At 45.8% G+C, this 144179-nt stretch overlaps 1 protein-coding gene across 3 annotated transcripts; it reads left to right on the forward strand.

Annotated features, from left to right (window-relative positions):
* Positions 1–11643: 11643 nt before the first annotated feature.
* ppcdc (phosphopantothenoylcysteine decarboxylase) lies at positions 11644–98873 on the forward strand. 3 transcript variants are annotated; one of them, XM_078200117.1, is made up of 5 exons: positions 11644–11756; positions 26512–26607; positions 29668–29796; positions 58983–59151; positions 98030–98873. In XM_078200117.1, exons 1-5 carry the CDS (start codon positions 11670–11672, stop codon positions 98113–98115), a joined length of 567 nt encoding a protein of 188 aa, XP_078056243.1. In that variant the 5' UTR covers positions 11644–11669; the 3' UTR covers positions 98116–98873. The 3 variants fall into 3 exon arrangements, with proteins under 3 accessions (XP_078056243.1, XP_078056245.1, XP_078056244.1); XM_078200119.1 differs by lacking the exon at positions 98030–98873 and adding an exon at positions 93650–94085 and having other exon boundaries at positions 11659–11756; XM_078200118.1 differs by lacking the exon at positions 98030–98873 and adding an exon at positions 81825–82534 and having other exon boundaries at positions 11659–11756.
* Positions 98874–144179: the final 45306 nt, after the last annotated feature.

A 144179-nucleotide genomic window follows, 5' to 3' on the forward strand; every position in this document is an offset into this window, starting at 1 on the left:
CATGAAGAGGGAGGATTTGGAGTTGTGGAGATTATGTTTCTGTTTGTGTCTCTAATGAGCAGGTCAAGCACCGTCGGTGGAAAACATGCTTTGGATGCGCCACAAACTGCAGACTAAAAGATCTTATTTTTAGACCCAATTACTCATCTTGAACCCTCCGAAGACTTCAGGGCATCGAAAAGCGTTGCTGCCTGGCCTGCTCCTGTGCTGTAGTTTTCTTTGCTCTTTGTTCTTTGTATGCTGACTTGCACAAAATCCCATTCACCCATCACCTTGGGTGGCACGGTGGCACAGTGGTTAGCACTGCTGCCTTGCAGCACCAGGGATCCGGGTTCGATTCCCGGCTCGGGTCACTGTCTGTGTGGAGTTTGCACATTCTCCCCGTGTCTGTGTGGGTTTCCTCCGGGTGCTCCGGTTTCCTCCCACACTCCAAAGACGTGCTGGCTAGGTGTATTGGTCGTGCTAAGTTCTCCCTCAGTGTACCCGAACAGGCGCCGGAGTGTGGCGACAAGGGGATTTTCACAGTAACTTCATTGCAGTGTTAATGTAAGCCTACATGTGACAATAATAAATAAACTAAAACTAAATCCTCCCTCTGCTCAATGATCCAGTCCAGCAAGGGTGGCACGGCGGCACAGTGGTTAGCACTGCTGCCTCACAGCGCCAGGGATCCAGGTCTCATTCCCGGCTTGGGTCACTGTCTGTGCAGAGTCTGCACATTCTCCCTGTGTCTGCTTGGGTTTCCTCCCAGTGCTCCGGTTTCCTCCCACAGTCCGAAAGATGAGCCAAACATTGGGGGAACCTGCTGGCTTCTGTGCTGCACAGTCTGAGTCAGGAGAGGGGGGGAACAAAGGCAGTGAATACAAAACCATTGTGCCAAACTCATTTTATGCCTGGAACAGATGGGCGAGATGGAGATTTGGTGGGAGGCAGCATTCGGGAACGTCACCAATTGTTCTCACGCCTGGAAGTGTTGCTGCGAATGTTGTGAGGGGAAAGGAAGTGAGTCAAGTACAAAACTGCAGTTATTTATGCTGGCCTTGTGAGTGAGAGATTGGCAAATTATTTATCTCCGGCGATTGTATTGTGAGGTGTTAAGTCTAAACTGCGTCATTTCGGCACCATGGTTTGTATTCGTCGCCTTCACTCCCCCCTCTCCTGACTCATTTGAATCTTCTCTGTTTTCCTTCTGGGTTTCCATTCTACCCCCCACCCCCCTTCATAAGTTTCCTGTTCTATTTTCACTGGGCTGAAATCCCCTCTACTTTCTCAGAAGATTAAGGAAATCCGGCATGTCAGCTACGAGTCTCATCAAGTTTCACAGATGCACCATAGAAAGCATTCTTTCTCTTTGTATCACAGCTTGGTATGGCTCCTGCTCTGCCCAAGACCGCAAGAAACTACAAAGGGTTGTGAATGTAGCCCAATCCATCACGCAAACCAGCCTCCCATCCACTGACTCCGTCTACACTTCCTGCTGCCTCGGCAAAACAGCCAGCATAATCAAGGACCCCACGCATCCCAGACGTTCTCTCTTCCACCTGCTTCCATTGGGAAAAGTCTGAAAAAACATCCCAACCAATTCTTATTCCCTGCTATCATCAAACTTTTGAATAGTCCTATCACACATTAAGCTGATCTTTCTCTTCACCCTATTGGTAACTGTAACCTATATCCTTCCCTTCTCCCCAGTGCCTATGAACGGTATGTTTTGTCTGTATAGCGTACAAGAAACAATGCTTTTCACTGTATCCCAATGTAGGTGACAATAGTAAATCAGTAAGAAGTCTCACAACACCAGGTTAAAGTCCAACGGGTTTATTTGGAATCACGAGCTTTCGGAGTGCTGCTCCTCCATCAGGTGAGTCACTGGACTTTAACCTGGTGTTGTGAGACTTCTTACTGTGCCCACCCCAGTCCAACACCGGCATCTCCACATCAACAGTAAATCAATTCGATTCAATTCAGTTCCTAAGTACAGCTCTGTGATAGTACTCCCATCTCTGAGGCAGAAGGTTCAAGTCCCACCTCATGGACTTGAGTATACAAAGTAGGTTTGACACTCTAGTGCAGTACTGAGGGATCCGTTATCTTTGCGAGATCGAGCGTGTTGATTTTGTCTTCAGAATATTGTGGTATTTGGAATGTCATTGATGTGGTGGAACTTTTCACAGCTATCAAAGCGTGAGCAGAATTTTCAGAGCAGTTTGTTGGATATTGATTGGCTTGCAGCCTCCTCAGTGAGGTGGAAGTTCTTGATAAAAAGATTTATTTCTATCAGCTTTATAGTTGCAAAAAGAGCCCCACATTTATGGCACAAAAGATCGGCTAGACGTGAATCAATGTTATAATGCAATTTAACGTTGACTTAACAAAGCAGAGAGAAGGTATACATTCTAATGAGTGACCTCTTCACTTGTTACAGCAACAGTCTAATTTAGGGGAGGCGATGGCCGAGTGGTATCGTCACTGGACGAACAATCCAGAGACCCAACTAATGTTCTGGGGACCCGGGTTTAAATCATACCACGGCAAAATTTGAATTTAATAAAAAAATCTGGAATTAAAAGTCTAATGATGGCCACGAAATCATTGTCAATATGGGCGGCACAGTGGTTAATGCTGCTGCCTCACAGCGCCAGAGACCCAGAGTCGATTCCCTACTCGGGTCACTGTCTATGTGGAGTCTGCACGTTCTCCCCGTGTCTGCGTGGGTTTCCTCCGGGTGCTCCGGTTTCCTCCCACAGTCTGAAAGACGTGCTGGTTAGGTGCATTGGCCGTGCTAAATTCTCCCTCAGTGTACCCGAACAGGCACCCGGAGTGTGGCGACTAGGGGATTTTCACAATAACTTCATTGCAGTGTTAATGTAAGCCTACTTGTGACACTAATAAATAAACAAATGGATTGTCACCTCTAAAGTTTATTTATTAGTGTCACAAGTAGGTTTACATTAACACTGCAATAAAGTTACTGTGAAAATCCCCGAGTAGCCACACTCCGGTGCCTGTTCGGGTACACTGAGGGAGAATTTAGCACGGCCAATGCACCTAACCAACACGTCTTTCAGACTGTGGGAGGAAACCAGAGCATCCGGAGGAAACCCACGCAGACACGGGAAGAACGTGCAACTCCACACAGAACCCAGGTCCCTGGCGCTGTGGGGCAGCAGTGCCAACCACTGTGCCACCGTGCCGCCCCATCTATCCCCACCTATCTGGTTCACTAATGCCCTTTTAGGGAAGGAAATCTGCCATCCTTACCCAGTCTGGCCTACATGTGACTCCAGAGCCACAGCAAGGATGACCCTTAACTGCCTCTGCAATGGCTGAGCGAGACACTCAGTTCAGGGGCAATTAGGGATGTGCAATAAATGTTGGCCGAGCCAGCGACTCCCACACCCCATGAATGAATAAAAAAAATCCTCTACCTGAAGCTAAAATTTGATATACGTATAGTATCTGTATAAATCCTATCCATGCCCATAATTTTTAACTGCTACAGATGGGCGGTAGGGGTGTGGGGAAGTGGGGTGTAATTTAAACTGCCCTGAGTTCTCCACTTACTAGCCGTTTGTAAGCAGAAAGTTTTTTTTATTCTGATGTCTTCCTTTATAAATAGTGGTGTATTTTCCCCAACGCTTAAATTTGATTTTTAAAGTTTAAAGTTTATTTGTTAGTGTCACAAGTAGGCTCACACTTCTCGATCCAGAATGTATTCAGCTGTCCAGTTCCTGATCTCAGTTTGTGTACAACATCCAAATGTAAAGTTAAAAGTTTATTTATTAGAACATAGAACATAGAACATAGAACAGTACAGCACAGAACAGGCCCTTCGGCCCACGATGTTGTGCCGACCTTCATCTGAAACCAAGATCAAGCTATCCCACTCCCTACCATCCTGGTGTGCTCCATGTGCCTATCCAATAACCGCTTAAATGTTCCTAAAGTGTCTGACTCCACTATCACTGCAGGCAGTCCATTCCACACCCCAACCACTCTCTGCGTGAAGAACCTACCTCTGATATCCTTCCTATATCTCCCACCATGAACCCTATAGTTATGCCCCCTTGTAATAGCTCCATCCACCCGAGGAAATAGTCTTTGAACGTTCACTCTATCTATCCCCTTCATCATTTTATAAACCTCTATCAAGTCTCCCCTCAATCTCCTCCGCTCCAGAGAGAACAGCCCCAGCTCCCTCAACCTTTCCTCATAAGACCGACACTCCAAACCAGGCAGCATCCTGGTAAATCTCCTCTGCACTCTTTCCAGCGCTTCCACATCCTTCTTATAGTGAGGTGACCAGAACTGCACGCAATATTCCAAATGCGGTCTCACCAAGGTCCTGTACAGTTGCAGCATAACCCCACGGCTCTTAAACTCCAACCCCCTGTTAATAAAAGCTAACACACTATATGCCTTCTTCACAGCTCTATCCACTTGAGTGGCAACCTTTAGAGATCTGTGGATATGGACCCCAAGATCTCTCTGTTCCTCCACAGTCTTCAGAACCCTACCTTTGACCCTGTAATCCACATTTAAATTTGTCCTACCAAAATGAATCACCTCACATTTATCAGGGTTAAACTCCATTTGCCATTTTTCAGCCCAGCTTTGCATCCTATCTATGTCTCTTTGCAGCCTACAACAGCCCTCCACCTCATCCACTACTCCACCAATCTTGGTGTCATCAGCAAATTTACTGATCCACCCTTCAGCCCCCTCCTCTAAGTCATTAATAAAAATCACAAAGAGCAGAGGACCAAGCACCGATCCCTGCGGCACTCCGCTAGCAACCTGCCTCCAGTCCGAAAATTTTCCATCCACCACCACCCTCTGTCTTCGATCAGACAGCCAGTTACCTATCCAATCGGCCAACTTTCCCTCTATCCCACACCTCCTTACTTTCATCATAAGCCGACCATGGGGGACCTTATCAAACGCCTTACTAAAATCCATGTATATGACATCAACCGCCCTACCTTCATCAACACACCTAGTTACCTCCTCAAAAAATTCTATCAAATTTGTGAGGCACGATTTGCCCTTCACAAATCCGTGCTGACTATCCCGGATTAATCTGCATCTTTCTAAATGGTCGTAAATCCCATCCCTAAGGACCTTTTCCATCAATTTACCAACCACCGAAGTCAGACTAACCGGTCTATAATTACCAGGGTCATTTCTATTCCCTTTCTTAAACAGAGGAACAACATTTGCCACTCTCCAGTCCTCTGGCACCATCCCCGTGGACAGCGAGGACCCAAAGATCAAAGCCAAAGGCTCTGCAATCTCATCCCTCGCCTCCCAAAGAATCCTAGGGTACATTTCATCAGGCCCAGGGGACTTATCGACCTTCAGTTTATTCAAAACTGCCAATACATCCTCCCTCTGAACATCTATTTCCTCCAGCCTAGTGTCACAAGTAGGCTTACATTGACACTGCAATGAAATTACTATGAAAATCCCCTAGTCGCCACACTCCGGCACCTGTTCAGGCACACTATCCATGCTAAATCCTCCCTCGGTGTACCTAACCAGCACACCTTGGAGTCCTGTTCTTATTTGAAGTCATAGAATCCCTACAGTGCAGAAGGAGGCCATCCGGCCCATCGAGTCTGCACTGACCACAATCCCACCCAGGCCCTCGTCCCGTAACCCCACATATTTACTCTACTAATCCCCCTGACACTAGGGTCAATTTAGCATAGCCAATCCACCTAACCCGCACATCTTTGGACTGTCAAACAATGACTGATTATCAGGCCCAAAGATTAAATAATTAGAGGAGTTCAGACAGCCCAAGCCTCGGTCAGTTGATACTGGTTTCTGGTTGTTAAACAAGGCCCTCTTGTTAAAATATTGTGTCAGAACAGTTAATGCTCTGAAGACAAGGTTAAGTTTGATGTGTTGTGTAACAGGAAATCCATATGGTTCCACAAGGACAGGAGGAAGAGGGCACAGAGATTACAATGTTTTGAATCAGTTAGCATTCTAATAGGGTGGAGGGTGGGATGTCATTAAGACACTGGAGAGTAAGTAAGTGAGTTTATTTATTAGTCATAAGTAGGCTTACATTAACACTGCAACGAAGTTACTGTGAAAATTCCCTAGTCGTCACATTCCAGCAACTGTTTGGGTGCACTGAGGGAGAATTTAGCATGGCCAATTCACCTAACCAGAACGTCTTTCGGACTGTGGCAGGAAACCGGAGCTCCCGGAGGAAACCCACACAGACACGAGGAGAATGTCCAAACTCCACACAGACAGTGACCCGAGCCAGGAATCGAACCCGGGTCCTTGGCGCTGTGAGGCAGTAGTGCTAACCCGCTGCGCCACCCCATCGTATGGTTGAGAGAAACTCTTGGACTTGGGCTTCATGTCTTAATGATGGTTAAGGAAATGGTTGCTGAGCTCAGCTGTGGGTTGAACAAGGTACCAAGGTCTTGTATTTTTCAACCTAACCAGTGGTCAGGAAAAGGGGCAGAGTTAGAGGTAAGGGAGTGGAGTTGACAATGGGGCCTGAAAGATGTGACATTAGCCTTCCTGACGTTAACTTAATTCTTATCTTAAGAATTTCATTCTTCCATAGTTACATAGAAAGGTAATCTGAAGGCATAAAGGTGATCATGGGGTTAAGGTGCTGGATGGGTGGAGCAGAGTGCCAATATACATATGGAAAGTGACCTGTGTCTACAAATGCTGTCACTAAGGGGCACTTGTATGAGGAAGCAGAGCAAATGGTGGGTCCTTGAGAGCACTTCACAAGAACGAGGGGCGGCTCGGTGGTTAGCACTGCTGCCTCACAGTGCAGGGACCTGGGTTCGATTCCTGGCTTGGGTCACTGTCTGTGTGGATGTTCTCCCCGTGTCTGCGTGGGTTTCCTCCGGGTGCTCCGGTTTCCTCCCACAGTCTGAAAGACGTGCTGGTTAGGGTGCATTGGCCATGCTAAATTCTTCCTCAGTGTACCCGAACAGGCGCCGGAGCGTGGCAACTAGGGGATTTTCACAGTAACTTCACTGCAGTGTTAATATAAGCCGACTTGTGCCTAATAAATAAGCTTTTTCACTTACTCTCCAGTATTTTAATAACATCCCACCCTCCATCCCACCCTGGAGAGAGAAACAGAGTTAACGTTTTGAATCCATATGATCTTTCTATGGTCCACTCCTCCATCGCCTTCCCATGCAATCGCAAAAGGTGCAACACCTGCCCCGTCACCTCCTCCCCACTCACTGTCTAAGGCCCCAAACAACTCCTGTCAGGTGAAGCAACATTTCATTTGCACCTCCTCCAAATTTGGTCGACTGTATTCTGTGCTCCCAATGCAGTCTCCTTTACGTTGGGGAGACTGAACGCAGACTGGGTGACTGTTTTTTGGAAAATCTACACTCCGTTTGCAAGCATGACCCCAACATTCCAGTCGCTTGTGATTTCAACTCGGTGTCTCGCTCTCATGCCCACATGTCCATCCTTGGCCTGCTGTAATGTTCCAGTGAAGCCCAATGCAAACTAGAAGTACAACACCTCATCTTTTGATTAGGCACGTTACACATTCTGGACTCATTATTGAGTTCATCAACTTTAGACTGTGAACTTTCCTTTCCATCACAGTGGCACAGTGGTTAGCACTGCTGCCTCACAGCGCCAGGGACCCGGGTTCAATTCCCGGCTTGGATCACTGTGTGGAGTTTACATATTCTCTCCGTGTCTGCGTGGGTTTCCTCCAGGTGCTCTGTTTTCCTTCCACACTCCAAAGATGTGCAGGTTAGGTGCATTGGCCATGCTGAATTCACCCTCAGTGTATCCAACCTGGCGCCAAAGTGTGGCGACTAGGGGATTTTCACAGTAACTTCATTGCAGTGTTAATGTAAGCTTACTTGCGACAAATAAATAAACTTTACTTTAACTTTATCCTGATTTCCATCTTTTGTTTTCTATGATTCAGTTCCCTTGGCTTGTCCCAACAAACGCCCCCCTCCCCACATGGCCACTGTCCCTTGTTGTTCGGTGCTGCTCCCATTGAACACTGACCCATGTTCTCCTATGAGCACATTGTACTATCCGACCTTTGCCAATATTAACACCCTTTAGTCCTTAATGTCTCATGTCCATGGCATCTTTGTCAGGGGCTGCCAAGAAACCTGCCCTTTTTGCAGTCTTGTGGAGTACGTGGACCGTATCTGTTTTAATTGTTTTAGGCTGCACTCCCTTTTTTGTTATTTGAAAAATCTTTGTTAATGTTTTGTTTGCACTTCAGTCCCATGGGCACCCGGTGCGGCGGGAAGGAGGAGGGCAGTGCAGTTGATGTTGTCTACATGGACTTTAGCAAGGCCTTTGACAAGGTGCCGCATGGTAAGTTGTTGCATGAGGTTAAATCTCACGGGATCCAGGGTGAGGTATCTAAATGGATACAAAATTGGCTTCTTGACAAGACAGAGGGTGGTTGTAGAGGGCTGCTTTTCAAACTGAAGGCCTGTGACCAGCGGTGTGCCTCAGGGATCAGTGCTGGGTCCACTGTTATTTGTCATTAATAATTTGGATGAGAATATAAGAGGCATGGTTAGTAAATTTGCAGATGACACCAAGATTGGTGGCATAGTGGACAGTGAAGAAGATTATCTCGGATTGCAACGGGATCTTGATCAATTGGGCCAGTGGGCTGACGAATAGCAGATGGAGTTTAATTTAGATAAATGTGAGGTGATGCATTTTGGTAGATTGAACCAGGGCAGGACTTACTCAGTTAATGGTAGGGCGTTGGGGAGAGTTACAGAGCAAAGAGATCTAGGGGTACATGTTCATAGCTCCTTGAAAGTGGAATCACAGGTGGACAGAGTGGTGAATAAGGCATTTAGCAAGCTCGGTTTCATTGGTCAGAACATTGAAGACAGGAGTTGGGACATCCTGTTGAAGTTGTACAAGACATTGGTAAGGCCACACTTGGAGTACTGTGTACAGTTCTGGTCACCCTTCTATAGAAAGGATATTATTAAACTAGAAAGAGTGCAGAAGAGATTTACGAGGATGCAACCAGGACTTGATGGTTTGAGTTATAAGGAGAGGCTGGATAGACTGGGACTTCTTTCTCTGGAGTGTAGAAGGCTGAGGGGTGTTCTTATAGAGGTCTATAAAATAATGAGGGGCATAGATCAGCTAGATAGTCAATATCTTTGCCCAAAGGGAGGGGAGTCTAAAATTAGAGGGCATAGGTTTAAGGTGAGAGGGGAGAGATACAAAAGTGTCCAGAGGGGCAATTTTTTCACACAGAGGGTGGTGAGTGTCTGGAACAAGCTGCCAGAGGTAGTAGTAGAGACGGGTACAAATTTGTCTTTTAAAAAGTATTTAGACAGTTACATGGGTACAATGGGTATAGAGGGATATGGGCCAAATGCGGGCAATTGGGATTAGTTTAGGGGTTTAAACAAAAAGGGCAGCATGGACAAGTTGGGCCGAAGGGCCTGTTTCCATGCTGTAAACCTCTATGACTTTGTGACTCTTCACGAACCTGCTCCTGGGCCTGGCCAAGCTTGCCATAAACAGGTCCAGGCAACAGGCGACCGATGGGCCTTCTGACCCGACTGTCTTCCTTTCTACTGTGGCTACATTCGTTTCCGGGTGTCCCTGGAGAGGGCGCACGTGGTGTCCACACGGTTTCCTTTACGCTTTGTTGTTTTGTTTTGGGTGCTCCCCTCCCCCCACCCCCCCTCCCCTTAAGGGCTGCCCCTTTTACTTTGCCCCTCAGTTTATTTGATTAGTTTATTTGATTTGCCAAAAAGATTGGCATCTTTGTCAGTCTCTACTTAGACCCAACCTATCATTGACTTTCCATTCTGTTCCACCCCCTCTCCAACTATGATGCGGAGATGCCGGCGATGGACTGGCACAGTAAGAGGTCCCACAACACCGGGTTAAAGTCCAACAGGTTTATTTGGAATCAGGAGCTTTCAGAGCGCTGCCCCTTCACCTGACTCACCTGATGAAGGAGCAGTGCTCCGAAAGCTCGTGATTCCAAATAAACCTGTTGGACTTTAACCTGATGTTGTGAGACTTCTTACTGTGCTCTCCAACTATGTAATTAATTGCATTGATATCCCTTTTCAATTCAGTAGAAGGGTCATTCAGACATGAAAGGTCAACTCTGTCTCTCTCTCTCTCTCTCCATTGATGCTGCTGACCTGCTGAGCTTATCCAGCTTTTTCTGTTTTCAATCATTCTTTATGACCGTTTTTGTCTTTCTTTAGACAGAGACTGTACAATTTGATGAAAGCCAAATACTGCAGATGCTGGAATCTGAAACAAAAACAGAAAATGCTGGAAAATCTCAGCAGATCTGACAGCATCTGTAGAGAGAAACAGAGTCAATGGCTGGAATTTTACTGTCCCGCCTGCCACGCGAATCAGAGCAGGTGAGGGACGGATCATGGAAAGGATTTTACGGTTTCGGGACGGGCGAAGCTGTAAAATCCCGTCCATTGTTTTGAGTCTAACGAGAGGACATCCTGACTGAAAATGTTGACTCCATTCTCTCTCCACAGATGCTGTCAGACATGCTGAGATTTTCCAGCATTTTCTGTTTCTGATTTGATTTGAATTTGATTTATTATTGTGGATCGGTATTGTTGGAATACAGTGAAAATTATTGCTTGTCCCTGAATAATTTGAGTTGCTTCCAATGCTATCTGGACAGCAGCATCCTGGCATCTTTACTGGCAGCAAGGTGGCACAGTGGTTGGCACTGCTGCCTCACAGCGCCAGGTTCGATTCCCGGCTTGGGTCACTGTCTGTGTGGAGTCTGCACGTTCTCCCCGTGTCTGCGTGGGTTTCCTCCGGGTGCTCCGGTTTCTTCCCACAGTCCGAAAGACGTGCAGGTTAGGGTGCATTGGCCATGCTAAGTTCTCCCTCAGTGTACCCGAACAGGCGCCGGAGAGCGGCGACTAGGGGATTTTCACAGTAACTTCATTGCAGTGTAAGCCCACTTGTGACTCTGGTAAATAAAAAAATACAGCGCCAAACCAAGCCTTTCCAGCAACAGTAGCAGCCCATTCATTTTGATAGAGGACTTTCACAAGACGCAATGCACCTCGGGATAGCACGCAGCGCCATTGCCGGCCTCCCCCTGTCACTTGTTAAAACCCTGATTTCCAGGCTATTTCCCGGCACTGTTATAATAGGAGGGAAGTAATACCAAACACTCACACACGACACTCCCAAACCAGTGGCTTGTGTTGCTGTTGTTATTGTTGTTGTATTGTTTCCACTCTTCTGTATGGGAGGGAAGCAGAGAAGCCGGTAGCCTTCCCACCCGACTATAAGATGACGCATGCGCCCTTTCCCCGCGCGGCGCCTTCTGGATATTGTAGTCCGCGGTGGAATGGGGGTGATTACATATCCCGGCAGGCTATGGGAGGATGGGCGATACCAAACGCGATGGAGGGGGAGCACTTTAACTGATTGATAGATATTAAGGCTCAGGCCCCTCGAGGGCAATGCCATCCTGGATTATTTGGTGCGCTATTATAATATGTCTGGAGGAAGTTGGATTTATGTGGTAGAGAGGTGGAGGAGGGGTTGAGAGGGTTGGGGATGAGCTACACTGACACCCCTCTCCCTGTCCCATTGTGTGTAAAGGGGGGGGGGGGTTGGTGAATGGTTGGAGCCGGGAGGCCATGCGGCGCGTGTTGGTGGCGGTTAGCGGGAGCGTGGCGGCCATTAAACTGCCCGAGCTGGCGGCGGCCATTGGCGGCCTGGCGCAGGTGATTCCCTCTCCTCTCGCTGTCCCTCCCTCTCCCTTTTCCCTTCTTCCCTCTCCTCCTCCCCGTTCCCTTCTTCCCCTTTCCCTTCTTCCCTCTCCCCTTCCTCCTCACTCCTCTGGCTCAGCTTCCCCCTCTCCCCACACACACACTCTCCCCAACTACCAGCTTCAGCTCCAATTTCCATCAGAGGGTCTTTTGATTTGATTTATTATTGTCACATGTATTGGGATACAGTGAAAAGTATTGTTTCTTGCGCGCTATACAGACAAAGCATACCGTTCATAGAGAAGGAAAGGAGAGGGTGCAGAATGTAGTGTTACAGTCATAGCTAGAGTGTAGAGAAAGATCAACTTAGTGCGAGGTAGGTCCATTCAAAAGTCTGATGGCAGCAGGGAAGAAGCTGTTCTTGAGTCGGTTGGTACACGACCTCAGACTTTTGTATCTTTTTCCTGAAGGAAGAAGGTGAAAGAGAGAATGTCCGGGGTCCGTGGGGTCCATGATTATGAATCATAGAATCCCTACAGTGCAGCAGGAGGCCATTTGGCCCATCGAGTCTGCATCGACCACAATCCCACCCTATTCCCGTAACGCCACATATTTATCCTGCTAATTCCTTTGACACTAGGGTTAATTTAGCATAGCCAATCCACCGAACCCGCACATCTTTGGACTGTGGGACGAAACCAAAGCACCTGGAGGAAACCCATGCAGACATGGGGAGACAGTGACCCAAGCTGGGAATCAAACCCGGGTACCTGGAGCTGTGAGGCAGCAGTGCTAACCACTCTGCCACCGTGCTACCCCTGGCTGCTTTGCTGAGGCAGCGGGAAGTGTAGACAGAGTCAATGGATGGGAGGCTGGTTTGCGTGATGGATTGGGCTACGTTCATGACCCTTTGTAGTGTTTTGCGGTCTTGGACAGAGCAGGAGCCATACCAAGCTGTGAATAAATCCGGAATGGATGCTTTCTATGATGCGTCTCTTAAAAATTGGTGAGAGTTGTAGCTGACATGTTGTATTTTCTTAGCCTTCTGAGAAAGTAGAGGCTTTGGTGGGCTTTCTTTACTATAGTGTTGGCATGGGGGGAACAGGACAAGTTGTTGGTGATCTGAACACCTAGAAACCTGAAGCTCTCGACCATTCCCACTTAATTGCCATTGATGTAGACAGGACATGTCGGCCACTACGCTTCCTGAAGTCAGTGACTTTCTTTGTTTTACTGACATTGAGGTCAGTACTGAGAGAGCGCTGCACTCATAGAATCATAGAAACCCTACAGTGCGGAAGGAGGCCATTCGGCCCATCGAGTCTGCACCGACCACAATCCCACCCAGGCCCTACCCCCACATATTTACTTGCTAATCCCTCTAACCTACGCATCTCAGGACTCTAAGGGGCAATTTTTAACCTGGCCAATCAACCTAACCCGCACATCTTTGGACTGTGGGAGGAAACCGGAGCACCCGGAGGAAACCCACGCAGACACGAGGAGAATGTGCAAACTCCACACAGACAGTGACCTGAGCCGGGAATCGAACCCGGGACCCTGGAGCTGTGAAGCAGCAGTGCTAACCACTGTGCTACCGTGCCGCCCTAACACAAGGGGGGCACGGTAGCACGGTAGCACCGTCAGAGACTCGGTACTGAAGGAGTGCCGCACTCCGAGGGTCAGTACTGAGGGAGAGCTGACAAGGTACATTAAGGTCCTGGTCATTTATCTGGTAGAGCTGGGGTCTTAACACCAACCACAGGGGAACACCACCATAAACCACCTTCCAGTCTGGAAAAACAGCTGTTCAACCCACTGTTTTGTGTCACTCGGTCAATTTTGTATCTGTGTTGCCGTTGACATTTTTATTCCATTAGTGCTAACTCTGCCTACAAATCAGTTGTGGCATTTTATCAAAAATGGAAATCCACATAAACGGCAATACCCTCATTACCGCATCAAAAAACTCAAGCAAGTTAGTTAAACACTGTTAACTTGTAAAAAAATCCATGATGCATTCCGTCAAGTGTCTATCAGTTTTATTTCCAAGAGTTTTCCCATCACAGAGGTTAAGTTGACTGGATTGTTGTTGGGTTTATCTTTACAGTTTTTGCAAACACCATTTGCAATTCTGCAATCCTCTGGTCTCACTCCAAGCCTAACATTGGAAAATTATAGTCAGTTCCTCTGGAATTTCCATTCACCTTCCTCTATCCTTGGATGAATCTCACCTGGACCTGGTGTCTCACCCAACAGGCAGTCTATCTAATACCACTGCATTAATATAAAACTCTTGAAGAGTCTTTCACCATGGCCTGGGTAGCAACTTCTTCCTTGGTAAAGACAGATGCAAATATTCATTTAGTAGCTCAGCCTTCTGCTTTTTAGACCTAATCTAGCCCATTCATCCTTTTGCCACCCATTTACCGTTTATATGCCTATAGAATACATTTGGATCCCCCCTTGTGTTAGTAGCCAGTCTCTTCTCATACTCTCTCTTGGCTCCTCTTATTTGTTTAGTCATTTTCCTTTTTTTTTCCAGCCTGGTTCTCAATTCTATTATCCAGCTGTCATCTGTCACAAGCACACTTTTTATGCTTCTTATTAATCTATATCTCTTCCATCTTCTGAGGAGCTCTGGATTTGTTTGGCCTACCTTTTCCCTTTGTACCTCGACTTTACTCCAAACTTCCCTTCTTTGAAGACAGTCCATTGTTCAGTTGCAGTCATTGCCAGGCAATGTTTGATTCCAATTTATCTTGCGTTGAAGTTGGCTTCCCTCCCCAGTTAATTCTTCTTGCTCTGGATTGCTCCTTGTCCTTCTCCATTTCCAACCTAAACCTTAATGATCACTAACTCCTAAACATGCCCCTACTGACACTTGATCCACTTGGCCCACCTCATTCCCAAGTATCAGGTCTAGTAATGCCTCCTTTCTATTTGAACTGGAAACATACTGTAGAATATTGTGTAAACTGGCTGTTGCACTTCACTCCAAATGACGGCACTTCAAAAGTACTTCATTGACTGTAAAGCAATAAATGTGCTCAGTGTGATAAAATTAAATATCCAGTTTAAATATTGTTACCTCAACCTACAATGCATTACCTTACCACGTTTATTAACAGGGGGTTGGAGTTTAAGAGCCGTGGGGTTATGCTGCAACTGTACAGGACCTTGGTGAGACCGCATTTGGAATATTGCGTGCAGTTCTGGTCACCTCACTATAAGAAGGATGTGGAAGCGCTGGAAAGAGTGCAGAGGAGATTTACCAGGATGCTGCCTGGTTTGGAGTGTCGGTCTTATGAGGAAAGGTTGAGGGAGCTGGGGCTGTTCTCTCTGGAGCGGAGGAGATTGAGGGGAGACTTAATAGAGGTTTATAAAATGATGAAGGGGATAGATCGAGTGAACGTTCAAAGACTATTTCCTCGGGTGGATGGAGCTATTACAAGGGGGCATAACTATAGGGTTCATGGTGGGAGATATAGGAAGGATATCAGAGGTAGGTTCTTCACGCAGAGAGTGGTTGGGGTGTGGAATGGACTGCCTGCAGTGATAGTGGAGTCAGACACTTTAGGAACATTTAAGCGGTTATTGGATAGGCACATGGAGCACACCAGGATGGTAGGGAGTGGGATAGCTTGATCTTGGTTTCAGATGAAGGTCGGCACAACATCGTGGGCCGAAGGGCCTGTTCTGTGCTGTAATGTTCTATGTTCTATGTACCCACCCATAGAGGAGGCAATGGCCTAGTGTTGTTATCGCTAGACTATTAATCCAGAAAGTCAACTACTGTTCTGGGGACTGGGTTCGAATCCCGCCACGACAGATGGTGGAATTTGAATTCAGTTTTTAAAAAACCTGGAATTAAGGATCTACTGATGACCATGAAACCATTGTTGATTCTTGTGAGAATAAGACTCGCATTCCAACCATTATTTTGTAAATTGAGTTTGTGTCTTTATATGCCCTGTTTGTGAACAGAACTCCCATTTACCTGATGAAGGAGCAGCGCTCCGAAAGCTAGTGGTTCGTGCTACCAAATAAACCTGTTGGGCTTTAATCTGGTGTTGTGAGACGTCTTACTGTGTTTACCCCAGTCCAACGCCGGCATCTCCACATAGAAACATAGAACATAGAAAAGCTACAGCACAAAACAGGCCCTTCGGCCCCACAAGTTGTGCCAAACATATCCCTACCTTTTAGGCCTACCTATAACCCTCCATCCTATTAAGTCCCATGTACTCATCCAGGAGTCTCTTAAAAGACCCTATTGAGTTTGCCTCCACCACCACTGATGGCAGCCGATTCCACTCGCCCACCACCCTCTGTGTGAAAAACTTCCCCCTAACATTTCCCCTGTACCTACCCCCCAGCACCTTAAACCTGTGTCCTCTCGTAGCAGCCATTTCCACCCTGGGAAAAAGCCTCTGAGAGTCCACCCGATCTATGCCTCTCAACATCTTATATACCTCTATTAGGTCTCCTCTCATCCTACATCTCTCCAAGGAGAAAAGACCGAGCTCCCTCAGCCTATCCTCATAAGGCATGCCACTCAATCCAGGCAACATCCTTGTAAATCTCCTCTGCACCCTTTCAATCTTTTCCACATCCTTCCTGTAATGAGGCGACCAGAACTGAGCACAGTACTCCAAGTGGACTCTGACGAGGGTCTTATAAAGCTGCATCATTATCCCCGGACTCCTAAACTCAATCCCTTGATTGATAAAGGCCAGCACACCTTACGCCTTGTTAACCACCTCCTCCACCTGCGGGGCCGATTTTAGAGTCTTATGGACCCGGACCCCAAGGTCCTTCTGATCCTCTACAGTACTAAGAGTCTTTCCGTTTATATTGTACTCCTTCATCCCATTTTACCTGCCAAAATGGACCTCTACGCATTTATCTGGGTTGAAGTCCATCTGCCACTTGTCCGCCCAGTCTTGCATCCTATCTATGTCCCTCTGTAACTTCTGACATCCCTCCAGACTATCCACAACCCCACCAACCTTCGTGTCGTCGGCAAACATCTTTGAATAGAGCCAGGGGATTTTACATCCACCCAAGAGGGAGGTGGGGCCTTGATTCAATGTTATCTAAAAGACTGCACCTTAGACAATTTGGCACTCCCTCGATACTGCAGTGAAATGCAGCCCAAATAGGGCTATATTCCCTTCTGACATTACAATAATGACTACTGTTCAGAAAGTAGTTCATTAACTGTAAACTACTTTTCAATGTCCTGAGGGTTGTAAAAGGCGCTCTAAAAATGTAATTCTTGTGTGTCATAATGTTTACAAGTATCAGATGCTTTTTGGAACGCCATATATAGAATATTTCTCGTTATCTAAATGCTTGTCTGAAAGAGGGATGGAAGAAGATGCAATGATAACTTTCAAAAGGAAATTGGATACTGTATGTATTTGTATAAAATTTGGAGTTTTTAAGACCAAATTTTTAGTCTCAAATTAGGGAGTTGATTTTTACATGAGTAAAAAGTTTGAGGGGTTGAAATCCACCCTCTCTGTTGTCTTGCTACCGCAGAGTTGCAAGGTCAGAGGCTATTCCTGCCAACCTTGCTCCAAAAGCAGCGCATACGATTGGGGTGGAACCCTGACAGCACGTTCTGATGTGCACAGACATGAGGAGCTGAACTTCAGTGGTGTGCCATTCACACCTCGAAGCGTGAAGGTCACCCATTATATGACCCACTATTCTATGATTATCAGTGAGTGGGTTTGCACTGGGGTGAGTTTGACTTCAGTGGTGAGCAGGTTGCAAGTATAGAGCACTTGGATATTCTGGCTACAAGTCGAGGGTTCTCTTATGTGTGAGACAGATGAAAAATGTATTTATTTTTAGCCAAAAGTCAAGGGGGGGCTGACTTACACAAGATCAACCATTACTCGTGTACATATGGTAAATACATGCAGGGGAGAATACTGCAGGGCTTTGGAGAAAGTCTAATTGGACAGTCTTTCAAAGAACCAAATGACCTTTTAAGAGTTTATGATTTTGCTGAAAAAAATTCAATTAAATTTGTTGATCATTACTTTTCCTTTACACTTTCATGCTGACTGTCCCTAATTAGCTCATATATTTTAAATGGTTCATTCTGTCTTATGGGATTCAGAGACTTGTAAAACTCAGAATTTCCTAGTTTATCGCATTTACTTGTTATGGGGAGTAGGATTTGGCAATCTTCACTCTTTCGGCATAACTTTTTCTTCTCAAAGTTCATAGAGCAAGATGCATCTGTGTATCTTGAGCAACTTGCATGATTGCTGCTTGTTATCTGTTGCTTTTCGCATGACTTTATGGTATGCCTGGAGTTTATACACTCGGAACTTAGTTCCGTGCAGAGTGCCTGTGATTAAAGTGTCAGCCACGGGTTACTTGGGAGCCTCTGAGACAAAAAGTTGTGGGTCCCACTGCAAAGAGCTGGGGACACGATCTCGGGTGATGCTGCCTGAGGGAACACTGCACTGTCGGAGGTCTGTTTTTCGATGTTAAACCGAGGCCTCTCCTCATCTGTCCACGCAGATGTAAAAGATCCAATTTGTTTCAGCAAAGCAGAGGAGTTCTCCCAAATATTCTGACCAATATTTACCTTCCAACCAACATTATTGAAACAGATGATCTGGTGTTCATGGGAGCTTGCTGTGTAAAATCGACTGCCACATTTCTTGTATCACAACAGTGACTACGTTTCAACAAGTACTTCATTGGTGTAAAGTGCTTGGGGAAGTCCTGGGATCGTGAAAGGCACCACAGAAACTCAAGTCTTTCATTTTCTTTACTTGGAGATGAATGCAGTGAGCATCATGGATAGCAACCCACTTCTGCACATTGCCATGAGGAGTGCTCTGTGATGGGGCTTGTGTCAGCCTGGCACTTGGGAGGAAGGGGATGAGGTTCTGTGAAAGAGAGGTGACACCGACAACTCCATGGCATTGTGCTTTGTCCCGGAACCCATTGTCCTAGGACTGAGCTATGTGATTGTGCCGGCTTTATTGAACCTCCGGCCAGGAAATGAGCAGAAAGATCACTAGAGGGTGCTATTTACAAAGAGACAATATGTTTAATCAAAAACATGTCTCTAATATTATGTATGTCTAACGGGAAAATAAAAAATATGAATCGTCGCTAATGTTTTCCTCAACATTGGTTCCAGTTCTGGCATTTTGAGCGTCCCCAATTTTCAGCACTTGTTGATGGGTGTGCCTTCAGCAGTCTAGGCCATCAGCTTTGGAATTCCCTTCCTCGATATCTTCACCTCTCTTTTCTGCTTTAAGACACTCCCGAGAATCTACCTCTTTGGTCACCTGTCCCAGTACCTGGTCAAGTCATGTCCAATAATACTCCTGTTTTTTTCACTACATCAAAGTGCTATCTCAATGCAAGTTGGTGTTTTTCTTAAAAACACATTTGGAATAAACATCTCTTATTGACATAAGGGGTGGGATTTTCCGGCCGCGCTCGCCCAAAGGCCGGCAAATCCCACTGAGGTCAGCGGATCTTTGTGTGGTCTGTGTCCTGCCCGCTATGGTTCCTGTGGCGGGCAGGATGGGAAAGTTCAGGTCAAAATATCAAACCCATTCAGTTACATAGCTTTATTGCAAGCACTTTAAAGGAAAATTTAATGTGGGCCCTTCATTCTCCTCTGATTCAGTGTCCTACGTGCCCTCGTATGGGCCCTTTCTCAGTGCAATTACTTTCCCAGTGAAGAAAACGAAGACCAGATGTGTGCAGAGTGCAAGACATCTGCTTAGGATTATGGTTCTCCTGCTCATCATCTCTTGGATGATTGTAATTTAAGAGGAAGGCTGACAAATGATTTTGCAGCTTCTGACAATCCAATCTGTTCCTAACTGGTGGCTGCCACCCATTTCTCCCTGTACCCCTTAAAGGGAAAAGGAGTCGGTTGTGCTGCTTCACTTCCTGTGAGATATTCCCATCTTTAATGGGTCGTTTATCAATTAGCACATTAGGCTCATTCGTACATGTCCTCCCTCTTTGGAAAGCGTAACCAGCCAAATGTATTCGCACATCGTAGGATGTATTACACCAGTAATTTTAAAATCTTAGTTTTATTTGGCAGAATGTCGCCAAATCTGGCAGGCAACTCTCTGGCTTCACCTGCGTAATGAACATTCACCCATGTGGTTGGAAATCCAGTTCAGAGAACTCAAACCCTGGCCAGATACAGCCCTGTACTGAGCTTACTATTGCACATCTGTTCTGTTTCCTATATAAAGTTGGATTTGCATCTCCACCACCATCAACATCTCTATAAGAAAGGAAGAAAGATTTGCATTTATATGGCGTCTTTCACAATCTCAACGTCCCGAAGTTGAGCAGTATTGTAGAAGTGTAGCCATTGTTGAATGTAGCAAATGCAGTAGGTAGAATTTCTCCCCCCAAAAGTGTCAGAATGGCAAGAAAAATGGTGTGAACTGCGCCGGTCTGTCAAGTGCGCTCAAGACTGCAATCACCCACACTCATTCGTTTGGAGGGTGGTCAGTTGTTCCCTGGTACTGATCTCACAGTGCATTGGGATCCCTCTCTCCTCCTCCCCCCCCCCCCCCCCCCCCCCCCCCCAAATCCTCTCGACATGGATCTCCCGATGGCCCTCCATGACCCCCGACATGCACCGCCATCTTGACCCCCTCCACAATCCACCTCTCCCCATGGTCATCCCCCCTCCCCTCCCAGCACAGCTCCTGGCACACTGACAGTGGCCAACTGGCACATTGGCGGTGCCCAGCTGGTGTCGCTGGGGTGCCTGGTGGCCACTGCCAGGCACGACAAGTTGGTACAATCACGCCCAGCAAGTTTCCACAGACAGCAAGGTGATAATGACTGGACAAACTGTTGCTTTTCTTCCCCCTCTCTTATGTTCCGGGCCCACATGCCCCTAAGTTGTTGATTTTGTTTATTTGGTTGAACACACAACGATGTTCCTAATGCCTTAAAGTTTAAAGTTTATTTATTAGTCACAAGTAAGGCTTCAATGAACCCTGCAATGAAGTTACTGTGAAATTCCCCTAGTCGCCACACTCCAGTGCCTGTTCGGGTCAATGCACCCTAACCACGTCTTTCAGAATGTGGGAGGAAACCGGAGCACCTGGAGGAAACCCATGCAGGCACGGGGAGATCGTGTAGATTCCACACAGACAGTGACCCAAGCTGGGAATCGAACCCGGGTACCTGGCGCTGTGAAGCAGCAGTGCTAACCACTGTGCTGCCCCATTCAGTAGACTATTAAAGCAATTATTGCTCTGGGAAATATATTGAAACGACTGAATTGAAGGAAAAATATCTGGTGCTTTTAATTATTTCTGGACCAGTTTCATGATTAGCCAAATCAGACACATTTTTTCGACAATGGCAGGACACATTAATAAAGCTGTTAAAAACATGGCTTTCTTGGCTCCAGAAACACAGGGTACAAAAAGAATCTTTTATAAATCACTGATCAGGTATTACCTAATCACTGATTAGGCTGGAGTATTCACTTAAGCTCTGGGTACCTACCTTGGATGTCAAGACCTTGAAGTGAATGCAGATATTTACCAGAATAGCTCCAGAAACCTGAAGGGCTTCAGTTGCATGGAGACCAGGGAAGCTATTCTCCTGAGGGAACGGCATGTTCTGGGAAATTTAACAGAGACATTGAGAATTCTGAAGGGTTTTGTTAGGGTAAATAAGGAGAAACTGTTTCCAGTGAGATAAAAGAAAGGGCGGTGTTACAGTGGTATTGTCATCAAGGTGGAATTTGCATTCCATCAATAAAAATCTGGAATAAAAAGTGTAATGATGCCTCTGCAACGATTGTCATAAAAACCCATCTCATTCATTAATGGCTTTCTTGGTCTGGCCTACATGTGACTCCAGATCCACGACCGCAGCAATGTGTTTTGCCCTCTGAAAAAGGAATGAAACTGGATGGACTATTTGGCATATGGTGTAGTTTCAATAGCTTTTCATATAAAAACCCTACAGTGCAGAAGGAGGCCATTTGGCCCATCAAATCTGCACTGACAACAATCCCATCTAGGCCCTAACCTCATAACCCCACATATTTACCCCGTTAATCCCTCTAACCTACGCATCTCGGGACACTAAGGGGCAATTTAGCATGGCCAATGCACCTAACCTGCACATCTTTAGACTGAGAGAGGAAACCGGAGCATCCGGAGGACACCCACGTAGGCACGGGGAGAATGTACAAACTCCACACAGACAGTGACCCAAGCCGGGAATCGAACCCGGGTCCCTGGAGCTGTGAGGCAGCAGTGCTAACCACTGTGCCATTGTGCTGCCCCGTCTGCAATGGTACAAGAAGGCAGCTCATCCTTGCCTTTAACAGGGCAATTAAAGATGGACAATACCCCACTTGGAGTACTGTGCTCAGTTCTGGTTGCCTCATTACAGGAAGGATGTGGAGAAGATTGAAAGGGTGCAGAGGAGATTTACAAGGATGTTGCCTGGATTGAGTAGCATGCCTTATGAGGATAGGCTGAGGGAGCTCGGTCTTTACTCCTTGGAGAGACGTAGGATGAGAGGAGAGCTAATAGAGGTATATAAGATGTTGAGAGGCATAGATCGGGTGGACTCTCAGAGGCTTTTTCCCAGGCTGGAAATGGCTGCTACGAGAGGACACAGGTTTAAGGTGCTGGGGGGTAGGTACAGGGGAAATGTTAGGGGGAAGTTTTTCACACAGAGGGTGGTGGGCGAGTGGAATCGGCTGCCATCAGTGGTGGTGGAGGCAAACCCAATAGGGTCTTTTAAGAGACTCCTGGATGAGTACATGGGACTTAATAGGATGGAGAGTTATAGGTAGGCCTAAAAGGTAGGGATATGTTTGGCACAACTTGTGGGGCCGAAGGGCCTGTTTTGTGCTGTAGTTTTTCTATGTTTCTAAATGCTGGCCTAGCCACTGATGCCCCCGTAAATAAGTTTTTTTAAAAGTCTACAACTGGAGGACACAGATTTAAGGTGACTGGCAAAAGAACCAGAAATGAGAATTTTATTTGCAGCAAGTTGTTGCGATCTGGAATGTGCCACCTCAAAGGGCACTGGAAACAGATGCAATAATTTTTGAAAGGGTATTGAATAAATATGAAGGGAAAATGCATGCAGGATTATGGGGAAACGGCAGGGGTGTGAGACTAACGGATAGGTCTTTTAAGGAGCTAGCATAGGCACAGTAGGCTGAATGACCTGTGCTGTATGATTTAATGGGTTAAAAGTGTTTGAATTTGTGGCAGTTACTCAGTTAAATGCTTTATGTTCAAATTAGACTTTTCGCATCCTTACAATTGGATGAGGCAATTAAATTCCTGCTTGCAATGCAGATAAAGGCTGTTGTATTTTTAACCAAATGTCATTTTCCTGAGAGGCTTCTTTCTCCAACTTTCACAGCTGCTTGCACTGTTTTTCTCTCTCAATTTCAGAAAGACTGACTGGTTTTTAAATACTGATGTATATTTTACCCTTTTTTTCACCTCAGCTCAAAAATAACCCTTACCCACAACGATGAGGTGAACGAGCAGTTGACCTGATTTTGGTTCAGGGAAGTATTTACAAAGGAAGACTCCCTCGCTATTTAAATAAGGTATTCAATATACTCTGGGAAGCAGGCAGAATGAGCTAGGAACTTTCTTTAATACCTTGCCCAAAGAACCCCACTTTTTGATAAGGCGGCAATTCATCAGTACTGCGTTAGTCATATTACCTTGTAAGTTTAAACTGGAATGGGGCTAGGGTTGCAAACTCTGCTTGGACATATATACCTGCAGCTATCATTACATGTCCTGCTGCCAACCACCCACCCCCATACAATTGCCCTTGGTTGACCAACATGTCCATCCTCACTTCACTCCCATTTTGCATGTCAGCTGGAGAATGAATACTTAGATCAACTGATTGGATGATTCTTGCTGTCAGTCAAACAGTTTCCCATTGATAATCCCACCCCATCCCCAACTCCACGATTGAGGCGCAGGTTGATCCCAAGTTTGTTTTATCTAAATGATTAAGAATGACATCACTTGGCATATTTTCATAGTAAATCAATGGGGCGAAAGTATTGTGCTTCAAACTGTTGCACAGTGAAGCGTAGGAACGGCCTTTTGCCTGTGGCAAATTTCTTACAGTTACAGTGGAAATGTGCTTGAGCTGCGATAAGTTATTTACTGAAGTGTTTTTTTCATGCTGTGGTGTGAAAGAAAAACTCTCAACGTTTCATGACACCTGGAGATCAGTAAGATAATAGCTGTGGGAAAAAGACTGTGGCAGAAGGAAGGAAAGCTATGGTCTCTGATAAAGCTGTTACTAACTCATTTCAAGGCACTTTCTTAGATCCAGAAATGTAATGCTACTTTTTTTGCTTGGAGCATGGACTACTTTTACATTGGGAAAATGAACCTGAAAGAATCATGCGTTATATGCAGACGAACTTTAATATACCTTAAGGTGATTGTGCTCTCTCTCTCTCTCTCTCTCTCTCTCTCTCTCTCTCTCTCTCCCCCCCCCCCCCCCCCCCCCCCCCCATATATCAATCTTCTCGTGCTATCTTGTGTTCTCGTGGCATGCATAATGGAACATTGCACATAGGAACTTTGCTATTTTCCACTCAAATGCCACTTCCTTTCTCAATTGGATTTAAAAGATCTCATATTCAAAGAAGAGGAGAGATTGGGTAAACCGGGCTTGTTCTCCCTGGAAAGACGGGGAATGAGGGGAGATCTAATAGAGGTGTACAGAATTATGAAGGGTATGGATAGGGTGAACAGTGGGAAGCTTTTTCCCAGGTCGGAGGTGACGATCACGAGGGGTCACGGGCTCAAGGTGAGAGGGGCGAGGTATAACTCAGATATCAGAGGGATGTTTTTTACACAGAGGGTGGTGGGGACCTGGAATGCGCTGCCAAGTAGGGTGGTGGAGGCAGACACGCTGGCATCGTTTAATTCTTACCTGGATAGTCACATGAGCAGTCTGGGAATGGAGGGATACAAACGAATGGTCTAGTTGGACCAATAAGCGGCACAGGCTTGGAGGGCCGAAGGGCCTGTTTCCTGTGCTGTATTGTTCTTTGTTAAGACTTCTGATGTCCTCCTTAACATGCCCTCCTCAGTCAACACAATTAGAAATCTAATTTGCTCATTCTTCCATTTCGCGTTTATGCTAACTTAATTTGCGTGATTGTCTACCTAATTTTGCCTTTCGTAACAGTGACTGCACTTCAAAAATAAAATTTGTGATCTCGTTATTTTTTTTCATATTTATTATTGTCACAAGTAGGCTTACATTAACACTGCAATGAAGTTACTGTGAAAATCCCCCTAGTCGCCACACTCCGGCGCTTGTTCGGGTAGAATGAGGGAGAATTTATCATGGCCAGTGCACCTAACCAGCACGTCTTTCGACTGTAGGAGGAAACCGGAGCACCCGGAGGAAACCCACGCAGACACGGGGAGAACTCCGCACAGACAGTGACCCGAGCCATGAATCAAACCCGGGTCCCTGGTGCTGTGAGACAGCAGCACTAACCGCTGACTTCAGTTAGCTATGGCTCACAAAAGGGTTATGTTGGCTTTTTTCCTTGATGGGATCTGGATGTCTCTGGCAAGCTCGACATTTAAATCCCCCCCCCCCCCGTTCAGTTTATTAATTTACTGAATTCAGATTTCCCCGACTATCTTAGCGGGATTTGAACTTGCGTCAGCAGATCATTAGTTCCCTGTTTTTGGATTATTAGCAACAGTATCAACCATTAAGCAGCTTTCACTTGAAGCAAAAATCAAATAGTTAGTTGCTGAAGTGAAATTTCGATTTTATTTTAAGATATAAATTTACTTCTGTTTTTGACAGTACTGTGGTTTCATGGAGACCCAGTAAGTCAATCCAAACTATAGTCTAGTGATTTAGAATGTGATTAACCCTGGGAGCTTTGGTACAGTAAATTAGAGTATTGTCAGAAACATAGTGGATGTATAAAAAAACAGAAAATGCTGGAAAAGACTCAGCAGGTCTGGCTGCATCTGTGGAGAGAGAGAGACCGTTAAGGTTTCAAATCTGTATGGTAGATGCATGTTCTTCCTTTGAAAAACCATTTGGGAAACAGAAGTTTACTTGCACCAGATACAACGATGGGCCACATACCACTATTGGTCTTGAAATGAAGTGAAAATACAATCTGGAATAAAAAGTTAGTGTTAGACTTGATGACTATGAAACTATCAGATTGGTGTAAAGGCCCAACTAGTTGACTAATGTACTTTAGGGAAATAAATTTGCCATCCTTACGTGGTTTGGTCAACTGCTCTTTGAAATAGTCTAACGTGCCATTCAGTTGTCTCAATTGGTGGTGGTCATGGTGATGGAGAAGGGGTTGTTTAATAAATGTCAAGCTTGCCAGAGACATCTCGATCCCATGAATGAAAAAAAGCAAACATAACCCTTTGTGAGCCATAGCTAGCTGAAGCCAGTGGTTAGCACTGCTGTTTCACAGCGCCAGGGACCTGGGTTTGATTCCCAGCTTGGTTCACTGTCTGTGCTGAGTCTGCACATTCTCCCTGAGTCTGCACATTCTCCCCATGTCTGCGTGGGTTTCCTTCCACAGTCCGAAAGATGTGCTGGTTATCATTGGCCATGATAAATTCTCCCTGTTACCTACCCGCGAAACCATTCTCTCAAATCCTTTTTGATTGTTATGCAACACTGTACAATAATTTCTCTTTTTACTCTCTCTTGTTTGAAGGTTGAAGTAATAGTGGTGACCACAGAGCACGCTAAGCACTTTTATGACTCCAAAGATGTGCCAGCTAAAATCTATAGTGACTCAGATGAGTGGGAGGTAATGTATTCTTTGTTCATTGTTTAATAAATTTATGCAAATAAAATGAGCAGAACAAATCCTTCCAATGTACAAACCATTGTATTCAATTTAAACCGGGAGTCTGATCATAGCTGTTTTAATTTGTTCAGCTGACTGGGAAATAAAGCAGCTCGATCATTCTTAACCATTCTTGTCTCACTAAGTTTTTGCTATGTACGCCTAAGAGATTGAAGAACACGCAACTGTTCAGTGTAAATTGCAAGAGGCTGTGATTGTTATGTTGCTGGGTTACGTTGTTATCGCATTAGATACAGGACAAATTTCAGAAAACTTTCATGGGTGAAGAGGTTCAGCCCCGTTAAGCCAGTGACTGAAACATTAAGACAATGACCGAACCACCAAGCTCGATCGGGTACCTGTGGCTAATCTGAATTTGTAACATTCCTCATCAAACGCTAATGTCAACATTTCCCTGCAAGCAGTGACCTTTTCCTGGAATTCCTTTAGCTATTCTTCACTTTTAGCAGAGCCCGGTTCTCTATATTATGAAGAGCATAAATAATGAAATGAAAAATCTCTCCCATTGTTTCCCCTCTGCTATCAAAAGGCACATATTTATTTAACTACCCAGTGATTTAAAACAAAATATGAAAAATAACTTCATAAAGTTTGGCAATTTTAGTATATTGCCTCAAGTTAATTTCATTAAGTTGACTAACATTCAAACAAATCCACCGAAGGAATCTGCAAAAAAACATTAACTTCTGTTCGCAGAAATGTCCCTTTTTCAATCATAAATTAAAATAGATCATGTCTAGCAACTGAAGCTGAGGAACACCCCTATCAATTCTCTTATCCACAGTGGGATAGTCTGACTAACCCATGCTATACAGGGGAGTACAGTAAGAAGTCTCACAACATCAGGTTAAAGTCTAACAGGTTTATGTGGTAGCACAATCTTTCGGAGCGCTGCTTGTTGAAGGTACTGTTGAAGTGGAAATTTTCTTGCTTCTTGACTGTGATAGAAAAATTCAACAAAGTTCATTCCGACAAAATAACTAGCTTTTATTTACGAAAGACTGCGTGCAGTATTGGCTGAAAACTTGAGTTCAGAGAGCAGTTGGTACAACTTGCTAATTCCTTCTCAAGTCCGCGCTTACAGAAAGAAACAGTTCAGTATTTAGACATAATCATTATCAGTTTGCGTGACCAGAGCTTATTCAGGAATTCGATCAGTAATGGAATCATAAGCAATGTCATTAATCATGGCACAACCTGCTGACCTCCTAGAACTCTTTGTCTCATCATTCATACCCTTATCTTGCCCTTTGATGTAACAGAAGAAGGTCGGTGACTCCTTCATCCCTCACCTTATCTTGTTTTATTTACTCATACAGCCCTAGGTTATGGGGAGTCAATCTTATCAGGCCTTACAGAGGTCAGGCATTTTGGAATAGCTTGACCTTCTCTGGTCTTATTCACGCCTTAAGTTATGCGGAGTCAGCCTTATCAGGTTTTACAGAGGTCAGGCATGTCTTAAGTTATGCGGAGTCAGCCTTTCTTATATTGCACCAAATAGTTGACCAATTTTCCCATCATGCCATTGCTCAGTTCGTACAACTTCACATTACCACATGTTGGCCTATATCGCAAGGGGGATAGAATATAAAAGCAGAGATGTCTTGCTGCATCTGTACAGGGCATTGGTGAGGCCGCAGCTGGAATACTGTGTGCAGAATTGGTCCCCTTATTTGCGGAAGGATATATTGGCCTTGGAGGGAGTGCAGAGAAGGTTCACCAGGTTGATACCATAGATGAGGGGTGTTGATTATGAGGAGAGACTGAGCAGATTGGGTTTGTACTCGTTGGAATTTAGAAGGCTGAGGGGGGATCTTATAGAGACCTATAAGATAATGAAGGGGCTGGATAGGGTAGAGGTGGAGAGATTCTTTCCTCTTAGAAAGGAAACTAGAACTAGAGGGCACAGCCTCAAAATAACGGGGCGTCAGTTTAGGACAGAGTTGAGGAGGAACTTCTTCTCTCAGAGGGTGGTGAATCTCTGGAATTCTCTGCCCACTGAAGTGGTGGAGGCTACCTCGTTGAATATGTTTAAATCACGGATAGATGGATTCCTGATCGGTAAGGGAATTGGGGGTTATAGGGTTCAGGCGGGTAAGTGGAACTGATCCACTTCAGATCAGCCATGATCTTATTGAATGGCGGGGCAGGCTCGAGGGGCTAGATGGCCTACTCCTGCTCCTATTTCTTATGTTCTTAAGTTCACATAAACCTGTTAGACTTTAACCTGATGTTGTGAGACTTTTTACTGTGCCCACCCCAGTCCAGCGCCGGCATCTCCACACCATATGGGGGAATGACATTTATTTCACATCTATCAGCATTCAGAATTCCTCCTGGCTGTTGGCTTGTTTATGTTGCTGGACGGTTTCAGCATTGGGTTGGTAATAAAAATAGCCTGCCGGGTCCTGTCCTTCCCACTTCAATCGTGGTGTCATTTTGAGCTTTTACTGGAACTTATGTAGGTAACAATGATTTGCACATATTGACTTATATGTATACATGTTTGAGTGTCAATCTAGTTACACCCATGAGAACTACTCAACCAGTAGCTAAAGGAGATTGCTTATGGGGTCCATGGCTGTCTCTGATGCCAGAGATTTGATAAACTCTTTGACTTCAAAATATTCAAAATCCGAAGTGGCTCTTTATCTACCAGTTTTCTGCATGTACTATGTGAATTATTTTCATAATTTTGGTTCCTGTTTGTTACTTTGCAATTGAGAGAGATGTTGAAGAGTATGAAAGATGAGTTCCCCTACTTGCATATGATCACTAATACTTTCATTCAAGATGAGACCAGCAGTGTGAAATTGCTATGCAGTTCCAGTCCACTTGCATATCTCCTGGGCCCTTCCAAATTATAGTATGCACTCACTCATGCTCACTGTTTCTTATCTTGGCTGTGACCTCCTTCTCTGCAAGACCATTGTAAAAATGAATGTCACACAGCTTTGTATTGTGCTCATCCAATACTGCTGTCTGTTTTGTTCCCTTTAGATGTGGAAGCAGAGGTCAGATCCTGTCCTACACATACACCTGCGGAGGTGGGCAGACCTAATGGTCATAGCACCATTAGATGCCAATACTCTAGGAAAAATAGCCAGTGGAATCTGTGACAATTTATTGGTGAGTAGACCTGGAAATTGATCCTGAATCTAGTTAATAAGCTTCCTTTCCACATTTAAAGAAAGAAAGGCTTGCAATCATAAAACATTTTTATCAACCTCAGGACAGCGCAAAGGGTTTTCTGGTCAGTGAAGTACTTTTTGAAGTGTAGAAAATGCAACAGCCAATTTGTGGATAGCTAACTCTACTGTTAGCTGTTCTACTAACAGTCATGTGATAATGACTAGCTAATCTTTACTTGTGATGCTGATTTAAGGATAAATATTAGCCAGGACACCAGTGATAGCTCCTTTGCTCATTTTGAAAACTAAAACGGAATCTTTTACATCTACCGTAGAAAGGTCTTTGGTTCAATATCTCAGGATGCAACTAATACGATGGGCAGGATTCTCCGGCCTCCCAGCTGTGTGTTTCTCCGTGACGTGCCGTTCACTGGCAGCGGGATTCTCTGGTCTCGCCGCTTACCAGTGAAGCCACCCCACGCTGCCGGGAAACCCACGGGCGGAGGAGCGCTGCCGGCAAGATCAGAAATCCCACTGGCGTGAACAGCGGAGAGTGGATTCTGCGATAACATCCTGTCAATTCAGATTGCCTTTCGAAAGGGGTTGTGCCGGAAGCAATAAATTTTGTTGACAGTAAAATAAATATTGTCTGAGCTCAGTGCAATATACTCTTTCCTCCTCACGAACCAGTTCCTTGAAAATAAATGACTCAGATTTTGCTTTTGAGATCAAGTTGACCAACTCTACATTTTTTGGAGACTGTTCAATAAACACTTTTTTCCTAAACAGCCTTTGTTTTTAGATAAGGTTTCAAATAATGGGATTTTGCATCAAACATTGTTTTTTGTTGCCCAATCCAAATCACTTTTGATTACAAAACATTGCACAACATGTAATTCTTCCAGGGGAAGGAAAGAACCGGAGAAGTGCACTAAAGCATTTTGTCATTTACGTTTCTGAAGTATTACAATATGCAGATTGAAATATTACCAAATGTAAGCAATTGGCTTTTCTGAAAAGTTGCGAAAGTTTGGTGTTGAAACTTTATCTATAGGATGTGGAAAAGATTGAAAGGGTGCAGAGGAGATTTACAAGGATGTTGCCTGGATCGAGTGGCATGCCTTATGAGGATAGGCTGAGGGAGCTCGGTCTTTTCTCCTTGGAGAGACGTAGGATGAGAGGAGACCTAATAGAGGTGTATAAGATGTTGTGAGGCATAGATCGGGTGGACTCTCAGAGGCTTTTTCCCAGGGTGGAAATGGCTGCCAAGAGAGGACACAGGTTTAAGGTGCTGGGGGGGTAGGTACAGGGGAAATGTTAGGGGGAAGTTTTTCACACAGAGGGTGGTGGGCGAGTGGAATCGGCTGCCATCAGTGGTGGTGGAGGCAAACTCAATAGGGTCTTTTAAGAGACTCCTGGATGAGTACATGGGACTTAATAGGATGGAGGGTTATAGGTAGGCCTAAAAGGTAGGGATATGTTTGGCACAACTTGTGGGGCCGAAGGGCCTGTTTTGTGCTGTAGTTTTTCTATGTTCTATATGAGTGTCCGCACTACTGTTAAACTATTTGACTTGTACCCTTTTGTCTGTAGCCAAGCAGGACTAACCACTGCTTTACACTACATTACATTGAAATAGAATGTAGTTTATCTGTCCTTACCACTCAGGTCCAGATGTACCTTGGCGTTCTGTCTGATAGCAAATTGCATTCTTGTTGTCCAGAAGCTTGGGTATTAGAGATCAATGAAAGCTTTACTTTATTAACACAAAGATAATATTTTCTTTCCTTTGCGAGGGTATGTTTGGCCTTTGGGCCTATACTGGGGCAGAAGTCCAGCCTGTTATGCCTGGAGCATTAATAGCCAGTGGCTTTGGGGTCCTCTGTATACCGTCCAAAATTAGCTGCCAGAAGGTTTCAAGGACAGAAACTTTGTGGCAAGAGGGAAGGACAGGTTCGCTTCTGTTCTTGGCTTCCCTATGACATGCTGTCTGCTCCTCTCAGCTCCTCCTATTGCCGGACGCAAGCTGACTATCTGCTTCTACTGGGCGGGTTTCCTAACCAGTGCCTGCTCAGTGCAGCTGCAGAAGAATGAGCTGCAGGCCTGTTAGGCCAACTTAAATGCCCTTCGACTTAGTGGGGTTCATGTGAAAGCTCTGGAAAGTGGTGGAACCCGGTGTAACTGGTTTCTGCCCCTTTTTCCAATATTTTGCATCCAGGAACTGAGTTTATTCCGTGGATAAGAGCATACACTTTAAAATGACCACCTTCATTTATTATTTGTTTCCCTCCAAGGTATCCATGGGATATTTTCTCCACAAAGGTCATTGGAGAAATGCCTCATGCTGTTGTTAAGGGTAATTAGGAATGGGCAACAAAACCTAGCTTTGCCCACAACGTGTGGAAGAATAAGAAAAAACAACTTTGCAAAGATACTAAGAGATTGCACCATTTGAACTCTTGTGTTGCTAAGATTGTGATCTAAAATGATGGCATATACTTTTGACAACATCTCACTACCTTTTGATTTCCGATTTATTTCACTGGTATCTTCCTCATTTCACTTCTCATTTTCTTTTGCTAACTACTTGTTTTTTTTGGCTTTATTCGCTTTTTTTCTGCCTTCCTTCCTTTTTCTTTGCAATGTAATCTTCCAATTTTGCTTATTACTCCTTTTGGTTCCCTTTTTTGAGTCTTCCTTCCTGCCATTTCCCTGGCATATATTCTTGTCTGTTTTACTTATGACATAGGCTGTGAAACCTAGCACTTTATAGCCTATCCCCAATAACGCATATAGAAAGTGAAAAATATTAAAGATTACTTTAGTAGTCCTTCCTCAACTTTTTGCTGAGTTTGATGCGGTTAATGGTATCTATCTCCTTTGCCATCTGTCCACTGTCTCCGAGCTTTGTAGCACTTTCTTCTTGGAGAACTATTTCAATCCGTCCAACAGTATGTCCATCCCTCTTCCAACCCTACATTGTTATCTTGTGAAGTGCTCTTAAGGACCCACCATTTGCTCTGCTTCCTCATACAAGTGCCCCTTAGTGACAGCATTTGTAGACACAGGTCACTTTCCATATGTATATTGGCACTCTGCTCCACCCATCCAGCACCTTAACCCCATGATCACCTTTATGCCTTCAGATTACCTTTCTATATAACTATGGAAGAATGAAATTCTTAAGATAAGAATTAAGTTAACGTCAGGAAGGCTAATGTCACATCTTTCAGGCCCCATTGTCAACTCCACTCCCTTACCTCTAACTCTGCCCCTTTCCCTGACCACTGGTTAGGTTGAAAAATACAAGACCTTGGTACCTTGTTCAACCCACAGCTGAGCTCAGCAACATTTCCTTAACCATCATTAAGACGTAAAGTCCAAATCTCTGAATATATGATTTCTCCAGTGCCTTAATAACGTCCTACCCTCCACCCTATTAGAATGCTAACTGATTCAAAACATTGTAATCTCTGTGCCCTCTTCCTCCTGCCCTTGTGGAGCCATATTGGTTTCCTGTTACACAACACATCAAACTTAACCTTGTCTTCAGAGCTTTACCTACACTCTGTAACCCCATCCTGCTTTATGTTTTCCACATTCTTTACCTCTTCAACCCTGGCCTTTTATGCCTCCTTCCTCTCTTTGCCTCACCATTGGTGTAGAGCTGTCAGCCAGCTCTCCCTCCCTAAACTCCTCCAGCTCACTATTCATTCTTCAAAAACCTTCTCAAAACTCTTCTCTTTGACTAATTTTCCTTGGCCACTTGCAATATAATTATTGTCCATTTCTCTTTCATCTCTTTCCCTCCATCTCTCTGCACCCTTTAGATGTGCTCTACTTTACAGGATGTTAAAGATTATTTATTTATTTGTCACAAGTAGGCTTACATTCACACTGCAATGAAGTTACTGTGAAAATCCCCTAAAATAACAAGTTGTTGCCGAGGAGTGTGTTGTGTCAGAGACTTTAACATTAAATAGCAATGCCCTTTGTTTTTGTAACCTTAGACTTGAAACCAAGTTTATACATAGAAAGAACCTATTATTTCTGGTGTTTTTTTTGCCTAAACAATACAAAACTGATCCCACTGGACTGCTCTCCTTATACTCTCACATCTTTCATTACTTCATGTTTTGATCCACTTTTTAGAAATTCAATTACAGGATGTGGGTGTCACTGGCTGGGACAGCATTTATTGTCTATACCTAACTGCTCTCCGTTTCAGAGAGCATTTGAGAGTCAACCACATTGCTGTGGATCTGGGGGTCACGTGTAGGCCAGACCGGGTAAGGACGGCAGATTTCCTTGTCTAAAGGACATTAGTGAACCAGATGGGTTTTACGACATTCAACAATGGTTTAATGGTCATCATTAAATTTTTAATTCCAGATTTTTATTGAATTGAAATTTCATCGCCTACTGTGCCCCAGATCTTGGGTCTCTGGATTACTAGCCCAGTGACGTTACCACTATGCCACTGCTTCCCTGTCCATCCCTCTAAGTATTTTATAGGTTTCAATGAGCTCATCTCTCATTCTTTGCAACTCTAGGGAATACAGGCTTAGTTTCCCCAATATCTCTCCATAGGAGAGTCTTGCCATCCTCGGAACAAGTCTGGTGAACCTTTGTTGCACTCCCTCTGTGGCAATAATATCCTCCCTAAGGTAAGGGGACTTTACAGTACTCCAGGTGTGGCCTGACCAAAGTTCCATTCAATTGAAGCAGGACTTTGCTACTGAGAATGGGCTGTTTCTAGGAATAACCTTTGTATTTTTCGATGCAGTATACTTTGCTCCCTAATCTTGTGAGCACCTGATTTATTGATTTGCTTGAGAGGCTTTTTAAAAAGCTGAGGACACAGATCCAGAGAGAGTCCAGCAGCAGAAAGATGGGGACCTCTGGCAGTGGGACAGTGTGAAGAAAGGTTATTATTTTAAAATGATTAAGGTATCCCCATCGGAAGGGCCATGGTCCCTTCATTTTTGTAAGCTTGTTCCTATTGGCAAAGGACAGCACCTTCGACTGTACGGCACCCAGTTAAACCCCGACTGCTCTCTCAGGTGGATATAATTGATTCCGTGGCTGAATCAAGTCACTGAAGCAGATTATTTAGTTACTGTTACACTGCTGTAATGAGAGCTTGCTGCGCACAAATTAACAGCCCCCTTTCCTATATTAAACCTTTTGGGATGTCATGAAAGGCATTGTTTGAACGTATGAATAAGTTACTTCGTCTTTTACAGATTTAGCAATTTTGGTTTTTGCATTGATGATAAATATATTAGTGCAAATTTTGTTTGGCCCCATACCCGTGGAATTCTCTTGGTCTAGAAAGAAGAGGTGGAGACTCATGCTGGAATTTTACCGCCATGCCTGCCCTGGAATCGGGGCGGGCGCAGCTTGCAGAACGGAATTCTCCATTGGCATAGGGCGGGATTTTTCGAACCTCGCCTGAGCGAGGTCATAAAATACCGGCCTCAATGTCTGCCCTGCCTATGCTTCCCCCCCCGCGTGATGTTTGGGCTTCCCATAGGTGTGCAACTGTGTCTGCACCTGCACTCTGTAGGAAGCACAGGCCCAGCTTTTGTATTTTAATGAGGCAGGATGGAGTCCTCTTGGCCTCCTATTTAATTTTCTAGTGATTCTTACACCTCAGCACAGGAGTGCCCCATCAAAATCTGCTGCCATGGCCTGGTCCTATAACCTTGCCATACGGAGCGCCTGCAGCTGAAGGCAGGCAAAACATTTATGGTTTATTTCCACTTCTAATTCCCCTGGATGCTCTGTACGTTTTGGGGTCTGCGCGACCACAGCACCCAGGAGTGTAGCTGCAGCTCTGAGGCCAGAGTGATGCTGAAGTTTCCAGACACCTCAGTTTCATGGCTCACCCAGAGTCATGCAGATGCCCCAGAATAATAAAACCCTGGACCTTAGATCTATGATATTTTTAAACGTGTAAATCCAAGTATTGATTTCTATAGATGAAATGGTTGAGTTTTAAATAAAGATGAACAGGGCTGCAGTTACATTCTCACAGAATCATCCATGATCATTGTAGAGTTGATTTAAAGGCTGCTTATTTCACACCAACATTGTGGTTACCGTGCAAATATTGGAGGAGCAAAAAAAAGACAGAGGAAGCTATTGCCTTAAAGGTGCTGCACACCAGTCAGGCACCCATTGAGGAAATTGTCCCTGCGTAGCGCAAAGTGCGTCATAAAGTACAAAGTGAAGTGGAGCAACACGTTTCTGGAAGTCCTTGCTTTGGTGTCTCATTGGATTCCGGCCATGTTAACATTATAATTATAGCTTTGGCAAGACCTGAAAATCATTTACATGAACGCGACGGCTGCCAGGTAAATGCACCCTTGGCTTTAGTCTGCCTAAACGTAGCTGGTCTAGTGCACACCCAGACTGAAACCTGAACCATTTCACCTGTAGGAATAAAGAATTAGGTTGAACGCATTAATATTTTAAAAAGAGATTTCAAGGATCTGCTCTTGGAGGAGGGAATAGTTGGGTTAAAGGTGAAAGAGCTGCTGAAGAAAGTATTGATCTGAAATCTCTGATCAATAAAATTTAATTTAAAAAAATTATTAAACTACTTTCTGCCAGAAGAGGCCAGTCTTTCTTTGACATTAACTCACAGCTCTTTCAGTTGACTAGGTTAGCTTGTCTAATTTTAGAACTTGGTCCTTTTGGCACTGTACTGCCTGTGCCAGTCAGACCACACAATTGCATGAGCCCCTGAACATGCTTCCTGAACTTCTTAACCACCTTCTGTGATGTGCTCAATTTGTGTGGCCTTCTCTGCCTTAAATGTAGGCAAATGATAAACGGTTGTTTTTCAGGAAGGTGAACTGTTCAAGTGCAGGCATTTAAAATCATAAAATAATATCGGACTGAAGCAGGCAATTTGGCTGCCATGCCTGGGCCAGCTCTCTGAGTGAAATACCAATTAGGCCCATGGTCCTGCAAATATCTTTGAAAGTAATTGGGCTTGCAATGCAAAAGCGTTTGTGTCACCAATTGAAAAGGACCAAGAGTGAGCAAATTGTTACAAGTAGAATCATCGAATCCTACAGTGCAGAAGGAGGCCATTTGGCCCATCGATTCTGCACCAGCCACTATCACTCCCAAGCCCTATCCCCACAACCCCATGTATTCACCCTAGCAAGTCTCCCTAACACTATGGGCAATTTAGCAATCCACCTAACTTGCACATCTTTGGACTGTGGGAGGAAATCGGAGCACCCGGAGGAAACCCACGCAGACACAGGGAGAACGTGCAGACTCCGCACAGACAGTGACCCGAGGCCGGAATCGAACTCGGGTCCCTGACGCTGTGAGGCAGCAGCGCTAACCACTGTGCCACCGTGCCACCACAATATATTTCAGCCAATTAAAGCCAAGGTGTTGTAAATTAAATAAAAGTACCTTTGGTGTAGAGGGAGCCCATGCTGGTTGCACATCAGTGTGTGCATCCAAAATCATTTATCTCTTCAAATGATATCTGGTATGTAAGAACTTGATGCACCCCAGCTAATCAAACTGGTGAATATCTGATTCCTGATGAGGTCCAATCCAAGAACAGAGGGAGTCATGAGTTTGATAAAAGTTTTCAACATTTACTCAAATCTGAATAGCTGCTGGGTAACCTTAGTTGCAGTTTGCTTATACTCCGAAACGTGAACTCATGCTCAAATATACCAATCTGCACATGACCGAAAATCGTGCTGTTAGTCCGATGGCAACTATTTTCACCATCTCGGGGCTTTTGTAACTTACTTGGTATGACTAGTTTCCACTATTGACCTAGTTGTACTCTGAGCAGAGCCTCAGATAGCTTTGACAAAGGGTCATCTGGACTCGAAACATCAGCTCTTTTCTCTCCTTCCAGATGCTGCCAGACCCGCTGAGATTTTCCAACGTTTTTTTCTCTTTTGGTCTCGGATATCTGGCATCTGTTATTCTTCCTTGTATTGCTCAAGGTCCCTTTTAGTTGTTAGTCATCCTTCATATAAGCACCAATTCCTTCTCTCTCCATGTCAGAATTTTGAATGTTTGCCTCTCTAAATATGTTTTTTGAGTTAGACATTAAACCTAAGGCCTTGTCTGCCCTTTTCAAGTGGATGTAACAGATCCTTGATATTATTGTGGAGAAGAATGGTGTCCCGGCTGACATTTAATCCTCAAGCCAAAAACGGATTATCTGGTTCTTATTGCATTACTTTTGTGGGAGTTTGCTGTGAGCAAATTGGCTGCCTCATTGTCTACGTAACAACAGTGACAATGTTGAAGTGTAACTTTTTTCCTGCAAATTACTTGTAAAAGACAGACTTTACAAATTCGTTCTTGTCAAAATAACAAGCATTTAATAACGAAGCTCTGCATGCAGAAGATGGAGAAGACTTGATGTCAGAGAGCAGTTGGTACAGCTGCTAATTCCTCCACCAAGTTCGCACCTAGCCCCAGAAACAGTCCACAATTTATGCAAAATCAGTATCAGGTTTTGTGACAAAGGCTTACGCGGGAAAATGAGCAATAAAACAATTAGTAACAACATCAATACAAGTGGCATCTCACCGTGACCTCCGAGGCCCCTCGGTCTTATCAGTAATAACATTATCTTGTCCTTTGAAGGAACAAAATGGTTCGGTGACTCCCTCACCTCCGACCTTATCTTGTTTATGTATGTAGTTCTAAAGTATTTCTTAAAACACCCTGAGATCAGGCCAGTTGGCCTTGTTTTATGTATGTAGTTCTAGGGCACTTGTCAAAACACCCTGAGGTCAGGCCAGTGGGCCTTATATTGTTTTATTACTTCCCTTCCCTAAGATAAGCAGAGTCAGCCTTAGTTTGACCGTACTAGTTTGGGCGAGGGTCAAATGGTTTAGCAGCTGCTTTGTTCTGTGGTTCTTTTAGTATCACCTCGAGCAAGTAGCCACTTTTCCCATCATGTTATTATTAGTTTGTACCATATCACAACTACACTTTAACAGTACTCCATTGGCTGTATATTACTTCGATATGTCCTGAGTTTGTGAAAGTTGCTATATTAATGCAAGTCATACTTGGGTAGGGTTCTGAAGAATGTGGAGGAACAGAGAGATCTTGGGGTTCATATCCATAGATCTCTGAAGGTTGCCACTGAAGTGGATAGAGCCGTGAAGAAGGCCTATAGTGTGTTGGCGTTCATTAACAGGGGGTTTGAGTTTAAGAGCCGTGGGGTTATGCTGCAACTGTACAGGACCTTGGTGAGACCACATTTGGAATATTGTGTGCAGTTCTGGTCACCTCACTACAAGAAGGATGTGGAGACACTGGAAAGAGTGCAAAGGAGATTTACCAGGATGCTGCCTGGTTTGGAGGGTAGGTCTTATGAGGAAAGGTTGAGGGAACTTGGGCTTTTCTCTTTGGAGAGGAGGAGGTTGAGAGGAGACTTGATAGAGGTTTATAAGATGATGAGGGGGATAGATAGAGTGAACGTTCAAAGACTATTTCCTCAGGTGAATGGAGCGGTAACTAGGGGGCATAACTATTGGGTTCATGGTGGGAGATATAGGAAGGATGTCCGAGGTAGGTTTTTTACTCAGAGAGTGGTTGGGGTGTGGAATGGACTGCCTTGCAGGGATAGTGGAGTCAGAAACTTTAGAAACATTTAAGAAGCTATTGGTTAGGCACACGGAGTACTTCGGGATGATAGGGAGGAAATAGCTTGATCTGTTTCAGACAAAGCTTGGCACAACATCGTGGGCCGAAGGGCCTGTTCTGTGCTGTACTGTTCTATGTTCTATACATTTCATTTTATGTCAGAATTGTTGCTGTTACAATCTCATTGGAGCAGTTATATCAGCAGTATTATGCTGCAAATGCATACAATTTAATTGACATGGGAATTTGATCCTATCCAATACAGTTCAAACTTTGTAGGAACTTAAACTTAGTTAGCTTCCCACATTGCCAGATGCTGGAGCCTATTTTTTTATGTAGACTAGTGTCACTTGTTCCAAGGGGAGTTTGCAATATTGAAGTGTTATGAACAGCCAGCTTTCTTTTCTCACTACCTGTCTGTAAACAGAAAGGTCTTATTATTTCCTTCTGTTTCTATTAATAACCCCACAGCAAAGTTAAGATAGGAAAAACTCAGAGGGTTAGTTTATTTACACACACAAAATGTGGGAAGTGGATGATTGCTATGTTGCCACCTGTGCACTCATATAGTAAGAGAGGGATACAAAAAAGTCTGGAATCCAGAACCAAAGTCCAGTGGTGTATTCCTCCCTTCGGAGATTGACAGACCAAACTGATGCTGGATATATTACTTTTCCAGTAGAGTTGGCTTCCACAATGAGATAGGCATGTAGAAATGAATTAGTCTTGTAGGTGATGATATAGGAGTCCCAGTGTCGCCGGGCATTCTAACCTGGACAGAGCCTCCTTTCTGTGCCGCTGCTAGTAGATGATAAAAATGGCAGACTGAGTAATGTTAGTACCACAAGGCAATAGTACTGATTCTACCAGCTAGGGGATCATGTCACATGACTCCCATCTTTCTGCTTTGATTTTAACAAAAAGTGCATATCCCGTTGTTTGAGATTGTTAATGTTTGAATTATTACATCTTAAAGGGAGGTTGTGGGGTCATTTGTCCTGGCAGACAAATGGACTCCAGTTGACCAGGCCTGGTTTATGAAATGTAGATTGCTTTTGTATAGTTCCATTTGAATTTGGTCTCTGCAGTCCACAGGGAATCATTAGGATCTCTTCAGAGATAATGTGTCAGATTCTGTGAACCTGCCACATTAGCTCTTATTGTTGAAGTGTCACAGATAGACATAGCTTCAGCTATTTTAAGGAGTCTTTGTCCAGTTTTTAACATTTTAGAAATTAACCACAAGGATATCTCTATGTATTATAAAAATATAGAGTGGGGTCCTAATCCCCCAGACCGCAGGAACTGTAAAACAAACATCATATTTGTGAGTTCTTATGCATCTGCTACTCTTCTGTTGTAAGTAGACATTTGCTCTATTACCGTCTCAAATGCATGGTGTTCTGTTGGTTTGTCTGATTGGCTGTCCAGTGGATCCTGATTTCCCCCATTGGATCCCAATTTATGAATTTTAATGTAGTAGTTCAATTAATCACCTGTATTCGGTTAGTTCTGTAAAATATATCTTTGAGACTGCTTGAAGTTATTCTTTCATGGGATTCCTAGATCCACAGATTTTCACCTTCTCATTAAGGCTTCACAAGGCAGTGCCAATTTGGAGTGCCTGGGCAGTTCTGGACCCTTAGTTCAGACTAGTTACAAACCACGATAGATATGGGCATGCTGTTCCAGTGATCACTCTTAACACCAGCTTGCGACCCTCCAGTTGACTGCTGCACTGTCTTTTGCTGTGTTCTATTGGCTGTAGTTTATGTTCTTCCTGCTCATCATCTTTGAACTGTGCGCTGAAACGTCCCGAACACTTTTTCTTTAGACCCAGTCAGTGTGCATGATTCGTGGTGTTTCTGAGCTCTTATTGGTTCAGGCAGCACATGGTCAGTCTCTGATTGGTTTCTTAAGGGTCATTTCCTGTTACCTCCTGACTGGCGTCTGTTACTTGTCGGGTGTCCCTCTCGTTATAGTTTTTTTCCCGTTATTGCTCTACGTTTTCTGGTTTTCTTCTGAGATAACGGGGCATCTTAAGGTATTTTTGGTATTTGCTTATTTGAGATAAGAGCATGTGATGTCAGTGTACTAATGATTAACATCTGGGCCCATCATCTCAAATGTTTATTTGGTGTACTGGAAGCCTATAGAATTTCCATTAAGACTGGTGCTTATCAGCATGTTGCTAGCTTATAGTGACTGTTAGTGCTTGGAACAAAGCTAATTCAAAAGATATAATGTGACACACAGTTTTGACCTGATTTAGAGATTAAAAGTCACTTCACACCGAAAATCACCAGTGCATATGAATAACCAGTGTTTAAAGCTGAGATAATAAGATAAAGCGCCATACATGTTCATAAGTAATGATAGTCAAAAAAAAAACACATAGCTACAAAAATTGATTGCAGAACTCAGCTCTTAAAGGCACAGAACAAAAGGGTACCTACATTTGTAATATGTTTTGTTCTTTAAGGCACTATAGCTTTGTATAAGTCTAGGGTCATTTGGTGTATTTTCACCTGTCAGATTGGAATGCCTCACAGTCAAGCCTCTTATAGTGTTATAGTATCCTGTGTGACAATGATTGCACAGAATATAAGATTAGGCTAATTGATTAAAATACCTTGATCACCTAATCATAGAATCACAGAATCCTTACAGTGCAGAAATAAGCCATTCGGCCCATTGAGTCTGCACAGACAACAATCCTACCCAGGCCTTATCCCCATAACCCCACGTATTTATCTTGCTAATCCCTCTAACCTACGCATCCTGAGGTACTAAGGGGTAATTTAACATGGCAGTGCACTTAACCCGCACATCTTTGGACTGTGGGAGGAAACTGGAGCACCCGGGGAAAACCCATGCAGACAGGGAGAATGTGCAAACTCTGCATAAGCAGTGACCCAAGCCAGGAATCGAACCTGGGTCCCTGGCGCTGTGAGGCAGCAGCGCTAATCACTGTGCCACCGTGCTATCTGTGACTAAACTACAAGCTAATTCTTGGAATTATCTTGCTGTTGATCCACAAGGTTGTTTATATCCACAAGCTCTTAGAATGTAGATTTCTCCTGGTTTTACAGCCTTGCTCAGGAATCTCAAAGATCACATTTTAAACCGATATTGCTTGCTTATCTCTGCTTCTGCAGGATTTGTGCCAGGCTCCTGTTTATGGCTGGTCATTCATTCCAAGCATCTCTTTTCAAACTTGACCAGACAAAGGTCAGCAGCTCCCCTAACCTCTGCATTCCTCCTGCTTTTACATACTCCAGCAGAGCTTGCACATTTAACAGGATTCGTACATTGACCAAATTAACAATATGCATTGCTTCTTGGACCTTTCATAGGTCATAAATAAAACAAGAAACAAAGCTCACATAAACCTGTATAGATCAGTGGAATTTGCTTTTGACTTGCTCCAGGTTCAGCAATAATCTGACACCCTTGTTTTAGTCTCTAGAAAGGTCCTCTTTCCATATACGTTATTCATTGCACCTTTAAAAATTATTCCTATATATTTGTACACCTTACAGAATCCATGTCCTGAACTTAGCACATATCTTTTCTCATACCTACTAATCTGGATTGACAACAGATCCTTTTTAAATAAATCATGGAGTTATCAAATGGTCATGAGTTTGCATTAATAATCTGATTTGAGGTGTTAGAATATGTGCTTGTGCCTGCATAATGGCTGGACACAGTATCTGCAGATCAGCAACACTGGCAAGTTCGGAGGTATTTATACAGCAGTTAAGCATGAAGTCTAAGGGTGGATAGAGCCGGTTGTATCTATTAAATCAGGTGGGAAAAAGGTAGACTCCCACACTCTGTGGAATACTTGGCAGAACTGTGCGTACCTTGCACAGCACACTCCCAGCCTCCAGGTCATTACTATATTCAATGCAAATTTGCAACTACATTCTTCTGAGCATTCTTCATTCAGAAGTTATATTCACTTCAGTGATTCACTAATTGACCAAGACCCTTTTAAAATAGTTGGTCTTGAACGTCAACGTCAGTTGTTAATCCACTAAAACATAATCAGGAAGCTAGGCTTTATTTTCCTCCACCCCGCTCCCTGCTGTCCGGTTTAGAGACACTAAAACCAAACTTCTGACTGATAGCTCACTGGGAAGATTATGTAATTTCTTCCCAGCCCACAGGGTAATCTGGCAAAACTCAAGGTTGTCCATCTAACATTGCATCTCATGTTGTTCAGCTTTTCATGAAGTGCGATGCAGGGGCCACTGCCCTTGTTAATGGAGTGTTTGATTAGTTTTTCCCCTTGCCATCTTATTAACGTTCGTTCTAACAGTTGTTTATCCAGCCTCTTTTTACAGAGAAAGAGTAAATGGGCCTACAATTGGCTGCTTTGGGAAAAGTCTGTTTGACAAACCTTTAGACCAGTGGTTCCCAAAGGGTGCGGCGCGCCACACTGGTCGAGAGAGGATGGCAAGTGTGGCGGGAAGATTCAAGGACAATCAAAGAAACATTTAAACACGGATAGATATTTTTCCAAAGTGAGAGCAAGAGCATCAAGTGATGCTGAGGACGATGTCCCATGATCATATTATAAAGTAGTTGTGTTCTATGTTATGAATCAAGCACTGCTAGGAGTTTTTTTTTGTTTTTGAATGTATTTCTTATCAATAAAAAATTCGGTGTGGCGCGAGCAAATTTTTATTCCGAAAGTGCGACCCAGTGAAAAAAGTTTGGGAACCACTGCTTTAGACTATGTGAGTAGTCAGAAATAATTCTGTTCTTAATTTTGTAGTTATTGATGCTTTGGACCTTTCCCCAACCATTTTTTTGTATGCTTTCTTGAAGCAGATCAAATCTACTATGATTTGAAATTTGCCATTTTAAGATTAGCGTGCTGAGTTTAACAAGTTTTAAAATTCTTTGACGGGATGTGGGTGTTGCTGGCTAGGCCAGCATGTTTTGCCTATCCCTAATTGTTCTTGAGAAGGTGATGGTGAGCATCTTCTTGAATCGCTGCAGTCCATGTGGTATAGGTACACCCACAGTGCTGTTAGGGAGGGAATTTCAGGATTTTGACCCAGTGAAAGTGCAGAAACAATGATATATTTCCAAGTCAGGGTGGCTTGAAGGGAAACTTCCAGGTGGTGATGTTCCCATGTGTCTGCTGCATAGATAGTAGTGATCGTGTGTTTGGAAGGTGTTGTGTAAGGAGTCTTGGTGAGTTCTTGCATTGCACCTTGCAAATGGTTCATACTGCTGCTACTGTGCGTCAGTGATGCAGGGAGGAAACTTCACTCCATTGTTTAATGTAAACCTACTTGTGACACTAAATAAACTTTAAAAAAACTTTAACCTTTATTGACAATGGAACACACATAAAGGGATTCTCTGAAGATATTTTTGTTAGAAATATGCCCAACCATGGTGACTAGGGGATTTTCACAGTAACATCATTACAGCATTAATGTAAGCTTACTTGTGACAATAATAAACTTTAATTTTAAACTTTCATCATCAGACCAATGTGTACAGACTAAATCTATTAGTCAGAATTTATTTGTGTAAAAAAGTAAAGTGTTATAACAAGACATGGTATTAGCACAGAACATGGTAAAAATTGGAATAAAAGTAAAGTAACAGGCGCCAGAGTGTGGTGACTAGGGGATTTTCACAGTAACTTCATTGCAGTGTTAATGTAACCCTACTTGTGACTAATAAATAAACTTTAAGATGAAGTGAGAAATGAAATAAGGGAAGCAGAGTCTGAGAAAAGACCAGCAGCCAATATAAAACGGATTCCAAAAGCCTTCTATAGCACATAAGTAGAGAATGGGTTGGTGGTAAAAGGAGGAATGGGATTGATTCAGATCCAAGAAAAGGGATGTATGTATGGAGGCAAGGGTTGTTCTTAAAGTTGATAAACCACCAGGGCCAGATGCAATTCATCTAAGGTTATTGGGGAGGAATGTAAGGGTTAAAATTGTGGCAGTGTAGTCATAATCTTCCAATCCTCCGGTCAGCTTAACCTTAATAGACGGAATAGTGGGAAAAGTTTCAAAAACAGTAATTCAGGCCAAAATTAATAGTCATTTGGACAATTGCAAGTTAATTAAGGAAAGCCAGCAAGGATTTGTTAAGGGCAATTGTGTTTAACTAACTTGCTTGAGTTTTTTGATGAGTTAACAGAGAGTGTTGAGGATGATGCTGTTGACATGGTTCTCATGGGCCTCCAAAAGACATTCGGATAAAGTGCCGCATAACAGGCTCTTCCGCAAAGTTGAAGCCCAAGGAATAAGAGAGATAGTGGCAACATGGATATGAAGTTGGCCGAGCGACAAGAAACAGAATAGTGATGAATGGTTGTTTTCGGCCTGTGGAACATTTACACTGGGGTTCCACAGGAGTTGGTGTTAGGACCGCTGCTTTTGGGTTGTGAGTAAATAAATGCTTTGTTCATGCTGCCTTTGGTTCTCTAGAACCGGAAACTATCAAAACCCTTGAAGATCTTAAAGGCCTACAAAATCTCTCCTTAACTTTCTTCGATCTAAGGCGAACTTGATTTGGTCTTTGTTCTCCTTCTTTTCTCCTCTATTTGGAGATTAGGTAGTGGAAAGTTGCTTCCATTTTAACTCTCAATATATTTCAAAACTTTGGGTAAGTTTCTCTAACATATCACACTTGTGGTTCTGATAAGAAAATTCAGCTTATGCATACAATGAACGCATCTTTCTGTATTCCAAACGTACGGATCACCTCACCCCTTTCAAACCTTTCTCCTTTGAGCACTAACTCAATTCTTTGAGTCTCTCTTCACACCATTAAGTTCCAGAATTATTTTTTTCTAAATCAACTTTTGGCAATGGTTTCTGCAAAATTACAATATTTAAAATACACCAGTCCCTTTTCTCCTACTTTTTAGTCATTCTTTAGCTAATCTGTAAGCTCTAGCCCCACAAGGAGGTGCTAGTGTTATTCTATCAGATAATTAAATATTGGACTGCATGGGCGCACTCCAAAGCAGCCGTTCTTATCTAAATTTCTATCTTTGAAGCATTGACTTTCTAAATAAACTTACAAATTGGCAGTTTGGAATGGAAATCAAGTAAAAAAATATCTGTCTCTCTCACATCCTTAGTGACACTATACATTGACACTGATAACATTTGTTTACATTCTTTATATCTACAATGTAAAACAAAAAAATGAGTAGAAACTAGAAACTATCGTCATCTTAGAAACTAATTCCCAGATCTCACTACTTAATGGTTCATTCGTTTACTATTTGTGGGTTTTTTTATCGATAAATGGCCGCATGCATTTGCCTAAAAAACAACACTAACGACACTAATTCAAAAAGTGATTCATAGAACACAAAACATTACAGCGCAGTACAGGCCCTTCGGCCCTTGATGTTGCGCCGACCAGTGAAACCAATCTAAAGCCCATCTAACCTACACTATCATCCATATGTTTATCCAATGACCATTTAAATGCCCTTAATGTTGGCGAGTCCACTACTGCTGCAGGCAGGGCATTCCACGCCCTTACCACTCTCTGAGTGAAGAACCTACCTCTGACATCTGTCCTATATCTATCACCCCTCAATTTAAAGCTATGTCCCCTCGTGCTAGCTATCAACATCCGAGGAAAAAGGCTCTCACTATCCACCCTATCTAATCCTCTGATCATCTTGTATGCCTCTACTAAGTCACCTCTTAACCTTCTCTCTAACGAAAACAACCTGAAGTCCCTCAGCCTTTCCTCATAAGACCTTCCCACCATACCAGGCAACATCCTAGTAAATCTCCTCTCCACCCTTTCCAATGTATCCACATCCTTCCTATAATGCAGTGACCAGAACTGTACACAATACTCCAAGTGCGGCCGCACCGGAGTTTTGTACAGCTGCAACATGACCTCCTGGCTCCGAAACTCAATCCCTCTACCAATAAAAGCTAACGCTCCGTACGCCTTCTTAACAACCCTATCAACCTGGGTGCCAACTTTCAGGGATCTATGCACATGGACAGCGAGATCTCTCTGTTCATCCACACTACCAAGTACCTTACCATTAGCCCAGTACTCTGTAATCCTGTTACTCCTTCCAAAGTAAATCACCTCACACTTTTCAGCATTGAACTCCATTTGCCACCTCTCAGCCCATCACTGCAGCTTATCTATGTCCCTCTGTAACCTGCAACAACCTTCCGCACTGTCCACAACTCCACCGACTTTAGTGTCATCCGCAAATTTACTAACCCATCCTTCTACGCCCTCATCCAGGTCATTTATAAAAATGACAAACAGCAATGGCCCCAAAACAGATCCTTGCGGTATACCACTAGTAACTGAACTCCAGGATGAACATTTCCCATCAACCACCACCCTCTGTCTTCTTATAGCTAGCCAATTCCTGATCCAAACCGCTAAATCACCCTCAATCCCATGCCTCTGTATCTTCTGCAATAGCTTACCGTGGGGAACCTTATCAAACGCTTTACTGAAATCCATATACACCACATCAACTGCTTTACCCTCATCCACCTCTTTGGTCACCTTCTCAAAGAACTCAATAAGGTTTGTGAGGCACGACCTACCCTTCACAAAACCGTATTGACTATCCCTAATCAAATTATTCCTTTCTAGATGATTATAAATCCTATCCCTTACAATCCTTTCCAAAACTTTGCCCACAACAGAAGTAAGGCTCACTGGTCTATAATTACCAGGGTTGTCTCTACTTCCCTTCTTGAACAAGGGGACAACATTTGCTATCCTGCAGTCTTCTGGCACTATTCCTGTAGACAATGACGACCTAAAGATCAAAGCCAAAGGCTCTGCAGTCTCCTCCCTAGCCTCCCAGAGAATCCTGGGATAAATCCCATCCGGCCCAGGGGACTTATCTATTTTCACACTTTCCAGAATTGCTAACACATCCTCTTTATTAAGTTCAATGCCATCTAGTCCAATAGCCTGTATCTCAGTATTCTCCTCGACAACGTTGTCTTTTTCCTGCGTGAATACTGACGAAAAATATTCATTTGGTGCCTCTCCTATCTCTTCAGGCTCCATGCAGAACTTCCCATTACTGTCCTTGACTGGCCCTAATTTTACCCTAGTCATTCTTTTATTCCTGACATACTGATAGAAAGCTTTAGGGTTTTCCTTGATCCTACCTGCCAAAGACTTCTTATGTCCCCTCCTGGCTCTTCTTAACTCTCTAGGTCCTTCCTGGCTAACTTGTAACTCTCAAGCGCCCTAACTGAGCCTTCACGTCTCATCTTTATATGAGTCTCCTTCTTCCCCTTCACAAGAGATTCAACTTCTTTAGTAAACCACGGTTCCCTCACTCGACCATTTCCTCCCTGCCTGTTTAGAGATGCTGTTTATGGTGTGAAAATATTTGGTGTGTATGTACTGCTATTTTCCTGCTGGTTCATATTATCTTGTGCCTATTTACAGAATGGCCAATCGAGAACATCAACTTAAGCAGCCTTCCGCTTTCTAATGTTAACGTGTGAGCTCTCCTTTGTGTGGCTATTATAGTGTGATGAAGCTTGATGTGAAAGTGGGCTTTTGATTATCTTTTAAAATATAGAATTTCACTCATTGAGACCCTCGTCAGATCTGGTACTGAGGTAATGTCATCAAGCCACATTACAGTGGAAAGTTGTGCAATATAAAGGACGCTTCTTATTAATTGGGGCGGCATGGTGGCACAGTGGTCAGCACTGCTGCCTCACAGCGTCAGGGACCTGGGTTCGATTCCAGGCTTGGGTCACTGTCTGTGTGAAGTTTGCACATTCTCCCTGTGGTCTGTGTGGGTTTCCTCTGGGTGCTCCGATTTCCTCCCACATTCCAAAGATGTGCAGGTTAGGTGAATTCGCCATGCTAAATTCTCCCTCAGTGTACCCGAACAGGTGCCGGAGTGTGGCAACTGGGGGATTTTCACAGTAACTTCATTGCTGTGTTAATGTAAGCCGACTTGTAGCTAATAAATAAATAAACTTTGAATTGTCCCTTTGTTGCTACTTTGATTGCACTGCAGCAAAGTTTCTTTGATAGCACCTTCCAATCTTGCGACGTCTACCAACTAGATGGGCATGGGCAACAAACACGTGGGGACACTATCAGGAAGTTCCGCTCCAAGTCACTCCCATACTGACTTGGAACTATATTGCCATTGCTTCACTGTGGCTGGGTCAAAATGCTGGAACTTTCTCCCTCACAGCAATTTGGATGTACCGACACCACATGGACTAAGTGGTTCAAGAAGGTGGCTCACCATGATCTCAAGTGGGCAATAAATGCTGGCCTTGCCAATGATGCTCACATCCCAGAAATGAATAAAAGGAAGTGATTTTGAAATTGAGAAATATTTGACATTAGGTTTAGGATAATGTAATTATTTGTTCAGGAAATTCCAAATGATGGTGACAAAAAAATGGGTCTATTTTAACTCTGCAAGTAGATGGGTCTTGCTTGGGGTAAAATTGAGCTTCACAACACAAAAATGGATATCGTCTGAGCGCCCATCAAGAAACTGCTTTGCACAGTGATTTAATGGGAACATCTGGGTGAGGGATGGGGGCAAGCTTTAGGGCAATATTAGTAACTGTAATCTGAGTGGCTGCTTTCATCCTTCACTGTAATATCTAACTCACAAACAATGGAACTTTTTACATTGTGCATGAGCAGTTTGAAAATAGAACTGCACCTGGACTTTATATAATTCTACTATTTCATTGCACTCATTTGCACAGTCAGAAAATTTGCTGTTGATTCATTGTAAAAAGAGGATCTGAACATGCTTTTCAGCAATGGAGTAGCATGTTGGTGTGATTTCAATCACACAAACTGCTGTGGGCAAGAGCAGAGGTAACAGTGCCAGAAGTAACACCTTAATTCTCATTACCAAGGAAACCCACTGAAATTAGGTCTACGAAGAAGTTTAGCTCCTTGTAGTTCCCAATTTCCAATTTCCTCCCTCAGATAAAAATCCAGCTCTAAGAGTCTGAGAATTCAATGTTCAGATTGGTATCATACCTCTTGTCAAGCTAATGACCGAGCTTTTTTATTTAGCACTTGGTACAGAAAAGCTTCTCTGAATTTTCTCATTTATCAAAGCATATTTAGAATAAGTTGGGACTTTATTCCCTGGAGCGTAGAAGATTGAGGGGAGATTTGATAGAGGTGTATAAGATTTTGATGGGTATAGATAGAGTGAATGCAAGCAGGCTTTTTCCGCTGAGGCTAGGGGAGAAAAAAACCAGAGGGCATGGGTTAAGGGTGAAAGGAGAAAAGTTTAAAGGGAACATGAGGGGGGGCTTCTTCACGCAGAGAGTGGTGGGAGTGTGGAATGAGCTGCCGGATAAAGTGGTAAATGCGGGGTCACTTTTAACATTTAAGAAAAACTTGGACGGGTTCATGGATGAGAGGGGTGTGGAGGGATATGGTCCAAGTGCAGGTCAGTGGGACTAGGCATAAAATGGTTCGGCACAGACAAGAAGGGCCAAAAGGCCTGTTTCTGAGCTGTAATTTTCTATGGTTCTATATTAACTCCAGCTGGTTTACAGGCCAGTATTCTTTGTTTACCTTTTATTAAACTGGAGCTGTTAATATTTGTGTGGAGTTGCCGGCGTTGGACTGGGGTAAACACAGTAAGAGTTTTAACAACACCAGGTTAAACCTGGTGTTGTTAAAACTCTTACGCTGTTAATATTTGCCAGTTTGATGGTGTTGCGGGAGGAAAAGAGCTAGTAAGCTATTGCGTCTTTCATTCCTCTCGATAGACCCGATGAAATTTTGGAGTGTTTTGAAACGACCTTTTATCGCAAGCGTTAGCAAGGGATGTAGTGCTCCAGCTGGTAGCACACTAGAAAGCCCTGATCTAGGGTTACATAGACAGTTACACTTTTGGGTTCAGTTACAAGACGTTAGCATATACGAATCAAAGGTGTACATTTGTTATGGATTGTCTATGTGCAATCACGACTATTAATTAGGTTTACATCATGCATAGGGTATGAGTACAACTAACCAATTACAACATGTGCACATCTACTTAATTATAATATCCAATCAACGTAAAAGCCTGTACATGCTATCTAGTCTAATTAACTACCGGCTACAATTTGTCCTTGACATAACTTATGCCTGACTTGTGTGCATCAATTAGCCTCCCATGTCTGATGTTCCTGGTGTCTAATGAATTTTCCCAAGGTAAGAATGTTCAACAGACAAAAAGACTTTATGTGCGAGCTGTGAGTATTATTGCCTCCCTGACTTTATCTCCAGACCTTTACGTATCTGAACAATTCCACATTGCTTTACAGTCTCTGAGAGCTGCCACCCATGATGTCTCTGCCTGAGAACTAACGGCTTGCTGTTTGTGTCCTTGAGTGCTTGCTCACCACTAACAACTTGGGTGATTTCCAACCAAACTGAATTTTGTAACCCTTTCAGTAACCCTTTCAGATGGAATATGACCGAGAGCAGCTCTAAATATGCTCATTCAGAACAAGATGAATCCTGGATTCTTTCAGTGCCAGGCAAATGTAACTTACTGTTTAACCAATTAATATGATTATGCAACAAAACCATGTAGCTATAAACATTCGCATTAATGTATTACAGCATTTTGCAAAATCCTTCACATAATTGATTATCATGGAGCACTGTGACTATTTAATAGATGAATGATGGCCATTCTGCATACAGCTAGCAATGCAATGAATAATCATTTAATTTGTCTTCATCGATGGTTATGCCAGGGCAAGAAAAGTTGACTTCAAATCCATCTGATCCATCAAAGCAAATGGGGCTTCATTTTATTGAAGAATGTGCTATACCAGAATGTCATCCTAGATTATGGACTCAAATCCAGCGTGAGAATGAGCCTGCAACCAGAGGGGAACGTCAACTTTGCAAGTGCTAACTCTTTCAAAGTATTAATGAAAGAAAACTTTTGTGACTGACCCAGTTGATAATTGGACATTTGCCAGTTGCTGCTTCTTAGTTCAGTGTTTTGAGATTATTTGGGAGTCGTCAATACAAGATCTCAGTAGACATTTATTTTTGGTGGAAATTATGGGAGCCAGCAAGTTGTAGATATGTTTTGCCAATTTAAACATGCGTCTGCACAATATCTTAAGTCCTTACATCTAATGGTTGCATCAATGAGATATGACCCAAGTTTCAAGAAAATGGAATTCAAAATAATAAGCTACTGTTTGCAATGGCATTAAAATGAATGCTGCAGATTGTAAGAAACTGTAAATGAGGTCCATGAATGCAAGCTGGAAATACTCCTTCATGCCTTAAAACTGATATCTGTTGACGGGAATTAGGATTATTTCCCAGTGCTTCTCAGCCGGCATCCAGCAGTAGCAGCTTGGACATTGAATGGATACATTAATCGGCATTCTTGTTGAAGTGGGAGTTAGCTTTTTATAAGCTAATGTTGTCTTAAAAAGTGGATGAGTGGGATTCAAGTCTGAAACTCCCTTTCATTCTCAAAATGAGACTCCCAAATGGGTAACCCAGATAATAAGTATATAAAAGCTTCTGAAGACACTCCCAGCAGAATTAGGTTTGAAAAGTGAGAGGCAGAATAAAGTATCCTTCTCACGTAGTGGAATATTAATTGTTTCACACAAAGCCCTGCGTGTGTCAGTAAGTTCATTTGTCCTTGGCTAACATCATAAGCTGCAACATCACTCATGCTGCCGATTCATATTAATATTGCTGTACACTTGGGATGCTCCCACGTAATTCCCATGAGACTAGCTGGATTCCGGGTGGGGGAGATAAGCAGGCAAAACTGGGAGGCTTTGGACAATCTTTAGGAACTGCGTTCCCAGCTTGCAGCGTACTGTACTGTAGTGGTCTACAATGGTCATTTTAAAGAAACCCGGTCAAGAAGTCACTGCCTTGTAGACACTGGAGTGTTTGCAACATTTTGTAAAGCACATTGAAAAAACATTCCTTCCCATTGACATCTCAGCTACGTTGAATTGTGAGATTATTCATTAATTTGTTCAGAAAGAGCCAAAACGAACCAGTGATCATGAAGTGTTTTCTAAGAAAAGACAATATAAACAAGTGGAGTTAGATATTGTATAGTGTTTTGAAACAGGCGATTATACAGTGGACGTCACCAGAAATCTGGACTTACCAGCAACAACAGTGAGGACAATTGTTTAGAAAATGGATAAAAGAGTTTTTCAGCTAACAAGTTCCTTGGCTGCTGTTAGATTAAGTAGAAATACATAAGAGTGGAATTATGATGAGCTTTGGAAAGAACTGCTAACCATTTGGATTGAAACTCAGCAACACGTGCCTCTTAGCTTAAAACTTATTAATGAAAAGGCTAGGAGTTTTCATGGTGATCTTAAGAAAGACCACGAGTGGCACAATGATTACCACTGCTGCCTCACAGCACCAGGGACCTGGGTTTGATTCCCGGCTTGGGTCACTGTCTGTGTGGAGTTTGCACATTCTCACCGTGTCTGCATGGGTTTCCTCCGGATGCTCCGATTTCCTCCCACAGTCTAAAGATGTGCGGGTTAGGTGGATTAGCCATGCTAAATTGCCCCTTAGTGTCAGGGGGACTGGTAGGGTAAATGCATGGGGTTATGGGGATATGGCCTGGGTGGGATTATGGTTGGTGCAGACTCGATGGGCCAAATGGCCTCCTTCTGCACTGTAGGGATTCTATGATTTATGAAAGTTCAAACATAGAATAATTTAATGCTAGTCGTGGGTTGTTAGTAAGGCACAAAACTGCTAACTTGTGTTGTGAGTGGGAAGTTAGACGATTCTATAGTAAGTGGAACAGATTGCCATTTCTGAAGCTGCAGATGTGAATTCAGGATGGTGCATTGCCTTTCTGATGCCAGGTCAAGTATGTCACTGAGTGGCTGAAGATGGGTCGGGGTTGGGGGGAGTGGTGGACAGCCAGTAGTCATAGTCCCTTTTGGTGCCAATGATATAGGTAGAAAAGTGGATGTGGTCCTGCATTCAGAATTCAGGGAGTTCGGTAGAAAATTAGCAACCAGGTCCTCAAAAGTAATAATCTCTGGATTACTCCCAATGCCATGTGCAAGTGAGTACAGAAATGGGAAGTTAAAACAGATGAATGTGGTGGGGCTTTATATTCTTGGGACGTTGGAACTGGCTCTGGAGAGATAGGACTTGTACAGGCCAGATGGGTTGTGGCCTGAACAGAGCTGGGACTGAGTTTCTTGCAGGGAGCTTTGCTCGTGCTGTTGCGGAAGTTTTAAACTAACTCAGCAGGGGTGTGGGAATTAGGAAATAATATTAGAGAGGAATACCAAGGTACACACAATATTGCGAAAGATAGGTAGCACTAGAGTACGGAATAGTAGGTTACTAGGTGAGGTCAGAGTGAAAGAGAAAGTAATAGTCTAAATCCGAGTTACTGTGCATGTATGTGAATGCATTGAGTGTGGTAAATAAGATTTGAGAGTCACAGGCATAGATTGCCATGCGGAAATATGATGTGGCTATAACAGAGACCTGGCTCAAAGAAAGGCAGGGCTAGGTGCTAAATATTCCCAGATATAAGATGTTCAGGAAAAATGGGAAAAGAGGATAACGAGGAGGGGGTGACAGTATTGATTAAGAAGACCATTACAGTGCCGGAGAAACAGAATGTCCAAGATGGGTACGACTCGAAAGTAGGTGCAGGAGCAGAGAGACTTGGGTGTGTATGTGCATAAATTATTGAAGGTAGAAAAACAGGATGAGAGTGTGGTTAATAAAGCAAACAGTATCCTGGGCATAGAGTACAAGAGCAAAACAATGATGTTGAACTTGTATAAATCAAGAAGCAATAGTGATATTTTCGCACAGTGAGTGGTTAGGGTCTAGAATACTGTGTCTGAGAGTGTGGTGGAGGTGGAACTACTTCAATGATCATTGTCGAAGAGGAACCTGAAGAGAGAGCACAATTCAAGCATGAATGGAAACATTAACAATACAGTCAGTGAATACAAGGAACTCTATAGAGGGAAAAAAAGGAAATGTGAAGTTGTCACTGGAAAATTCTTGAAAATTCCCACTACAATGAATTCTTAGGGTGTTGCAAGGAGTCGGAAATGACCTCCAAAAGTTCTTCAAAATAACTTTCTCTCATGTCCTCCAGAAAGTCCTTCCAACCTCCAGTAAGGTCCACTGACACACCTGACAATCACCTGATGATACCTTGAAAAATCTTGGAGACAATGGTCATTTTCGATGAAGAATGATAGAGAATGCTGTTCGAGTGAACAACACAGCCCACTGCTACAGAGAAAAAATATTTATAAAGTCCACTGCAAAAAGTAATAAAGATCAGTTGATATCTTCTGATGGAGACAAATGATAGTTCACGAGTGAACAGAAGCATCGACGGTGCAGTGTTCCCTTAATACTGCACTGATAGCATCAACCTAGATTTTTGTGCTCCAATACCGCGGCACGGTAGCACAGTGGTTAGCACTGCTGCTTCACAGCTCCAGGGTCCCGGGTTCGATTCCCGGCTCGGGTCACTGTCTGTGTGGAGTTTGCACATTCTCCTCGTGTCTGTGTGGGTTTCCTCCGGGTGCTCCGGTTTCCTCCCACAGTCCAAAGATGTGCAGGTTAGGTTGATTGGCCAGGTTAAAAAAAAAAAATTGCCCCTTAGAGTCCTGGGATGTGTAGGTTAGAGGGATTAGCAGGTAAAATATGTGGGGGTAGGGCCTGGGTGGGATTGTGGTCGGTGCAGACTCAATGGGCCGAATGGCCTCCTTCTGCACTGTAGGGTTTCTATGATTTCTATGAATCTCTGTCTTGAACCCAGAATATTCTGACTCAGAGGTAAGAGTGTTGCACTGAGTGGCTGAGACGTGAGTACGAAGATGTTTACAGTTTCAATTAATGAGGTGGGCTTTGAAGTTCAGGACAGATGCAGTGGGGCAAGAGGTTTAGCATAGGAATGCACAGTATCAGCTGAAACTTCTGTCACTGCAGTTAAGTTGAGCTGGTTACCAGGCTGATTGTGAGTTTCTCTTGATATGGCTATATATGGACCTGTGGTTTCAATTAGGCAGATTTCAAACATTTGAAATGGTTCACATGCTACATTGACGGAACATGACAAGGAAAAGTTTTGATTCTGGTTACTGGACCATTAAAGGAAAGGAGTGTAACAAAGCGGTAATATCTGGACATTAATCCATCCCACGTGTGAAACGTGCTGTGTTCTCGTTTTTGCTTACTGACCACAAGTATGTGAAAACTTTCCCATGGCACAAATCACAGCTCATACAATCAGTTCTGACTGGAAGATTGAACTGCATGGGTTCACTGGATATCAGTGCTATCCAGGTCCAATATTGAATCCTGAAGGGGTATTTAAAATTCATAGAATTATAGAATCCTATAGTGCAGAAGGAGGCCATTTGGCCCATTGACCACAAACCCACCCAGGCCCTATCCCCATAACCCCAGGCATTTACCCCAGCTAGTCTTCCTGACACTAAGGGGTAATTTAGCATGGCCAATCCACCTAACCTGCACATCTTTGGACTGTGGGAGCAAACCGGAGCATCCAGAGGAAACCCACGCAGACACGGGGAGAATGTGCAAACTCCACACAGACAGTGACCCAAGGCCGGGAATTGAACCGGGTCCCTGGCTCTGAGACAACAGTGCTGCCCCAAATTGTTTCATCCTAAAGCCCTATTAATTCTCAAACTATGTAAGAAATAGCTAAAAATGTTTACTTTTTATAAAGTAATTATGTGTTTATTGGTTATGAGTATTATACTCTAAACAGCTTGCTCTCTGTCTCTCAGTCCTTGTGTATTGTTCAGCCTGTAACTGAAACTTAGATTTAGCATATTCAGATTGGTCAATTAGTGTTGCATTTTCCACTTTACAGCGGGGACTGGGAGAATGTGATCAGAAGTCTGCATAATGTTTAGCATATTATGTATTGTAATTCAGAAGAAGTTTATAATCCTGAGCATGTCTTCCTGAACACAATCTATTCCTAGTTTTGATTTTGGAAGCAGCATTTTCATTGTGAGCACACAAATTCCTGGACTAAGGACCAAATAGTCACTGTGCTCCTTGGGAGTGATGAACAGGTTCCTTTGGGGTCACTGTGGCTCCAAGATGACATGTCTCATGATGAAAGTTTGGAAAATAACTTTTTCCTTTGTCTTATCTTGAGTTGTTTATTGTGATTACAAGAAAAAAATCAACTATTGCCAACGTTTTGTGCAGTTTAGAGGGAATATTTGCACTCTGTTATACCGACTGCAGTTAATGAGGCACTTCGCTGCGTCTCTGTTAAACGCACACAGATTTCAATGTATTAATGTGTGTCAAATACAGAATCATTGATATCAATCTTTTGAGTAATGTTCTTGACGGTAGGCTGGACAGTATTAATTTATAGTATTCACAGATCGATGCATTTGGAGTAAACATCCTTTGCACTTAAGATGACTTCAGTTGTAAGTTAAAGAGAAATACAATTTTAATGTTCTTTGTTCTGCTCTGATGTGCCAGGACACCATACAAAACAGGAAAAATTCTCTCTGTGCTGAGCTAGTCTTACCTGAACCCATGTAGAGGACAATACACCTGAGCTAACTATTCCTAAGTTGGGGATGTGATAAAAATGGGCAGTAACATTCGCACTACACAAGTGCCAGGCAATGATTATTCCCAACAAGAGAAAGCCTAACCATCTCCCCATGAAATTCAATGACATTACCATCACTGAACCCTCCACCCTGGTTGTTGCCATTGACCAAAACTGAACTGGACCAGCCACCTTGGTAGCTGTGTGTACAATCTATAACACTCACCTTCCAAATCCCTGACCTCTACCACCGGGAAGGACAAGAGCAGCAGATGCATGGGAACGCCACTTGTGAATTCCTCTCCAAGCCACTCAGCATCCTGACTTGGAACAATATAGTTGTTCCTCCACTGTCACTGGGTTGTGAACCTGGAACTCACTTCCGAACAGCAGAAGATAAACTGCAGCGGTTCAAGAAAGCAGCTCACCACCACTGTCTCAAGGGAAATTGGGGATGGGCAAGATATACTGGTCTTGCCAGCAATGCTCATATCCCACACAAAAATTTTTTCAAAAGCCTTTTGCTTTAAGTCCAATTACTCCTGCTGCTCTGGCTGATTTACTATAGACTAGAAATAAGATGTAGGACTTTCTTGATCTATTTGTGATGGAGTATTGTACAATGAATTCATGAAGACATAGGGACAGCCTCTGCTTTAGTTCCAGAGATAAAATGCACAAAGAGAAAGTCAAGATAATACAGTAGATAACACAATAACTTGTAACAGTGTCCTCTGTTGTGGGTGTACAACATAAGCATATCACAAAGCTTTGCCTTGCTCGATTCTTGTGAGGGTAAGGCTTTTTTTTTGGGTTCATGATATCTTTGTGGTTATTCTGCAATCAGCTATATGGTTCATTATACTTTTCACTTGTTTATTTTCTATCTGTTGCAGACCTGCATTGTTCGAGCTTGGGATATTAAGAAGCCGCTGCTCTTCTGCCCAGCCATGAACACAGTAATGTGGAAGCATCCCATCACAGCAACACAGGTCCAAACGCTAAAGAGCTTTGGCTATATTGAAGTTCCATGTATTGCAAAGGAGCTGGTTTGTGGCGACACAGGTAAGGCAATCCACAACTTCTTCCTCTTGTGAAGCTATGTGCATTGTAGCTATGCTTGCTTCATGTTGCTGTACTAAAGATTGAGTTTCATTTTTTATATATTGGAATAAGTTTCACAACTTTTTGAAATGTAGTATTGTAGGAAATGTGGCAGCAAATCTGTGCAAAGAAGTGCTTGGCAACCAATGAATTATTTATGAAGTTCATTTACTGTTGATATGTAGATAAAGAAAACAGCCAGTCTGTAGGATCACACTCAAAAAAATGGAATGAATGACCATTTGACCTATTTTCGCTAGTAATATTTGAAAAGTAAATATTTGTTTGTGGGATGTGAGCATTGCTGGCAAGTCCAATATTTGTGATCCTTGATGTCCATCGGGGACTTCAACCTGCATATTGATTGGCTGACTCAAGTTGGAAGGGGTGGGATGGAGGAAGAGTTCTTAGAATGCTGTCGGGATAGTTACCTTGAACAGTATGTTACAGAACCGACGAGGGAACGAGTTATCTTAGATCTGGTAATGTGTAACGAGGTAGTTAGAATTAAGGATGTTCTTGTGAAGGACACTCTTGGGTCAAGTGATCACAATATGGTCGAATTTCTGATACAAATGGAAGAGGAGAAAGGGTCCCATACCACTGTCCTCTGTTTGAACAGAGGGAAGTACGATAGGATGAGGGCTGAATTGGCTAAGGTGGACTGGGAGAGCAGACTGGTAGGTAGGACAGCCGAGGAACAGTGGAGGATTTTTAAGGAGATCCTTTTCAGTACTCAGCAACAATATATTCCGGTGATAAAGAAGGGCTGTAAGAAAAGGGATAACCAGCCGTGGATAACGAAGGAAATTAAGGAGAGTATTAAATTAAAGACCGATGCGTACAGAGTGGCCAAAAATAGTGGAGAATCGGAAGATTGGGAAAACTTTAAGAAACAACAAAGAACGACTAAGAAAGCGATTAAAGAAAGGAAAGATGGGTTATGAAGCTAGGCTAGCTCTAAATATAAAAAATGATAGTAAAAGCTTTTACAAATATATAAAAAGGAATAGAGTGGTAAGAGTGAATGTTGGACCCTTGGAGGACGAGAGGGGGGATTTAATAGTGGGAAATGAGGAAATGGCTGAAACTTTAAATAAGTTTTTTGTGTCGGTCTTCACGGTGGAAGACACAAATAGTTTACCGAATATTAACGATAGAGGGTTGGTAGGAGAGGTACTCAATACAATTAATGTTACGAGGGAGGCAGTGCTTGGTAGGCTAACGGGACTGAAGGTGGACAAGTCCCCGGGCCCGGATGGAATACATCCCAGGGTACTGAAAGAAATGTCAGAGGTAATAGCGGATGCGTTAGTGGTTATTTATCAAAATTCATTGGATTCTGGGGTAGTGCCGGCGGATTGGAAAACGGCTAATGTTACGCCGCTGTTTAAAAAAGGAAATAGACAAAAGGCTGGTAACTAAAGGCCGGTTAGCTTAACGTCTGTAGTTGGGAAAATGCTGGAATCCATCATTAAAGAAGAAATAGCAGGCCATCTGGATAAGAATGGTTCGATTAAGCAGACGCAGCATGGATTCATGAGGGGAAAGTCGTGCTTGACGAACTTGTTGGATTTTTATGAAGATGTGACTAGTGCGGTTGACGGAGGGGAACCGGTGGATGCGGTGTTTTTGGATTTCCAAAAGGCGTTTGATAGGTTGCTGAAGAAGATTGGGTCACACGGAGTTGGGGGTAGGGTGTTAGCGTGGATTGGCTATCCGACAGGAAGCAGAGAGTCGGAATAAATGGGTGCTTTTCTGGTTGGCAGATGGTAACTAGTGGCGTGCCGCAGGGATCGGTACTGGGGCCTCAACTATTTACCATTTATATAGATGATCTGGAGGAGGGGACTGAGTGTAGGGTAACAAAGTTTGTAGACGACACAAAGATAAGTGGAAAAGTGAATCGTGTGGAGGGCGTAGAAGGTCTGCAGAGAGATTTGGACAGGCTGAGTGAGTGGGCGAGGATGTGGCAGATGGAGTATAACGTTAACAAATGCGAGGTTATTCACTTTGGAAGAAATAATAGCAAATTGGATTATTATCTAAATGGAAAGAAATTACAACATGCTGCTGTGCAGAGGGATTTGGGGGTCCTTGTGCATGAGACGCAAAAACCCAGTCTGCAGGTGCAACAGGTGATCAAGAAGGCAAATGGGATGTTGGCCTATATTGCAAGGGGAATAGAATATAAAAGCAGAGATGTCTTGCTGCATCTATCTGTACAGGGCATTGGTGAGGCCGCAGCTGGAATACTGTGTGCAGTATTGGTCCCCTTATTTGCGGAAGGATATATTGGCCTTGGAGGGAGTGCAGAGAAGGTTCACCAGGTTGATACCAGAGATGAGGGGTGTTGATTATGAGGAGAGACTGAGCAGATAGGGTTTGTATTCGTTGGAATTTAGAAGGCTGAGGGGGGATCTTATAGAGACCTATAAGATAATGAAGGGGCTGGATAGGGTAGAGGTGGAGAGATTCTTTCCTCTTAGAAAGGAAACTAGAACTACAGGGCACAGCCTCAAAATAAAGGGGGGTCAGTTTAGGACAGAGTTGAGGAGGAACGTCTTCTCTCAGAGGGTGGTGAATCTCTGGAATTCTCTGCCCACTGAAGTGGTGGAGGCTACCTCGTTGACTATGTTTAAATCACAGATAGATGGATTCCTGATCGGTAAGGGAATTGGGGGTTATAGGGATCAGGCGGGTAAGTGGAACTGATCCACTTCAGATCAGCCATGATCTTATTGAATGGCAGGGCAGGCTCGAGGGGCTAGATGGCCTACTTCTGCTCCTATTTCTTATGTTTCTTGAGAAGATGGTGGGAACTGGCTTTTGGAACTGCTGCAGCCCGTGTTGTATAGATCTTCCCCCAGTGCTAGTAGCGAGGGAATTCCAGAGTTTTGATCCACCAATGATGAAGGAATGTATTTCCAGATCAGGATGGTATGTGAACTGGTGGGGAACTTGCAGTTGGTGGTATCCCCATGCCCTTGCTGCCCTTGTGCTTTTAGCTGGTAGAGATTGTGGGTTTGGAATGTGATGTCAAAGTCAAGAAAGGAATATGGGCCAGGACAGTTTGAGAACTCCTTGCTCCTTTTTGAATAGAGATGTTGAATCTTTAACATATCTGTGTAATTTGTCTCCCTTAGAACGGCACTGAAGTGTCAGTATAACAATCTGCCCCTTTTTGAACAATTCCTTCTCACTTGCCCTCCAAATCTTTCCCTGTCCGGCCTACTATGTATAAGAAAGCAATTTGTACTCGAATAATAGAGGAGGCCCCATATTTCTATTACAACTAGGTTTTCAACCTATCTCTGGTAAGATTACTCTGTAAGGAGTCTAACAACGCCAGGTTAAAGTCCACAGGTTTATTTGGTAGCAAACGCCACTAGCTTTCGGAGCGCTGCTCCTGCGTCAGATGGAGATTTCCACTCCATCTGACGAAGGAGCAGCGCTCCAAAAGCTAGTGGCATTTGCTACCAAATAAACCTATTGGACTTTAACCTGGTGTTGTTAGACTCCTTACTGTGTTTATCCCAGTCCAACGCCGGCATCTCCACATCAAGATTACTCTGGCCATTCAATGAAACTGCAGTTGGTTGCTTTTTCTGGCTGACAGTGAGAATCAAACGACAGTAACTGAACTAGCAAAGTATTGTCCAATGTAAATTGTAGTGTGTGTTTGATGGTGGCGAGTAGTGTGTTGCGAAATGGTATCAAGGGCACTTGTATTGAAGACCGCAACTTGGTTGAGGAGGTCGTTGAAATGCTCTCTCCAGCGGGCATTGACTGCCCCTCTGTCTTTGGTGAGTGCCTCTCCGTTTTTAGCTGTCAGTCAGCTGGTTTCTGGGTACTTGGACCATAAATTGTTTTAATTGCACTGAAGAGCCCATGTATGTCATGGTTGTCGGTGAGTTGCTGAGTCTCCAGGGCTCTTTCCACCCACCATCTATTCTTTAGGTCATAGAATCATAGCATAGAATCATAGGATCGCTACAATGCAGAAGGAGACCATTTGGCCCATTGAGCCTGCACTAACAACAATCCCACCCAGGCCCTATCACCATAACTCCCATGTATTTACCTCACTAATCCCCCTGACACTAAGGGGAAATTTAGCATGGCCAATCCACCTACCCTGCACGTCTTTGGAGTGTGGGAGCAAATCGGAGCACCTGGAGGAAACCCACGCCAACACTGGGAGAATGTGCAAACTCCACACAGTGAACCGAGGCTGGAATTGAACCCAGGTCCCTGGCGCTGAGGCAGCAGTGCTAACCACTGTGCCATCGGGTCACCCTAGGTCGTGGGTTCTTCATTGCACCTCGGCCTCCAGTTGCCTGTAAGCGCTCATCAAAGACAGAAAGGCAGTCAATGCCTGCTGGAGAGAGCAGTTTGAAGACCTCCTCAACCAAGATGGGGCCTTCGACATCACCCTGTAACACACGATTCATCTCAGCGCAACCCCAGCTCACCGTGATGTCGGAAAAGCCACGCGACAGCTGAAAAACAACAAGGTCTCTGGCACAGATGGAATTCCTGCTAAAATGTGATGGAGAGGCACTCTTGACAAGAATCCATAGCCTCATCACCCTTGTGGAACAGAGCATGCCAGGGGATCTCAGAGACGCCTTAAATTGTGACCATCTTCAAAAGTGGAGACAGGTCTGAACTGAGGAAGTTACAGAAAGATTTCCCTACTCTGTCTCTCTCTGTATGTAAAACTATCATTCCCCTCACGTAGCTGCACGTAGTTGGGGTCTGATGTTGCAGTTGTATAGAACGTTGGTTCGGCCGCATTTGGAATACTGCGCCCTGTTCTGGTCGCCACACTACCAGAAGGACGTGGAGGCTTTAGAGAGAGTGCAGAGGAGGTTTACCAGGATGTTGCCTGGTATGGAAGGGCTTAGTTATGAGGAGAGATTGGGTAAACTGGGGTTGTTCTCCCTGGAAAGACGAAGGATGAGGGGTGACCTAATAGAGGTGTATAAAATTATGAAAGGCATAGATAGGGTGAACGGTGGGAAGCTTTTTCCCAGGTCGGTGGTGACGTTCACGAGGGGTCATAGGTTCAAGGTGAGCGGGGGGAGGTTTAACACGGATATCAGAAGGATGTATTTTACACAGAGGGTGGTGGGGGCCTGGAATGCGCTGCCGGGCAAGGTGGTGGAGGCGGACACACTGGGAACGTTTAAGACTTATCTCAATAGCCACATGAACAGAGTGGGAATGGAGGGATACAAAAGAATGGTCTAGTTTGGACCAGGGAGAGGCACGGGCTTGGAGGGCCGAAGGGCCTGTTCCTGTGCTGTATTGTTCTTTGTTCTTTGTTGCCAAACAAAGTCATGGAGTGGTTTGAAGATCAACTTTACCATAGCTCTCGAACCCTGAATGTCCATTCAGAGTAAAAGAATTCAGAGATACAAAGGCAATTAAAGTCTCAGCTATGATTACAAGTAATTAGCATATACCAATAATAGAATGGGAGTTATCTCTATCCAATCACAGTTATTTATTAATGTAACATCATATAACAGTACAGTTTTTCAAACCAATCAGTCGCCATACACTTGCTTATTTAAAATATCCAATTGATGTGAGGTTTACACTTGCCTCAATTGAGTATTATTTTCTTCTACCTTTAGACATTCCAACTGTGTCTACATACTTGACCATGGGTCACTCCCTTGTTGCGTGCATGATTTAATGGCCTTCTCCCAGCATAGTAGCTTTCTCCCTTCTTTACCTGAAGGTCAGGTGTTTGGAACTAGTTGCTGACTAGATTGGAATTACACATTGTGTAAGCTTTGTGATTTGTCCCTGTTAACCCATTCACTGGACACAGTTATTAATGTGGCTATTATTTTCCTCCATAATTATTAATATGGGTATTGATCCCCCTCACGCCCATCAAGAGGCACAATGGACATGACCTTCAGCGTGCGACAAATCCAGGAAAAGTGCAGGGAGCAGCATCAACCTCTGTACCATGGTCTTCTTCAGTCTCGTAAAGGTCTTCGACTCTGTCAACTGTGAGGAATTGTGGAACATTCTCAAATTTGGCCGCCTGCAGAAATTTGTCACCATTCTCTGCCTGCTCCACGATGTCATGCAAGCCGTGATTCTCACCAACGGAACCACCACAGACCCAATATGTATGCAAACTGGGGTCAAACAGGACTGCATCATCGCACCAACACTCTTCTCCATCTTCCTCGCAGCAACACTCCACCCCATCACTCTAAAGCTCCCCCCTGGAGTGGAGCTAACCTTGGACAGCAAGAAATTGCTTAATCTCCGACGCCTCCAGGCCAGAACCAAGACCATCTCAACTTCTATCATCGAGCTGCAGTACGCAGACTGTGTGTCTCCGCAGACTGTGTGTCTCCGTGTGTGTCTCCGTGTGTGTCTCCGTGTGTGTCTCCGTGTGTGTCTCCGTGTGTGTCTCCGTGTGTGTCTCCGTGTGTGTCTCCGTGTGTGTCTCCGTGCGTGTCTCCGTGCGTGTCTCCGTGCGTGTCTCCGTGCGTGTCTCTCCGTGCGTGTCTCTCCGTGCGTGTCTCTCCGTGCATGTCTCTGTGTGTGTGCGTGTCTCTGTGTGTGTGTGCGTGTCTCTCTGTGTGTGTGCGTGTCTCTCTGTGTGTGTGCGTGTCTCTGTGTGTGTGTGCGTGTCTCTGTGTGTGTGTGCGTGTCTGTGTGTGTGTGTGTGTCACTGTGTGTGTGCGTGTCTCTGTGTGCGTGTGCATGTCTCTGTGTGCGTGTCTCTGTGTGAAAGTCTCTGTGCGTGTCTCTGTGTGCGTGTGCGTGTCTCTGTGTGCGTGTCTCTGTGTGTGTGCGTGTCTCTGTGTGTGTGCGTGTCTCTGTGTGTGTGCGTGTCTCTGTGTGTGTGCGTGTCTCTGTGTGTGTGTGCGTGTCTCTGTGTGTGTGTGCGTGTCTGTGTGTGTGTGTGTGTCTCTGTGTGTGTGCGTGTCTCTGTGTGCGTGTGCATGTCTCTGTGTGCGTGTCTCTGTGTGAAAGTCTCTGTGCGTGTCTCTGTGTGCGTGTGCGTGTCTCTGTGTGCGTGTCTCTGTGTGTGTGCGTGTCTCTGTGTGTGTGCGTGTCTCTGTGTGTGTGCGTGTCTCTGTGTGTGTGCGTGTCTCTGTGTGTGCGCGTCTCTGTGTGTGCGCGTGTCTCTGTGTGTGCGCGTGTCTCTGTGTGTGCGTGTCTCTGCGTGTGCGTGTCTCTGCGTGTGCGTGTCTCTGCGTGTGCGTGTCTCTGCGTGTGCGTGTCTCTGTGTGTGTGCGTGTCTCTGTGTGTGTGCGTGTCTCTGTGTGTGTGCGTGTCTCTGTGTGTGTGCGTGTCTCTGTGTGTGTGCGTGTCTCTGTGTGTGTGCGTGTCTCTGTGTGTGTGCGTGTCTCTGTGTGTGTGCGTGTCTCTGTGTGTGTGCGTGTCTCTGTGTGTGTGCGTGTCTCTGTGTGTGTGCGTGTCTGTGTGTGCGTGTCTGTGTGTGCGTGTCTGTGTGTGCGTGTCTGTGTGTGCGTGTCTGTGTGTGCGTGTCTGTGTGTGCGTGTCTGTGTGTGCGTGTCTGTGTGTGCGTGTCTGTGTGTGCGTGTCTGTGTGTGCGTGTCTCTGTGTGCGTGTCTCTGTGTGCGTGTCTCTGTGTGCGTGTCTCTGTGTGCGTGTCTCTGTGTGCGTGTCTCTGTGTGCGTGTCTCTGTGTGCGTGTCTCTGTGTGCGTGTCTCTGTGTGCGTGTCTCTGTGTGCGTGTCTCTGTGTGCGTGTCTCTGTGTGCGTGTCTCTGTGTGCGTGTCTCTGTGTGCGTGTCTCTGTGTGCGTGTCTCTGTGTGCGTGTCTCTGTGTGCGTGTCTGTGTGCGTGTCTGTGTGTGCGTGTCTGTGTGTGCGTGTCTGTGTGTGCGTGTCTGTGTGTGCGTGTCTGTGTGTGCGTGTCTGTGTGTGCGTGTCTGTGTGTGCGTGTCTGTGTGTGCGTGTCTGTGTGTGCGTGTCTGTGTGTGCGTGTCTGTGTGTGCGTGTCTGTGTGTGCGTGTCTGTGTGTGCGTGTCTGTGTGTGCGTGTCTGTGTGTGCGTGTCTGTGTGTGCGTGTCTGTGTGTGCGTGTCTGTGTGTGCGTGTCTCTGTGTGCGTGTCTCTGTGTGCGTGTCTCTGTGTGCGTGTCTCTGTGTGCGTGTCTCTGTGTGCGTGTCTCTGTGTGCGTGTCTCTGTGTGCGTGTCTCTGTGTGCGTGTCTCTGTGTGCGTGTCTCTGTGTGCGTGTCTCTGTGTGCGTGTCTCTGTGTGCGTGTCTCTGTGTGCGTGTCTCTGTGTGCGTGTCTCTGTGTGCGTGTCTCTGTGTGCGTGTCTCTGTGTGCGTGTCTCTGTGTGCGTGTCTCTGTGTGCGTGTCTCTGTGTGCGTGTCTCTGTGTGCGTGTCTCTGTGTGCGTGTCTCTGTGTGCGTGTCTCTGTGTGCGTGTCTCTGTGTGCGTGTCTCTGTGTGCGTGTCTCTGTGTGCGTGTCTCTGTGTGCGTGTCTCTGTGTGCGTGTCTCTGTGTGCGTGTCTCTGTGTGCGTGTCTCTGTGTGCGTGTCTCTGTGTGCGTGTCTCTGTGTGCGTGTCTCTCTGTGCGTGTCTCTCTGTGCGTGTCTCTGTGTGCGTGTCTCTCTGTGCGTGTCTCTCTGTGCGTGTCTCTCTGTGCGTGTCTCTCTGTGCGTGTGTGCGTGTGTCTCTGTGTGTGCGTGCGTGTCTCTGTGTGTGCGTGCGTGTCTCTGTGTGTGCGTGCGTGTCTCTGTGTGTGTGTGCGTGTCTCTGTGTGTGTGTGCGTGTCTCTGTGTGTGTGTGCGTGTCTGTGTGTGTGTGTGTGCGTGTCTCTGTGTGTGTGTGTGCGTGTCTCTGTGTGTGTGTGTGCGTGTCTCTGTGTGGGCGCGTGTCTCTCTGTGTGTGCGTGTCTCTCTGTGTGCGTGTCTCTGTGTGTGTGTGTGTGTCTCTGTGTGTGTGCGTGTCTCTGTGTGTGTGCGAGTCTCTGTGTGCGTGTCTCTGTGTGTGTGCGTGTCTCTGTGTGTGTGCGTGTCTCTGTGTGTGCGCGTGTCTCTGTGTGCGTGCGCGTGTCTCTGTGTGCGTGCGCGTGTCTCTGTGTGCGTGCGCGTGTCTCTGTGTGCGTGCGCGTGTCTCTGTGTGCGTGCGCGTGTCTCTGTGTGCGTGCGCGTGTCTCTGTGTGTGCGTGTCTCTGTGTGTGTGCGTGTCTCTGTGTGTGTGCGTGTCTCTGTGTGTGCGTGTCTCTGTGTGTGTGCGTGTCTCTGTGTGTGTGCGTGTCTCTGTGTGTGTGCGTGTCTCTGTGTGTGTGCGTGTCTCTGTGTGTGTGTGCGTGTCTCTGTGTGTGTGTGCGTGTCTCTGTGTGTGTGTGCGTGTGTCTCTGTGTGTGCGTGTCTCTGTGTGTGTGTGCGTGTCTCTGTGTGTGTGTGCGTGTCTCTGTGTGTGTGTGCGTGTCTCTGTGTGTGTGTGCGTGTCTCTGTGTGTGTGTGCGTGTCTCTGTGTGTGTGTGCGTGTCTCTGTGTGTGTGTGCGTGTCTCTGTGTGTGTGTGCGTGTCTCTGTGTGTGTGTGTGCGTGTCTCTGTGTGTGTGTGTGCGTGTCTCTGTGTGTGTGTGTGCGTGTCTCTGTGTGTGTGTGTGCGTGTCTCTGTGTGTGTGTGTGCGTGTCTCTGTGTGGGCGCGTGTCTCTCTGTGTGTGCGTGTCTCTCTGTGTGCGTGTCTCTGTGTGTGTGTGTGTGTCTCTGTGTGTGTGCGTGTCTCTGTGTGTGTGCGAGTCTCTGTGTGCGTGTCTCTGTGTGTGTGCGTGTCTCTGTGTGTGTGCGTGTCTCTGTGTGTGCGCGTGTCTCTGTGTGCGTGCGCGTGTCTCTGTGTGCGTGCGCGTGTCTCTGTGTGCGTGCGCGTGTCTCTGTGTGTGCGTGTCTCTGTGTGCGTGTCTCTGTGTGTGTGCGTGTCTCTGTGTGTGTGCGTGTCTCTGTGTGTGTGCGTGTCTCTGTGTGTGTGCGTGTCTCTGTGTGTGTGCGTGTCTCTGTGTGTGTGTGCGTGTCTCTGTGTGTGTGTGCGTGTCTCTGTGTGTGTGTGCGTGTCTCTGTGTGTGTGTGCGTGTCTCTGTGTGTGTGCGCGTGTCTCTCTGTGTGTGTGTGCGTGTCTCTCTGTGTGTGCGTGTCTCTGTGTGTGCGCGTGTCTCTCTGTGTGTGTGTGCGTCTCTGTGTGTGTGCGTGTCTCTGTGTGTGTGCGTGTCTCTGTGTGTGTGCGTGTCTCTGTGTGTGTGCGTGTCTCTGTGTGTGTGCGTGTCTCTGTGTGTGTGCGTGTCTCTGTGTGCGTGTCTCTGTGTGCGTGTCTCTGTGTGCGTGTCTCTGTGTGCGTGTCTCTGTGTGCGTGTCTCTGTGCGTGTCTCTGTGTGCGTGTCTCTGTGTGCGTGTCTCTGTGTGTGTGTGTGTCTCTGTGTGTGTCTGTGTGTGTGCGTGTCTCTGTGTGTGTGCGTGTCTCTGTGTGCGTGTCTCTGTGTGTGTGCGTGTCTCTGTGTGTGTGCGTGTCTCTGTGTGTGTGCGTGTCTCTGTGTGTGTGCGTGTCTCTGTGTGTGCGTGTCTCTGTGTGTGCGTGTCTCTGTGTGTGCGCGTGTCTCTGTGTGTGCGCGTGTCTCTGTGTGTGCGCGTGTCTCTGTGTGTGCGCGTGTCTCTGTGTGTGCGCGTGTCTCTGTGCGTGCGCGTGTCTCTGTGTGCGTGCGCGTGTCTCTGTGTGCGCATGTCTCTGTGTGCGTGCGCGTGTCTCTGTGTGCGTGCGCGTGTCTCTGTGTGCGTGCGCGTGTCTCTGTGTGTGCGTGTCTCTGTGTGTGTGCGTGTCTCTGTGTGTGTGCGTGTCTCTGTGTGTGTGCGTGTCTCTGTGTGTGTGCGTGTCTCTGTGTGCGTGCGTGTCTCTGTGTGCGTGCGTGTCTCTGTGTGCGTGCGTGTCTCTGTGTGCGTGCGTGTCTCTGTGTGCGTGCGTGTCTCTGTGTGCGTGCGTGTCTCTGTGTGCGCGCGTGTCTCTGTGTGCGCGCGTGTCTCTGTGTGCGCGCGTGTCTCTGTGTGCGTGTGCGTGTCTCTGTGTGCGTGTGCGTGTCTGTGCGTGTGCGTGTCTCTGTGTGTGTGTGCGTGTCTCTGTGTGTGTGTGCGTGTCTCTGTGTGTGTGCGTGTCTCTGTGTGTGTGCGTGTCTCTGTGTGTGTGTGCGTGTCTCTGTGTGTGTGTGCGAGTCTCTGTGTGTGTGTGCGTGTCTCTGTGTGTGTGTGCGTGTCTCTGTGTGTGTGTGCGTGTCTCTGTGTGTGTGTGCGTGTCTCTGTGTGTGCGTGCGTGCGTGTGTGCCTGTTGTCAGTCGAACCCAGGATAGGCGTACCTGCCCGTGAAAGTCTCCGCAATGCAAGCAACATCCCCATCAACATGTGGGAATCGCTTGCCTTAGAATGCCCAAACTGGCATCATGAAGGTGCCAATCACCTCGAGCGTCACTGGGTGGAGCACGTGGAACCCAAACATAAACAGCAGAGAGAGCGCAGAATCCAGAGCATTCCACCCACTCGCCCTCCTCAAACACCATCTGCCAAACCTGTGGCAGAGTCTGCAGCTCCAGGATTGGACTGTTCAGCCACTGCGGAACCTACCTCCCTGGAGTGGAAGCAAGTCATCCTCGACCCTGAGGAACTGCCACAGAAGAAGAGGCACGGTGGCATAGTGGTTAGCACTGCTGCCTCACAGCACCAGGGACCCGGGTTTGATTCCCGGCTTGAGTGACTGTCTGTGCGGGGTCTGCACGTTCTCCCTGTGTCTGTGTGAGTTTCCGCCGGGTGCTCCAGTTTCCTCTCTCAGTCCAAAGATGTGCGGGTTAGGTGGACTGGCTATGATAAATTCTCCCTTAGTGTCAGGGGGACTAGCTAGGATAAATGCATGGGGTTATGGGGATAGGACTGGGTGGGATTGTGCTCAGTGCAGACTCTATGGGCCGAATGGCCTCCTTCTGCACTGTAGGATTCTAAGAGTGTGTTTGATAAGAAAAAGAGGTAAATATTAAGTACTTAAACTGAGCAAAGTAATTGCACCTTTTATCTATAGGCCACCAACTAGTGAGAAAGATGCAAAGCAACAAATTTGCATTATGAAGGGGGGGGAGGGAGGGGGGCGTGCAAGAGTTATAGAGTAGTTATAATGAGTGTCTTTATCTGAATTTAGACTGGGATAGTAATATCGTAAAGGGCAGAGAAGAGCAAGAGTTCCTAGCGAGTGTTCAGGAAACTTTTCCACAGGAATACGTTACTAGCGCAATGAGAAAGAAGGCGTTGCTAGACCTAGTTCTTGAGAATGAGGTAGGCCAAGTGGATCAGTTATCAGTGAGAGAGTAATTAGGGGGCAATGCTCATTATATCATAAGATTTAGGTTGGCTACAGAAAAGAAAAGGAGACATCCAGTGTAAGAACAATTAACTGGATGGTAGCCAACTTCAATGGAGTAAGAATGGATCTGACCTCATAGATCATAGAAACCCTACAGTGCAGAAGGAGGCCATTCGACCCATCGAGTCTGCACCGACCACAATCCCACCCAGGCCCTACCCCCACATATTTACCTGCTAATCCCTCTAACTACGCATCTCAGGGTCAATTTTTAACCTGGCCAATCAACCTAACCCACACATCTTTGGACTGTGGGAGGAAACCGGAACACCCGGAGGAAACCCACGCAGACACAAGGAGAATGTGCAAACTCCACACAGACAGTGACCCGAGCCGGGAATCGAACCCGGGACCCTGGAGCCTAGATAAATTGAAACCAAAGATTAGCAGGCAACGGTCGTACTGAACACTGAGAAGAAATGATAACTTGGGCACAGTCAAGGTATGTTTCTATGAAGAGGAAAACAAATCAAGAGCTCTCCAGTGACAAAAGAGCTAACAATTAAGGTGAAGCTGGAAAAGTGTGCTTATGACAGATGCGAGGCGGATAAAACAATTGAGAAGCAGGCTGAATAAAGAAGGTTGTGAGGAGAATTGAAAAAACAAAGAGGAGGAGCAAAAAGAAAAAGAAGAGACTGGCAGCTAATAAAAAGGGAATTCTTCTAGCGTCTTCTATAGGCAGAGACAGTAAAAAGATGCAGTAAGAAGCCTCTCAACACCAGGTTAAAGTCCAACAGGTTTATTTGGTATGAGCTTTCGGAGCGCTGCTCCTTCTTCAGTTAAGTCTTTCTTGAAGATCCTCTCCACTTTGAGCCGGTTTGCGGTGTCGGTGGTAGCCATGATGTGGAGATGCTGGCGTTGGCATCAGGCTCACCTAATGAAGGAGCAGCGCTCCAAAAGCTCGTGATACCAAATAAACCTGTTGGACTTTAACCTGGTGTTGTGAGACTGCTTACTGTGTCCACCCCAGTCCAACGCCAGCATCTCCACATCAGTAAAAGGAATGGCACTGATTGGGGAGCAAAAAGGGAATTGCTTCCATTCATAAATTTCATCTTCCATCCTTGATAAAGGCAGGTGCAAAGTATTCATTAAATACTCCATGCCTTTGCTTCCATGCATAAAATACACCGAGTATTAAATGAATATTTTGCGCCTGTCTTTATCAAGGATGAAGATGCTGTGCAGGTCATGGTGAAAGGGGAGGTAGTTCAATCACTTGAAGCATTTCAATTTGTAAGGAGGAGGTATTACTTAAAGTTGATAAACCATAAGGACTGGATGCAATACATCCAAGAATAGCACAGAACAGGCCCTTCGGCCCACGATGTTGTGCCGAGCTTTATCTGAAACCAAGATCAAGCTATCCCACTCCCTATCATCCTGGTGTGCTCCATGTGCCTATCCAATAACCGCTTAAATGTTTCTAAAGTGTCTGACTCCACTATCACTGCAGGCAGTCCATTCCACACCCCAACCACTCTCTGCGTAAAGAACCTACCTCTGATATCCGTCCTGTATCTCCCACCACGAACCCTATAGTTATGCCCCCTTGTAATAGCTCCATCCACCCGAGGAAATAGTCTTTGAACGTTCACTCTATCTATCCCCTTCATCATTTTATACACCTCTATTAAGTCTCCCCTCAGCCTCCTCCGCTCCAGAGAGAACAGCCCTAGCTCCCTCAACCTTTCCTCATATGACCTACCCTCCAAACCAGGCAGCATCCTGGTAAATCTCCTCTGCACTCTTTCCAGCGCTTCCACATCCTTCTTATAGTGAGGTGACCAGAACTGCACACAATATTCCAAATGTGGTCTCACCAAGGTCCTGTACAGTTGCAGCATAACCCCACGGCTCTTAAACTCCAACCCCCTGTTAATAAAAGCTAACACACTATAGGCCTTCTTCACAGCTCTATCCACTTGACTGGCAACCTTTAGAGATCTGTGGATATGGACCCCAAGATCTCTCTGTTCCTCCACAGTCTTCAGAACCCTACCTTTGACCCTGTAATCCACATTTAAATTAGTCCTACCAAAATGAATCACCTCACATTTATCAGGGTTAAACTCCATTTGCCATTTTTCAGCCCAGCTTTGCATCCTATCTATGTCTCTTTGCAGCCTACAACAGCCCTCCACCTCATCCACTACTCCACCAATCTTGGTGTCATCAGCAAATTTACTGATCCACCCTTCAGCCCCCTCCTCTAAGTCATTAATAAAAATCACAAAGAGCAGAGGACCAAGCACTGATCCCTGCGGCACACCGCTAGCAACCTGCCACCAATCCGAAAATTTTCCATCGACCACCACCCTCTGTCTTCGGTCAGACAGCCAGTTACCTATCCAATCGGCCAACTTTCCCTCTATCCCACACCTCCTCACTTTCATCATAAGCCGACCATGGGGGACCTTATCAAACGCCTTACTAAAATCCATGTATATGACATCAACTGCCCTACCTTCATCAACACACTTAGTTACCTCCTCAAAAAATTCTATCAAATTTGTGAGGCACGACTTGCCCTTCACGAATCCGTGCTGACTATCTCGGATTAATCCGCATCTTTCTAAATGGTCGTAAATCCCATCCCTAAGGACCCTTTCCATCAATTTACCAACCACCGAAGTAAGACTAACCGGTCTATAATTACCAGGGTCATTTCTATTCCCTTTCTTAAACAGAGGAACAACATTCGCCATTCTCCAGTCCTCTGGCACCATCCCCGTGGACAGCGAGGACCCAAAGATCAACGCCAAAGGCTCTGCAATCTCATCCCTTGCCTCCCACAGAATCCTAGGATACATTTCATCAGGCCCAGGGGACTTATCGACCTTCAGTTTATTCAAAACTGCCAATACATCCTCCCTCCGAACATCTATTTCCTCCAGCCTATTAGCCTGTAACACCTTCTCTTCCTCAAAAACATGGCCCCTCTCCTTGGTGAACACTGAAGAAAAGTATTCATTCATCACCTCGCCTATCTCTACTGACTCCATACACAAGTTCCCACTACTGTCCTTGACCGGCCCTAACCTCACCCTGGTCATTCTTTTATTCCTCACATAAGAGTAAAAAGCCTTGGGGTTTTCCTTGATCCGACCCGCCAAGGACTTCTCATGTCCCCTCCTAGCTCTCCTAAGCCCCTTTTTCAGCTCATTCCTTGCTAACTTGTAACCCTCAATCGAGCCATCTGAACCTTGTTTCCTCATCCCTACATAAGCTTCCCTCTTCCTTTTCACAAGACATTCCACCTCTTTTGTGAACCATGGTTCCCTCACTCGGCCATTTCCTCCCTGCCTGACAGGAACATACCTATCAAGGACATCCAGTATTTGTTCCTTCAAAAAGTTCCACTTTTCATTAGTTCCTTTCTCTGACAGTTTCTGTTCCCAACTTATGCCCCCTAATTCTTGCCTAATCGCATCATAATTACCCCTCCCCCAATTGTAAACCTTGCCCTGCCGTACGGCCCTATCCCTCTCCATTGCAATAACAAAAGACACCGAATTGTGGTCACTATCTCCAAATTGCTCTCCCACAACCAAATCTAACACTTGGCCCGGTTCATTTCCCAGTACCAAATCCAATGTGGCCTCACCTCTAGTCGGCCCATCCACATATTGTGTCAGGAAACCCTCCCGCACACACTGCACAAAAACTGCCCCATCCAAACTATTTGACCTACAAAGGTTCCAATCAATATTTGGAAATTTAAAGTCCCCCATGACAACTACCCTGTGACCCCCACACATATCCATAACGGAAGCGAGTGTGGAAATCTGGCCATAGGTTTCCAATCTTCCTTAGATTTAAGGGCAGTGACTGAGGACTGGAGAATTACAACTGTTAACACCCTCATTCAAAAAAAGGGTATAAAGCCAAACCCAGCAACTGCAGGCCGATTAGTTTAACCTCAATGGTGATGAACCTTCGAGAAACAATTAGTACAAAATTAATAGTCACTTGAGCAATGTTATATACACCAGAAATAAGTTCGACTGGATCACTGCTCGAAAGGAAAGATTGGCAGGGCTATGTAGAATGAGCAGGGAGGACAGGGCAAATTGAATATCTCTCGCAAAGAGCTGTCACAGGCACAATGGGCTGAATGGCCTCCTGTGTTGTATGATTCTGTCAACCTTGCATTCTTCCTCAGCACTCGGATTCGTCAATAACATTGACCTGTATGTACACATTGCCTTTAATCCAGTAAAATGCTCCAATGTGCTTCACAGCTGTTAGCAAACAAAATTTGACAAGAATATATAGGGCAGAAGGAGTAGGTTTTAAGAAGCATTTTCGAAGAAGAAAGAGGTTCAGGGGAGGAATTTCAGAGATTGGGCCTTTGCAGCTGAAAACATGGCAGCCAGTGGTGCAGCAATTTAAATCAGGGGCGCTTAAGAATTGGAGGAGCGTAGATACCTCAGAGGGTTGTGGGGCTGGAGAACATGAGGGACAGGGAGTGATAAGACTATGGAGGGATTTGAAAACAAGGATGAGACTCTTAAAACCAAGAAGTTGCTTAACCAGAGAGATTTTCCATCCCAAGCCGTTGTTTCAGACCATTCACGATCTTGGTGTCTTATTTAATGCTGAGCTGTGCTTCTGACTCATATTGTCTCCATCACAAGGACTATTTACTTCCATCTCCAAGCCTCCACCCTTGTATCAGCCCACCAGCTATTGAAACCTCCATGCATTTCTTTCTTGCTTCCAGACAGACTATTCCAATATTCTATAAACTAGCCTCCCATTCTCCACCTGCCATGAACTACAGCTGACCTTAAACCTTCATACCCTGTATGTGGAATGAGCTGCAAGAGAAAGTGGTTGAGGCCGGTTCAATAGCAACATTTAAAAAGCATTTGGATAAGTACAAGGGTGTGAAAGGATTAGAGGGATAAGGGCCAAACGCGGGCAATTGGGACTAGCTGGGAGGGCATCATGGTCGGTTTGGGCCAAAGGGTCTGTTTCCGGGATGTATTGCTCTATAACTTGGGCTAATGTGGGTTAATTAAGATTGTATAATTGGAACAGATGCAACAGATGAAGAAACAGGGAGAATAGAATGAAGTTCTTCAGTTATGTAAAGTCACATAGGAAGTAACATGACTCCTGTTCATAATCTTTACCAAAGTAAAGCAGTGAACTCCTGTTTATTCTTACATTTTTGATGGAAGGGGTTTCTCCTCCCGAGACTCCCAATTCTCCCTCATTCTTGACATCAGGTTAAAGAGTTTAACCTCACATTAACATGAATTTAAAAGATTTCTTTGTTTAACAGGGACAATTCCTGAATCACTCCCATTTCCTATGCCATCTCATCTAATGTTACGTTTCCTGGACTTCGTTCACTGACTACTACACTATCTGTTTTGGGCCTATAAATCATCCATCCTTCACACCATACACAACCACCACTTCCCCTCCCCGCCAACATTTGTCTTTGTTTGCTTCATTTTTCATTCAGTTCACTTAACCTTCGCTGAAAGCAGTTTTTTTCTGTGAGTGCGCGTGCTTTATTCTCAGAAACACCTTGTTTACCCTTCCTTGAATTCTTCTGAACGATACCTTGGTCTCTGTTCTCTTAACTTCATTCATCTTAAGATATTCTTTCTTGTCTCAATTTCCTGGTTATCTGGACAGTAACTGGTTCTGTGGAAAATCCTGCCTCTTTGCAACTCCCCAATCTTTCTTCTGCAGAGTTGAGAGATGTTCACTGGTGTCTTTCTTCAACTGCTAACTAATTCAGCTAAAACTGAGAACAAAGGAAACCTCTTCCCTCTGGATTGTGGCCCCCTGTTGTTTAGCAATAACTTATCCTTCTTGATATTTTTATTTATACTTCTTACTGCAACCCCCTCTAAACGCAATCAAATCACATTTGGAATTTAACCAACCCTCACATATACAAACACTGTTGTCTGGCATGAGTCTAACTTTAGGTTTCACCTGTCCTTTTACAGAAACATTAAATTAAACTCACTTAAAACTATATCTTATTTCTAATGTTTACCAATGCAAATATAAATCTCTTAAAAGTACTTTTGTTTTTCTAACATAAGAACATAACATAAGAACATAAGAAATAGGAGCAGGAGTAGGCCATCTAGCCCCTCGAGCCTGCCCCGCCATTCAATAAGATAATGGCTGATCTGACGTGGAGCAGTACCACTAACAAAATGCATTTGTAGTTTTGCCCTATGTTTTCTTGTACTGTACCCTGGGGTCATGAGGTGCTTGACAGCCATCTATTCTTGCTTTAAATTTCCCTAAGTTGGCATCAGGGTGACATTGGCATAGTGGTAATATCACAGGGCTAGTAACTTGGAGACCCAGGCTGATGCCAAATCCCACCAAGGCAGCTGTTGAGTTTGAAATCAGTCAATAAAAAATTGGCATTGAAAGCTATAGCGTGGGATTTTCCAACCGCGCTCAGCCCAAAATACTGCCCAGGGTCAATGGACTTTTCCATGGTCCGATACGATTTGGATGGGGCGCGTGGGACGGGAAAATTTCTCCAATAGTCTCAGGAGTGGTGACCATGAAACTATCATCGATTGCCACAAAAACCCATCTGGTTCACTAATGTCCTCTTGGGAAGGAGATTTGACGTCCAAACATGGTTTGGCCTCCATGTGACTCCAGAGCCACAGTAATGCGGTCGACTCTTAGCTGCCCTCTGAAATGATTTGGCAAGGTTAGTTCAAGGGTAATTTGGGTGACAAATGCTGGCCTTGCTAGCAACGCCCTCATCCAATGAAAAAAAAACTTTGCATATCTGCTTCTGCGCTTTTAACATTAAAATCTTACCACTCTCAGCGATGCTTTTGGGTCTGTTAAAATGCTAAGCAAATAATCGTGGCCTTAATTGTTCTACCTGAAGAATGACATGCTAATGTGTGAATGAGCAAAATATACCTATCATTTGGTTTACCTCAGAGAAGGGTATATATAAAGCCAGAAATAAATAGTGAAGCAATAGAATAATTTAATGATTGTTGCTGAGTTCATTCTGGGAACTGGGGGAAATTTGAGGGTGAAGGAAGCAGATTGAACGATATGTTTGAAAAGGGAATTGGATAAACACTTGTAGATAATTTTTACATCACTTTGAAAGAACAGGGCAGTGGGACTAATTGAGTTCACTCTACCAAAGAGTTGGCACTGGCAAGATAGACCAAATGGTCCCCTCAGCTGTATAATTCTGTAAAGACATCCACCATCCTTTAGTAACAAATGCAAGGAATCATTTTTCACTCATGAACAGAGGAAATGAATGTTAGTGGACTTTGGGGCTTATCATACCCTGCTGCCCAGTTATTGCTCTGCCAGGCCATTCAACTCTCACCTGTCCCTTTGCCCCACATTACTATAACAGCCTGAGTAATTAAACATGGACTGTCTTTCACATTCGGGGAACTCCATAGTTTAGGTTTTAAATGCATTTTTATCGTGAGCAAGCCAAAACTTCTCTTGTCTAAATTTCTATTTGTAGCCGCCTCAATCACTCTTATAAAAGCAAAATACTGCAGATGCTGGAATCTGAAACAGAAAATGCTGGAAAATCTCAGCAGGTCTGACGGCGTCTGTGGAGAGATAGGTACCCCAGTCCAACGCCGGCATCTCCACATCAGAGAGAGAATAGAGCCAGCGTTTCAAGTCTGAGCGGCTATGCAGAGCGAAACATTGGCTCCATTCTCTCTCCACAGACGCTGTCAGACCTGCTGAGATTTTCCAGCGTTTTCAGTTTTTGTTTCAATCTCCCTCTCACTACCCCACCAGTGTTTTGAAGAGTGTAGTGCCCCACACTGTCAAGATCCCAGCAAGAATGTTGTTGAAAGCGCAATTCAATTGTTGGAATATCCACACTTTCCTTGAAGGCTAAGATGTCTTCGGCATCACTAGAAAAATGATCGTTTCGAACACTAGAAAGAATGGTATATCACAGAGTCCATAGAATCCCTACAGTGCAGAAGGAGGCCATTCGGCCCATCGAGCCTGCACCGACTGGGTGATCCTACCCAGGCCCTATCTCTGTAACCCCATATATTTTACCCTGCTAATCCCCATAACACTAATGGACAATTTGCAGGGTTTCATAAGTAAGCAAGGGGAGGTTGTTAAATTGTACTTGAACGAAAGAGGGGGCCATAGGAAGTTATGGTATATTTTTATATTTTGGAAAAGCTGAGTTCACAGAACTGAGGACTTGAAAAATACCTCACTGATTGCAAAGTCCTGAGGTCATCACTGGCGCTATATAAATGCAAGTCTTACTGACAGCCGGATCAAATAATACGCATACACAGAGATCTGTTTGCACTCAGTCCTTAGATTTCTCTGTTTGACTGAGATGTTACAGAGGATCAGTACGAATATTGCAGTGTGCACCTTTCTTTAAATAAGGAGCAAGCTTGCTGTACATAGAAACAAGATCTCATTCTCTTGTACTAGTTGATCTCCTGGGGAATTGCACACTCAAAGTTAGCACAGCCGTAGTCTTCACGTTAAAACAGACTTAGCTGGTGTGGATAGCTGTACTTGGGCATTCAGACATAATTTTGTTAATAAATTAAAGTATACTTATTCGTCACAAGTAGACTTACATTAACACTGCAATGAAGTTACTGTGAAAATCCCCTAGTCGCCACACTCCGGCGCCTGTTCGGGTACACTGAGGAAGAATTCAGCACGGCCAATGCACCCTAACCAGCACGTCTTTCGGACTGTGGGAGGAAACCAGAACACCCGGAGGAAACCCACGCAGACACGGAGAACGTACAGACTCCGTGAAGACAGTGACCCAAGCTGTGTCCCAGGTCCTTGGTGCTGTGAGGCAGCAGTGCTAACCACTATGCCACCGTGCCACCCATAAGTTATGTGCAAATATAGAACATAACACATGTCTACATTTGCTTTGAAGCCATGTACTGTCTTTAGTTTTAGAATAATACCTTGATTAAACATTTATTATGGTTAAACAGCATTGCAAGAATTTGCTCAGCTTCCAGCTGGAAGTTTAATTGTCAGATATCATTGAGCCTACTCTCATTGCTGAAGTCAGCATCTTGAATTCAAATTAAATTAATTATAAAATAATTGTGTAAAGGCAGAAGCCTTCAACACACCTGGAAGCAAGGAAAATGTATTTACGTTCCTCTCGATTTCGATCTTTGAGCGCTCAGTTCTGATTAAGTACAGTGATCGCTCATAAACAGAAAGTGCTGGAAACTTTCAGCAAGCTCAGACCAGTATGTGTGACAAGAGAAACAGAGTTAATGTTTCAGATTGTTGCTTTTTTATCAACAAGTACATTGGGATCTGATGAAGTCATTGACTGGAATGTTAACCGTTTCTCACTCCACAGATGCGACCTGATCCGCTGAGTATTTCCAACACTTCCGCCAAAAACCTCCGACCTCGTCCGCGGCTGGGATTCTCCAGCGCTGCTGCAGTGTGAAGTTTTGGCTGAGCGCCAAATTCTCCATTCTCGCTGGCAGTGGGGCGGGTATGGACAAGATTGGAGAATCCCGCCTCTTGTGTTTATTTGCATTTCTAGCATCTGCAGCAATTTGTTTTTGTAAAATGATGATTGAATATTAGTGAAACATGGGACAGGTTAACTCGTGTTGCAAAGGTCTGACAGATAATCTTTGGGTTCAGTGATGGAATCATAGCTACAAACACTGAACATTAATAAATTACTTCTTTTGCCCCTAACCAGTGGTTTGGGATAGTACATTACAATACATTTGCAATAAACGTGGTTTAGTTTGCAAATTAATTTTTTTATTTAATGACTACTTCAGTCATTATAGCCAGATGGTAGAGTTTAGCTCATATAGCTTAATGTGTATATGATATTTAACTGCAGTTATAATTGAAAGTTAATATGTTGATGCAATATACCAAATTGTTAAAAGATCTCAGACTAAATAGAACCTAAAAGGAAAATAACATTTGGTCTGTTGCTGCCTTGTCTGAAAAGAGCTTTCGGGACTCAACATTGAGTTCAACAACTTTACAGTGTAGCCTTTTTCCTCCATCCTTACATTTTAAAAAATATATCCCTAACATTTTTTGTCCCAATGCAAAAACCTTTCCTCCCCCCTCCCTCACCGAGCCATCTGTTGCTGGTTCTTAAGTTTTGCTTCGTTTTTGTTACAATCTCTCCTACATCCCACTAATCACTAACCTTCTACTCTGTTCCAGCTGTTCCACCCCCTCTTACGCAGTATGATGAAGGGTTAACTCAGAGACCATGTATTGCTAAAAAAACTTTAGCTTAAATACAAAGACTCGTGACTCTAGTGTCTTGCCAAAGACGTCTCTTTATTAACCAACGATCGGTGGGCAACCAGTATTGTTCAGCCTAAGGCTCCTCAGAAGAGAAGGTTTTGAGCTTTCCAACTCTTAATCTAAATTACAAAAGCTAAATTAGATCATTTATATATTTCTTAAAAATCACTTTCCCGCCTTTCCAGCAGACAGAGCCAATTATTATTATTGTAAATCAATCAATATTAATGCCTGTCATATACTACAGCCAATTGCACTCCACTTTCTGACATCGTGGGATTTCGTTAATCTATCTCATCAACTCCCATTTGTGTTCATGGCCAGACCAGACAATGGAATTCTCGTATCTGAGAGAAGCTGTTTTATCTCGTACAGCTTGAATGCTCTATTCATAAAGTAACTACACTGTTTGCATGAAATAACATTAAGAGCTATACTGTTTGAAACATCTGCTGATATATGCCAGTTATGCAAATCCATTGTTTTTAGGAATGCGGTCTGCTTTATCAGGTTTCGTCCCATCGTACCATGCGACAGCTTGCCCTTGGCCAAAGTTTGCAAAAGTGTAGTTGCATATATTCTAAAATCTGAAATACATGTTTGAATTAAAAGATCTCCTACTTATTTGTTCTGTCTTCATAGAGAAAATTTCCTATTAATCTGTCAGTCTGATCTGAGGTCATTCATTCAGTAATACATTAATATTTTAAACCCCTGGGTATTTAAAATTTTGTAGCCTACCATGGATTTTCCTGCAACGCAGTCTATAATCCAACACACTTCTCCCTCTGTGTCACCACAGGAGCGATCTCTGTCCTCATCATCAAGCTCTGCAGCAGCCTCCTCAAACTCAGGGAGGGCAATGAAGTCTGCCGTCCCTCCCCATGTCTGGGCTTGCTTGCAGTTGGTCTGTGCAAATTTGCCATGTATGGAAGCAAAAGAAAGAATAAAGAAAAGTACAGCACAGAAACAGGCCCTTCGGCCCCCTCCAAGTCTGTACCGATCACGATGCCCAAACTCACTTAAAAAAAAACCTCCTGTCCTTACTCGGTCCGTATCCCTCTATTCCTTCCCTATTCATGTACCCATCCAGATGCCTCTTAAATGTTGCTAATGTGCCTGCTTCCACCACCTCCTCTGGCAGCGTGTTCCAGGCACCCATCACTCTCTGCATGAAAAACTTGTGATTAGAGGGAATGGAGCAAAGGCTGAGTGAAATATGTGTCCTCTGTGTGTAGTCAGCCCTCGCGGGACTGGTATTGGAGTTTGAGCAACAAGACCCAGATGGGATGGTGGTGGTGGGTCTTGTTGAGGGAGTAAGTGTTGACATGTGAGATCCATGATTGAATATGTGAGATCCATGAAGAGAGTAGCCCTTTGAGTACATGATGCCATGCTGGGAGTTTCATAGTGGAGGGAGCTGAGGGAGGATTTACCCTGGTGGAACGGATGAGATCATTCATCCACTTCCTGCACTGGATGGCGTTTCGTGGGCCGGTTACGGCTGTGCTGATTTCCTGGGCAATAGCACCCCAGGCTGCAGGTATGAGGTTGATGTGCTTCTTTGAGCTGTCCCTGGGTGATGGACATGCCGGTGGGCCCACATTTTCACAGTAACTTCATTGCAGTGTTAAGGTAAGCCTACTTGTGACACTAATAAATAAACTTTGAACTTTAAACTTTAAAAAAAACTGGTGCTGCCTCCTTCTTGAGGCTGCAAGTCTTTTTCCTCAGGCTCTGAACATCCTGCATGATCTGGTGAACACAGTAAGAGTTTTAACAACACCAGGTTAGCAAATGCATGTGTCTGTATAGATTTCCTCCGGGTGCTCCAATTTCCTCCCACAGTCCAAAGATGTGCAGGTTAGGTGGATTGGCCATGCTAAATACCCCCTTACTGTCCCAAGAAGAGTAGGTTAGCTGGATTAGCCATGCTAAGTCGCCCCTTAGTGTCCCAAGATGTGTAGGTTAGGGGGATTAGCGGGGTAAGTATGTGGGGTTACGGGGGTAGGGCCAGGCTAAGATGCTCTTTCGGAAAGTTGGTATACTTGATGGGCCGAATGGCCTCCTTCTGCACTGTTAGGATTCTGAGAGAAAAAGAAAATCCATCTCTGTCTTAAATGCGTGAGTAAATGCGTGACCCCTTACTTTTAAATAGTGACTCTTAGTTTTAGATTCTCCCACAGGAGAAACATCCTTTCCACCTCTACCCTGTCATATGTTTCAATCAAGTCACCTTTTCTTCTTCTAAACTGCAGCGGATACAGGCCTAGCCTATCCAACCTATTCTTATAAGGCAACCCTCCCATTGCAGGTATTAAGCCAAGTAAATCTTCTCTGAACTGCTTCCAAATCTTTTATATCATTCCTTAAACAGGTGTAGGATTGAAATTCCCTCCATCTGGGAAATTGATGGAATATAAAACAGAAACCCATTGACATGCTTTGACCTCATGTTTTGTATTACACAGCACAGGAACCAAGCTGCAGCCAGCAGCACAGGACTGCAGCAAGGGGTTAATTCAGACATTAGTACAAGACAGTGGCTCATCAAAAAGGTTTGGACATTGTTGGAAAACTATCATGGAACAATGGTACCAGGGAAATGCCATTACCTGCCATTGACATGTAAGAGACTCTCAGGGAGAGCAATAGGGTCATTCAGACCTTCACCAGCCTTGCAGGAGCCGGGTGCTGTTACTGCATTGTCTCAAAACAGCAGGAGAACCGTTTAAACAATATGTTCACTGGGGATATATTTTCCATGGAAAGACTATTATCTCAAACCGGCATGAACTGATCATATTCGTCTGGGCTATGTTTAGAATACGTGGCAATCTCCCATTTTGAGGCTAAGTGCAGTGGCCGGCAGCTTAGGCGGGGCCTGTCATGCCAACCGGAAAGGTGGTGTCCCATGCAAGATTCAACACTTAGATGCTCATTAATTATGCACAGCCTAGTCCCCTCCAACTCTCCTGACTGGCTGACAGCTGGTTTGTCCATCCACCCTCAGCTGGCGGGTTCGAAACTGCTGGCACCATATTTAAACACCAGTCCAGCACTCTGTATCACTCTCTCCAGCCCACCTGTCTTCACCAGATCATGATGTGGAGATGCCGGCGTTGGACTGGGGTAAACACAGTAAGAGTTTTAACAACACCAGGTTAAAGTCCAACAGGTTTATTTGGTAGCAAATGCCATGCATCTGCTACACAGAGAATGAGCAAACTCCACACAGTTACCCAAAGCCAGAATTGAACCTGGGTCCCTGGCGCTATGAGGCAGCAGTGCTAACCACCGTGCCACCCAATATATAGTGTATGTTTGGAGCGCTCTTCCTCAAAAGCCAGTGGAAGCAGAGTCTTTGAATATTTTTAAGCAGATGTCGACACATTCACAGACCTGATAAGCAAGGCTGTGAAATGTTATCAGGGGTAGGTGGGAATATGGAGTTGAAGTTGGGAATGTGAAGTGGAGCTTACAATCAGATCAGCCATGATCCTATTAAATGGTGGAGCAGATTTGAGGGAATGAGGGCCTACTCCTGCTCCTAATCAGTGTGTTCGAATGTGTCATGGCATCTTTCTCACCCACCTGAAAGGGACAAGTGGATCTCCATCATGAGTCACCGGCAAGTGACCGTGGCTGAGGCGAACATAAAAGGAGCTTGGTAGCAAGAATAGTACGGCACTGCCACCCTATTCTGGGATATCATCTCCCACCCTAACTGTTGGTCAAACTGACAACGTATTTGGAAATTCGATTCTGAAGATAACATTTCTGATGTCTCATGGACTGACATAATAATCTAAAACTGTCATCAGCAAGCATATGTACTCTTGGTTGCATGTTGATCACAAGTGATTAATATGTTATGTCGATAAGATAATGTAACTTTCCATTCAGTCTGGGGATTTAATTTTGAGGTGTCTGGGGGAAAATGTAAAATCAGTCAAGTTAGTAATCATAGAAACCCTACAGTGCAGAAGGAGGCCATTCGGCCCATCGAGTCTGCACCAACCACAATCCCACCCAGACCCTACCCCCACATATTTACCCGCTAATCCCTCTAACCTACACATCCCAGGACTCGAAGGGGCAATTTTTAACCTGGCCAATCAACCTAACCCGCACATCTTTGGACTGTGGGAGGAAACAGGAGCACCCGGAGGAAACCCACGCAGACACGAGGAGAATGTGCAAACTCCACACAGACAGTGACCCGAGCATCGAACCCGGGACCCTGGAGCTGTGAAGCAGCAGTGCTAACCACTGTGCTACCGTACCGTGTAATGTTTGTATTATAAAGCTGATAAGAGTTCCAAGTTTGAGATGAAAGGTATCCTATGATTAATTGAAAGGCTGTCTTAAAAGTAAGAAATGTGAGTAATTACATTACACCCTCTGTGATTTTAGGAGATTTCAGAGCACCTTACAACCAATGAAATACTTTTGAAGTGTAGTCACTGTTGTGATAAAGGATTGCAGCAGCCAATTTATACACAGCGAGCTCCCAAACAGCAATATGACCATGAACAGGTAATCTGTTTTTTAGGTATTGGCTAGGATACTTGGCAGAGCTGCTCTGCTTTCCAAGTAGGGCTGTGGGATCACTTGCCTAAGAATGCAAATGTCAGGTCAATGTCTCATCTGAAAGGTGAGACTCTGACCTTGCAGCAGTAATTGAATAGCAATCTAGATTTTGTACTCGTGGCTCTGGAGCAACCAGAACCCCCTGACTCAGAGGTGATAGTGCTGCCAACAGCTGACACCTAAATAAGACACATTCTGTTATAATATCATTCTACGTTTCTTTCTGCACTAGTGATTAAACAAAGGAGTAAACTCTCAATCAGTAAAGCCAAAGATGGCAATCATTACTGCAGGTACGCATTTAAAGTTTATTTATTAGTGTCACAAGTAGGCTTACCTTAACACTGCAATGAAGTTACTGTGAAAACCCCCTGGTTGCCACACTCCGGCGCCTGTCCAGGTACACTAAAGGAGAATTTAGCATGGCTAATGCACCTGACCAGCACATCTTTTTGGACTGTGGGAGGAAACCGGAGCACCCGGAGGAAGCCCACGCAGACACGGGGAGAACGTGCAAACTCCACACAGACAGTGACCCAAGGCAGGAATTGAACCCAGGTCCCTGGCACTGTTGAGGCAGCAGTGCTAACCACTGCGCCACCGTGGACTCTTACTGATTCCATTTGCCACCCTATCTGTCTTTTTGAAAACACCTCAGTTGAAGCCACACCATCAATGAACAACAAGGTCTCACACATCTTTTAATTGCTTTTATAGAAGTTTGGCATCTGACGGCAGCTTGTTGGATGGTAGCTATCTCATTCTTCTAAATAGAGAGGAGTGGCACATAAACCTTGGCTGTTATCCAAGCACACACTGATCAAGATTCATGGCACAGAACAAGTCTAAATATGATAAACGAGTTCGTTTTCATTGTCAGTAGTGAGTACTTTTTAAGTGAGAACTTTGATTCATTTGCTGCCTGTCTGGGCAGGATTGAACTAATTAAAAATAAAATAAGCTAGAACTGGAACATTTGCAGGTATGGATATTTCTTATGTATTTACATTCAGACTTTGCATTCATTATTTAAAGAGAATTTGAAATTGATTTCTCCCTGCTTAATAATTCTACCGATCAAATAACTTAGTGATCTGTCCTTACCAATTCTGGCCTATATGTGACTCCAGACAGGCAACAATGTACACTGTGTGAGTGGATTTGCTCTGGGAGGTTTTATGATGGACTTACATTTCTAATGTTGGGGCTAATGACCTGTACTCAATTGTGTTGTTACTGCCTTGTTCTTCCGGCACTGATCCTCATAAAACCCTATCATTACCCCTCTCCCTCCAAAAAATGACATTTGATCCATCAGTTTTGTTGCAGGTACCAGTTCTCTAGCTGTTCCTCTTTGTCTGTGGATCTTGAATAGCTGCATCTCATCTCCCACAGCTTTTCTTTCACAATTGATTTGTGGCCTGTTTGCTAAATTGAGACAGCCCTGGTCAGAATTGCCAGTGATGCTGTCTGTGACCATAAGACGTAGGAGTAGAATTAGGCCACTCGGCCCATCGAGTCTGCTCCGCCATTCAATCATGGCTGATTTTTTTTCTCATCCCCATTCTCCTGCCTTTTCCCCATAACCCCTGATCTCCTTATCAATCAAGAACCTATCTATCTCTGCCTTAAAGGCACTAAATGACCTGGCCTCCACAGCCTTCTGCGGCAAAGGGTTCCACTGATTCACCACTTTCTGGCTGAAGAAATTCCTCCTCATCTCTGTTTTAAAGGATCGTCCCTTTCGCCTGAGGTTGTGCCCTCGCACTTTATCATTTGCCACACCATCACCCCCATCACTTCTCTGTGATCCACAGTCAAACTCCCCTGCATGTTTGTATTCCTACCTATATACCAACACAACCAGCATGTTTCTACCTCCCAAGCGGTCACTTTCCTAAAGATTCACCCTTGCTGCTTCTACCCCAGTGCAACCCATTTACAGGCATGAAGTGAGCTTCCAGATAGAATATAAATAGATTAAATAGAATCACTACAGTGCAGAAAGAGGCCACCCGGCCTATCAAGCCTGCACTGACAACAATCCGAAACAGACCCTATCCCCATAACCCCACGTCCCCCTGACACTAAGGGTCAACCCAGCATGGACAATCCACCCAACCTGCACAAGATGTATCCGATGTGCAATTTTACCTCTCCACCACTTTCCTTAATCCCATGGCAATTTGGACTGTTGGACTGATGGTCGCCTGATGAGTCACTAATGCCCTTTAGTAAGGGAAACCTACCATCCTTATCTGGCTTATATGTGACTCCAGACATGCAGCGATGTAGCTGGCTCTTAATTGCCCTGTAACATAGCCTAGCAAATCGCTGCAAGACATGTGTCACACTCGCTTGTGGAGCTGGAATTCCCTACTGTGAACAGTTGGAAGACTGAATGCTTCATTTTCAGCCCATGAGAAACACAATCTGTTGATTCCACCTCTCTACCAGATAACACACGTTCCCCGTTCTGTATGACCCAGAGCCGAGATTCAAATCCTATATCCAACTCATCAAGACCAGGTACTTCCACCTCCTCAATATTGCATGCCTTACCTCCGCACCAGCCCCGCTCCCTAAGAACACAAGGTATCTTTATTTTCCTTCCTTAATGTCCTCCTTGGCGACATTCTCAGTACATTTAAAATTTACCAGTATTACACTGAATCCATTCCTGGATAAATTACAAGTAAGGCAATGTAAACAGGATGGACCCGACTTAAAACTTGACCCTGTCACAGCCAGTCTAATAGCTACATTACAACCACAACCTTAATGTCTCTCCTTTTCTGACAGTAAGCTCTGAAGCCAGTGCATTATTTGATTATATGGAACTGTACCAATAATCTGAAGCCACATTTGAATTTGTCGTTTAGTTGTTCAATGCCATCTGGTAGTATCCCTCCCTCTCAGTGGAACCATGCCAAAGTTAGGGTTGGAATTCCAGATGAGGCAAAAGATTTCCTTAAACAAATTCTGGAGCAGAAATTGGTCCTTGTTGTGAAAAATGGTCCAGTTCTGGGGGACTATGTCTTGCACTCCGAAGATGCCCAAAATATATTGGCATCATATTGACCACAAGGCAATATTTGGGTACCTCTGGCAGTTACCTTTGACACCTATTGAAAGTGCTAATTCTGTTCAGTCCCCCTTGAAGTTTGTCCGCACTCAGCAGGATCAAGTGGCTCAACTGCGCTACCATTGCTAACCTGTTTATTTCCGCACTCCAGTTCCGGGGCTTAACTTGGAGCTACTACGCTGAGGCAAATGGCTCGACCATGGTGGCACAGTGGTTAGCACCGCTGCCTCACAACACCAGGGACCCGGTTTCAATTCCGGCCTCGGGTGACTGTGTGGAGTTTACATATTCTCACCGTGTCTGCGTGGGTTTCCTCCGGATACTCCGGTTCCCTCCCACATTCCATAGATGTGCGGGTTAGGTTGATTGGCCATGTTAAATTGACCCTTGATGTTAGCGGAATTAGCAGGGTAAAAACGTGGGGTTACGGGGATAGGGCTGGGTGGCATTGTTGTCGGTGCAGGCTTGATGGGACAAATGGCCTCCTCCTGCACTGTAGAGATTCTATGATAACTATTCAATTGTGCTCTAGCCTGTCAGTACAGAAGGTATTTTACAAGGAATTGAAGAGGCAGGTATTAATATTTGCTTATATTTTGCTGTCAGATTTAACTTCTAAGATTCCTCTACATGGTGAAAAAGCATCCGGAAACAGCAATCAAATCATTAGGGATCTTTTAGAATTATTCCTGCTGTATGTGACTCAATTAAATGGCAATGATGTTATCAGGAGAGTGCCTGGAGGAGTTGCAGTGCTAGCCTGTGCAGGGGAGCTGAGTGTCTGCCATATATCAGTAGTTACATTCCTAGCTTGCGGCAAGCGTTTCACATTTCTTCATTTCAACCATAAGCTATAGTTCAGCTCCCTTTCTCTGTCTGACACAGTTACTCATTCCAACTGATGCTTCCCTGGCTGTAAATTCAGTGTTTTGTAGTGTGAAGTGTACAAAAGGAAGGAAAATGTTAAATTGAAATTGGCTTCGACACAAGCCTGTGGATGTCTAAATGGCTGACTCAACTGTTTGTGAACACTGCATATGATGGCTAGATGTCCCTTGATCCATTAGTTGAACAGAATTATGACCCTGTTGATTTAAATCTGATTCACACCTCTGGAATATGAGAGACAGGACACTTCGTGCGTGTCTTAAATATTTGCACTCGAATATTTGCACTGGGGTTTTTCCCCTGCGAGATGGGGCGAGTTTTATTACGCAATGAGTTATTGCGATCTGGACTGCCCAAAAAAGGGTGTGGAAGCAGATTCAACAATAACTTTCAAAGGGGAATTGACTAAATACTTGAAAAGGAAAATAAATTGAAAGGCTTTGGGGAAAAAGCAGGGGCGTGGGACTAATTTAAAGAACGACATAGGAACAATGGGTAGAAGGACCTCCTTCTAGGCTGTATGATTCTGTGATTTAAAGGAGAGTAGGTACGGTGAGCACTAACTTGAAAGCTTTCAATTATAGTTTTTCAACTGTGCCTCTAGCCTGTCACTACTGAATGTATTTTACAAAGATTTGATGACGAGGCAGCTATTGAAATTTGCTGATGTTTTGCTGTTACATTTAATCTTGAAGATTCCTCTCTCGTGAAAAAATCCTTATACAGCAATCAAACTGTTAGCGACAAAGAACAAAGAAAATTACAGCACAGGAATAGGCCCTTCGGCCCTCCAAGCCTGCACCGACCATGAACTAAAACCCCCTATCCTTCCGGGGACCATATCCCTCTATTCCCATCCTAGTCATATATTTGTCCAGACACTCCTTAAAAGTCACTATCGTATCTGATTCCACTACCTCCCCCGGCAGCGAGTTCCAGGTACCCATCACCCTCTATATAAAGAAAACCTGCCTTGTACATCTCCTTTAAACCTTGCCCCTTGCACCTTAAACCTATGGCCCTGAGTAATTGACTCTTCCACCCTGGGAGAAAGCTTCTGATTATCCACTCTGTCCATGCCCCTCATAACCTTGTAGACTTCTATCAGGTTGCCCCTCACTCTCCGTTGTTCCAGTGAGAACAAACCAAGTTTCTCCAACCCCTCCTCACAGCTAATGTCCTCCATACCAGGCAATATCCTGGTAGACCTTTTCTGTACCCTCTCCAAAGCCTCTACATCCTTCTGGTAGTGTGGCGACCAGAATTGAACACTATATTCCAAGTGCAACGTAGTCACTATGGATGCAGGCAAGACAGGAAGGCTCCAAATGGATTGGTTTTTTTCTCCCCGATGATTTCTGTGTAATAATTTATGGATTTGATTCGGATTCTGAATTTTATACCAGTTTCGACTGAAGTAAATTGTTTTTGTTATATTGTTGAAATGATTATATTTTGGTTGGGATTATATTTTGTCTTCCTCACGCCATTTAATTTTGAATTAGCAATCGTACTTCAGGGAGCCTGTAACAGTATATCTAAATAGTGCGGCTCTGCAATAATGCAGTTTTTGTACTAAGGAGCACCTCTTTTCCTTGATTTATTTGTCCTATTGCCTTTACTCAGTTTAAGTCCAATAATTATGCCTATTTCAGTTGCCCCTTCATTAGTAGCTATCTAGACCTTAAACTCTGGGATTCCTTCCTCAAGCATCTCTGCCTCCCTCTCTCTCCTGCTGTAAGACACTTCTTAAAACCCACCTATTTGACCAAGTTTTTGATCACATGCCCTATCATCCTCTGTAGCTCAGTGACTAATTTTGTCAGCCAAAATGTGTTCAGCCGGTTTTGTATGAATATGAGAATGAGCTTTTAGCTTACTAGAAAGCTGACAGCGGCTTCAGTTTGAGAGTTTAATAATGTTTGGAAAGATAAATCAAGTTTTAATTATAAATTGGTTTAATTTCAAACCAGTTAATTGTTGTACACTGTGAGGTATCTTTACATTATTGGATTTAGTGTGGTACTTGGGAATAGCACAGGTTTTTACTTCAAAGTCATATTGTTGGCTCTACATTTCTCTTTGGACAATGAAACTCAGTACATGTAGCTAAATGATACATTTTAATATTAAAAAGCCAGTGACATACAGAGCTCTTTACTAATGTTAAACAGTTCACAGTCTTTAGAATTCAATTTCCACTGTTACGTTTATGACTTTGTCACTTTGGATTATTGTATGAATGCTTAAGGAAGGTGCTGTTGCAAGAGCCTTGGTGAGTTGCTGCAGTGCATCTTGTAGATGGCACACACTACTGCCACGGTGCGTCGGTGTGCAGGGAGTGAATGTTGAATGTGCCAATCAAGCTGGCAGCTTTGACCTGGATGGTATCAAGCTTGTTGGAGCCGCACTCATCCAGACAAATGGAGAGTATTCCATCACACTCCTGACTTCTGCCTTGTAGATGAGGACAGGCTTTTGGGGAGTCAGGAGTTGAGTTACTCACCGCAGAATTCCCAGCCTCTTGCTTGCTCTTGTAGCCAAAGTATTTGTATGGCTAGTCCAGTTCAGTTTCTGGTCAATGGTAGCCCCCAAGATGTTGATACTGGGGGATTCAGTGATGGTAATGCCATTGAACGCCAAGGAAAGATGGGCAGACCCTCTCTTATTGGAGATGGTCATTGCCTGGCATTTGTGTGACACATGTTACTTGCTTCATATCAGAGGAGTCACGAATGGTGCTGAACATTATGCAAACATCCCCAGTTCTGACCTTATGATGAAAGAAAGGTATTTGATGAAGCAGCTGAGGATGGTTGGGCCGAGAACAGTACCCTGAGGAATTCTTGCTTTGATGTCCCGGGACTGAGATGATTGAACTGTGCAACATTTGATATTATGCCACTTTTCAATGTATATGCTGAAATCCAAAAAATATATATATTTGCCTTTTTGATATAAAATTCCTTACATTATAAGTCGGGGGTCAGGGAAGGGGGATGGTGTGAATATAGCCTATTCAAAATGAATTCAATTTGCCTAAACATCCCAGCGTTCTGAGTTGATGAATATCTGGTGATGAGATTTATTGTTTCTATCAAACCATATTCACGCAATGGTTCTTTGTGTTCCATTACTGTGTACTTAATCCATTTCCATTGAAATTATTCAGATACATGGTGAATGAACATCAATTACCAATGTACACTCAGTGAAACCTCGTTATTTCAGGCATCGCTCATAACTTATTAAAGAGACAAGTCACACTGACTCAACATCAGTGTCACGACAACTATTACAGATTGAAGAAACCATGGAATTAGCAAGAGATAAATCAATTTATCTGCATCCCACTTGAATCCTGATCATTTCTAATACTATGCTGTGCCTTGTTACATGGAGTAATGTTGCAAAATAACTTGCATAGAATGTGAACAGGCCACTTGGCCCAACTGGACCATGCTCCACACAAGGCTCCTCCCACTCCTGCCGGCAGTCCACAGGAACTGCAGCGGTTCAAGAAGACAGCTCACCGCCACCTTCCTGAGGACGATTAGGGATGGGCAATAAATGCTTGCCTATTCAGTGACGCTCATATCCCATAAATGAATAAAAAGAAAAAGATCTATTTATGCTTACAGTCTGTTTCCTGATAGCTAACCAGTCTTCTATCCATGCCAATATATTTTCATCTTTTATTTTCTGCAATAACATTTCATATGGTGCCTTATCAAATGCCTTCTGGAAATCGAAGTACAGTATATCTACTGGTCCCCCTATATCCAATCTAAGTACAGCACATCTACTGGTCCCTCTATATCCAATCTAAGTACAGTACATCTACTAGTCCCCCTTTATCCACAGCATCCTTGTCTCCTTCGAAGAACATCAATGCATTGGTTAAATATCATTTCCCTTTCACAAAACCAGATTGTCCTGAACGTTTCTAAGTGCCCTCTATTACATCTTTAATAATAGCTTCCAACATTTTGTCAATGACAGATGTTCAGCTAACTGATATACAGTTTCCTGCTTTATGTCTCTCTCCCTTCTAAATAAAGGAATTACATTTTCTATTTTCTAATGGTGCCTTTGCCGAATTTAGAGAATTTTGGAAAATTAAAACCAGTGTATCAACTATCTCACTATCCACTTCTTTTAAGATCCTAGGATGAAGAACATTAGGACCAGGGAATTTTTCAGCCTGCAGCTCTTAACAACTTGCTAAGTACCACTACTCCGATGAATGTAATTTTCTGGAGTTTCTCCCATTTCCTGATTTATAGCTGTCTCTGGGATATTACTTACACCCTCTATAGTGAAGACAGATGCAAAATACCTGTTCAGTTAATCTGCCATCTCTTTATTTTCCATTATTAATTCCCCCAGATTCGCCATCTATTAGGCCACCAAACCATTTGTTATCTCTTTTCTTATTTAAATATCAATAGAAACTCATTACTATCCGTCTTTGTATTTCTCATTATCTTTCTTTCATACTAATTTTTCCCTCCTCCTTAAGCTTTTTGTCATTCTCTACTGCCCGATATTTTTGCCCATCTGATGTTTCCAATCTGTATGTGGATTAAAATCCTCCATGATTATCACCGTCCCTTTCTGACAAGTTTCCATTATCTCTTCCTTTATCCTGTGCCACACCATATAGTTACAATTAGCGGGCCTGTTCACCATTCCCACTTCTTGCCTTCATCATTTCTCACCTCAACATTAACTGCTCCTACATTCTGGTTTCCTGAACTTAGGTCATCATTGTCTAATATGTTAAAACTATCATTAATTCAGCAACTCTCACTGTCAGCTAGCTAGACATACCTGAACTTTAACTCCTATGTGAAGGAACCTTCACTGTTCTGTGACATTCTGGACTCTGACATTCATGTGAATTAATATCCATAGATCGGACTGGGGTGGGGGGGGGTGGTTGTTTTAAGGTATTCCTAGTTATAAAACTTGTCTGTGTGTGTAGGTAGTTGCAATGACCATTCTCGGGGTTTGAATGTATGAACGAACAGTACTGCTGATTTAACCCTAAAGAGAGTTTGCTGCAAGTCCATTTTAAATTGATTTCACAAATAGAGGTTTGGGGAAATACGCCATGGTTTATTTCAAAAAATTAAAACACCTGTGCCTATGATTTGATTTATTATTGTCACATGTATTAGTATACAGTGAAAAGTATTGTTTCTTGCGCGCTATACAGACAAAGCATACCATTCATAGAGAAGGAAATGAGAGAGTGCAGAATGTAGTGTTACAGTCATGGCTAAGGTGTAGAGAAAGATCAACTTAATGTGAGGCAGGTCCATTCAAAAGTCTGACAGCAGCAGGGAAGAAGCTGTTCTTGAGTCGGTTGTGCACAGACAGCAAGAAAAATAAAAGAGTTCAGTTTGCCTCTCTCCCCAGTCATAACATTGGAAAGTGGTAACATGTCCTCCTTGTTGTTATATTCCAAGGTCGGAAGCTCCAAGGTATTTTATGAAGTCAGCCTAGACCATAGGTTTTGCACTTTGAATTTGGCATGGGTAAGCATAAGATGTTTCACTCCAGATATGATTCAAACAACCCACGAGGGAGCTTTTATCAAACAAAGTTTATTTAAGAGTACAGTTAACACATAGAAAGAAAATTAGTGAAAACTTTTACCAATTACAAACAAAAAAGAACCATGTACTGTTCCAAAGACTCTTACAATACACCCTTCCCAAGTTTAGCACAGAAAACAAGAATGCTCATGTGATGCTGGAGTTTATTGCTCTGCAACACCTGCTGCGAATTAGTCCTTTGGATGGAGAATTGAAACTCTGGCTTCTCCGTTCTGGAACTCCCAGCACCTTGAGGTAGAGAGAGTGTCACTGCTGGCCTCTAGCTAGCAAACTACCCACAGCAAAATTTTCACTCTAGAAAAGTAAGAACAACTACTTCTGACCAGCCAGCAGAATTTCTAATATCAGGGAGAGACAGAAATACTGCTTTTTAGTCTGGAGTCCAACAGCTTCTGACTAGCCAGCAGCCAAAACTGAAAGTAAAGAATGCTTTCCATCTGACCTGTCAATCATTCTTCCCCCCGCCCCCCCAACAATTCAAAAGGCTCGTAAAACGCCAGGACATCGCATTAGGCCCAGATTAAAAATAAACAAAAAGCCTTTTATATAACTCTAACAACAATAAAAGATGCCACTACAGACCTCAGGGTGTTGATAACAAAATACAACAGGGTTGCTTACAAACTGCAGAGAAGATGATTAAAAATAGACTTCTTAAAGGCACAGTAGCGTCACATTGTACATTATTCAATGGAAACTGAATTGGAATAATTTCAGGAGTTTTACTTTCTCCTGTGAGGCATTATGACTCCATCTTAGTCATAAGCTCCACAACAGTGGGTGGTCCATTTTACTAAAACAGGCATCAGTCGACTCAACACTGGAAGCTTACTTTAAACATACTACTAAACAAACAAACTGCTGGTGATGGGCAATTTATGTAACTAGCAGTTCCACACTGGGCTGGGATTTTGCGCCCCTGTTTGCGCCGGTGTAAATGACGACGGGCACAAAGTCTCACCAGAGCCAAAAAAAACAAGATTTCCTGGAACAATTTTCCCCCACCCTATCACTATCACTCGCGATGTAAAATGGAGTTCGTCGGATGCCCTATTTACATGCATTAGAATCTCATGAGCAAGATTCCGTGCTGCAACCCCCCTCCTCCACCCACGTTGAAAAGCCCACCTCCGGCAACGTGATGTCATGCTGTCATTTTGAGGGGTGGAGCCTAAACACGCCGGTAAAGCTGGCTGCACTGAAACCGGGGCACCAATGAAATCTCATTTTTTGCAGGGGAGATGAGGAAATGTGTAGGAGAGCGAGTGAGTGATGGTGTCCCTTGAGATGGCAGTGGCTGAGCTCCCTGTGGGTGTGTGAATGGGTGAGAGGAGAGTGACTTACCCTGGCTGAACGGAGGAGATCATTCATCCTCTTCTGGCATTGATTGCCCTTCCTCCTCTGATGGGAGCTGGCGCTTACCAGCCCTGCCACCTCCTTCCATGGTGACCTTGTTGAAGGTTCCGCTCCCCGTCTGTGGCTTCAAGATGTGGCGTCTCTCCTCAACGGCGTGCAGCATTCTGGTAAGGGACATCCCATTGAATCTTGGGGCAGACTCCCTTGCAGCCACTCTCTATGGTGGGCTTGGAACAAGTGCTGGAGAACGTGCCACTGATAGCGGAGAGGACAAATCAAAAGCCACCCAATACGGACAGGGCGTGAAACCAGTGCAAACTTTTTTTCCCTGACTGTCTAAAATATGGTGGGAAAACCCACCAATGCCACCGGCAGGCTACACCCCACTTTTCCTTCCTGAAACAACACTTCGCCAAACAAATCGGAAAATTCTGCCTATTATCTCAGCTGCTCATATAATATTCTGTATAAAAGTTATTTTTTGGGCTATATTGTATGAGGTTACTGTTCATTCACAGGTTAGTGGTCTGACTGGACACTTGTGTAACTGCTGTGTTTTGTTTATTTTGTAGGTTTGGGGGCAATGGCAGAGATATCAACAATTGTGGAAAAAGTCAAAGAATGCTTGGAACCGCCTGTGGTACCAAAGCCAACATAGACGCCAGGGCCAACTGTGATGTGAAAAGTCCACAATCTCTCACTTCATTTTATGGAGAACTTTGCCTGTAATGTTTTACGTTAACCACAACAAAATTGGAATCAATTTTTGTTTATAGTCCCAATCAAGCTGTGCATTTTATTCCCTGTAACTGAAAACCAAACGATTTTAAATCGACCTGAGGTGCTGTTAAAAAGACAGCTGCTGGGTGGAAACTGCCTGCACTGTGGAAAATTCAGCAATAATTCTACTCGAATTCTATTAAGACCAAGCAGCTTCTGAATCTTCCTCTCTCTCAAGGTGAGATGTTGCCACAGGCACCCTGTTCAGCATTTTAACTTCATCCCAATCAAAGATACACCAGACTGCGATCATGTTACAGCGATGAACACCGTAACTCCTGGGCAGTTGGACAGTTCGACCATACCTGATTCTGAATTCACTCAGGTTTACACCACTTAACGATGCCATCAGCAGTTTCAGACAACAAAATAGCATATTCAATCTAAATTATAATACATTTCTTTATAATTAATATTTAAGAAAACAGTTGTTAATGTTTATAATCTGAGTCATTCGCTGTGAAATGTTAGATCAGAAACTTGTTCATATCATGCTATGATTCTATCTTGAATTACCTTAAAGCAGGCACTCGATTTTGAAGTTACTTTAAGCAGTTGTATATGTGATAACTTATTCAATGCAAATAATTTTAAGCTAATCAGAGATTAGATTAAATAAAAGACAGATTTTCCAACTGATGGGATCAGTTCAATCAATGCAGAATGTAAGTGGACCAATTACAATACATCCTTCCAGTGCTGCTCAGGCTTAACATCCGTAGTTAGCTTAACATCCGTAGTTGGGAAAATGCTGGAATCTATCATTAAGGAAGAAATAGCAGGACGCCTGGAAAAGAATGGTTCAATCAAGCAGACGCAGCATGGATTCATGAAGGGAAAGTCATGTTTGACTAATCTACTGGAATTCTTTGAGGATATAACGAGTGCGGTTGACAGAGGGGAACCGGTGATGTGGTGTATTTAGATTTCCAGAAGGCATTCGATAAGGTGCCTCACAAAAGGTTGCTGCATAAGATAAAGGTACATGGAGTTGGGGGTAAAGTGTTAGCGTGGATTGAGGATTGGCTATCTAACAGAAAGCAAAGAGTCGGAATAAATGGGTGCTTTTCCGGTTGGCAATCAGTGACCGGTGGCGTGCCGCAGGGATCGGTGCTGGGGCCTCAACTATTTACCATATACATAGACGATCTGGAGGAGGGGACCGAGTGTAGGGTAACAAAGTTTGCGGATGATACAAAGATGAGTGGGAAAGCAAAGTGCGTGGAGGACACAGAGAGTCTGCAGAGAGATTTGGATAGGCTAAGTGAGTGGGCAAGGATCTGGCAGATGGAGTATAACGTTGGTAAGTGTGAGGTTATCCACTTTGGAAGGAATAATAGTAAAATGGATTATTATTTAAACGGTGAAAAATTACAACATGCTACTGTGCATGAATCACAAAAACTCAGTCTGCAGGTGCAGCAGGTGATCAAGAAGGCAAATGGAATGTTGGCCTTTATCGCGAGAGGGATGGAGTATAAAAGCAGGGAGGTCATGCTGCAACTGTACAGGGTACTGGTGAGGCTGCACCTAGAGTACTGTGTACAATTTTGGTCCCCTTATTTAAGAAAGGATATGTTAGCTTTGGAGGGGGTACAGAGAAGGTTCACCAGGTTGATTCCGGAGATGAGGGGGTTAGCTTATGAGGAGAGATTGAGTAGACTGGGCCTGTACACATTGGAGTTTAGAAGGTTGAGGGGAGATCTTATAGAGACATATAAGATAATGAAGGGGCTAGACAGGGTAGAAGCAGCGAGGTTATTTCCACTTACAATGGAAACAAGAACTAGGGGGCATAGCCTCAAAATACGGGGGAGTCAATTTAGAACAGAGTTGAGGAGGAACTTCTCCCAGAGGGTAGTGAATCTTTGGAATTCTCTGCCCAATGAAGCAGTAGAGGCTACCTTGTTAAATGTGTTTAAGTCACAGATAGATAGATTTTTGACCATTAAGAGTTATGGGGAGCGAGCGGGTAAGTGGAACTGAACCCACTATCAGATCAGCCATTATCTTATTGAATGGCGGAGCAGGCTTGAGGGGCCAGATGGCCTACCCTTCCTCCTATTTCTTATGTTCTTATAAAGATCCAGGCTGATAACCAAGTCCATAAAAAATAAGAGAAGTCCATGCTCTTTTTAAAGCTTCCACCTCGCCCTCTTAAATGGTTGAAGGGGTGCAAGGTGGTAAGCCATGAATGTCAACCGACACATCAGGAGGCTTTTAGTTCAAAGAAATTAAAATCATAGAATCCTACAGTGCAGAAAGAGGCCATTCGGTCCATCGAGTCTGCACCGACCACAGTCCCAACCAGGCCCTATCCCCATAACCCCATGCATTTACCCTAACTAGTCCCCTCTGACACGAAAGGGCAACTTAGCATAGCCAATCCACCTAACCTGCACATCTTTGGACTGTGGGAGGAAACCAGAGCACCCGGAGGAAACCCACGCAGACACGGGGAGAACGTGCAAACTCCACACAGACAGTCATTCAAGTCAGGAACCGAATCCAGGTCCCTGGCGCTGTGAGGCAGCAATGCTAACCACTGTGCCACAGTGCCAACCCAAGTTGAATTAACAACCAATTAGTATTGGGCAATGTTTCAATTAAGAGAAGTAAACTATATTTTTTTATCCTTTTGGATTTTATTCTCAGCTTTTCTTAGGCGTCCAGCAGAGACCATGCCAACAACAAGGCTCACGCCAATGAGACAAAGACAAAGCAGAAAATGGTGCCATATCACATGCCATGCATCTTTCTCTGGGACCTTCTCAGTGATATGCTGGGGTGGAATATTTGTTTCAGAGCTTTGAATTAGGGACTTATGGGAAATATGGGAAAAACAATAATTTGCTCATGAGGGTTTGAGCTGGGGTGTTGGTTTGCAAGATCAGGGAGTCGAAGGTGGGTTTTTTGAGGAAGGGATTGAAGGTTGTACCTTTGAACATAGTATCGGGAAGTTGGGTGGACAACAGTTTAATTATGATTGAAGATGGAATAGTGGATGACTTTGATAGAGAAAAGAGGGGCCCAATAAGCCTCTCTATAGTCTTAACGGATCCTGGTGATGAGTGGCTAGAACAGTTGTGTGGCAGATAAGCTCAGACTTTCATCCCTTGCAATTGAAAAGTGAAGGAAGAGGCAAGAATGGGAGACATGATGTGGAGATGCCGGCGTTGGACTGGGCTGAGTCACCTGATGAAGGAGCGGCGCTCCGAAAGCTCATGATTCCAAATAGACCTGTTGGACTTTAACCTGGTGTTGTGAGACTTTACGGAGAATGGGAGAGTAAGAGTTTTGCCTAAGGCAAGAGCATCAATGGTGGAGGTGAGGGAATTGTGTATCTTTCCTGATCTCTTATTCCGAGTGGTGCCTAAAGCTGTACACCATTTGATAGCAATCAGTAATGAGAAAGTTGAAGTGATTTGCTTCAGCTGCCAATGTCCTATCAATTACATTATTATGGCTTATTAATGTCAATTATATTGTTATAGCTAAGGGAAACAGCTGATGGGTATTAATTGTCTTTGGGCCGATATAAATAGGGGATCGCCTATATTTTCTGTGGCCTTGAGGAGTCCGTGTTCCATGTCTATATAGTTTGCCAGAGGTTGCAGCCCTTTTTTCATTATTTGAAGGGGATGTTCCTCAATTTCTGGATGCATGTCAGCTCCCCTGAAAGGGTTGGGATCGAGAGGGGTGGGGCGAGGAGGGAGGATGCCTCTTAAACCTGCTCCTGGGGCCTCGCCAAGGAGCCAGATCCAGGCAGCGGGTGGACAAGGGGGATCTAGCCTGACTGTCTGCCACTCTGCGGCTATGTTTGTGACTGGGTGTCCCTGGAGATGGAGGACTATCCACTGGTATGCTGCCAGTTAGTCCAGCGGGAGGGCTGGTGTGCATCGTCAGCCCTGGGAGCACCATTTTGATTGAATTAGTTAAGTTTCCTTTTGACGTTTTAATCAGGGCTGCCACCCCTCTTAATTGTTTTATCAGAATATATCAGTGACGCACCTGATGAAGGAGCCGCGCACCGAAAGCTCATGATTCGAAATAAACCTGTTGGACTTTAACCTGCTGTTGTGAGACTTCTTACTGCGCCCACCCCAGTCCAACGCCGGCATCTCCACATCATGGGCCCGATTTTACCATTTTGATTCTAAGTGCTGAAGCTGGGAGTGTTTCAGATCTGACTTGTAAACCTGTTCTCCGGAGCCCCCATACTCACTCTGCCTGAAAAAAAGCAGCGATTCCGAATTGCACTACACAAACGTGTGGGCGAAATCCTGCAGCTCCGATCGGAGCCTCCCAACTGCGCAGGAAAAAAGTGACAGAATGCCACTCCCCTACCACATCGCGCCTGGGCCGGATCATGCCTCCCCCTAGCCCCTACAGACATTGCCCCACCCCCGCAACATACTGACCCCCTTATCCCCCCACCCTCCCCCCGCCACCCAGACCGATCATGGGCCCCTCCCACCTTCCCCCCTCACTGATCTCAGGCAGAGAGGCATCAGACCCCCTTTCCCCCTCACTGATCACAAGCAGAGAGGCAATGGACCCCCTCCCCCTTTCCCCCAACGATCTCTGGCAGAGAGGCAGCAGACACCCCATCTTCTCTCACCCCCCCCACTGATCTCTGGCAGAGTGGCAGTGGACACCCCCCCCCCCCCCCCCCCCCGTTCCCCCTCACTCACCTCAGGTAGAGTGATCCACCCTCCCCTCTCCACCCCAGACCCTCCCGCACATGGCCCCCATCTCTGCCGGACTCCGATGGCTGTGAGACACCCTCCCTCTCCCCTATCCCCAATCATTGAGGCACTGATCCACCATTCCCACCTCAATACAAACAAGCAAACTGCATGGAACTTGCTGGAATGCTCTGCCAAACTGCCTGCAGCTGATCTGCCCTAACGAGGGGCAGCTCCATTAAGAACACAGGATGGACAGGCATTCCTGCACAAAATGTGCGCATGGCCAGGCCCCTGATTCTCTGAGGGCAACCTGAGGAGACTGCTGGATGTAACAGAGGCGAGGCGAGACACCTCTCCCCCCCCCCCTCCCCCCGCACCCCCCGGAGGAGGACGCAGACCAAGGGGGCCTGATGGAAATGCGGCTTGGGAGGAAGTCGCCGCCTCGGTCAGTGCCAGGGCACTGGCCCCCCCGAACCGGGAAGCAGTGCCAGTAAAAGGTCAATGACCCCCATCGTGCAGCAAGAGTGAGTGCTGAACCCCATTTTGCATCTTCCCCCGTATCTCCCCCAAATCCTCCCATCCCCAGCACCCTGCATGCTTTCAGCTCCTGACCCCCATGCATCTTCTTCCTTTCCCTGTCGTAAGACCCGCTGTGCTTGCCCTGTAAGTGCCACCACCTGATTCTCTGTATGAGTCACGCCACCATTTATTTCATGGCTCCTTCTGTCTCCACAGAAGAAGACCGAGCACAACACCCGTGAGAGGGTGAATCAGGGGGTGGTGAGCCAGACCTCCGGGTCCTCACCCCCTTTGAGGAGCGGGTGCTGGAACTTTTCAGAGAAGGGGAGATGCGGGCTGTCAGCAACAGCATGGTTGGGCTGCCATCCAGATGTGAACACTTGCCATTCCGTCAATCCCTTCGAGGCAACTTCTCGGGGCACAAGTTTCAGGTGCGAGGGACAAGGTTCAAAGGAGATGTGCGAGGTATGTTTATTTGCACAGAGAGGGTAGTGGGTGCCTGGAACTCACTGCCGGGGGAGGTCGGGGATGCAGATACGATAGTGACCTTTAAGGGGCATCTTTTACAGCTATGTGAATGGGATGGGAATAGAGACATATGGTCCCCAGAAGGGTAGGGGGTTACAAATCAGATGGGCAGCCTGGTTGCTGCAGGCTTGGAGGGCTGAAGGACCTGTTCCTGTGATGTAATTTTCTTGGTGCTTTGTTCTATGTTCAATGGAGACATGTGAATCATGTGTTTGGCATCCCGGATTCCTCTCCCTCCCTTGCGTTTAACCTTGCGTCCTGTGTTGCAGGGACAGATCCGGACACCTCAGGGCACTCTGGACTACAGACCCTGTCCAGACAGCTCGGACGAGTCCTCAGAGGATACGGGTGAAGGGACCTCCGAGGGTGGCACCATTTTGGCGTCAGCTTCCACCTCACAACTCACCATCCCCTGGCCGGCGAACTGGCGGGAGCTGGAGGCCAAAGTCTCCGCCCGCCTGAGTCGCTGGACAGGACTGCTCCGAGTGCTGTCCTACAGGGTGCGAGTTCGCGTCATAAACCAGCTGGCCGCCTCCATGCTGTGGTACCGGCTGGTCCCTTTGACCCCTCCCCCTGGCTTTGTCGCCGATATCCAGAGAACCCTCCTGCGGTTCTTCTGGGGCAATCGACTGCACTGGGTCCCTGCTGCGGTCCTTTATCTCCCGCTTGAGGAGGGCGGACAAGGTCTGGTGTGCCTCCGCACTCAGATAGCGACCTTCCGCCTCCAGGCCCTGCAGAGGTACCTTTACGTTGAGCCCCCTCCACAGTGGTGTGCCATGGCGACGTATTTCTTCCGCCAGTGGCACGGCCTCAATTATGACGTGCAGCTCCTGCATATCGAACTGGGGCGTGCTCCGACCGCCCTGCAGGAGTTGCCCGTCTTTTACCAGGACCTCCTCACTGTCTGGAACAAGGTCGCCTCGCGACGCAGCTCTCCCCCGTCAGGAGTAGCGGCTCTCGTGCGAGAGCCGCTGCTCAGGAATCCGCTCCTCCAGCCGTATAACTTCAGGTGGCTGGCGGAGAGGAGGGCTGTGGACGCCGGGGTGACCAGAATCGGGGACGTGCTCGATGGCGGAGGAGCGGGCTGGATGAGTCCCCACGTGCTGGCTGAGCGCGCGGGGACGACCGTCCGGCGCGCGGCCAAAGCCATCCTAGACCTTAGGACGGTCGTGCTCGGCCCCGAAACTGCACGCAAACTGGAGACGGCGCAGGCGTGCGGTGGGATCCCGCCCGAGCGTTCCCCTGTTCGGGCGGAATTCCACATTGGCCCAAAGCCTCAGCCCCCCCCCCCCCGGGTGAGGTGCCCCACAGCCTGAGCCGCCTCGCGGAAATGCCCTCAGTGCCTTTTTCTACCGCGCGGAGGCGTTTCCTGTGCGGGCTGCTGCTGCACACCTTCCACTACCGCCTCCTCGCCCGTCGCCCAGATACACCTTGGCGGGCCTTGTTGCCGCCGGGCGGCGGAGGTCCCCGCTGGAGGTCCCTCTACGGAGGGATCTCCCCCAATTACGTCGGGGACCTGGGGTGGAGGGTGATGCCTGCAGCAGTTCCGCACAACTGTAGGATTCACTGGTTCACGGGCTCCGAAGACTGCCCTTTCTGTGGCCTTGTGGAGTCCGTGGACCATGTCTATGTTGTGTGTCTTAGGCTGCACTCCCTTTATGTTTTCCTAAAGAACCTTTTGTTGATGTTTTGTCTGCACTTCAGTCCCACGCTCCTGATCTACGGACACCCGGTGCGGAGAGGGGAGGGTCAGGATGGCGACCTCCTCGTGAACCTACTCCTGGGCCTGGCGAAACGCGCCATTTACCGGTCCAGGCTGCGGGCGATCGAGGGGGCCGTCCATCCTGACTGTCTTCCCCTCTACCGCGGCTACGTTCGCGGCCAGGTGTCCCTGGAGAGGGAGCATGCGGTGTCCACGGGCGAGGTTGACGCTTTCCGCGCCCGCTGGGCACCGCAGGGGTTGGGGTGCATTATTGACCCTAATAATCACATTTTAATTTGATGTTTTTAAGTTTCCTTTGTACTTTGATTTCTGTTCGGGCTGTTCCCCCTCCCTTTTGGGGAGCTGCCCCTTTTACTTTGTCCTGATTTAATCTGAGTTTGTTTACTTGGTTTGGTTTGACCTAAAAAGAGGACATGTCGGTGGGTCCAGTTAGTGGTGAGACTTTTGGGTCACTCTCTGGTGAGCACGACACATCTGCTGATGTACATCAGGTGGAGGAGGGAATGTCCGAGGCCTCTGGCATGCGGTGGCCTACCAGAGGCGAGGACTCAGCTGGCCCCAGGCTACATGCTGGGCCTCTGAGATCACTTCTCCCTCAGCTGCTGGAGATGCAGCAACAGAGCCAGGGAATGCAGGAGGGGCTGACAACCACACTGGACCAACTACAAGGCTATTGGGAGGAGCTTTCAGGTGGACCAGCTATTGCTTGTCTTGCATGGTTCCCAGGCCAACACTACAAGGATGGCGATTGCAGTGAAAAGCCTGGGGCAGGGGATCCTCACCATGAGTGGCAGGCTCCAAGCGATGGCCGAGTCACAGCAGGCCACAGCTGAGGGACTGAACAGGCTTCTTGAGATTCTGCGGCCCATGGCTGAGAGGCTCGAGAGCTTGCAGGAGACCCAGCGGGACAGCACTGAGTGGGCTATGTCAGCAGCCTTTGAGAAAGTGGCCCAGTCTCAGAGGGCACTTGCTGCGGCCATTGGGACTCAACTCAAGTGGCCATCGCAAAGGGGTCAATCACCATGGGTAGGACGCAGGTGGTCCTCCAGGGACTGGCAGTGCCAGCTGACACCGGAGCTTCTGAGGCTCTCTGCAGAAGCACCAATGTCCCATGGAGTGAATCAGGGGCCCACAGGAACCCCAGGGAGGAGGAAGGGCTCGAGCCCATGCCAGGAGACTGTGGCTACATCTTCTGACACCGGGGCATCTCAGGGGCAGCGGGATGAAGAGGATGTCATGTAAACATCCCAGACACCTGGAAGCCAGCCAGGGTCCTCAAGGTCCAAGGCCTCCAGAGGATGCCCACCACGCGCATCACAAGAAATGGGGTGAGGTAGGCAGCTGGCCCCCTCCACCTCCGATGTACACTCTGGGGAGCCACTGAGACGTAGTGGTAGGCCACGTAAGGTTAGGAAGTTGTAGTTGCACTGAGATGGCACGGGTGAAGGGCTGCACTAGTTAGAAAGACATGTAAGCAATGTTTTCTGTTCACAAGTCTTTGTGCGACAAAGTCTTATTTAAACACCTTTATTGTAAATAAATGTTTTTTCAACACCCACCTGCGACTAATTTGTCTCGATAATGAATCCTCTTCCATTGATGATCGCCGGAGGGATGCTTCGTGTTGATGTCAGTTGGGGAGGCCCCTCAATGCTGTGCCACTGAGAAAAGGAAGGCATTGGTTCCCCAGACCCCACGAGCGATTCCCTCCCGTCACCCACCCCACCCGCCCCAGGGCCCTGTATGGGGGTTTCAGATCCCTTACCCACTACACAGACGTGGGCGCAGGTGCCAGCGTGCATGCAGAGCTCAGGTAGGAGTCAGACTAGTTTGCACCAGGGCACCATCATAATGGTGCTTAGCGAGTCGTCATCACCTTCCTGCCTATCAAAAATCTCACTAACACAGAGTACCCAGGCCCACCACTCTGGTGTAACAATGTGCAGGATATATAGAAGGCATTGGGTGGGGGGGCGGGGGGGGGGGGGGAATGGTGGTGTGGAACCCACAGACGCCATCCCCTAGCGAGTGAACCGTCTGGTTATCAGGGCCTCCCTTGCTGCCCTCACATGCCTCAGTTGAGCCATCAGCCCTCCAGCGTCTGGGTGGCATTCCAAGGCATCCTCTTCCTCATCTTCCTCCTCCTCCTGCTGGTCATCCTCCCCAGTGACGTCCGGCTGGTCAGCCTCCACGTCCCCCTCCTCCTCCTCCAAGAGGTCACCTCGCTGCACAGCCAGATTGTGCAGGGCACAGCACACCTCCACTATGCGCGAGGTGACCAGGGGGCTGTACTGGAGGGCCCCGCCAGAGTGGCCCAGGCACCGGAATCACATCTTGAGGAGCCCAATGCACCTCTCCACTGTCACGCGGGTGGCTACGTGGGCCTCATTATAGCGGGTCTCTGCCTCAGACACAGGCCTCCGCATCAGCCATGTCCGAAGCGGGTAACCCATATCACCCACGAGCCACCCCCGCAGCCTGGGCTCCTCCTCAAATGCCTCCGGGATGTCCGAGCCCCTGACTATGAAGTTGTCATGCACACTGCCAGGATGTCTGGCGCAGACAAACATGATGGTCATATTATGGTCGCACACTAGCTGAACATTCAGGGAGTGGAACCCCTTCCTATTAACAAACCTTTCTGGATTCTGTAGGGGGGTCTTGAGGGCGACGTGTGTGCAGTCGATGGCCCCTTGCACATTAGGCATCCCCGCAATGGCTGTGAAACCTGCACCGGGTTTCCCGCTGCGCCTGGTCCAGGTTGAAGTTGATGTACTGGCCAGCCCGGGCATACAGGGCTTCAGTGACCTGCCTCACACAGGTGTGCACGGCTGATTGGGAGATGCCACAGACATCTCCGCTCAGGGTCTGGAAGGAGCCAGTCGCATAAAAGTTCAAAGCGGCCGTCAATTTGGCATCGCAAAAGCCATGTTGTCACTCTGAAAGGGGGGAGAGGGGGAGATGGAGAGGAACACACAGAGGTTAATGACACTGCTTGCCCCTAGCACATCAACAGTCACTGTCCATACCCCCCAATTGCCCCAGCCACATGTTCCCCACAATCACAGTTCCCCCCATTCCCCCAGCCACATGCTCCCCACAATCACAGTTCCCCCAATTCCCCCAGCCACATGCTCCCCACAATCACAGTTCCCCCAATTCCCCCAGCCACATGTTCCCCACAATCAGAGCCCCCCCAATTCCCCCAGCCACATGTTCCCCACAATCACAGCCCCCCCAATTCCCCCAGCCACATGCTCCCCACAATCACAGCAACCCCCCCATTCCCCAAGCCACTTGCTCCCCACAATCACAGCCCCCCCAATTCCCCCAGCCACATGTTCCCCACAATCACAGCCCCCCCAATTCCCCCAGCCACATGCTCCTCACAATCACAGCAACCCCCCAATTCCCCCAGCCACATGTTCCCCACAATCACAGCCCCCCCAATTCCCCCAGCCACATGCTCCTCACAATCAGAGCCTCCCCAATTCCCCCAGCCACATGTTCCCCACAATCACAGCCCCCCCCAATTCCCCCAGCCACATGTTCCCCACAATCACAGCCCCCCCAATTCCCCCAGCCACATGCTCCCCACAATCACAGCAACCCCCCCATTCCCCCAGCCACATGCTCCCCACAATCACAGCAACCCCCCCAATTCCCCCAGCCACATGTTCCCCACAATCACAGCAACCCCCCCATTCCCCCAGCCACATGCTCCCCACAATCACAGCAACCCCCCAATTCCCCCAGCCACATGTTCCCCACAATCACAGCAACCCCCCCATTCCCCCAGCCACATGCTCCCCACAATCACAGCCCCCCACAATCCCCCCAGCCTCATGCTCCCCACAATCACAGCTGCTTGTAAAGTTGTGAGGCTGCAGCAGTGCAATTTGCAAGGGTTTTGTGCACATCCTTCAGCTGGAAGTGAGCTGAGTGCACTAGGACGCAGCAGCACCGCAAGAGCCAAGGTCAGTGCCGAGACCCGGGTTTGTGCTGCAAGTCGGACATCGGAGACCCTGCTGAGCAACAGCCCCACCACCCCCCACACACACACCCCCACACACTCGCAGAGCCGGCACCCAACCCAAGAAAGAAAATGGCTGTAACAAAAGGACACCCGTGAGTAGCAGAGAGCTATCGGACGCTAGGCACTTACCTCCTCACTGATGGAGCGCCCGAATCGGACTTTTATTGAGCATGTCTGATTCGCGCCAATTCCCGATTGGCGAACGCGGTGGTAAAGTGGGAAGTGCCGGTAAGGTTGGGCGTCCAGCCCATTAAGTCAATTTAAATGCGCTCAAATGCATTTAAATTTCCGTCACACCCGTTTCAGGCACGGTGCCGACCGCATCCATTGTCGGGCCTTGGTAAAGGGGGAACCGGCGCGGAGGCGGGCGCAGATCGCGCTACTCACCTCACACCCTACTTTACCAAGTTTTCGCACCCGAAAAAGTGCGCAACGCGTTGGTAAAATCGGGCCCCATTGTCTTGCCTCTTCATTCACTCTTCAATTGCAAGGGATGAGAGTCTGAGCTTACAACTGTTCCAGCCACCCATCACCAGGATCCGTTAAGACAATTTGGAGGCTTATTGGGCCTCTCTTTTCTCGATCAAAGTCAGCCAAAGTCATCCTCAATCAGAAAACATAGTTGAACTGTTATCCACCCAAGTTCCTGATACTATGTTCAAATACTATGTTACATAACAGAGCATATCAATCGAGGATAGCTGGGACACTGAGTTGTGTGGGAAGAGAGCTGTGAGAATGAACAACTCAATAAACTCAACAAAGAAAAGCCCTTTGTCTTGGTCTCCGCTTCACCACCTAGCTTGGATCCTGTTAACATCAGCCATTTGCATTCTATTTTAACTGACTTGTGATGCACCATCAATCAAGCAAAGACTAGTTTGTATGCAAGAACAAATAGGCTTTTATTAGCAAAAGACTTGGAGCACACCCATGCCGATGAACTGGTCCAGAGACTGAGGCAGGGGGTGGGGAGCAGTCACCTTTATACCTGGACCAGGGGGGGAGGAGTCCCCGGCAGGGCCGGCAGGGGCATGTCCAGGCATGTCACACACACACAGGCAATAAGCTAACAGTCGTTTACCACAACTTATTTTGTTGTAGCTTAGGTGTTAAATTTTTCTATTTTGAAATTCTATGTAAATATTTATAACTGGAACCACCTATAAAAACCTACCAGGGTTTAATTATATCCTGTTCTCTGCAGCAGAGCTGCGGTGTCACAGTCTTGTATCCATCTTCCTAAACTTTGAACTAGCAAGAAATGTCAGTGCTCCAACCAGCGGAACTGCTTGCCAGGCACGCGGGAAGCTTTCCTGTTTAATTATCCATGAAAAATGGAATGCTCTGTTCTGAAAATTGCTAACCTGGTTTCATCTGAAGCTTACACGAGACCTTGTGGACGGGATTTTCCGACCTCGCTCACCCCGAAACCGGAAATTCCCGCCCAAGCGTCAACGGACCTTTCAGTGGTCCGCCCCACGCCCGCTCCGATTCCCCTGGCGGGCTGGACGGTAGAATTCACCCGTGTCTACGCAACAAGGCTTTGACTTGTACAAATAAAAGCTCCCAGTTTTAAATGGAACAGAATTCAAACATGTGCCATTCTCTCCTGTTTACAAGGGTAAAGGGAAGGAGAGAATCCAGAACTTTCCACAAGGACCAGAAGAAAATAATGCTCAGTTTAAAGAGTAGTGCAGTGTTGTCGGAGTTTGGAAGCCACAAAGGAGACTCAAGTCACCAACCCCGGTGTATGCAAAGATTTAAAAGCAAGTTGCAGGTTTCTTTCCTGCTTTATATGGGAGAGAGAATTCCAAGAGGATTATCTGGCACGTAATGGAACGTAAGGGAAACCATGCCTTTAAATAAATAGGTCAGATGGAGAATCATGCACTAGAGTATGTGTGGCTACCACTGTTTACTGCAGATTAATCTTCCTGTGGTTCAGTGAAAGGCTTAGACATTAACCAAAGTCTGGTTAGAAGATAACCAGTTAGAAGGATGTGGGGGTTGGGGGAGGGGGGGGGGGGGGGGTGGCATTGACACCATGTTTTAAGATATGTGACCAAACATGAGTCAGGAATTAGGAACAAGATTTCACTCTTCTGACCCCTCAGAACTCTGTACTCCTCTGAATCCAACCTCATCATAGAAACCCCACAGTGCAGAAAGAGGCCATTTGGCCCATCGAGTCTGCACTGACCACAATCCCACCCTATCCCCATAACCCTACACATTTACCCACTAACCCCTCTAACCTACGCCTCTCAGGACACTAAGGGGCAATTTTTAGCACGGCCAATCAAACCTAACCCGCACATCTTTGGACTGTGGGAGGAAACCAGAGCACCCGGAGGAAACCCACGCAGACACGAGGAGAATGTGCAAACTCCACACAGACAGTGAGCCGGAGCCGGGAATCGAACCCAGGTCCCTGGGGCTGTGAGGCAGCAGTGCTAACCACTGTGCCGCCGTGCCGCCTCTTGCACATCCCCGATTTGATTTGATTTATTATTGTCACATGTATTAGTATACAGTAAAAAGTATTGTTTCTTGCACGCGATACAGACAAAACATGCCGTTCATAGAGAAGGAAAGGAGAGAGTGCAGAATGTAGTGTTACAGTCATAGCTAGGGTGTAGAGAAAGATCAACTTAATGCAAGGTAGGTCCATTCAAAAGTCTGATGGCAGCAGGGAAGAAGCTATCTGTATTGAATTTCCTTCGCTAGCCCTGAAACTGCAGAGAGGCGATGGCCTAATGGCATTATCGCTAGACGATTAATCCAGGAACTCTGCTAATGTTCTGGGGACCCGGGTTCGAATCCCACCACGGCAGGTGATGGAATTTGATTTCAATAAAAGATAGCAGCAATTAAAAGTCTAATGGGTGGCACAGTAGCACAGTGGTTAGCACTGCTGCTTCACAGCTCCAGGGACCTGGGTTCGATTCCACGGCTTGGGTCACTGTCTGTGCGGAGTTTGCACATTCTCCTCGTGTCTGCGTGGGTCTCCTCCGGGTGCTCCGGTTTCCTCCCACAGTCCGAAGATGTGCGGGTTAGGTTGATTGGCTATGCTAAATTTGCCCCTTAGTGGCCTGAGATGCGTAGGTTAGAGGGATTAGTGGGTAAATATGTAGGGATATGGGGGTAGGGCCTGGGTGGGATTGTGGTCGGTGCAGACTCGATGGGCCGAATGGCCTCTTTCTGTGCTGTAGGGTTTCTAAGATTTCTATGATTTCTATGACCATGAAACGATTGTCAGGAAAAACCCACATTCCCTAATGTCCTTTAGGGAAGGAAATCTGCCGTCCTTACCCGGTCTGGCCTACTTGTGATTCCTGGGTCACAGCAATGTGTTTGACTCTGAAATGGCCTAACAGGCCACTCAGTTCAAGGGTGACTAGGGATGGGCAGTAAATGCTGGCCAGCCAGTGACACCCATGTCCCACGAATGAATAAAAAACTTCATATTTCAATCATCCTCTCCTCCTTTCAGCCACTCATTATAACCCTACCTCTTTTCCCAATCTTTTGGTCACCTGTCTTAGTGGCTTGGTAAGTAGTCTGATTTCAATGAAATGTCTTGGAGCTTTTTAAGTTTAAGGTTTTTCTTAAGTTTATTCATTAGTGTCACAAGTAGGCTTACATTAACACTGCAATGAAGTTACTGTGAAAATCCCCTGGTCGCCACACTCCGGCACCTGTTCGGGTACACCGAGGGAGAATTCTAATGCACCTAATCAGCATGTCTTTTGGACTATGGGAGGAAATCAGAGCACCCGGGGGAAACCCACGCAGACACGGGGAGAACGTGCAGTCTCCGTATAGACGGTCACCGAAGCTGGGTATTGAACCCGGTCCCTGGCGCTGTGAGGCAGCAGTGCTACATGAAAGGCTCTGTGTGAATGCAGCTTTTGTTGTGTCCTCAGTGGCATGTAAAGATAGTTTGCCTCGGAGGACGGTTTTAAGCTCCCGAGGGGAGTGCAGTCAAGTGAACATCCAGACTGGGGACAGCAGGGGAAGACCCAGCAAATCTTAATGGCCAGGTCATAATGGCTGGTTCCCTGATGGAAACAGCCTGAAAGTTGTTAGGAAGGGGCTCCTCAGTCACTAAAATCAGTGGCAGGAGACCAGGGAGATGGTCCATGGCACTAAGATAGATCTCCGAGGAGGTGTGGGGTGGCATCCGACATTGTTAACTGTGGGTCAAGACAGAAGGGAGTTCAGGGCAGTGGAAGCCCGGGGTTTCCTACTTTGGTCCGAAGGGACCACCCTGCCCCTCACAGCCCTCAAGGTTCCTTAATAAACATTTTGTAAGATTTAACTTTCTGGGCTTGCCCTGATCCTAGAGATACCTGTGGAAACGCCAACATCATTCCCCTACCGCTGAGGCTCCACTGTTGAGTTTATTCAATAATGAGACTGAGATAGGTAGACTTTACACCTCTTAGGAATCAAGGGATATGGGAAATGGTGGGAATGTAGAGTTAATACCATGATCAGGCATGATTATACTGAATGGTGGAGCAGGTTTGAGGAGCCGAATGGTCTACTGCTGCTATTTCTCATGTTCTTATTGCTATTGGATCCCAATGAGGCCCTCATCTGCGTATATAAATGACGGCAGTAAGAAGTCTCACAACACCAGGTTAAAGTCCAACAGGTTTATTTGGTAGCAAATACCATAAGCTTTCGGAGCGCTGCTCCTTCGTCAGATGGAGCTCTCAAACACCACACAACCCTGCCACAGCAACCTCTGCAAGACGTGCCGGATCATCGACACGGATGCCATCATCTCACGTGAGAACACCATCTACCAGGTACATGGTACCTACTCTTGCAACTCGGCCAACATTGTCTACCTGATATGCTGTAGGAAAGGATGTCCCGAGGCATGGTACATTGGGGAAACCATGCAGACGCTACGACAACGGATGAATGAACACCGCTCAACAATCACCAGGCAAGACTGTTCTCTTCCTGTGGGGAGCACTTCAGCAGTCACGGGCATTCAGCCTTGGATCTTCAGGTAAGCGTTCTCCAAGGCGGCCTTCATGACACATGACAGCGCAGTCGCTGAGCAGAAACTGATAGCCAAGTTCCGCACACATGTGGACGGCCTAAACCGGGATGTTGGATTTATGTCACATTATCAGTAACCCCCACAGCTTGCCTCCTGGGCTTGCAGAATCTCACTAGCTGTTCTGTCTGGAGACAATACACATCTCTTTAACCTGTGTTTAATGATCCCTCCACCCACATTGTCTGTACCTTTAAGACCTGGCTGGCTGTAGGGATTCGCATTCTAATCAGTATTCTGCAACTTGATTTTGTGTCTGTGCCCTGTTTGAGAGCACATTTCCACTCCATCTGACGAAGGAGCAGCGCTCCGAAAGCTCATGGTATTTGCTACCAAATAAACCTGTTGGACTTTAACCTGGTGTTGTGAGACTTCTTACTGTGTTCACCCCAGTCCAACGCCGGCATCTCCACATCATATATAAATGACTCCCAACCTCTTAGGCCGGGTGTTCATTATCTGAAATGCAGCCAGGATGCCAGAGAATTTGCTCTATACAAAATGCTATTCCAGTGCCCCCAACCCTCCCAGTTACTGTAAAGTGGGAGGAATTCGAATGTCCCCAACCGTGTCTAGTTTCTTAGTTGCTGTGATATATCTCTCGAGTAAAGAGACGGTTTGCCTGCCGGGCACGAAAGCCAAAACTAAGACAGAAGAGGAAGTCTGTAAGCCTCCCATGGAGATAGCTTTCAACTGAAAGGAAGATAAATGTATACAAGATAGTCTTGTGTCTCATACACATCCGTTACACTTCAAAGAATCAATGATGTTACAAAAAATAAAACAGTCATACTGGTTCCTTTTAACCTACGATATAACCACCTCCGAATCTGCAAACCCCCATGCAAGCAAAACATTCGCCTCTAATTGACCTCTGTGTTTACAGGAGTGAGACTTTCTACCTTGAAGGATCAGGTCAATTAGCTCCAACTTAAAAGCCAAGTGATAATTTGCCCCTTAGGGCATCATTTGTTGCCCATCCCTAATTGCCCTTGAAATAAGTGGCTCCCTCGGTCATTTCGGAGGACAGTTGAGAATCAACCACATTGCTGTGGCTCTGGAGTCACATGTAGGCCAGACCGGGTAAGGACGGCAGATTTCCTTCCCTAAAGGACATTAGTGAGCCAGATGGGTTTTTATAACAATCGACAATGGTTTCATGGCCATCAGTAGATTCTTAATTCTAGATTTTTTTCATTGAATTTAAATTTGATTTGATTTATTATTGTCACATGTGTTAGTATACAGTGAAAAGTATTGTTTCTTGCGCGCTATACAGACAAAGCATATCATTCATAGAGTACATCGGGGAGAAGGAAAGGAGAGGGTGCAGAATATAATGTTACAGTCATAGCTAGGGTGTAGAGAAAGATCAATTTAATATATGATGTAGGTCCATTCAAAAGTCCGATGGCAGCAAGGAAGAAGCTGTTCTTGAGTCGGTTGGTACGTGACCTCAGACTTTTATATCTTTTTCCCAAAGGAATAAAGTGGAAGAGAGAATGTCCAGGGTACGTGGGGTCCTTCATTATGCTGTGGCTGCTTTCCCAAGGCAGCATGAAGTGTGGACAGAGTCAATGGATGGGAGGCTGGTTTGCGTGATGGACTGGGCTTCATTCACAACACTTTGTAGTTTCTTGCGGTCTTAGTCAGAGCAGGAGCCATTCCAAGCTGTGATACATCCAGAAAGGATGCTTTCTATGTTGGATCTGAAAAGATTGGTGAAGGTTGTAGTGGACATGCCAAATTTCCTTAGCATCCTGAGAAAGTAAAGGCATTGGTGGGCTTTCTTAACTATAGGGTCAGCGTGGGGTGGGGGGCTAAGGACAGGTTGTTGGTGATCTGGACACCTAGAAACTTGAAGCTCTCGACCATTTCCACTTCATCCCCGTTGACGTAGACAGTTGCCGTGGTGGGATTTGAACTCGTGCCCCCAGAGCATTAACCTTGGTGTCTGGATTACTAGTCCATGGCATTACCACAATGCCACCATCTCCCCGAAAAGATGAGTCAGTATAAAAAGCATATCATCTGATCTACCACGATCAATTCTAGTGGAAGTCCATTAATGTATATGCTCCTGCAACTAGTAGTCTTCGATCTAGTACAAAACCATCACTTAAAACTGGTTCACCTTACGAGTGCCACAGTTGTGGGGCAAAAGTAGTTTTCAAGTTTATTTATTAGTATCACAAGTAGGCTCACATTAACACTGTAATGAAGTTACTGTGAAAATCCCCTCGTCACCACACTCCGGCACCTGTTCGGGTTCACTGAGGGAGAATTTAGCACGGCTAACCAGCACGTCTTTCGGACAGCGGAAGGACACCGGAGCACCTGGAGGAAACCCACGCAGACACGGGGAGAAAGTGCAGACTTCGCACAGATAGTCTCCCAAGCCAGGAATCAAACCCAGGTCCCTGGCGCTGTGAGGTAGCAGTGCTAACCACCGTGCCGCTCCCATAAATTTCTAAAAGTCTAAAAGTTTTTAAAAATCTAATCGAATAAATCCCCCCACACCAACACGGTTTGCCAGCATCAGGGCATCAGGATCCAGACAATGAGTCCCCTACTTCTCCCCCTGCATGACCCCATCTGCACAACCTCCACCCCACCCCCGTGCTAACCACCCCACTGCATGCCTACCTCCTCCAACCACCCCCTTGCACGTTCCACCCTTGCTGAGCACCCCTTGCTGAGCTCCCTCCCTTGCATAATCCCTCCTCACATAACCCCCCCATCTTTGTGTATAACCCCCGTCATAGCCCCATTCCCACTCAAACCCCACCACTTGGCACTGCCCAGGCATACTTATGGTGCCCAACTGGGCACTGCCAGGGTGCCAGGTGGGCATTGCCTGGCCATGCTACCTGGGGGCTTCAATGGCCTCCAATTCCCCCCAGCGCCTGGCGTGGCCATGGTGCCTGGTCTCCGCCAGTGGAAATCAGGACTGATTCTCGCCAGCGTGATATCACACCGAAAAAGGGGAAAAAAATCCAGGAGGCCAGAACATAGCGTGGGAGCAGGTGAGTTGTCTTTTATGGAAATAGGCTTTGCACCTTTTCTGGGCAAGAATCCAGGTAAGACCGCACCCTTGATCCCTGAAGTAGACTTATATGGTTGGGACTGAGGCAAACAGAAAATCATAAAGATCCAGGGCTTTAGAGACACGGCAAAGTGACATACTGAGTCACGACACTACTCCTTAGCATGATGCCTTAGGCAGTAAAATTGTAAACTTGGTCAACTTTGAGGGAAACAAGTTGAGATAAGGCACTGTTTCAGAGGGAATGGAAAACCTTGCGACATTCTGGCGCACATACTAATGTGATTAATAGTGTTAGTCACTAAAAGCTCTGACTATCCCTCGTGTGTCCATCCGCATAGGGACATAATGAGTCAAGGGGCTGCAGGCATGACAACAAATTGTAAGAGGATGCATGAACATCACACCATTAAGGTCTCAGGTTATCTCCTTTTGATCTTCAACAGTCACACAAAGAATCTGGACGCTGCTTCCTATAATGGAGACCTCCAGCTACAGCCTGCGGCTAACATTAACAAGCCGCAGAGTCCAGGTAACAGTGATATTTGTATTCATTTTCCTTGTTCAATAGTTCTTGGATAGTTTATAATTTCAAGGTTTGGAAAGTGCTGCTTGGTGGATGAGTCCTGAAGTCATAGATTCATAGAATCCCTACAGTGCAGAAGAAAAGCCATTCGGCCCATCGGGTCTGCACCAAACTCTCCACCTCTTACCCAGGCCACCCCATTCCTGTGACCTCACGCATTTACCCCACTAATCCCCCTAACTTGCACATCTTTGGACACTAAGGGGCAATTTAGCATGGCCACTCCATCTAACCTGCACATCAAGTCGGAATATCTGTTAGTGTAAGTAGCTTTAGATGTGTGAATATCAATGGAGCATAACATATGACAAAGTGGCCAGAATGACTGAACAAAAGGCAAGGTCATTCCTCTTCCACAGGTAGTGAATCAACTTTTCGCAGAAATGGTTGGTTTCAAAGAAGCTCCACATTCTCAGAAATGTTAAGAAACTTCCGTGTTTTTCTGGAGCAGAAATGAGTGACCATGCATCACAACTGTGCCCTGTGGAAGACTGAGTTTTCTTAACTTGCCTTTCTCTCAACATCTATAAGCTCTGTCTGCCCCAGCCCACCTGTTGCTGGAACCCTCGTCCATGCTTTTGATACGGCAGCACTATTATTCCAATTCCCTCTGGCTGGGGTCCCATCTTCCAATCTCCATAAAACCTAAGATAAACCAAAACTTTGCGAACTGTATCCTAAATTGGATCAGGTCCGATTCACTCTTGCGTTCATTGGCATCCAGTCCCTGGATGTCTCAAATTTAAGATTCTCATCCACATTTTCATCCAACTATGGACTCACTCGTCCCAATCTCTTTAATCTTTAGAATCCTTCAAAATTTCTGTTGATCCAATTCTGGCCTCTTGCATCTCCCCAGCTTTCCTCACCCCACAGCTGATGAACGTCCCATCAGTTTTTCTGTTTGATTCATTTGCAGGAATACTTTGCACTGTATCCCAATACACGTTGACAATAATACATCAAATCAAATCACATTTAAATCCAATGTGGCCATTTCCCTGGGCCTGATGGTTTTGTAAGTTTCAAAACGTCCAAAGGCATTTTCTCGACCTCAATCAGATAGAAATTGACGTCAAGTTGAAGGAGAAGACAGGTGACCAAATCTTTGGCCAAGATGCTTCTTATAGCATTGAAGGTCCAGAGCTTTAGCAAGTAAATTCCAGGGTTCAGTGCTCAGGCATGTGAATGCATGCCCACCAGTGTGAGGGAGAAGGACATGTGGAAAACCACACAAGAGGTTAAATTTGAAGGGAAGCAGTTATTGTGCTGGAGGAGGTTACAGAGATAGGAACAGCCATGGAAGGATTTAACCACAAGGATCGGACTTTTAAAATTTGCTGGACTGGGACCCAGCGAATGAGTGCAGGGACGACACTTGAATGGCTCCGAGTTAGGGAAGGACAGTTCGGACGATGAGAGGGGATCTGATCGAGGTATATAAAATTTTAAAAGGGATTGATAAAGTAAATGTAGACCAAATGTTTCCTCTTACGGAGTAAACTGGGACTGTACTCATTGGAATTCAGAAGAATGAGGGAAGCTTTTTAGAAACATATAAGATTATGAAGGGAATAGATAGATAGAAGTTGTTTCCACTGGCAGGTGAAACTAGAACTGGGGCATGGCCTCAAAATAAGGGGGAGCAGATTTAGAACTGAGTTGAGGAGGAACTTCTTCACCCAAAGGGTTGTGAATCTGTGGAATTCCCTGCCCAGTGAAGCAGTTGAGGCTACTTCATTGAATGTTTTTAAGGCAAGGATAGATACATTTTTGAACAGTAAAGGAATTAAGGGTGAGTGGGCGGGTAAGTGGAGCTGAGTCCACGAAAAGATCAGCCATGATCTTATTGAATGGTGGAGCAGACCCGAGGGGCCAGATGGCCTACTCCTGTTCCCAGTTCTTATGTTCTTATGGGGCAATAGCTTGAGAGACGGTAGATTTAAAACTGAGGTAGGAAGGAACTACTTCTCGCAGAGGGTGGTGAATTTGTGGAACTCGCTGCCCCATAGCGCGGTGGAGTGTGAATCATTAAATGGTTCCAAGAAGGAGATAGATATATTTCTAATAGAAAATGGGATAAAGGGATATGAGGAACAGGTGGGGAGGTGGATTTGAGAGCAGGGGGAGATCAGCCATGATCTGATTGAATGGCGGAGCAGGCTCGAAGGGCTGAATTTGCCTCCTCCTGCTCCTAATTCCTATGTTCTAGAAGAGTTCAACTATATGGAGGATCGATGATGGGAGGCCAGCGAGGGGAGCATTGGATGAGGGCATCAGAAGCAGACAGGTTGCTGAAGGTGGAGGGATGGAAAGAGGTGACAATACAGAGATGGAAGTAAGCAGCCTTGGAGAAGGTGTGAACATGGAGCAAAGTTTATTTATTATTGTCACAACACTGCAATGAAGGTACTGTGAAAATCCCCTAGTCGCCACACTCCGGCGCCTGTTCGGGTACACTGAGGGAGAATTTAGCATGGCTAATGCACCTAACCAGCACGTCTTTTAGACTGTGGGAGGAAACCGGAGCACCCGGAGGAAACCCACGCAGACACGGGGCGAATGTGAAAACTCCACACAGACAGTGACCCAAGCCGGGAATCAAACCCAGGACCCCAGCGCTGTGAGGCAGCAGTGCTAACCACTGTACCACGGTTCCCCCCCCTCCGTGTCTGAGTTTCCTTCGGCTGCTACTAAATTAAGATTATTGGGATGCTCTATCGGAGAGTCAGTGCAGATTTGATGGGCCGAATGGCCTGCACTGTGCGGATTCTATTCAGGCGGCATGGTGGCACAGTGGTTAGCACTGCTGCTTCACAGCACCAGGGACCCGGGTTCAATCCCCAGCTTGGGTCACTGTCTGCGTGGGAATGCTCCGGGCGCTCCGGTTTCCTCCCACAATCCAAAAGACCTGCTGGTTAGGGTGCATTGGCCATGCTAAATTCTCCCTGAGTGCACCCGAACAGGCGCCGGAGTATGGCGACTTGGGGATTTTCATGGTAATTTCATTGCAGTGTTAATGTAAGCCGACTTGTGACTAATAAATAAACTTTGCTTTACTTTATGCTCGATGGGCTGAATGGCCTCCTTCTGCACTGTAGAGATTCTATGATTCTATGAATTTGCAACCTCATATGCTCAATATCACCAAGGCCACATCGTTCCATCTCTGTAATTAAACCACCTCTGCCTCTTCCTTAGCCCACCTGCTCCTGGAACCCTCAGATGTGCTTTTGTTAATACAGACTTGATTATTCCAATGCTCTTCTGGCTGGTCACCCCCATCTTCCTCCCTCCAAAAACCTGCACTCTTCTAATACTCTCCTTTTCTGATTCTATTGCAGTGATTCAATCATTGCCCCTCCACCCTGACCTACACTGGTTCCCAATCAAGCAAATTCAAACAGTGGCATCCTCATGATTTTGATTTGATTTGATTTGACTTATTAATGTCACAGGTATGGTGGTAAGTATTGTTTCTTACGTGCTATACAGACAAAGCATACCATTCATAGAGTATGTTTTTAAAAATTCATTGGTGAGACATGGCATCACTGGCTGGCCAGCATTTATTGCCCATCCCTAGTTGCCCTTGAGAAGGTGGTGGTGAGCTGCCTTCTTGAATCGCTGCAGTCCACGCGCTGTGGGTTGACCCACAATGCCGTTAGGGAGGGAATTCCAGGATTTTGACCCAGCGACTGTGAAGGAACGGCGATATATTTCCAAGTCAGGATGGTGAGTGGCTTGGAGGGTAACTTGCAGCTGGCGGTGTTCCCATTTACCTGCTGCCCTTGTCCTTCTAGATGGAAGCGGTCGTGGGTTTGGAAGGCGGAAGACTTTGGAAGTCTGATGGCAGCAGGGAAGAAGCTGTTCTTGAGTTGGTTGGTGCGTGACCTCAGACTCTTGTATCTTTTTCCCAACGGAAGAAGGTGGAAGAGCGAATGTCCGCGGTGTGTGGAGCTTCATGGCTTCACACTTCCCGATCTCTGTGGGGCCTTCCATTAGAGGGAGCTGTAGTCTTAAATATTTGCATAGTGGGAGTTTTTGCTGCTAAAGTTCTAAGTACTGCAATACATCCTTGATATGAATTTCGATGTCAAACCCAATAGCAATCATCGTGTAGCACTGGATACAATGAATAAGAAATGTACCAGACTTTTCATTGATACTTGAAGTACTCAACATTGTGAAGGCCATTTCCAGACAGCTAATTCCGAGGAAAATTAAAAATTATTTGCAAGTACAGATACATTACATTGCAAGTATAATATTTGGCCGTAGGCCCCTTTTTTGCTTTAGTGATGTCAGTTGTTCCCATAAGCGGACCTCAAACCTAATATGTGCCAAAGTGGACTTGCACCGCTGTAACATCTACTGCATATGATAGCATAATCTTTGTTTTGATTTTGATTTTGATTTATTATTGTCACATGTATTAGTATACAGTGAAAAGTATTGTTTCTTGCGCGCTATACAGACAAAACATACCGTTCATAGAGAAGGAAAGGAGAGAGTGCAGAATGTAGTGTTACAGTCATAGCTAGGGTGCAGAGAAAGATCAACTTAATGCAAGGTAGGTCCATTCAAATGTCTGATGGCGGCAGGGAAGCAGCCGTTTTTGAGTCGGTTGGTACGTGACCTCAGACTTTTGTATCTTTTTCCCGACGGAAGAAGGTGGAAGAGAGAATGTCCAGGGTGCGTGGGGTCCTTAATTATGCTGGCTGCTTTGCCGAGGCAGCGGGAAGTGTAGACAGAGTCAATGGATGGGAGGCTGGTTTGAGTGATGGATTGGGCTACATTCATGACCTTTTGTAGTTTCTTGCGGTCTTGGGCAGAACAGGAGCCATACCAAGCTGTGATACAACCAGAAAAGATGTTTTCAATGATGCACCTGTGAAAGTTGGTGAGAATCGTTGTAGACATGCCAAATTTCCTTAGTCTTCTGTGGATATCCTTGTGATTGTGTGACCTAATATTGTTTCAAATCTTTAAAAGACAGATGGAGCAAATACTAGGTAATATGGCAATATGTACAAACCCTTTTATTCATTCGTGGGACATGGGCGTCGCTGTTTGTCCTTGAAACTAAGTGGCTTTCTAGGCTATTTCAGAAGGTATTTGAGAGTCAACCACATTGCTGTGGGACATGGGTGTCGCTGGCTAGGCCAGGATTTATTGCCCATCCCTAGTTGCCGGAGGGCAGTTGAGAGTCAACCACATTGCTGTGGCTCTGGAGTCACATGTAGCCAGATGGGGTAAGGACTGCAGATTTCCTTCCCTAAAGGACATTAGTGAACCAGGTGGGTTTTTCGGACAATCGACCATGGTTTCATGGTCATCATTTGGTTAGGTGATAAGAATAGATGTTTAACATGTCTGTGTGACATTCCACATGACGTTGTCTATCTAGAATAAACAACCAAGTTAAAATAGTGGACGGAGGAAGGTTAGAATGATCTTGCTAACATCAACAGTGATATTTTGCCAGAAACGAAAGATTGTAGCTACAAGGATAAGTTGTTTACTTTGGAACAGAGGAGGCTGAGGGGAGATTTAATTGAGTTGTATAGAAAATGGATAGGAATGACTTCTTTTCATTGGAAAAGAGTTAATTAACCAGGAAGGACAGATTTAAAGAAAATGGTAGAAGCATTCAGTTAAAAGTTTATTTATTAATGTCACAAGTAGGCTTACATTAACACTGCAATGAAGTTACTGTGAAAATCCCCTAGTCGCCACACTCTGGCGCCTGTTCGGGTACACTGAGGGAGAATTTAGCATGGCCAATGCACCTAACCAGCACGTCTTTCAGACTGTAGGAGGAAACCGGAGCACCCGGAGGAAACCCATACGGACACGGGGGGAATGTGCAGACTCCACACAGACAGTGACCCAAGCTGTGAGGCAGCAGTGCTAACCACTGTGCCGCCGTGTCACCTTTAGAGGGGAATCACAGAATGGTTGCCGCACAGAAGGAGACCATTCAGCCCATTGTGTCAGTGCTGGCTCTCCAAAGGAGCAATTAACTGAGTGCCACTCCCCCACCTTCGCCTCGTAACCCTACTCATTCTTCCTTTTCAAATAACAATCCAGTTCTCTCCTGAATGCCTTGATTGAACGTACCTCCACCACATCCTCACATTTCCATATCCCAACCACTTGCTGCTTAAAAAATTGATTCCTCATGTTGTTGTTTCTTCTTTTGCCAATTACCATATGAACATCCGAAATAGGAGCAGGAATAGGCCATTCAGCCCCTCAAGCCTGCTCCACCATTCAATAAGATCATGGTTGATCTGATTGTAACTTCAACCCACATTCCCGCCTAATCCCGACAACCTTTCACCCCCTTGTTAATCAAGAATCTATATAGTTCTGCCTTAAAGATATTCAAAGACTCTGCTTCCACTGCCTCTCGAGAAAGAAAGTTTCAAAAACTCACGACGCTCCAGAGAAAAAATTCTCCTTATTTCCATCTTCAATGAGTGATCCCTTATTTTTTATATTCATTCGTGGGACATGGGCGTCGCTGGCTAGGCCAGTATTTATTGCCCATCCCTAGTTGCCCTTGAGAAGGTGGTGGTGAGCTGCCTTCTTGAATCGCTGCAGTCCATGTTCTGACCCACAATGCCGTTAGGGAGGGAATTCCAGGATTTTGAACCAGTGACTGCGAAGGAACGGCCGATATATTTCCAAGTCAGGATGGTGAGTGGCTTGGAGGGGAACTTGCAGGTGGTGGTGTTCCCATGTATCTGCTGCCCTTGTCCTTCTAGATGGAAGTGGTCGTGGGTTTGGAAGGTGCTGTCTAAGGATCTTTGGTGAATTGCTGCAGTGCATCTTGTAGATAGTACACACTGCTGCTACTGAGCATCGGTGGTGGAGGGAGAGGATGTTTGTGGATGGGGGGCCAATCAAGCGGGTTGCTTTGTCCTGGATGGTGTCAAGTTCTTGAGTGTTGTTGGAGCTGCACCCATCCAGGCAAGTGGGGAGTATTCCATCACACTCCTGACTTGTGCCTTGTAGATGGTGGACAGGCTTTGGGGAGTCAGGAGGTGAGTTACTCGCCGCAGTATCCCCAGCCTCTGACCTGCTCTTGTAGCCACTGTGTTTATGTGGTGAGTCCAGTTGAGTTTCTGGTCAATGGTAACCCCAAGGATGTTGACAGTGGGGGATTCAGTGATGGAAACACCATTGAATGTCAAAGGGCGGAATGTCAGTGACCGCTAATTCTATATTTTCCGATAAGAGGAAATATCCTCTCCACATCCACCCTGTCAATACCCCTTAGGATCTTAAAAGTTTCAATGAAGTTGCCTCTTACTCTTCTAGATTCTAATGGATTCAAACCTAACCTCTCCAACTCTCCTCATAAGACAACCTGCTCATTCCTGGTATTAGTTTAGTAAACTTTCTCTGAACTGCTTCTAACACATGTACATCTTTCCTTAAATAGGGAGACACAAAACTCCGGGAAGCCTTTTAAATAAAAATTGTTCATGGGACGTGGGCGACACTGGCTGGACATTTATTGCGTATCCCTAGTTGCCCTTGTTCAGAGGGCAATTGAGAGTCAACCACATTTCTGTGGCTTTGGAATCACACGTAGGCCAGACCAGGTAAGGTCGGCAGATTTCCTTCCCTAAAGGACATTAGTGAACCAGATTAGTTTTTCTGACAATATTGATTTGTGGGACATGGGGGTCGCTGGCTGGCCAGCATTTATTGCCCATCTCTAGTTGCCCTTGTTCAGAGGGCAGCTGAGAGTCAACCACATTGCTTTGGCTCTGGAATCACATGTAGGCCAGACCAGGTAAGGTCGGCAGATTTCCTTCCCTAAAGGGGCATTAGTGAACCAGATGGGTTTATCCGACAATCGGCAATGGTTTCATGGTCATCAGTAGACCAGGTATTTTTAATTGAATTCAAATTCCACCATCTGCCGTGGCGGGATTCGAACCCGGGTCCCCAGAGCGTTAGTTGAGTTTCTGGATCAATAGTCTAGTGATAATACCACTAGGCCATCGCTTTCCCTCTGAGGCTGTGAGAGGTGCTACATAAATACAAAGCTTTTCCCTTTCTTTCCTATTTTACTTGGGGAAATCTGTTCAGGTAAGTATTTCTTTTGACCATGTATTAAAATTACTTTGGCCACACGCATCAGCCCACTTTGTCGCTCACTTGTATGTTTCAGTGTCAGTGTTAATCAGTGTGATAGAAACCAGACCCTTTGCTTTTTCCTGCCTCGCCGAGTCTGCCTGTCTGCGTATGTAAAAATGTCCTATCTCCAGAACCCCGTGGCTGCATCTGTGAGAACATACAGGCACGTGGGGGTGAACAGTCTTTCTCCATCAGACACGTCATTATTCAGACAAGCACGGGCGTGAGAATCAGAAAAGACACAGGTTCAAAACCAGATCAACCATTCCTTTAAAACAGAGATGAGGAGGAATTTCTTCAGCCAGAGAGTGGTGAATCTGTGGAACTCTTTGCCGCAGAAGGCTGTGGAGGTCGGGTCATTGAGTGTCTTTAAGACAGAGATAGATAGGTTCTTGATTAATAAGGGGATCAGGGGTTATGGGGAAAAGGCAGGAGAATGGGGATGAGAAAAATATCAGCCATGATTGAATGGCGGAGCAGACTCGATGGGCTGAGTGGCCTAATTCTGCTCCTATGTCTTATGGTCTTAATGCACAGTCAAAATTATTGGCATTTACCAATGCACTGATGGGTCCAGTAATAAGTTTGTAACGACCTGAATTTGTCTATTAAGTGCAATGGCTTGAAGGCACAGGCTGAGTTACACGCTAAACATCCCAACTCAGATTCCAGGCTGCTTATGACTCACCCTCATCTGAGGCACACTGATCAAATAAGCTGAAATTTGAACCCACAATAAATGGGCGGCAGTCCCAATGAGTGGCATTTGGGTAGGTTTTGATGTCGAAGGCTCCAGGCTAGAATTGCAGCAAGGAGAAGCCACAGGTCTATCAGGGTATTTACTTAAGCACAAGTTTATTTACGCTATCCACAGTTTGCACACACTGAGTTACCACGTCACCCCTTAGGCTGCGGATCCCGGCACCTGAGTGCCTGATGTCAGCGCCACATCATCATGTGCCCCACAGATTAGGATATCCACCCTGTTAACCCTTTATATTGTGGGCGGGGTTTTCCAGCCGCGCTCGCCCCAATTTTGGAAAATCCTGCCCGAGCCCCCCCCCCCCCCCAATAATTCCCGTCCCCTACCTTTCCCTCCCAGTACGCTTTATTTTCATAGATGGGAAGCCACACTCCGGCACCTGTTTGGGTACACTGAGGGAGAATTTAGCACGGCCAGTGCACCCTAACCAGCACGTCTTTCGGACTGTGGGAGGAAACCGGAGCACCCGGAGGAAACCCACGCAGACACGGGGCGAACGTGCAAACTCCACACAGACAGTGACCCAAGCCGGGAATCGAACCTGGGTCCCCCGGCGCTGTGAGGCAGCAGTGCTAACCACTGGGCCACCGTGCCCCTGTAACTTGCACTCCCTTCGGATTGACGTCAAAACCCTGAATAGCAGACACAGGAATGCTGTTGTGTGGCACCGTCTGATGATCTGACGAACATTATTGCAATTCAGGCCAAGTTATTTAGGAAACCTTTCTAAGACAAAGTCTACAACTGGAGAGCTTACTTTGCTTACAGTCAGGTGGGGTGTGGAAATGAAAAAAAAGCCACATCTTGTTTGTCTGGGTAGAAAGAAAAGACCCGATTAGTTTGCAACAAATATAACAAGATTCATTGCCTGTCAGAGCTTGTTTATGTGGAGAATTGGTGTCTGATCCAGATTCAGACTTCGTGCTGTGCTCTGCACATCAGGAGGATATCTTTGTTTATACAAAGTGGGGCACCTCAGTGCTGCCCACTCTTCCCAGCACCTTCTATGAACACTGCAGATCCGGAAAGCGCACAACAGGTCAATAACAGTACAGATGCATTGTCAATCTTTCAGGCACACACAATTAGCTAGAATTTCCCATTTGAATTATTTTAACATTGTCATTGTCATGGGCCTATTAATCTGCCTTCGGGTAAGAAGGGGAGCCGATGGCCAAGCGATATTATCACTAGATTATTAATCCAGAAACTCAGCTAATGTTCTGAGGACCCGGGTTCGAATCCCGCCACGGCAGATGGTGGAATTTGAATTCAATAAAAAATACCTGGAATCAAGAATCCACTGATGGCCATGAAACCATTGTCGATTGTCGGAAAAACCCATCACTAATGTCCTTTAGGGGAGGGACGGCACATGGCACTGTTGCCTCACAGCACCAGGGACCCGGGTTCGATTCCCGGCTTGGGTCACTGTCTGTGCAGAGTCTGCACATTCTCCCCGTGTCTGCATGGGTTTCCTCTGGGTGCTCCGGTTTCCCCCCGCATTCCAAAAGACATGCTGGTTTGGTGCTAAATTCTCCCTCAGTATACCCGAACAGGCACTGGAGTGCAGTGACTGGGGGATTTTCACAGTAACTTCATTGCAGTGTTAATGTAAGCCTACTTGTGACTAATAAATAAACTTTAAATCTGCCGTCCTTACTCGGTCTGGCCTACATGCGACTCCAGAGCCACAGCAATGTGGTTGACTCTCAACTGCCCTCCAAGGGTGACTAGGGATGGGCAATAAATGCTGGCCAGCCAGCGACGCTCATGTCCCATGAACCAATAAAAAGAAATACATGGAGGGTTAAAAAATGGTTGGATATACACATCTCTAACAAAACATCTTCTTAGAATCCCTTCATGTGTGTTCCATTGACAATAAAGTTTTAAAGTTTATTTATCAGTGTCACTACATTAACACTGCAATGAAGTTACTGTGAAAATCCCCGAGTCGCCACACTCCGGCGCCTGTTCGGGTACACTGAGGGAGAATTTAGCATGGCCAATGCACCTAACCAGCACGTCTTTCAGACTGTGGGAGGAAACCGGAGCACCGGAGAAAACCCACGCAGACACGGGGAGAATGTGCAGACTCCACACAGACAGCCGGGAATTGAATCCGGGTTCCTGGAGCTGTGAGGCAGCAGTGCTAACCACTGTGCCACCCAGTTGACTTGCTCCCATTCATAAATGCACAGATGCGGAATTAATTAAATTGGATGGAAGGAAACCATTCCGCAGGACCTATTATTTGTTGGGAATGTACTCAGTGACACAGTTCCTTTTATAGGAATGGTGTGTGTTATCCTCAAGTTAGAACAATTGGAAGCAGATGATTTTGTTGGCAAAATGTTATGTTAACTTGCAAGTGGAAAAGCAAAGATTGAGGGCACGATCCCACGACCAATTCCTGTCACACTCCCGCTGCCGTGAAGTCGGTCTATTAGGAGTCCAGCCAAATCTTCGTTCACTGCAGCGGAATGGGAAAATCTCACCGGCGTGAATGGCCGTAACATTCCGGCCCCAGACTTATATTTATTTGAAAATTACTGAAAAGAAAGTCAAAAACAGAAAGTGCTGGAAAATCTCAGCAGGTCTGACAGCATCTGTGGGGAGAGAATAGAGCCAACATTTCGAGTCTGGATGACCCTTCGTCAGAGCTAAGCTTGAAACGTTGGCTCTATTCTCTCTCCCCACAGATGCTGTCTGGGTGGCACGGTGGCACAGTGGTTAGCACTGCCGCCTCACAGTGCCAGGGACCCGGGTTCGATTCCCGGCTTGGGTCACTGTCTGTGCGGAGTTTGCACGTTCTCCCCGTGTCTGCGTGGGTTTCCTCCGGGTGCTCTGGTTTCCTCCCACACTCCAAAGATGTGCATGTTGGGTGGATTGGCCATGGCAAATTGACCCTAGTGTCATGGGGGTTAGCAGGGTAAATATGTGGGGTTACAGGAATAGTGCCTGGGTGGGATATATATATAATAGAATCTTTACAGTGCAGAAGGAGACCACTCAGCCCATCGAGCCTGCACTGACAACAATCCCACCCAGGCCCTCTCCCTGTAACCCCATATATTTACCCTGCTATTCCGCCTGACACTAAGGGACAATTTAGCATGGCCAATCCACCTAACCCACACATCTTTCAGACCGTGGGAGGAAACCGGAGCACCCGGAGGAAACCCACGCAGACATGGGGAGAATGTGGAAACTCCACACAGACAGTGACCCAAGCCGGGAATCGAACCCGGGTCGCTGGCGCTGTGAAGCAGCAGTGCTAACCACCGTGCCACCGTGCCACCCCAGGGCACTGGGAAAAACTCTCCTGCTCTTTAAAATAATGTCACAAAGCATACATGGCCACTCAAGAGGCCTTGATTTTAATACAGTAAGATGACACCTTTGACGGTGCAGCACTCCCTCAGTACCACACCTGCCAGTCTAGACAATGTACTTGTGTTTCTTGAACATGAGCCAGCCAACTTGCTGTTCATTTATCTTCATTTAGGCCATTCCTATAGGATGTACAAGTCAATTAATAATCCACTAATGACTGGTAGTCAAAATTGTCAATAGTGGAAACACATAGGAGCTTGTGTAAAGATAAGGGAGAGTTTATTGATGTTTGTGTGTGCACCTTTCATTAGAACTGCTTCCAAAGGTGAGGTTTCCTGTAAAATCTAATGAACAAGCATGTCAGAGAAACATAACAGATTCTATTGTTAAAATTATTGTGCAGTTTGTGCATTTCCTTTCCCCAATCTGTCTGCCGTTACTGTTGACGTGGCCAACTCCATGACTGCCCTTGTGTATCTAATTGGGTCTCAGCTCCCATTGCAGCACGGGCAACAACCATCCAGGGCTGCAACGGAAGTTCAGACATGATCAATGCTTAGCCCTGTATCTCAAAAGGGGTTTGCAGCCATATGTCAGCCAGACCAGGTAAGGATGGCAGATTTCCTTCCCTAAAGGGCATTAGTGAACCAGATGGGCTTTTATGGCAAACAATTCATGGTCACCATTACTGGGCAGCACGGTGGCACAGTGGTTAGCACTGCTGCCTCCCAGCACCAGGGGCCCAGGTTCGATTCCGACCTTGGGTCACTGCCTGTGTGGAGTTGGCAAGTTCTCCCTGCATGGGTTTCCTCCAGGTGCTCTGGTTCCCTCTCACCATCCAAACTTGTGCGGGTTAGGTGGATTGGCCATGCTAAATTGACCCTAAGTGTCCAAAGATGTGTAGGTTAGGTGGATGAGCTGTGCTAAATTGCCCCTTAGTGTCCAAGAATATGTAGATTTGGTGGATTGGCCATGTTAAATTGCTCCTTAGTGTCCAAAGATATGTAGATTAGGTGCATTGGCCATGTTAAATTGGCCTTTATATTGGAATTTTACCGCCTGACCCTCCCGAGGCTCGTAAGATCCCGCCTGAGGCCAACGGAGAATGCTGTCCTGCGAGCCTGGCCCGGAATCGTGGCGAGCGTGCCAGTAAAATTCCGGCCTTAGTATCCAAAGATGTGTAGGTTAGGTGGATTGGCCATGCTAAATTGCCCCTTAGTGTCCAAAGATGTGCAGGTTGGGTGGATTGGCCATGCTAAATTGCCCCTTAGTGTCCAAAGATGTGCAGGTTGGGTGGATTGGCCATGCTAAATTGCCCCTTAGTGCCCAAAGATGTGCAGGTTGGGTGGATTGGCCATGCTAAATTGCCCCTTAGTGTCCAAAGATGTGTAGGTTAGGTGGATTGGCCATGCTAAATTGCCCCTTAGTGCCCAAAGATGTGCAGGTTAGGTGGATTGGCCATGCTAAATTGCCCCTTAGTGTCCAAAGATGTGTAGGTTAGGTGGATTGGCCATGCTAAATTGCCCCTTAGTGTCCAAAGATGTGTAGGTTAGGTGGATTGGCCATGCTAAATTGCCCCTTAGTGTCCAAAGATGTGCAGATTAGGTGGATTGGCCATGCTAAATTGCCCCTTCGTGTCCAAAGATGTGTAGGTTAGGTGGATTGGCCATGCTAAATTGCCCCTTAGTGTCCAAAGATGTGTAGGTTAGGTGGATTGGCCATGCTAAATTGTCCTTTAGTGTCCAAAGATGTGCAGGTTGGGTGGATTGGCCATGCTAAATTGCCCCTTAGTGCCCAAAGATGTGCAGGTTAGGTGGATTGGCCATGCTAAATTGCCTCTTACTGTCAGGGGGATTGATGGGGGTAGACCTGGGTGGGATTGTGATCGGTGCAGGGTCGATGGGCCAAATATCCTCCTTCTGCACTGTAGGGATTCTATGAATAGCTTTATATTCCAGATTCATTAATTGAATTTAAATTCCACCAGCCGCCGAGGTGGATTTTGAACCCTCGTCCCCAGAGCATTAGTCCAGGTCTCTGGATTACGAGTCCACAGCATTACCACTGCACCTTATCTCCCCGTAACCTGCACTGCAACAGATTACAGAGGTTGCTGCGGCAATGACCATGGGAGGCACATTGGCACCGTGAAGCACCAACTTTCTGTCCTTTCTCAGGACGATACCCTCCATGCTCCTATCACGACCACTCTGGCCTGGTTGGTGCCACTCAGCCAACCAGCTCACTCTGCTGCCACCCATGCCAAGGTGGTGCCATCTGAAGCCAGGTCTTCAAGGCGCAGAGCTGCTGGAGAGCACCCTAAAAGGCCACCTGCAGTCTGCCCCAGTGTATGGCAGCAGCCTTCCACCAGCAACTGGGGTAGGACAGCAGCAGGACACCTGAACAACAAACCTCCCAATAAAACAGGCACCTCTTGGATGTACAATCGTGAATAGTTCAGTAATGCTTGTTTAATTGGAAGTTTGACTGGATAAACGTATCATGGAAAGGTCTTCTATGGGGGCGGCACGGTGGCACAGTGGTTAGCTCTGCTGCTTCACAGCGCCAGGGACCGGGGTTCGATTCCAGCCTCAGGTGACTGTGTGCGCGGAGTTTGCACATTATCCCCGTGTCTGCGTGGGTTTCCTCCGGGTGCTCCGGTTTCCTCCCACAGTCCAAAGATGTGCAGGTTAGGTGGATTGGCCAGGTTAAATTGACCCTAGTATTAGGGGTATTATCACGGTAAATGTGTGCGGTTGCAGGAATGGGTGGGATTGTGGTCAGTACAGACTCAGTAGGTCGAATGTCCGCCTTCTACACTGTATGGATTTTATGGTGTCTTTTATTGCAGAACCATAGCCAAGAACATAAGAACATAAGAAATAGGAGCAGGAGTAGGCCATCTGGCCCTTCGAGCCTGCCCCGCCATTCAACAAGATCATGGCTGATCTGAAGCGAATCAGTTCCACTTACCCGCCTGCTCCCCATAACCCCTAATTCCCTTATCGATCAGAAAACGATCTACCCGTGATTTAAACATATTCAACGAGGAAGCCTCCACCACTTCAATGGGCAGAGAATTCCAGAGATTCACTGCCCTCTGAGAGAAGAAGTTCCCCCTCAACTCTGTTCTGAACCGGCCCCCCCTTATTTTGAGGCTGTGCCCTCTAGTTCTGGTTTCCCTTCTAAGTGGAAAGAATCTCTCCACCTCTACCCTATCCAGCCCCTTCATTATCTTATATGTCTCTATAAGATCACCCCTCATCCTTCTAAACTCCAACGAGTACAGGAGTAGAGGATGACAAGATGGGATGTCTCAGATAAATGGAAAGATGGAGATTGGTGGAACCATGGAGATGATTTTAGGGCGGCACGGTAGCACAGTGGTTAGCACTGCTGCTTCACAGCTCCAGGGACCTGGGTTCGATTCCCGGCTTGGGTCACTGTCTGTGTGGAGTTTGCACATTCTCCTCGTGTCTGTGTGGGTTTCCTCCGGGTGCTCCGGTTTCCTCCCACAGTCCAAAGATATGCGGGTTAGGTTGATAGGCCATGCGAAAATTGCCCCTTAGTGTCCTGGGATGCGTAGGTTAGAGGGATTAGTGGGTAAATATGTAGGGATATGGGGGTAGGGCCTGGGTGGGATTGTGGTCGGTGCAGACCCGATGGGCCGAATGGCCTCTTTCTGTGCTGTAGGGTTTCTAAGGTTTATAAGATGATGGGAGGGGAATCTCCATCGGGGTTCCAGAACAGTCCATCTGGAGCAAAAGGACCTGGATGGCTCATCCTCATTCTTCACTTCCTCTTTCTCCTGACATAGCCACTGGGTGCCTGGTGCCTTTGATTTGATTTGATTTGATTGGATTTGATTGGATTGGATTGGATTGGATTTAATTTGATTTATTATTGCCACATGTATTGGGATACAATGAAAATTATTGTTTCTTGCGCGCTATACAGCCAAAACATACCATTCATAGAGTACAGAGGGGAGAAGGAAAGGAGAGAGTGCAGAAGGTAATGTTACAGTCATAACTAGGGTGTAGAGAAAGATCAACTTAATGCTAGGTAGGTCCATTCAAAAGTCTGACAGCAGCAGGGAAGAAGCTGTTCTTGAGTCGGTTGGTACGTGATCTCAGATTTTTGTATCTTTTTCCTGACGGAAGAAGGTGGAAGAGAGAATGTCCGGGGCGCGTGGGGTCCTTAATTATGCGGGCTGCTTTGCCGAGTCAGCGGGAAGTATAGACAGAGTCAATGGATGGGAGGCTGGTTTGTGTGATGGGACTGGGCTACATTCACGACCCTTTGTAGATTCTTGCCTCATGGTAGTCTGCTGTGTTGACCACAACATTGCTACCCTGAATTATGCTGCATGCTCCAGAGAATGCCATCCAAGCATTGGAACCGTTACTTAAAGATGTCAATAGTTTGCTCCACAATATTTCTGGTGACTGCATGTTCTGATCTTGTATATTTCCAAAGATGATAGTTACCTTAACAGGTTGGGTTGTCCTCAGCCTGTTGTGAGGCATGTTGAAGGAGTTGGCTCAGCTCTGCGACCATCACCTCATAGAATCAGAGGTGCCTCTTGCGTTGTTCCGGCATGGGGTATAGGTAGGAGATGCATTCCCTGAAAACAATGAGTTATCGCAAGATCAGGGAGGATTAGTTAGTGCACTAACTAAATACCTTGGGGGAAAAAAATCATCATGTGGTAATGTACACAGAGTTTAAAATAGACTTCCGTGGCATCATTTCTCATGAATTTACCACGTGTTGGGTCTTCTGTGGAGAGCCCACCTCCTCCCTCGGTGTAGAACTTCCTCTCTTCAAACTCTTGTAGGTGGTGTTGCAGACCCAGAGGCCTTGCATCGACTGCCTGTTGAGGACCCGATGCGTACAGGTGAGCAAATCTCCGCTGGATCTATCAACTCAGCACAGCACTTCCCAAACTTTCTCATTTTCAAGATGGCGGCAGAACGTGGTGACTTCTTGCGAGCTGTCCCCAGTGTGCCCTCTAGAACCATAGAACCATAGAAAATTACAGCTCAGAAACAGGCCGTTTGGCCCCTCTTGTCTGTGCCGAACCATTTTATGCCTAGTCCCACTGACCTGCACTTGGACCATATCCCTCCACACCCCTCTCATCCATGAACCCGTCCAAGTTTTTCTAATTCACTCTTTTACTCTCGTTCTGTGCTTTTAAAACTCTATCTCTTTCAAACTCTCTAACAATTCTCTCCTTCAATCTCTTACAGAATTTGGTGCTTTCTCCACACCCTAGCTATGACTGTAACACTACATTCTGCACCCTCTCCTTTCCTTCTCCTCTGTGTACTCTACGAACGGTATGCTTTGACTGTATAGTGCGCAAGGAACAGTACGTTTCTCTGCATCTCAATACGTGTGACAATAATAAATCAAATCAAGTCAAAGGCTGTCACACTACATTCTGCACCCTCTCCCTTCCTTCTCTATGAACGGTATGCTTTGTCTGTCTAGCGCGCAAGAAACAATACTTTTCACTGTACACTAATACATGTGACAATAATAAATCAAATCAAATCGAATCAAAGCAAAAAACACCCCACAAACTTTGCAACAGCCGAACTCAAAACACCTCCAGTGAAGGTTGCATGACTGGCCCATTAACTAGCATAAGAACGGGTCCCTCGTGTGGCCTGTTTAGCTGGGTATAACCGTCACCGGCATTTAAAGTATAAAGTTATTTTTTTGCCTTTTCTAATGTGAACAAAGAACAGTACAGCACAGGAAACAGACCCTCCGGCCCTCCAATTTACTGGGCCTGCGCGATCCAAATGGTGGGCAAAACCATCTGACCTCTCCTGACATTTTCAGTGCATGCCTGGCACGCCCCTGCTGCCACCCTCACAGGCTGGTGTGCACCATGGGCTGCACCAAATCAGAAATGCCACCATTCACTGGTTTAGCAACACGGTGGCACAATAGCTAGCGCTGCTGCCTCACAGCGCCAGGGACACCGGTTTGATTCCCGGCTTGGGTCACTGACTGTGCGGAGTCTGCACCTTCTCCCCGCGTCTGCGTGGGTTTCCTCCGGGTGCTCCAGTTTCCTCCCACAGTCCGAAAGACGTGCTGGTTAGGGTGCATTGTCCGTGCTAAATTCTCCCTCAGTGTACCCGAACAGGCACCGGAGTGTGGCGACTGGGGGGGGATTTTTACTGTAACTTCATTGCAGTGTTAATGTAAGCCTATTTGTGACACTAATAAATAAAATTTAACTTAGCATTTCTGCAGAATCGGCTCCAACAGTGCCTCAAATCTCTCTGCTTGAACTTGAAGCTCAAACCAGCTTAAGAATGCTTCTTGGCAAAGAGTAGTGTGGTCAGTTGCCGCAGCTTGGTAGTGAGGTGGTTTGACAGTTTGACAGCGAAGCAAGTATGATACAGCAATAGCAGAGTGGAAAATAAAAATTACCCGGCAAAAGCTGAGGCTTCTGCAGCTTGCAATGCTTCGAAAAAGACGCACAAAGCTATCGGTTAATCAGTGAGGTGGGTGAAGGCTCAGTGTCCATCTCGCTGAGGCTGAAGCTGAACGGGTTATGGGGTTGTTAGTAACCTCAGTCGATTAAAAATAGAATGATATGTTACATTGTGAAATAAATAGGAAAGGTAATGTGAAGGATACCAGATTTTTAAAAAATTGCACGGTGCCCTTGTGGTCAAACATCGCTTTGTGACTGAAATGGAAATAAAATATTTACATTCTGTGGGTTGTTACGGAGAGTCAGAATGATCAGCAGGGGGTGGTTGAATGTGAATTAGTGATATTAAACATATTGGAAAGATAACTCTGGAGTGGTATGCAAAATATCCTGTCCCATCACGCAAACCAGCCTCCCATCCATTGACTCCGTCTACACTTCCCGCTGCCTCGGGAAAGCAGCCAGCATAATCAAGGACCCCATCCACACCTGGAGTATTGTGTGCCGATTTGGTGTCCTTATCTGAGGAAGGATGTCCTTGCTATGGAGGGAGCGCTGCGAAGGTTTACCAGGCCGATTCCTGGGATGGCAGGTCTGTCATATGAGGAAAGGCTAAGTCGGTTAGGATTATAGTCACTGCTAAATTGGCCCCTAGTGCCCCAAGATGTGTAAGTTAGGGGGATTAGTGGGGCACATACGTGGTTCGAGACTCCCCATTAAGAAGTTTCACAACACCAGGTTAAAGTCCAACAGGTTTATTTGGCAGCACAAGCTTTCGGAGTCTTGCTCATTCTTCAGGTGCTGCCAAATAAATCTGTTGGACTTTAACCTGGTGTTGTGAGACTTCTTATTGTGCCCAACCGAGTCCAACGCCGGCATCTCCGCATCTAGACTCCCCAACCATGGGAAATATCTTACCTGCAGCTACCCCTGCCTATTCCTTTAATACAGTCCCCTCCGTGTGAAAGTTTGATTATTAATATTTCTGCATGGTTGGCTTCCAAAATAATGTGAAAACGCGTCAAAGGTTGGTGATGGACTGACTCCCATCAGCCTTTGCTGCCTGCCCAATATATGGGCGGCACGGTAGCACAGTGGTTAGCACTGCTGCTTCACAGCTCCAGGGTCCCGGGTTCGATTCCTGGCTCGGGTCACTGTCTGTGTGGAGTTTGCACATTCTCCTCGTGTCTGCGTGGGTTTCCTCCGGGTGCTCCGGTTTCCTCCCACAGTCCAAAGATGTGCGGGTTAGGTTGATTGGCCAGGTTAAAAATTGCCCCTTAGAGTCCTGGGATGCGTAGGTTAGAGGGATTAGCGGGTAAATATGTGGGGGTAGGGCCTGGGTGGGATTGTGGTCGGTGCAGACTCGATGGGCCGAATGGCCTCAAAGAACAATACAGCACAGGAACAGGCCCTTCGGCCCTCCAAGCCCGCGCCGCTCCCCGGTCCAGGATTGAATCCTGAATCCAGGATCCCCGCCCAATTTTCCAGCCTATCTACATACCAATATCCTATCCACCGAGCTGTCCCTCACAGCTACGATGCTTTGTTCATCACAACCTATTAACTCACCCCCACCCCCCCATTCCAGACCATGTGATCTCCAGGGAGAGGCGAAAACCCAGAGTGAAAAGCCCCAGGGCCAATATGGGGAAAAAAAAAATCTGGGAAATTCCTCTCCGACCCCCTGAGGCGATCGAAACGAGTCCAGGAGATCACAATGGCCCCGATCGGAAAATGCTTCCCAACCCTAGTCATTTCCACTTCCACGAACACCATATGAATTCCCTGCCCCCGAGACAGGTTCCCAACTATCCGCAGTCTCGCTCTGTACTGGCACCAGCCTCCTTCTGCACTGTAGGGTTTCTATGATTTCTATGATCACCAACGTTGCTTCTCTGGGCTTGTGGAAGGCTGGCCGCACAATTCAGCAAAAGTAGACCAGCAAGTGGAAATTCTACCAAACCACAAGCAGATGCACATAAAAAATAAGATCAGTTGTGGTTGATGAAGCCCGGGGTGGCACAACAGATGGGGGAACCGAAAGATCATCTGATGATAACTTGATGAGATTAACCCCAGATAATAAACTCTGGTCAGCGAGTCTGGCAAGTGTCAGAAATAGGTGGAAAATACTCATTGTTACCTGTGGCACAGACAGATACAGACTGGCTTCTCGCGAGCCAGGTGATGCAACTGGACTCGCAAGTTCTCCTGGGTTTGCAAATTCTGATGGACAGTTGAGAACTTGCTCCTTGTGTGTGATTGGATAGGATAGCAGAATATAAACACAGCCATCAAATATTAAATGCTTCAATGGCAGGTTACCCTTTTAAACTAATTAAAGCAAATATAGGGCGGCATGGCGGCGCAGTGGGTTTAGCACTGCTGCCTCACAGCGTCAGGGACCCGGGTTCAATTCCCGGCTTGGGTCACTGTCTATGTGGAGTTTGCACGTTCTCCCCGTGTCTGCGTGGGTTTCCTCCGGGTGCTCCGGTTTCCTCCCACAGTCCAAGGGTGTGCGGCTTAGGTGGATTAGCCAATTGCTTGCCCCGTTAGTATCAGGAGTATTGGTAGGGTGGATGAGTGGGGATGCGGGGATGGAGCCTGGGTGGGATTGTTGTCGTTGCGGGCTAGATGGGCCGAATGGTCTCCTTCTGCACTGTGGGGATTCTACGTGTATGCCTGTGATGGTCCACATTCTTACTTTCTCAGAAGGCTAAGAAATTTGGTACGTCCACTACGACTCTCACCAATTTTTACAGATGCACCGTGCACAAATGAAAAGCATCTTTTCCAGATGTACCATAGCTTTGTATGGCTCCTGCTCTGACCAAGACTGCAAGAAACTACAATGGGTCATGAACGTAGCCCAGTCTATCACTCAAACCAGTTTCCCATCCATCTGTCTACACTTCCCGCTGCTTCAGAAAAGCAGCCAGCATAATCAAAGACCCCATGCACCCAGGACATTCTCTCTTCCACCTTCTTCCGTCGATTGTAACAGTACATTCTACACCCTCTCATTTCCTTCTCCCCTGTGTACTCTATGAACAGTACGTTTTGTCTGTATTGCACGCAAGAAACAATACTTTACATTGTATCCCAATACATGTGACAATAATAAGCCAAATCAAATAAGTTTCAAGGTTAGCACTATCCTGGAGCTACTCTAATTAAAGGATTTGTGATTGTCTTATGCAGGGAGAATGTAACTGTTACCTTCAGAGTCACCATCAACAGCACCAACTTTCATTTATGTAGCCCCTTTAATGTAGCAAACCATGTATAATGACTCAGGAAGCCCAACTGGAAAGGAATATAGTTATTACAGAAAGCAAAGTAAAACCACTACCATGGTGTACACACACTAGTCCCTACTACAGTTCAGCAGGCCCAGTCCTGGGCCTGCCTTATAAAAGGCTCAGGTAATGAGCTTGAGCTGGGCAAGCCACATTAAATGTAAAGGGCACAATCGATTTACATTTGGTATTTTTAAAAAGTTTTTTTTATTAGTGTCACAAGTAGGCTTACATTAACACTGCAATGAAGTTACTGTGAAAATCCCCTAGTCGCCACACTCCGGCACCTGTTCGGGTACAATGAGGAAGAATTTAGCACGGCCAATGCACCCTAACCAGCACGTCTTTCAGATTGTGGGAGGAAACCGGAGCACCCGGAGGAAACCCACGCAGATACGGGGAGAACATGCAAACTCCGCACAGACAGTGACCCAAACCGGGAATATGAGCCGGGTCGCTGGCGCTGTGAGGCTGCAGCGCTAACCACTGTGCCATCGTGTCTTGTGAATTGTCTTGATGAGTGCCAGATGAAAAAATTCAACAAACAAGTCTCTTTGTTTCAGCAATGCTCAACTTCTTAGGACCAAACAACTCTCAAAAATTGGCCTATCTTTAGTTGGTTCCATGGTACATTCTTCGAGTGAGCTATCTTGGATACTGTTGGGTCCATTCATTTGTTTGAATAGACGAGGGGACAGCACTGATATGATTTATAAAATGGTTTTCTTTTATTGAACAGAACTTAAAATTAACATGACAAAAAAAGAAAGCGAACCTTCCATGATGCATCTGTAAAAATTGGTGAGAGTTGTAGCGGACATGCCGAATTTCCTTAGCCTTCTGAGAAAGTTAAGGAAAGCGAGACTGGTTTTTACTGCCAGCCTGTGTACTGAGCTTGAACGCACTGAACTGATCTTGAAAACAAACTGAAAACACAAACTAAAATCCAAACTATATTTCAACCCTTATCTCGTTATTGGAAATGTTTTCCGCAGGCTGTCTCCGACTTAGAAAAACAATCCTTGCAGCTGCGGTTATGAAAAACTTGTTTGCCTGAAATGTGTACCCTTCAGGAATGCAGTCACTTTTTAGCTAACCTTTAGCCTTCTGCTTCTACAGGTAGCCAAGTTGGCAGTCAATTTTTAAAGCTTAGCAGAGTTAGTTGCGTTAGGCAGAATGAAGTGTTTGCATCAGACTGAAGCAAACAGGGCTAAGCATACATAGGATCTCTCAGATACATTTCCGAAACTTGTCCTCCAGACAATCTTTGCCCATTGGCTTTGTCTATAAAGATTAAAGTGTCTGACGGTTATTATATTACCTTTGTTACAGCTCCCTAATTTTTCTTAATGAATACTCTGTCTCAATGTTAGTTATAGTTAGGGGTCCTGTAAATGCTCCCCCAGTGTTTGCAGTGGCTTGTTGTTCCTGACCTCTACAAGGGGCGGCACGGTAGCACAGTGGTTAGCACTGCTGCTTCACAGCTCCAGGGACCTGGGTTCGAATCCCGGCTCGGATCGCTGTCTGTGTGCAGTTTGCACATTCTCCCCGTGTCTGCGTGGGTTTCCTCCGGGTGCTCCGGTTTCCTCCCACCGTCCAAAGATGTGCGGGCTAGGTTGATTGGCCATTCTAAATTGCCCCTTAGTGTCCTGGGATACATAGGTTAGAGGGGTTAGTGGGTAAATATGTAGGGATATGTGGATAGGGCCTGGGTGGGATCGTGGTTGGTGCAGATTCGATGGGCCAAATGGCCTCTTTCTGGACTGTAGGATTCTATGATTATCTATGATGTATTGATTCTATTTCCTGATCTTCAGAAGCAAGGTCCTTTCTCGCTATTGTCCAAAAGGGAATCCTTATTGTCGGGGTTACCCCTGTACTCATCTATTTACACTTTGTTTGCCATTACGAAATGTCAAACACCTTTAATATTTAGTTCCCAGCCCCTGTCACTTTGCAACAAATACATTTATCTCTATTAGTGCCACCAGTTGCTTTATCCTGTTACAAATTCAACTGCAAAAGGGTCCAGAGGGGCAATTTCCCAAAGATAGGGGAGTCTAAAACTAGAGGGCATAGGTTTAAGGTGAGAGGGGAGAGATACAAAAGTGTCCAGAGGGGCAATTTTTTCACACAGAGGGTGGTGAGTGTCTGGAACAAGCTGCCAGAGATAATAGTAAGAGGCGGGTACAATTTTGTCTTTTAAAACGCATTTAGACAGTTACATGGGTAAGATGGGTATAGAGGGATATGAGCCAAGTGCGGGCAATTGGGACGAGCTTTGGGGTTTAAAAAAAAGTGTGGCATGGACAAGTTGGGCCGAAGGGCCTGTTTCCATGCTGTAAACCTCTATGACTCAATGATTAGACAAGATAGATTCAGAAAGAATGTTGGTGAGGGAGTCCAGAACTAGTAGGGGCAGGTACAATTTTGTCAAATTGCCCCCATGCTCATGAATCCTCCCGACTCAACACTGCTGAGCATTTCTGCTGATGTGGAGATGCCGGCGTTGGACTGGGGTGAACACGGTAAGAAGTCTCACAACACCAGGTTAAAGTCCAACAGGTTTATTTGGTAGCAAATACCATAAGCTTTCGGAGCACTGCTCCTTCGTCAGATGGAGTGGAAATGTGCTCTCAAACAGTGCAAACAGACAAAATCAAGTTGCAGAATACTGATTAGAATGCGAATCCTACAGCCAGCCAGGTCTTAAAGGTACAGACAATGTGGGTGGAGGGAACATTAAACACAGGTTAAAGAAATGTGTATTGTCTCCAGACAGAACCACTCGTGAGATTCTACAAGCCCAGGAGGCAAGCTGTGGGGGTTACTGATAATGTGACATAAATCCAACATTCCGGTTTAGGCCGTCCTCATGTGTGCGGAACTTGGCTATCAGTTTCTGCTCAGCGACTCTGCGCTGTCGTGTGTCGTGAAGGCCGCCTTGGAGAACGCTTACCTGAAGATCCAAGGCTGGATGCCCGTGACTGCTGAAGTGCTCCCCCACAGGAAGAGAACAGTCTTGCCTGGTGATTGTCGAGCGGTGTTCATTCATCCGTTGTCGTAGCGTCTGCATGGTTTCCCCAATGTACCATGCCTCGGGACATCCTTTCCTGCAGCGTATCAGGTAGACAATGTTGGCCGAGTTGCAAGAGTATGTACCGTATACCTGGTAGATGGTGTTCTCACGTGAGATGATGGCATCTGTGTCGATGATCCGGCACGTCTTGCAGAGGTTGCTGTGGCAGGGTTGTGTGGTGTCGTGGTCACTGTTCCCCTGAAGGCTGGGTAGTTTGCTGCGGACAATGGTTTGTTTGAGGTTGTGCGGTTGTTTGAAGGCAAGAAGTGGGGGTGTGGGGATGGCCTTGGTGAGATGTTCGTCTTCATCAGTGACATGTTGAAGGCTCCGGAGGAGATGCCGTAGCTTCTCCGCTCCGGGGAAGTACTGGACGACGAAGGGTACTCTGTCCACCGTGTCCCGTGTTTGTCTTCTGAGGAGGTCGGTGCGGTTTTTCGCTGTGGCGCGTCGGAACTGTTGATCGATGAGTCGAGCGCCATATCCTGTTCTTATGAGATTCTAATCAGTATTCTGCAACTTGATTTTGTCTGTTTGCACTGTTTGAGAGCACATTTCCACTCCATCTGACGAAGGAGCAGTGCTCCGAAAGCTAATGGTATTTGCTACCAAATAAACCTGTTGGACTTTAACCTGGTG

Source organism: Mustelus asterias, chromosome 29 (genome assembly GCF_964213995.1).
Source record: "Mustelus asterias chromosome 29, sMusAst1.hap1.1, whole genome shotgun sequence".
Lineage (NCBI taxonomy): Eukaryota > Metazoa > Chordata > Chondrichthyes > Carcharhiniformes > Triakidae > Mustelus > Mustelus asterias.

Bases quoted from the DNA above. Each gene is read 5' to 3' on its own strand.
- ppcdc (XM_078200117.1), top strand. From the start codon at position 11,670: ATGCGGCGCGTGTTGGTGGCGGTTAGCGGGAGCGTGGCGGCCATTAAA. The intron at 11,757-26,511 runs GTGATTCCCTCT...TCTTGTTTGAAG, and splicing joins CCATTGGCGGCCTGGCGCAG to GTTGAAGTAATAGTGGTGAC. The intron at 59,152-98,029 runs GTAAGGCAATCC...TTTATTTTGTAG, and splicing joins GCTGGTTTGTGGCGACACAG to GTTTGGGGGCAATGGCAGAG.